General features: G+C 37.9%; 6 protein-coding genes and 2 long non-coding RNA genes across 8 annotated transcripts; 6 read left to right on the forward strand and 2 right to left on the reverse strand.

Moving 5' to 3' along the window:
• Window positions 1–2,821: 2,821 nt before the first annotated feature.
• Window positions 2,822–4,365, reverse strand: LOC145784680 (uncharacterized). Its single transcript, XR_014291028.1, has 3 exons — window positions 4,006–4,365; window positions 3,314–3,492; window positions 2,822–3,075 (listed from the first exon to the last, which is right to left on the reverse strand). It is a non-coding gene; the product is annotated as an uncharacterized LOC145784680 (long non-coding RNA).
• A 7,315-nt stretch (window positions 4,366–11,680) lies between these two features.
• LOC145777501 (L-serine dehydratase/L-threonine deaminase-like) lies at window positions 11,681–17,233 on the reverse strand. The gene is made up of 3 exons (XM_082588886.1): window positions 16,404–17,233; window positions 14,177–14,301; window positions 11,681–13,198 (listed from the first exon to the last, which is right to left on the reverse strand). The coding sequence occupies exons 1-3, from the start codon at window positions 17,039–17,041 to the stop codon at window positions 13,020–13,022; spliced, it is 942 nt and encodes a 313-aa protein (XP_082445012.1). The 5' UTR covers window positions 17,042–17,233; the 3' UTR covers window positions 11,681–13,019.
• Window positions 17,234–43,027: 25,794 nt separating this feature from the next.
• LOC145772208 (DNA polymerase delta subunit 4-like) lies at window positions 43,028–49,119 on the forward strand. The gene is made up of 3 exons (XM_082584059.1): window positions 43,028–43,159; window positions 45,237–45,368; window positions 45,878–49,119. Exons 1-3 carry the CDS (start codon window positions 43,084–43,086, stop codon window positions 46,012–46,014), a joined length of 345 nt encoding a protein of 114 aa, XP_082440185.1. The 5' UTR covers window positions 43,028–43,083; the 3' UTR covers window positions 46,015–49,119.
• Window positions 49,120–66,916: 17,797 nt separating this feature from the next.
• Window positions 66,917–72,534, forward strand: LOC145775937 (LIM/homeobox protein Lhx1-like). Its single transcript, XM_082587350.1, has 6 exons — window positions 66,917–66,973; window positions 67,671–67,786; window positions 67,967–68,181; window positions 68,561–69,018; window positions 69,505–69,649; window positions 72,182–72,534. Exons 1-6 carry the CDS (start codon window positions 66,917–66,919, stop codon window positions 72,532–72,534), a joined length of 1,344 nt encoding a protein of 447 aa, XP_082443476.1.
• A 16,807-nt stretch (window positions 72,535–89,341) lies between these two features.
• Window positions 89,342–93,454, forward strand: LOC145773803 (uncharacterized). The gene is made up of 4 exons (XR_014289981.1): window positions 89,342–89,514; window positions 90,303–90,445; window positions 90,862–91,071; window positions 91,473–93,454. It is a non-coding gene; the product is annotated as an uncharacterized LOC145773803 (long non-coding RNA).
• A 6,858-nt stretch (window positions 93,455–100,312) lies between these two features.
• Window positions 100,313–112,351, forward strand: LOC145774975 (solute carrier family 26 member 6-like). Its single transcript, XM_082586232.1, has 12 exons — window positions 100,313–100,380; window positions 100,620–100,730; window positions 102,176–102,348; window positions 102,821–102,985; window positions 106,393–106,572; window positions 106,924–107,006; window positions 107,255–107,402; window positions 109,570–109,659; window positions 110,015–110,116; window positions 110,912–111,052; window positions 111,462–111,593; window positions 111,922–112,351. Exons 1-12 carry the CDS (start codon window positions 100,365–100,367, stop codon window positions 112,099–112,101), a joined length of 1,521 nt encoding a protein of 506 aa, XP_082442358.1. The 5' UTR covers window positions 100,313–100,364; the 3' UTR covers window positions 112,102–112,351.
• Window positions 112,352–112,645: 294 nt separating this feature from the next.
• Window positions 112,646–116,251, forward strand: LOC145775972 (prestin-like). The gene is made up of 4 exons (XM_082587385.1): window positions 112,646–112,727; window positions 113,100–113,194; window positions 113,432–113,486; window positions 113,795–116,251. Exons 1-4 carry the CDS (start codon window positions 112,646–112,648, stop codon window positions 113,986–113,988), a joined length of 426 nt encoding a protein of 141 aa, XP_082443511.1. The 3' UTR covers window positions 113,989–116,251.
• Window positions 116,252–128,601: 12,350 nt separating this feature from the next.
• Window positions 128,602–130,461, forward strand: LOC145780760 (uncharacterized). Its single transcript, XM_082592392.1, has one exon. The coding sequence runs from the start codon at window positions 128,606–128,608 to the stop codon at window positions 129,278–129,280; it is 675 nt and encodes a 224-aa protein (XP_082448518.1). The 5' UTR covers window positions 128,602–128,605; the 3' UTR covers window positions 129,281–130,461.
• The last annotated feature ends 13,718 nt before the right edge of the window (window positions 130,462–144,179 follow it).

Genomic DNA, 144,179 nt, shown 5'->3' on the forward strand with positions numbered 1-144,179 from the left:
TGGCTCTGCTGGTACTATGGCACTTCCTCAAATGGGCGATCAATCTAATACAGAAAGTAATCACTGAAATCTGTTTATATTGTAAGCTAATTTTGTTTCGAATCAATTTTGTTTCGGTCCAGTTGTGCTGAAGAGTTCTAATTAGGAATAGTTCTAATGAACGAAAACAAGTTCCACAACATAAATTATATTTTATTGAAATACTATTGTGAGTGTTAGCCTGGTCAAATGTTTTAAGGTTCAGACTTTTAGGGGAAAAAAGCTATTGATTTGTTTACTTTGAAATACGTTGATCAATAAAAGAGAACTTTTTTCGCACTGGTATCCAAAAAGATTATTTTGAAATTTGCTGTGAAAAGTTCAGTGGCCGCTGCTGAAATTAATTCTCTAAAAATGCTTTATCAGTTTGAAGGTAAATATGTCTACAATCATCCCAAGGCTTAAAAAGTTTTCTTGGCTTCAATTCAAAAAAACATTACCTTATTAGGTACCGTATATCATTTTTATTTTTTTCGTCATTAACTTTCCTTATATTTTTGCTCAACTCCACTTTCTTTATATATTTTTTCCATGGAAAGTCTACAAGAAATAAATTGATAGCCTATAGGCAAGGTTGCCATCGACATGGACCCCAAAATAAGGACAAACAAAAAATTAAATCTTTATACGAAACGAAACAAACGTTTTTGAACAAATCTTTAGATTCATAAGAGCCCTGTCATATAACATGCCATATTTTTTGCCAAAAACAGTCTGTTTCAGCAACTCTTCTTACGGCAGCTCAGGTCTAGGTTTACCTTTGCTTGGAGCAGAGATTTGACTGTCATATTACTACGTCTGCTCCTTTTCTTGGTCTACTAAGCTCAAACAAAAGAAGACATTCGCTCAACAAACGCATTACTGACATCTGACCGGAAGGAAGTAGGCTAAATGATGCCAACAAGCTTGTAGAGCAACAAAAAAGAGTCGTCTCCAGTAGATCTTCATCCACTTGTCCTCAGGTTCATCCTTGCAGAACACATTAACTGAAATCTTCATGAGCAGAGCATTAATAACCGAGACCTCATCGAACAACTCAACCTTTTTTGCCGGATTAATTTGCTTCGTCAACCGCTTAACTTCCTCTTTGATTTCTTAGGATGGTCCAGAGATATCTAGACACCGGGATGCGAAACTTGTTTTAGCTGCATACAATCGTAGGGCTAGAGGTGGAAAAATAATATATCAAAAATTACTCTCTAATGCGAACAAACTAGATTCATAACCTTAATAGAAGCACTATGCTGAAGCTGACATGAGAAACCAAAACCAGAATATTAGGAAATAAGATGGTATGCCGGAGTTTTTATTTATAACTAAAGCATGATTAATGTACACATACAAATTGAAGATGAGACAAGAACGATACTGTAGACTGCAAACTACTAGGAAATAAGATGGTTTTATTCTAGGATATAAGCATTCTGCAATTGAACAATCATTTTAAACCAAGCAAAGTTTTCTCAAAACTAACAGATAACTTAGGATTATAGAATCCCTTGTGAACTCTACAGGGCAGCAGAAAGTTTGTCTGAAACTATGAGGAGCTAACTAAGCCATCGTAGATATGCGTGGGCTGACAAATAAAAAGTCAGTGGCACAGAAGCGATGACAACAAGGCAACACAGCACGTAGAAGATACAATGAGGGACGGAGGTTTCCGTACAGTAGGCTACAACACTATGGACTACGATTTCTATACGGCGTTTCGTGTACCAATAAACAACAACGTGTCATAAGCAATTAAGCATTAACATCGGTTCAAATATTTACAACCTGAATCACCATAAATATGATTAACCGTCACTGGTTGCGAACGGCAAAAAATAACTCACTCGTCGGGCTCCTCTTTCCAGGACGAAACCATCAAAAATGAAATAAATTTCTCTTGTTACTAGCCTTTATAGTAGGCTGACACAAGGTCAAGAAAGGCGCTAGAGCGCCAGTCACTAGATACAGTAGAATTCGCCTATAGTGACACCTGAAGGGACCGCGGAAAAAGTGTCACTATAAGCGAAGTGTCACTATAGACGAATGATGACGTCGTTGATAACGTCACTTGTGCAGTATCTGCGCATGCGCATCCCATGTTGGTTTAATTCAAACCCAGTCAGCAAATCAATCCTTTATGGTTCAACCTCTGCATACGTTAAATCAATGTAAAAAGATGGATTTGCTGGCTGGGAACTGGCGAATGCTGATAAGGACAAAATGTGATTCCAACTTAAACTGGAAATACACCGTAAAGTGTCCTTATACGGAAATTTTTTAGCCCAAGGGACAGAAATGTGGTGTCACTGTAAGCAAAGTGTTCTTATACACGAAGTCACTATAGGCGAAGTCATTTCTATGCAAAACATATGGTTTGCAAACGGGACTTTGCAACAGGTGTCACTATAGGCGAAGTGTCACTATCGGCGAATTCTACTGTAGCAGATAATCTAAACATGGCTGTTACAGGGATAGCTTGCTATACAACACGGTGATGCACAGTGCTGATCATGGAATACGTTGATGAGTTGATCAACAAACGGCATCAGTCCAAAATTATTTAAAAAAAACGGTAAACAGCATTAAATTAACAAGCGCAACAATGAACGATGGCGAACATATTAAGCAAATTCTGCATAGTCTCCGACAAACCAATGGCATGAGCATTGAGCAACAGCACACACAAACGAAGAACAAGGATTTAAAAAGGTCAGAAGGAAAGAAAGTCAGATTGCGCGTCTGGTTTGGGCAAGACTCTACAGTCTACTACACAAAGCAGCTCGAACGAAACTATCCCGTCGTTGATGGCTAGCAATAGCTCCACAGGCATTAGTGACTTCCTCAATGAGGCATTCCACAGCCTGAGTATGGGCAGGAAAATGCGGGCATTCAAACTTTTTGTTTGTCAAACTCTTCAGTTAATCCAAGGTAACGTGTGAAAACAAGTGTTGCTGTTCCCAACACAGCAGCTTCTCCTTGACTGATACCCCGAGTTACAACACTTCCTTCGCAACTGTTGGAAGTGGAAGTCGCATATTTGATGTCCTGAAAATTTTAAACATACCTTGTCTATTCCTATGTCAATAACCAGTTACAAAGTTGAAATAATATTAGCAATTGACAAAATACTTTAACATTAAACGAAACAATAAGTTTAAAAATTATTAAAAATAAATACATGGTTTGCACAAGCAGCAAAAGACAGCATAAGTTTTAAAGTGGGTGCAGCATTAACCTGAACATTATTAGAGCAAAAAATCTGAAAAGATATGTGAGAACTCACTTTTTTGTAAACTCTTTTTTGAAGAGTTGTTGACATTGTCTTTTTGTCAAGAAGCCCAATTTGATATAGAAGTGCTTCTACCCATGATGATATTATTGGGAGAGGACAAACTTCAGTTCTTTTGGGAATGCGGTCTTCCTCAAGACATATACATCAAATGTGAGCTCCTCATTGAGTCCCTACAAATACACATACAGACAAGCTGATATTACACAACGACATTTTAAAAAGCTTATCCAATTTGTAGCCTAATTGAAAGTGTTGCACTTTTGCCTGTGAAATCCACTTTGTCGAAAATACTATCGCTGATGACTGAATACCTGATTCTACTAGCATGTGATGATATAAGTTAACACAACAGCAGATGATAATTAAGTAGGCTGACATCTTTTGAAAAGAAAATATTTAATCTTTTTTCCAGATTCCTAAAAAACTATTTCATTATGAGGACTCTATCTCTGTAAACGTGCGATTAATTTTAAACCTTTAAAGTTCTAAAAACTGTCTGCTGGTTAGCTTTATATGGTATTGATTCATGATGGCTATATGTTCACATTTAATATTTTAACACCTTCCTTACATCCATGTAAAAAATACCAGTTAATCTATGTTTCATGTCACGATCAAGCTTGAATAAAACCTGTCAGAGAAAACGTAATAAGGTAGGCTACTTCAGTACGGTAGCCTATTACCTTCAACAAAGCTCAGAATGCAAGGACATCTCACGTAGTGTTGGTAAATTAACATTGAGAAGCTCCTTGAAGGGTCCAATAGCAGAAGAGCTTTCCATGCTTTTTAGCCAATTCTCTTTTTAGAACTTTTATGCATGGTTTATCAATTAACAGCACTGCCAAGAACAACATCAGCTTTATGAACTGAAGATAATATGTGAAGACTGAAGAGATTGATATATCATTTTATGAAGAAAAAAGATACAGTGTACACTGACTGACTGAAGTACACACATACAGAAAACTAAGACTTTAATTCCTGCAAACTTAGTTGTCTACGTTTACCGCAATACTATTAACTTTATTACTGTCATTGTCAAAGCTACATATCAACATACCGCAATATAGAAATGTCAGAATGACGAACAGCAACTTATCAGAATAAACAGTTTTAATTCCAGAAGACATGACCATTCCGAATTTTGCTTTACACAATTTTGAAAACCTAGCCTGAATGATTAATTATAACATAAAATCATACCAAACAGTTAGCCTGAACATAACTTTCTGTCTAAGTTTTGCAGCTTTCTCATGATCACAACTCGCTGGAAAACCTTTGAGAAGGCCATCACAGACAGCAATCGCGCACGCGTGCGTGTGGCACACACCACATTTGCTTTGAATGACCCATTCAAAGTGCGTTATTTGGGTCACGTGATTGATGCGTTGTGTTGGCATTTTTGGTGGAATCATACTTATGCGAAATTGCTGACGAGTTTGCTCTTTTTTCTTTTTCACGCCGCCCTACGGTTGTATGAGAGAATGATCCATACGTAAGAAGTTTCATATCCGCTACTCTAGAAATCTGTGGGATGGTCAAGTTGATTTGCGTTGGATGCTTCTCAAATCAATATCTTATTGAAATGTTTCAAAAAAAGATAGAAGTTTTGAAGGATAATGGTTGAAAATAAGACAAAACAAGGACTCAGGCTAAAAACAAGGACATATCTTAGAAATAGGGACAATATTTTTTTTAAGACATTGCTCTTCAAATAAGGATGGTATGGCAATCCTACCTAGACTCCTATCAATAGCCTACGGTACTCTAAATAGCCTATGGTTTAAGTTGGGGTGTGCAACGTGCGGCCCGCGAAGAAAGATTGTGTGGCCCGCGATGATGTGCCAATTTTGAACTGTGTGCGGCCGCGAAACCAGGGATATCTAGAGAAGGGGATATGAAGGCTCGCAGCGATTGCCTTATTCCCATGACACTACCAGGGCGGTAGTTTGTAGTGCTTTAAACATGTGATTCTTTTTAAAATCGTAGAAAGTTTTGTAGTGCAGCTGGTACAATGAGCTACAGAAGATAGTTAGTAAATGTTACGGAGAGCATATTTAAAGAATACTTGTTTGGAAAGACAGTTGAAAAGTTACCAGTAAGCTGTTTTTTTTAACAAAGCCTTTGCAGTAGGCTAGAAGTAAAGCAAGTACGGTATATGGGTAGTTGAATTAACAAGCAACCATGAGCATGCTGTGAATATCCAGGCCTGATGCTAACAGCGCAATACAAGGTGTCATAACAAGATTTATTAAACTGCAAGCGGTGCCAATTGTCATTTCACGATAAACACAGATTATTTACGATAAACAATAGCCCTTCTATTGTCAGACGTGATAAAAGCCTTCGTATCCCCTTCTTTAGATATCCCTGCGCAAAACGTGTTCATAATTTAGTTTAGTCTGGTACGTGCGAACAATTCATTGTAAAGTGGATTATTGTAGCCTACATTTCGCTCCTTCTGTTAACCATTTTAGAAATCTCTTACCGGCCACCGCTAATCCGATTGTATTTAATTTTTTGGAACGTCAGTAGATCAGAGGCACAGAATTGCACAGAGAATAGCTGAACTATAAAACCGTATTCTGACGGTAATTTTGTAAACCAGTGTCTTATCCATGTCGCTGAAGAAATGTGCCCTAAAATGAAGAGTCAGAGTTCGATCTTAACACTAGTCCGCTAGCCAATGGCTAGTGAAAATTTGCGCGAACTAGTAGAAATGTTGCAGTACTAGTCCGATCGGCTAGTGAAAATATTAGCCGGTGAAAAGTTTTTTTATGTTTTAAAATTGCATTGTTTGCGTCTGTAGTACGAGAAGGTGTTTTTGTGCGTATTGTTGCTCTCTTGTGCGTAATAAAATCTGAAAGCCTTCACTTTAGTTAGTTTCAGTCTAAGCCAAAATACTTATCTTAATACGTCATCAGACAAGGGAAAAGTCAGTAAACTGGTCGGACTAGTGAAAAATCGTACAGGCTAGTGAAAACAGAGAGCAATTAGTCCGGTGGGCTAGTGAAAAAAATAGTTAAGATCGACCCCTGAGAGTGAAGTTCGAGAAAATAAGTCTGTCACGGTGGACCATAGCGAGGCGTATCGATGATCTTGCTTGTGATATTAGTAACACTCTCAGGGACAGGGATGGAGGAACCACGTGGGCCTGGGCCCACCTACTTTATTTTCTGGGTGGGCCTGGCCCACCATCTTTTGAAAGCCAAATTTCTTTGAAAAAGTAGCGAAAACGGCAAATTAGAGGAGTTCCAAAAAAAAGCTCTTCACTCATTTGATACACACTAGTTTAATTGCACAAGCCAACAAAAAAAATTTGGCCCAAAAGGTGAGAGTCAGTTTAGAGTAGCCTATTTCAGGGCCCCTGATTCCAAAAATTCACTTAGTTTTTTTCGAATTTTTGAAACTACCAGGAATTGAATTTCGAACCAAGATTACATTCTTCCGTAACAAGGATAAAATTTTAAGCAGCTACTTTATTGAAGAACACAACTTTGTATTCTGTAATTATACAAATGGCCTTCGTACCTTGATGGGTGTTGCTCAGTAGGCTATATAGTAAGCCTACCATAATAAAGAATTGCGTTTGTTCATCGATGGCTTTGTTTTGCTGAAAGCAAAACAAAATGTTTTGCTTATAGCCTAAGCAAGACAATGTATGTATTTTGTTTGTAGGCTATCTTAATTAGTAGGCTAGGCCTAAGTCTGATACTGTTGAAGTCAACAAATATATTAACGCAATGCACAAGTTGTATATTCTACATCTTGTATCCTAAGGCTTGCTTCACGTCGGATTTTGATTGTTAGGTTACTGGGCCAGTAAACGTTAAATAGCCGTTTGTTTGGGTCATAGCCGTACGAGCCAGGGGGGCAGCTGCCCCCCTGTTGTTTCAAAACATCGCAAATCCGGGCAAAATCTTGCAATTATTAGGGCAAAAATTGCTGTATGAAAAGCTACAAAATTGCATGAATTAAGAAAAACTATAAATTAATATATTTTACCTATCAAACTATAGGCCTACAGCCTCTTATTTGCACAAGAAATGTGCCGCAAAATTTTCATTTGGCACACCCGTATTGATGTATTGCATTGCATGGTGATCAAACTAATAGGAAATGCATTTAACCAACTGCATCATGCCAATTTGGGCAGCCACCAAAATATGTCTCTAATACTTTTGTGAAACTGCCTAAATCAAAATGCAAAATTAGCTATATAGCTATAAATTTTCACAAATGCATCGTGTTGATTTGGGCAGCTGAAAACATGAAATTATCCGATGAAACTGATTAGTCTGTTTATACAACTGCCCAAATTAGCGTGAGGCAGTTTTCCCAAAATGAACAAATTCATTAATTTTTCCCATTTGCATAACTGTATCGTTTAGATTTGGGCAACAAAAAATATGAAATTTTCTGATCATACTCTATTTATAAAACTGCCCAAATTGGCATGATGCAGTTGCCTCGGCATCAAAATTTACATAGTGTTTAATTTTGTTCCCAATATCCATAAATGCATCATCTTGATTTGGGCAACTACAAAATATGACTGTATACAAATCTGGTGAACACTTTTATAAAAAAAATTCGGGTAGAGAGGTTACAGTACTTTTTCAACCATAAACAGACATAGCTAAGCAACACCACAACATTTAACAAAAAAATGTTATAGCCTACCTGTTATAATGTAATGTTAATGCTGTGGTGTTGCTTAGCTTTGTTTGGTTACTTTTATAAAACTATACCCAAACTAAAATGATGCAGTTGCGCCCCAAAATAAAAAAAAATATTTAGTTTGTTTATGCAACTATGTCATGTTAACTTCACCAACATTTAAAATGCTACTGCTGAAATATATAATCTCAAACCAATCATAATAGCCTATATTCATTTATTTCAAAGCTTTCCAAACTTAAAACCTGCCATGCAAGCTGGCAAAATATAATTTCTAGCTTCTAGGGATATGTCCGGTTTAATTTTTTTTTTTAATTTGGTTCAAAATCTGTTTGTTACTTTTGCAATCCAAGGAATTTGCAACTAATCCAATATTTAAGTGGGGTTGTTTTTTATTTGTGGTATGTAAAACAATATTTGTTACTCCTACCTACCAATCTACCATGTCAAAGTGCAGAAGCATCGAGCAATGCACAAGCAAGGTATCTTCAAAGATGAATTCAGTTGTTCTATCTTGATTACGGTAGCCTACTTTGGTAAGAAATTCTAGCTAGCTGGTGATCTTGTTATGTTAGTTTTTCAATGTTATCATGCATCGCATACATCATATTTGGGCAATTTCTATAAAAGCGTGCATATTTGGGCAAATTTACATTCTGCCCCCCCAAAATGATTTGGTCTCGTACGGCTATGGTTTGGGTTGTAATCATCGTGATTGGTTTCAAATGGCGTTTATGCAACTCAGAAATGTGCCTGGGATTACTTTCAGTTTTATCTATGTAATAAACGACACGACGTTAAATCTATATAGGGGCTCAAAATTGCAAACAAAAAGTTTTTGCTGTAGGCTATCTTAAAAACTAGAGCCAATTCGAAAAAAACAAGTGCATTTTCGGAATCAGGGGCCTTGAAATACCCTAAAATGACTCTCCCATGCCGTGCCTTTTAAAAAATTTTTTTTTTTTGCCTGTGCTATCTTTGATAGCTTAATGATAAAATCTAATCTTCAAACTTTTCTGTTGAGCCCACTGTTGATGGGCAGCACGTGTGGGTGTGGTTGCGTGTGATTGGTGGAGCAATCTATAAATCAATCTAATTCTACTCCAACGTTAAAACAATGATATCATTACATACTCGTATTATGCAGTGCATGCACGTATGCCTACTGTATAATGCTGTAGATTATTTCTCCCAGGTTGGTATTATAACTATGTGTATATTTTGCCTTTTTATTTGTGTGTACATCGGCATATTTTGTACAGCGCTGTAGAGCAATTTAACAATTTTGTAATTTGTTTGACCAAATCGGGCCCAAAAACGGAAATTTTTCGGTGGTTGGCACAAAAGGCAATCATGAAAACACAATGTAGCCTATAAGCGATTTGAAGTATTAGGAATGCAGCAATGCTATAGGGGGTCTGGGGGGCGAAGCCCCCCAGAAGTTTGATTAACTTTGACTGCTACGGCTTTGGGCCCACCTAATTTTAAAATGGTTCCTCCATCCCTGCTCAGGGATAAGGTAAAGAACTTTGTTTCATGGAGTTTTGAGATTGATGAAAGTACGGACCAGAAGGACACAGCACAGATAGCCATATTTGTAAAAGGAGTGGATAAAGACTTGAACGAAACGGAAGAGCTTCTGTCACTACAGTCAATGAAGGGCACGACAACTGGTGCTAACATCTTCACTGAAGTAATTGATGTTTTTGACAAGTTTGAACTGGAATTTTCCAGCTTATGCGGAATCGCAACTGATGGTGCTTGATGTATCTCCGGAACTGGCATTGGATTCATAGGTCTCTTGAAGTCTGCCTTGAGGGAGAGAAATATCGATGATGACACAGCAATTTTTCATTGTATCATTCGCCAGCAAAACCTGTGCGCAAAATTTGAAGTTCAAACACGTCTTGAGCCCGGTTATTAAGGACAGATACAACAGACGATAGGAAGCAGCAAAGTTACATATAGTCCTACATATCTAGTCAGCTGCTCTCCTTATTTTGACTTGTCATTAGGCTAAGTGTTTTTGCCGAGACACAGCTGCGTGCTCTGAAGCGGTGTCGAACCCACGTCCTTTCGAAAGCTCACGTACAGACAGGAAATCCTTTCAGCTTTCCAACTTTGAGAGACTATGGCATGCATCCTGATGAGAAAACTGAATTTCTGATAAATGAGAAAACTGCATCCTGATAAAGAATACTGAATTTGCAGACCAACTTGAAAATTTATTGTATGAATTTTTGGCTCGTTTCAAAGACTTCAAATCTCATGAACATTTATTTGGTATATTCGCTTCGCCATTCAACACAGACATTGATAAAGCACCAGCAAATATAACTTGAACTGATTGATTTTCAACAGAAAACAGATTTTAAAGCAAAGTAAGTTATTTAGAAATGAATCTTGGCGATTTTTACCGAAAACATCCCAACCAAGATGACTTTCCACATTTGAAAAAATTCATGGCTTCAAAAATGGCTCTTTTTGGCTCAACGTTATTTGTGCGAACGATTTTTTTCTAAAATGGGCGTTATAAAATCTCCCTATTGATCGGTTCTGACAAAGGAACACTTGGAAAATGGACTTCGAATTGCGAGCACTTCCATTAAAGTAAATTTGGAAAAAGTCGTCGGGAAAAAAAGCCAGCTGCAAATTTTTCACTGAACTCGTTTAAAGTCGGTGTGACAATAAATTTGAATAGCAGTTTTCTTCAGAAATTAATGGGTCTTAACTTATTACTTCTGCAAGGAGATAAGGTCCCTTAATAATGCTCTAAGAATAACATGAATAACATAAAAAAATACTTTTTTGTGCCTGCAACTACTAGAAAGCATGTGTGCGGCTAATAAACGTGCGGCTCGCGGTTTCACCCAGATATTTATTTCTGGCCCTCCTGTAATAAAGGTTGCACACCCCTGGTTTAAGTAAAATAAAACATTAAATGCTGAACTGCAGGTGAAAAGTAGGACAGCTTGACGATATTCGGTTGCATGGAAAATTTGTTTGTTTCTTCTTCTTGCTGATGAGGCAGAAATTCAGGCAACATCTTCCAACTGCTGCAACCAGTGCAATGTCTTCATATCAGGGTCTATGAGACCCACATGCTCTGCAGGTCGAAATACTGGGCAATGATATATGATGTGCTGTTTGAGGTTCGCCACAAACCCCAGTAAAACATGTTGCGTTTGAAGCAACCCACACGGAAGCGATCTATTCGTTTCTTGGCAGTTCTGAGCCAGATATTACTTTAGTGTCTGGTGTGACTTGAAGCTGGTTGGGTCGTAAAGTATTTTCCCAGCAGTCTCTCCATGAGGTCAAAGTGATCTTCAAAGAGGCACAATGTATCGAGAAAAAGGGTTGACGTGTGAGCTGTGGTATGTCAAGAACGACAGAGTGGAGAAGATGGCGATCATTGACTTCAATGCAAGTCGTTTGGTGGAGTTCTCCCAGCGTAGTTTTGGTGGAGCGATGCCTGAAAGCACTGGTTTTAAGCCTGTGGGGGTTGTACGCAGTCGTCCAGTGATTATGCGCATAGTATGGTTAAGGGCGATATCTACCTTTAGGTTTACATAAAGTTTTCAACAAACTTGGACAATCAGTCGCCTCAAATCTGTCAAAAGCCTGCAATAAGACTAACCTATTTTTTAATTTCAATGTCAATTGGACAGTAACAACATACTAGGCTTACGACAATAGGTTTAATTAGCCCACATTCCAAACAAAACTTTTATAAATTAATAACACAATCAGCAACGTAAGCTACTAGAAAATTATGCAACAGCGCATGAACAAAAAGCACAGTAGCCTACCGTAGCCAAATTGTTGAAATAAAAACTCTAATTGTTTGTTCAGTGAAGTTGTCAAAACACATTTTAATTGTGGTGATTTTCGAAAATAGTAACCTTCACATCCTGTAGGTCTGGCAACATACTAAATTGTTTTCCGTTAACTTGCAATTAAAAGCTTCAAATTGTAGATCTGAAAAAGCAGAAACTAACTTAAAAAACCACCACAACATTTTGCATATTTTTGGTCGAATGGCCCGATCCTGTCATTTTTCTAATTGTCGGGTAACGAGGAAAACAGGATTTTACGTAAAAAAAATCATTTGTGAACAACTATCGCTTGCAAAGTAGGCTACAATTAACTAGCATAAATTGACAGAGACGAAAGTGAGAACAACGTAACAATTTCAAAGAAACATGCTTCTCGCGAAGAGCGAACGATATATTCGAATCATAACAACAGTTAATTCTCCGTTACTGTTGAACAATGAACATGCAGCCTACTGCGATTTGAAATGTTCAAACTTTTTTAAAGCTGATGAGTCGCTAACAGAATAATTTGGGGCTGGTATTAATAAGACCCCCAGAACAATACATCGCTAAAAAAAAAATCAAACGAACTGTGAAAAGGTTCCGAGCATGGTTCAAAAGAAGACAACCTCTTTAGTCTTTATTTTGCTAACACAGTAGGCTAAACGCTGAAATATACTTCAAACAAATGGTGTTCATATAACAAAACCAAATTAACGATAAACAATGTTATGCATAATAATTTAAGTAGTAAAATTTACAATTAGGCTATATACACACACACTTACCACACGCAAAAACGCAATTTATGCTTAATCCAATGAAATTTACACTCGTATAGAGCTTTAATAAAATTAGACAAAAGCAATAAAAATTAGCGTTTGAACATGGTTCTCAAACATGCTACAGTATACTTTAATTAAACCATAACCTATCAAGCTGTAAAAAGCAACTTCATTTACGTTTGAAAAATAAACACTTTAACTTTGCAACAAACTTAATGGAATGTTTTAACATAACATAGTGCAAATTAACCTTCAGCAAGTACATCGGAAATATCCTCAAACCGGACGTCACACATTTCGATAATAATAATTATGACAAAAAATTGAATCTATAAGGCAAGAAACACGTGAGGTTTATCTGGAAAGGAATAAATCCTGCAAAAGTGAGCAAGATGCTTGAGTTAGATAAGAAATTTGTTAAAGGCAATCAAAATCCTGTCTCCATTTGGCAACCGTTTCCATATTTACTGAAGTTCCTCCACAGACAACGACCAACACCTTTTTCACGTCGGGCAGGTTCATTTGTTGGAGTTTACCGTTGTATAAAACAGCCAGCGAAGCAGCACATGCTGGCTCAACTAGAAATCTTTCATCATCTACAAACACAAGATAAACATCTTTTGTAACACTTAAAGGTACTTGCGAGTATCCATGCAATCCTTTCTTGGTTGAAATTGTAAGTTTTTTTTGTCTAAACTTGGCAGTTTGCCAAAAATAACCATCTAACCCAGGGGTGTGCATTGTGCAAACCGTGGCTCGCGGGCTTAAGCCGGGCCAAATGTGGTCCGCGGAAAGGTCTGGAGTTTAAATAATGTGTGGGCACTAGACGGTTTCAAGTTTAGAACGTTTAATAAACAATATTTTTGTTTGGGAACCGGACAAGTTCAACCAGTGTGAAATTAGGCCAGCTAAGCGCGAGGTAACTGTGTGGTCATTTATTGCGTGCAAATTCGTCATAATACAGTTAACAAGAGATAGGCCTGTAAGCTCATTTATTCTTCCGGCGACCAATATGAGTTCTTTTTGAAAACCATAGACAGATAATCGATAACAACTTAATAAGATTGAATTATGCAATTCAATCTTATTAAGTTGTTATCGATTACAGCTTCGGTAGAGAGTTTGTCTTGTTGAACCATAGGCATACGAAGCCGAGCAACGTTATCAAGTTTAACATATTTAAAGATTATTATATTTACAAAAAAAACCACAAAACTACGGAACAATTAAATATCAAACGTTTTCGACATCACGAGATGTCCTCTTCAGGAATAATGGGTTAAGTTGTATGTATATTATTCCTGAAGAGGACATCTTGTGATGTCGAAAACGTTCGATATTTAATTGTTGCATAGTTTTGTATTTTTTTTGTAAAGATAATAATCTTTAAATATGTTAAACTTGATAACGTTGCTCAGCTTCGTATGCCTATGTTATCGATTATCTGTCTATATGGTTTTCAATATGAGTTCATCACTGACTACCCTAAAGTGTTTTCAATCAAAATACAAAAAAGGGTTAAATTTGGTATAAATTACTTTATCTATATTTTTTCAAGTATGTATGCAACATACCAAGAAACCTGGTTAGAGCAACAAACGTATCTTTGTCTGATACAAGGCATGGGATAATTGGGTGGATTTTTGTCAGATTAAATGCTTGCCTTGCAACGGTTTTTGCTCCAAGACTTTTTGCAAAGCTGTAACAAAATTAATTCAATTACAATTGGACTATGCTGCTGAAAAAAAAATACAGCAACAAAAGTACATCTATAATCAGGAGACTGCATTTATGTACCATACTAAAAATAAATTGTATTGTTATGAGTCATGACCATATATGCCAAATACTACCTTTACATGTAATTAACACTTCAAAATAGTGTTGAAATGAAAGCAAATAGTGCCAGATCTGCTGCTTTAAGTGTAAAAAAAAACACTAAACATAACTAAGAAACAAATTGCAGAGGAAGGGAATCTGGCAAAAGAATTAGTTTTTGTATGATAAGTAATTTTGAGATACATTGAAAACACGTATATTATTGTATACAAATGTAGTTAAAATGTTATACAAATGTAGTTATAGATATAATTATATATTAGGCATTATAAGTATAGGCATTATAAGTTAGGCATTAAAATGAGCTTTTATTCAACAACTCTGGTATGATGTGATGTCAGTGATCACTGGTGAGTAAACTTGGAGGCAATATTTAATTTTACAAACAATCTGAACAAACTACTGATATAATGTATTGATTTCAGTACATTTTGCCAAAAACATTTAAATAGCACTGCCTGTTGAAAATGATCACAGCATGTCTGCTATCAGTGATAATTACAAAACAATATAATTTCACAGCAACAGTGGGACACCTCAATCAACAAAAAAACTAAAGTATTTGTTTCATAGGCCATTGTTATGTAAGGTAAATCTTTTAATTCCTTGTAGTATCATGATTAGTTTCATGAAAATAAAACATATTTATTGAAATAAAACATACATGAAACTTATAATCATGGATGATAGTAAAGATCTGTCAAAAATATTTGCCCCCGTTAGCTCAGTGAATACGTGGCCGGCTCAAGATCACGCGGCGCTGGTTCGACTCTCGGGGTGTGCGCTTGAGCATCACATTTCGATCTTGAGCAACACACTGCTCTCCATTCAGTGGCACCTAGTGAATGGAATAATTTCCCGGCAACAATATTTCAACAATCGGAAAACTTCACTCTGTCAATCTTGGTAACCGGCCCTGCGTCAAGAGCCTCTACAAGTATGCAAAACTATCTGGAATAACCAATCAAGGCTTCGTCAGTCCGAGGATAAAGATTCAAAAACCAACTAACCAGATATGATCAGGAATCAATTTAACATTTTTAAAAAACGCTTTTATTTCAAATTCAATTCAAAAACAGTTTTATCTTGGTAAGAAAATGTTGTATATTCAATGCAATTTCAATTGAAAACATTGGCTTACCATTACTTTAGCACATTTTGCTTGGCAAACATAAAAAATTATAGAAAAACTAGATATAAAAACAATAATTTTAAAAATAAAATACAAAAAGTATGCAATTGCAAAAGTGTACTCAGCTTTCTTTTAAAATTAGTAACAACACATGGTGACAAGAAAGCAACCCTAAACTTATGTTGTAAAAATACCAGTTCAAAACGTATAATTTAGTTATTGAAAGAGCAAAATACTAGAGAGCAAAATTACATTACAGTAAGTTAATTTGAGTACCGGTACTGTAGTTTCAACACTGCAATGTTAGAAAAGTGCAAACATTAAATGAAGGAAATTAACCATTAAACATTAAATTTTAAAAGGAAACGTTAAACCTTGTTAAATTTTCATCAACAGATTTTATGGTTTTCTTTTGCAATCGATAGATACTTTTAGAAGCTGGATGAGTACCATTGTGATGGATGGTGGTAGGCTTTGCATTTTGTTTTAATTGTTTGAAATGCAAAAAGGAGAATATTTGGGCACTTTTAAACAACTTTAGAAAATAAAATATTTTTGATGAAAATGAATAACATGTCTTCAAAAAAGAGAACATGGTAGTAACTCTAATTTTATATGCAAAATGCATCTATGATGTATTCTATGTAACATTTTGTGAAATACAGATGCACTTGCATTCTTGCAACTCCTAGTTTGGGAAGCCCTGCCCTAGTATACCAATTAAAAACTTGCACATGTAGCCTACCATAAGGCTAGCACAGAAATTTAAAAATTATATCTACCCTTAAAATAAAAATAAATGTCATAAAAGTGCTGACAAATTAATTTACCTTGTAATTGCAGGCAATGTAACCAGTTTGTCTTCCTTGACTGATTGAAATAAACTGTTGGCACCTTCAGTTTCCACAGCAAGAACAGGTACATTTTTCCATCCTTTATTTTGCAAACCTTGGACAATTCCACACATCAAACCACCTCCACCAACTGAACATATTATCAAGTCAGGTTTATCTACAGTCTCTTCTATTATTGTGGCATGTCCTTCCCATATGTTTGGGTGATCAAAAGGTGAAACATATATGACTCCTGGTGCTGATGCAAGTTCTAGGGCAATCTCATTGGCTTCATCCCATGCTGCTCCTTTTACAAACACTTCAGCACCTTCTTCCCTTAATCTTGTAACTGTGAATTCTGGAGTGGTTATTGGAACAACAATTGATATTGGAATGCCAAGCTTTCGAGCAGCATATGCTGCTGCCATACCAGCATTTCCACCAGAGGAGCAGACAAATCTTTTGCATCCATCAGCAGCACTCTTTTGACACAATCGCCCTATTCCACGAATCTTAAATGAACCCGACGGTTGTACATTCTCTAATTTGAGATGAACTTCAAATCCAGAAAGTTGACTTAATGCTTGGCTGTATCTGCAAGGGGTGTGGAAGTGGAGCGTTTTCACATCAGCCATTTTTCTGACTAAACTGATTCCAAACTAAGCATTAGTTACACAGCCTACCATGTTACCTTACCTACCGGTATCTATTGTAGTCATCAGTTCTGACTCGAACACAGTAGCAATTTCATTGTGATTTCTGCCTTTTACTTTTTCGGTGTTTATGATTACAAGTTACAACATACCAGCCTGTAAAAGGAAGACTACGTCTGTGAGATGTGCGTTGCGTCTTGCGATCAGGGTTGCCAGATGTTTTCAAAATTGCCAGCCCAAAAACAATTTCAAACCAGCCCAAAATAGCCCAATATTGTTGCTTGTATAAACTAGCCCAGAAGTAGAAGAATTCGTTCACAAAATCGATCCAAATTAACAAAACACAATCAATCATCAAAGATCTTATTTCTCACACTTAAAAAAAAAAAAAAAAAGCACCTAACAGTTTACATATCCGAGATAAACAAAGAGTAGCCTACATGGCTTGTGTCGGTTGAAATTTGTTGCAACAAACACCAGAACGAGCCATGTAACCCCGTGGTCACAGCGGTAAACCATAATATCTTTGTGGGAAAGTTGTAACATAAATTTCCCGGATCTGTTCGTCTGTATGCGATGACACGAAAAAATACTCTTCTGGAACGTCTTTCAAGAATTGTAGTCCTATTTCAGCAAAAAATAGCCACAGGCTGTCGAAATTCGGTTGCAACACGGTACCGTACGCAATTCAATTCAATTTATTTTTCTTTGTCAGAATGCAAAAGAAATGATATTGTGAAAAAGAAATACAGTAACAAAACCAACAAAAGGAAAAGGTGGCAAAACCTTAATGGTTTAAGACGTGCATGAAAAGATCTAATATTGCGGTATAGGCTATGCATCAATAAATATAGTTAAGCACGGCCACCAAACCTGATACTTTAAAATAAGTTGATGAATTAGTTAAGAATCAGTCGCCTCCTCGTTCCTGGAACAACTGTAGCGCCAATTCTTAAAGCAATGAAAACACGACTGAACCCAACAACATCACAAAAACAAACTAATATATACAGTTAGCTTGCAGTTTGAGCACTTTGGCAAGGTTGGCAGTAGTACCATTTTTGGTTACTGATAAGGTACCACAAATGGGAAAATGTCACATGGAGGTATGTACTAATCAATCAATTGTTTCGAACTGTCACACGCTGCTTTCGCCTTGTAACGCTGTTCTTGCCCGCTCGGATCAACATCGCTCCGCTTTCAATGCATTGATCAACACGATCCCCTGATCAACTCGATGCAGCCTCAAAACTTCTACCCCAATTTTCTATTTTTACCGGTAATGCAGCCTATCAGTGCCTCTGGTTTCGATCGCTAGCCTCCCCGACCCAGCTGGGCGAACCTGCCTCAACGTCTGGCCAGTGCACATCCGTGCTCGCCGAATGAAAGCTTACTCTTCTCCAGTGAGTATTAATTACACTCCCACCTATATATATATATATTTTTTTTTTTGATTACAGTATATTGATTCATCGAGCCTCTGCTCCACATTTTTATTGAATATTCGTCTGCCACGAGAGCCAAATTATCCTTAAATGGTTCGACTCTCTTCCTCGTGGGAGACCCCAATTTTATCCGCTCTGCCTACTGGCAGACCGGGTATAAGAGTCAAAGTACCTGCGCGAGGACGCGTGAAGGAGACGTGGGCGCTGCCCGGCGGTCAATTACTGCCGGTTCCAGCGTCCACACACGACGGGTCGCCCGGTTCGTCGCAGGGCTTCTTTCTGGGCTATGCAGAAAGAGCCTGTCTCCCTGGCCCGCTCCGCCATTCTAAATTTGCGGACGGGCCATATAGTTTTTCGATTTAGAAAGCTTAAAGTTAGATTCAGATCACTGTTCTGTCGTGCGGATGCTTAGTTCCAAATCTCAGTCAAGAAAAGAAAGAATTTAAAGAAAAAGTGAGTTGTTCTGAAAACCCCCCCTTTTTTTATCCCCACCCCCATCCTAGTTAACTATTTCCACCCCAATCAAACCCTGGGATCTGCAATTCCAGCCCGGGCTTGGTATCCCTATCTTTTCCCCCGAAGAACAAGGTTTAAGAAGAAAAGGAAAAACATTTCACAAGAAAGGAATCATATAAAACTGTAATCATTTATGTCGTGTTAATTGTGTACTACAGTAATTGCTATATGTTCATTATTTAACCTAAATTTAGCTTTATCGAGTTTTAAATTAATTCCCAGCCTATTTTTCCATTTCACTTTGTTGTTTCATTTTTAACCTTAATTCTAATCAGTTAGTATCTTGCTACTTAAATTAATTAATTCGTAGACTTGTGCCTCTATTGCAATAAGAAATCCATCCGAAAATCCTTTTTTTACCCAATTTAAACACCCTTGTTCAGTTAATTTTCGAAATCTCGGCATTCAAACTCCTGCATTGGTAATCTAGTGTTGCCAGTTGTCTGCCAAATCTTCCTTTTCTTGCATCTGAAACACGCATCTTCCATAACTTCCTTTCTCCTTGAAGTGTTCACTTGAATCATAACCTTATCTTGTTAATATTCTATACCGTATAATTTGAACAATAATCCTCTCTTTATCTTTAAAGTCTTTTAAACAATTATTAATATCGATCCTAAGTAATCGTACTTCAAATCAAAGGGTCACTCTATTTGTTGGTTTAAGTTTTCAGTAGTGACGTCACAATTGACTTTTTAGTCAATTGTTCTCAAAGCATTTTTTAACCTCCTAGCTCATCAAACTTATTTGCAGTACCGTAATTAACTGATATTCAAAGCCTAATTCTAATTGCATTTAGTAACGTTGAGTCTATGTAAAAAAAAATACTTATCAAATTTTAAGTAGTAACCTCTGATTCAACCCTCTTGTAACCCGCCAGTAGTTCTTTGTTTTTGTAATCCGTTACTTTCAATTTCTAAACTTTGAGCTGTCGCTGTAAACTCCGAAACATCTTAAACTTAACCAACTTTTTATATATTATATTTATACATTTTCTACTGAATATGTCACGCCATTTAAGTCGCACAGGTTCAAAGACTTTTCAAGATAACCTGGCCGGTGTTGATTTTACCTCCCCGTCTGCTGAGTCCACTAGTTTAGGCTGGCCGACGAGGAAGCAGGTTCCTGTGAGTGGGCACTCAGTCCCACTCAACCCAGATGGTGAAGCCTCACCGGTAGACTCTATTGCTTTCACGAACTCGTTGCTTCGTCGTGGCGACGAGTGTCCGATCCGTGATCCCACACCACACAGTGGCTTACCTGTCGCATGCCACGAGTCAGCTCCACTATATCTGAGGTCGAATAGACTGCAGTCCGTCTGCCCTATTCGCCTCACCCTCCCCAATCTATTCCCCCTTCTCTGTCCTTTCTCCACTTGCAGGAGGGCATCTCGACCTTACCGAGATGTGCAGGCGTATCAGGACCATATGCGAGCATTCCATGGTTCGCGCGCCGAGTTCCTGATCACCTGTAGCAGGTGCTGCCGTGTTCTCCCTCGAGCTTACAAGCTGGGTGGGGCCTTAGAGCACTGGCGATCCTGCCCCAAGGGCCTTCAATTGCCAACCTGCCTTCCCTGGCCGAGCAATGACCCGACGCCGTCGGAGAGCCAAACCAGGCCCCCTATGATGACCAAGCCTGGGCCTTCCTACGCCTCTGTTGTTAGGCATGGAAGGCGCCGGCCCTCGACTGCAGGCGCATCGGTCGAGGGGTCATCCCTTTCTTCCTCTGTCATCCGCTCTCAAGTCTTCTGGCACCAAGACCTGGAAAGCACTTCCACTTTGCCCCCCCACCTGACTTTATACCAGAACTTTTCCGTACTGTTCTATCCCATTCAGGCAAGACTTCGCTCAGCCCAGCTGATGCTGACAGCTTGCCTGATCTAGATGTGCTGTTTCTTCCTCGCCTGTCTTCGGCCGGACCTGGGTCGGAAAGTGGGGACTCTTCCGACTCGTCGAACAGCAAATCTCTTTCCTCTTCCTCCACTTCCTCGCCTGATAGCCCAACCACGGACGGTTACGGCCCTACTGTCAGTGCGAATCCTTTTCTATATGCACCTCTACGCAAGCCGACCTCCACCGGAGCCGTGGCAGTGGACTCGCTCGGTTTATCCAAACCACGCTTCAATCGTGGCTCGCGCGGCTCGCCGTCGTTCGAACGGGGGTTCTCCTCGGTCGGACGGCGGGGGTTCGCGCGGGAACGGAGCCCGATATCGTAGGGGAGTGGAGTTGCGAGCCGCCTTCTCGCGGGACGCGAAGGGAACGGTCCGTCGGATCGTTGAAGGAAAAAACTGCGACCTTCACTGCGAAATTCCCCCTCAAGAAATTGAGGAGAGATTTCGACGTGACATGGCCGCTCCTAAAGCTGGGAGTTGCTCGCAGATACCTGAGTGGATGAACGCCCACAGTTACGAGTATGGCAATGTAAACCTCTCCCTCATCGATGACGGTGAAGGTCCTATTACGGCCCGGGAGGTGGAGGCGGTCCTCCAGTCGCTTGATGTCGGTTCCGCCCCTGGTTCTGACGGATTGTCCTACGGTTTCTGGAAGACCCTGGACCCAAGAGGGGGACTCTTGGCCAGCCTTTTCGAGACCTGCCGGATCAACCGTCGTGTACCGGACCAGTGGAGAACCAGCAGGATCACACTCATATGCAAAGACCCTGAGGGTGATCTGCACGACGTCAGCAACTGGCGGCCCATCTCCATCTGCCGAAACATATATAAGATTTACGCCGCCGTATTGGCCCGACGCCTGCAGCGATGGGCGGTGGAGGGGAATGTTATCAGCCGAGAGCAAAAGGGATTCATGCCCACGGAGGGCGTCTACGAGCATGTGTTCATGCTCGACACCATCCTCTCGGATGCACAGTCACGCAAAAGGCCTGTGTCGGTTGCGTTTCTGGACATTCGAAACGCCTTTGGCAGTGTCCGGCACGAATGCATAGCCGAGGTCCTGCGTCATTTCGACGCCCCCACAGACCTTATTGAGTGCATCTCCGACATATACGTCGCTAACACCTGCACCGTCCGCTGTGGCAATGGTGAAACCGACCGTATCCCTGTGGGGCGGGGAGTCCGTCAGGGCTGCCCGTTGTCTGGGCTGCTATTCAATTTGGTCATCAAGGTGCTCCTCAGGGGCGTCCGTGACAAAACGGATTGCGGCTACAACCTTCCTGCTAAAGAAGACATTAAAGTACGTTGTATGGCATATGCGGACGACATCTGTCTCGTTTCTTCCGATCGCGAGCAGATGATCTCCCTCTTATCTACTACTGATCCCTTCTCTTCCTGGTCCGGGCTACGGTTCAACCCACGCAAGTGTGGCACCTTATCCTATAGGAAAGCGTCGGCGTCCCGTCTGCGGGTCGACCCGGAACCTTTCTCCCTAGCCGGGGAGGAAATCCGAGTCATCCCCAAAGGCGAAACGTACAAATATCTTGGCGCTCGAACCGGTTACGCCTCGGATGCGTCCCTTACCCAACCTTTCATCTCCACCCTGGAGAAACACATTTCCTCTTTAATGAAATCTTTCCTTACTCCAAGCCAGAAACTTCTGGCACTTAATTCTATCATTCTTCCGTCCGCGTCATACCATCTGCGAGTGCGGCGCTTCAGACAGTATGAGCTTCTGAAGCTCGATCGATTGGTATTGCAGTGTTTGAAGGTGGCGTGGCGTCTTCCCAGGTGGGCGTGCAGCGCTTTCTTTTACTGTAAGCCTGCATTGGGGGGCTTTGGTGTGTTGAATCTGTGTCGCGAAAGCGACACGCTGTCGATAGCCCAGGCCTTCAAGATGCTGACGTCTCCTGACGACCGTGTCTCTGCCATCGCTTTCGGGCAGCTTAGGCGTTGTGCCAGTCTGAGGTTCGGCACTCCAGATCCTACCCCGTGCCAGCTAGCCAGTTACTTGAATAAGGACCCCCCACCTGAAGGTGCCCGTTCTCGACCGTGCCCAACAGGCGAAAGCTTGTGGGGCCGCGTCCCGGCGGCTACCCGTCGTCTAAATGTACGTTGGTCCGCACGCCCGGATGGCGGTCTCGAGTTGACCGCGGGGAGCTCCAAAATCACCCCTCCCATAAGAAAAAAAGTGGTTCCGACCCTCCACCAACACAATAACTTGTGGTGGAGGAGACAGTGGGAATCCAAACCTGACCAAGGCAAGACGGTCAGTGCCCACTGTCTGTCCGGATTTTCGAATTCTTGGACTCGGCGCCCGGAGCTCCTGGATCACGCGAACCGTGCATTTGCTTATAAAGCCCGCCTAAACCTACTTCCTTTGAAATCAAAACCAAGCCATGGCCACCCATATAAACCTGCCATATCGCGCGTGTGGGAAAGCGGTGGAGACTCTCCCTCATATATTGAACCACTGCCCTACCGTGATGCCTGTTGTCACGGAACGACACAATTCAGTATTGTGGGAGATCGTGAAGCATGTACCTGCCGAATGGCAACCCTTGCTTACCATAGATAGTACGGTTCCACAACACGTGGAAGCGGGCGGTGCTGATCTGCGCCCTGACATTGTCCTGCAACGCCCTGACGGTGTCACGGTTGTATGTGACGTCACTTGCCCGTTCGACTACGGCGCGGATTCCCTTCGAAAAGCCGCCGACAGGAAACACGACAAGTACGGCGAGTTATGTGTAAACATATTGGAAGACAGGAAGCGCCCTTGCAGGGACGTCCTGTCACTTCCGTTCGTCGTAGGCTCCCTCGGGAGCTATGCTCCGTTGAGCTCTCGGGCTTTGGCGGCCTTGGGTGTTCCTGCTCGTGGGGTAGCAGAGGTGGCTAGAAAAGTGGCCTCCCTCTCAATCGAAGTTTCCCTCCGTGTCTGGAAAGCTTGGAACGCCGGGCTCACTCGTGGAGGGGCTACGTCATAGAAAAGACGATTCCAGCGATCAGAAGCTCAATTCCCCAACAGCAGAAGCTATGCAGTAAGCATCCGAGCGCGCAAGACAGCAAACCTCAAAACCCGCCAGTAATTGTGTGACGTCATAGTATGTTAAATCCATTGTTTCATTATCAATTTACCTGTAAACAATTGTCGTTTCATCAGCATGCTGCAGCTCAATGAAGAATACAATCATCTTCAATAAAATAAAATAGCAATATATGAATTAAGTATATATTGCATATCGTGAATGGACTCATATCATCATCAATGACGTAATATCATTAACAACACTGGATCTGTATTTTCTAATTTCAATATTTTAGATTATCACACACTACCTTCTCCCGATATGCTGCTCTTTCCCGCTCGGATCAACCTTGCGTTGCTTTTAACTCATCGATAATCATGATTTCCCGATCAACTCGATGCAACCTCAAAAGTTTCATCCCACTATTCTATATTTTTCCTGCTAACGTAGCCTAGTCATATCTACGCTTCGATCGCTAGTCCCCCCGACCCATCTGGGCGAACCTGCCTCAACGTCTGGCCAGTGCACACCCGTGCTCGTTGGTTCAACGTCAACACTTTTTCGGTAGGTAAAGCATACAATATATTCCCACTTACCATCTTTTTTTTTACACCAATTAATTGAGCCTTTGCTCCAGATTTTATATAATTTTCGTCTCCCACGAGTATTCAAATCGTCCTTGTAGCTAAGCTTCTCTTCCTCGTGGGAGACTCCAAAGTTTATCCGCTCTGCCTACGGGCAGACCGGGTATAGGAGTCAAACGTACCTGTGTTACGGTCACGTGATGGAGACGTGGGCGCTGCCTGGCTTTATAAAACTTCTGTCGCCCGGCCCGTCGTGAGCTGACCTTTTTGCGTTTGCAGAAAGCAAATCCCGTCTCCCTGGCCCGTTCCGCCATTCTAACTTTTGCGGACGAGTCGCACAAAAATCTCGATCCACACTTTCCTTCCACAGGTACCTAGACTCCCCAGCCTGGCCCCCGCGACCTAAGCTGGTGGACTTCCCTTCCGGGTGCATCGCCACCCCATAATCACGCCGCTCCCCGCCTCCACGGGGCGTGGCAGGCCGGTTCTTTAAAGTCTCTGACCTGGCTATGTTTATTGTGTTCTTCTCGCCGTGTCAATTATTTTGTACTCGTGCGTCGTTGACCAAAATAAAACAGTTCATCATCATATATACAGTTATATAGGCCTACACATATTGAAATTACGTAACGGACTATCAAAACAAGGACTATTTACAGATTTTATACAGAAGTAAAGTGTTTGCAGCAACGATATTACGTAGCCTATATATTGCAGAACAAATATACATAATATGGCAACTCAGTATCAAGATAAAATAGTTAAAAAAGCTTTGTTTTTTCTAATTAATTTCCTGCGCATGTAAGAGCATAAGAAGCACTAAAACTTGCCACCACGATGCAAATTACTTAGATAAAAGACGGAAATTTCGTCTAGTTGGTAAGCACAAGCAAACAGTTAAATATTTGACCAACTTTTCAAAACGGCAATTCTAAAATGACGAATTGATTGCGATACTCTAAAATGACGAATTGATTGCGATACCAGGCGATATTCTAAAATGACGAATTGATTGCAATTCTAAAATGACGAATTGATTGCGATACCAGGCGCGAATCTAAGAGTTTTTTTCGGGGGGGGCCAGAAAAATTGAAAATCAATTAAAAAGAAAGAAAAAGCTAAACAGATATGAACAATGATACTACGACATATACGATATGCTATAAAATAGACATTAAAACAACCATTTTCATCACTTGTGATGCCGAGGGACTAATATCAGCTGTTTAGAAGCATATCAAACCATTTGATGCGGAAACATACAATTTCTACAATTTTTTACAAAATTTCGGGGGGGGCCCGGGCCCCCTGGGCCCCCCCCATAAATCCGCGCCTGCTTCAAACCACATAACTTTCATACTGTGACGTAATAGTGACAAACATTATGAAGTCATTTTAACAGGTGATCAAAAAAGATTGTGCAATGCAATGCTACAGGTGCAATGTTTTTACAGGTGTTTCAAATGATGGTGAAATCTCTGCTCATTTTTTGGGAATTTCCATGATGTAATACGACAGCTAGGTTAAGTAGACCATAACGGTTTTATGTGACGTCTGATTTGGAGCGATTGTCGGTAACACCCCGGATACGTATTACGTTATTTAGAAGTTGCGGTTGCATTCGATTTTTTTGTTTTTTTAACAATGCTCATTACTGAAAAAGCTCGTTCCACTGCTGCATTGCTGAAGGGCAATGGAAGCAGGGAGAGAACAAATTGTGCCACTCTAGTAGACAGTAAGACAGAGCACTGGGAGCACGTAATAATTAATAGATCAAACAAGCAGCCATACCATTCCTCCTTCAAGTGACGTTTTCGTCACTTTTCCGCTAAGGCGCTAATCCAGTTTAACAGAAAAAAGTTCACCTAAAATTCACTCTGATTCATTCACTGTAAAGCAAAATTTATAGAATTTCATTGAAAACTGTTGTGATTTTTTGCTATTTTATGCTTAATATTGCTCCAAAAATAAGCCCAAAAACCCGTAGTAAAAAACAAAAACAAGCCCAAAAACCCGCAACACGTGACTGCTCAATTTTTCCCTCAACTCTTCAACCAAACTAGCCCAATTCCGCGGAAAAACCGCGGACCTGGCAACCTTTGTTAAGATTGGAGCAAACAAATTGTTTATGTGACCTGTATGACGTCAGGTCCGGCCGCCATAAAAAATTGAGGTCATATAATTAATATTATTTATTTGCGTCAGAGAAAGCTGCTCGTATCCAAAACACGAGCTCCCTCAGACCCACAACACCTACTGTACTGTTACTTACAAATTCAAAAGAAGAAGGATAAGCGTTGAAAGAAAGATAAAAAACAATCAATTGGATGACAGAATGAGACGACAATTTTAACGATTCTGTAGTGAAGAATTTTTGTTGTTGTTGTTGAAATTTAGTTCAGTTCAGTTGTTTTTATTTCTAATCATCACGGCGAAAACAATACACGTCAACATAACAAAGGTCTAGAAAAAGATAGATGCGACAAAATGCGAAGGTCGGAACTCGCAACACCTCCAGAAAAGTTTAGAATAAAAAAACAAAAACAAATAAAAACAACAACATATATCAATGTGACAGCTTTATCAATTATCAACCCATATAGCTTTAAGCTGATATTTTCAAGATTTGTATAAATAGACACTTGCTTTGAAGATCGGCCATGGTGCGTTATCAAGAGTGTCGATGGTCGTGACGGGAACACATCTTAACCGTATCTGTTACTGCTTCCTTTTGGCGGCAAGAGTTACTAGCCGAGACCATCAGATCTACGTCTCTCTTATTGCTAATTACTACGCCAACTTATATCAAATAACAACGGGAAAAAGTATGCCGTTGGTCAAAAGCCTTATCTATCACTTCAATCAATTTATTTTGCAAAATATATTCGTCATTGTGTATTTTAGGTAGAAAAGGTGATAAAGACTCGGTTTTTGACCTATTTTCGCCATTTTTTGGTCAAATTTCTCAGTTCACATTTTATTTTGAAAGTCTTCTTGCGTTGAACACAGAATATCATCAATTTTGTTTTTTCGTTTCTGTGCAAACACTATTACATGCACTTTTTGCACTACAAAGCAATTTGCGCGAATAACAGATTACCTTCCTAATTATTGTCTGCCAGCAAAGAATGACTCATATCGCGTCAGACCGCGACTCCCACCCAGAGAAAAAAATCGACATTGAATCAATGTAAAAATGACTGATTTTGCTGCTTGGGTACAGAATGGAATTTTAACGTCGCCAAAAAACACAAAATAAAACCGCATGCTAATAGTAAACCGTCAATCAAGCTACTGAATATCAGCAAATTTCTTGCATTTCATAACTGGCTGTGACAAAAGGTTTATTGTGAACTTCACAATTATCCGATATCAACATAATCGGGATTAAAAGTTGTGGCAAGAAAAAAAAGTAAAAGTCAAGAAATCTCAGGTTTCTAGCGTCACTGCTTCTATGTGAAATTGCTGAATTAGCAGAGGGCGAGACCATAAGGTCTACGCCAGTAACAGGTACGGTTAATGCGTTTAGCTTATAGCAAAGAAGAGCAAGGCAGGCAAAGTAAACCCCACAAAGAAATTCTATCAAGGGCGAAACCATTTCAATTGCAACGCACCAGCAGACATTGCACGATTTACAAAATTGTCACAATTTTACGATAAGAGCAATAATACGAAGCAATAATAAAACAAATAGAAAAAACAAGCATAGAAACATCATCTTCTTGCCGACATTCAACTTTACCCAGGGAAGTTATGTGACTTATAAGAAATTTATTATGAAATATGTGGTCACAGCGGTAAACCATAATATTTTCGTGGGAAAGTTGTAACATAAATTTCCCGGATCAGTTTGTCTGTATGCGATGACACGAAAAAATTTTCTTCTGGAACGTCTTTCGAGAATTTTATTTCAGCAAAAAATAGCCAACAGGCTGTCGAAATTGGGACGCAACGCGGTACGCCACTAAAACTTGTCACCACAATACAGAATTACTTGGATAAAAGACGGAAATTTCGTCTAGTTGGGAAGCACAAGCAAACAGTTAATATTCGACCAACTTTTCAAAACGACAATTCTAAAATGACGAATTGATTGCGATATTTCAACTGCACGTAACCAGCTTATGTGACGTAACAGTGATAAGAATTATGAAGCAATTACAGCACCAGGTGTTCAAAGAGAGATTGTGCAATGCAATGCTACAGGTGCAATGTTTTACAGGTCTTACGAAGTATGTTGCAATCTTAGCTCATGTTTTAGTAATATTCCATTACGTCAGACGCCAAGATTCAGTAGACCTAAACGTTTTTATGTGACGTTTGATTTGGTGAACGATCCATTGTCCGGAACTATATGATATTTTGAAATTTCAAAAGACATCGCTGTAACTAATGAATAATAGCGACCACAACTCTAGCACAACAATTTACGTTCTCTGCACCAGAAGGCTACAGCTTTTGTTAACCGTGGTAGAGCGAAGATGATAAATGAGTCCTAACAAAACAGCTCACGTCATGACGACACAAACCAAAATACGTCACAGACCGAGTCACGCGGAACTTTAATAACAATCGCACAAAGGTTTGGTTTCCTAACTAAAAAAATATCACATAAATGAAATTGAATTTTTTAATAAGGCTATTTTCAACTTAATTCTTTAGAGACAGCAGTTTTTGATCAATGCTTAATCTAGAAATGCAAACGTTAGTTAGCAGTCTATCAGCAGTGCTGTGTTAAGGGGGGGGCCAAGGGGGGCCCACAAATAATAGACTTTCGCGCTTCAGTAAAGTTTTTTTTGAGTTGCTAAAGTTTACTGCGTGTACTTGTCAATTAGGATGATTTAGGTCTACTTATACTAAAACATCTCAAAATTGGGCCCTTACTACACTGAAACATCTCTAAAAACACCATTACTATCTTAAAAGAAAGTTAAAATGCGATAAAGTTAGTATCATGATCTGCATAAGCGTATTTAACATATAACAGGTGGGATGCAATTGAATATGCGAATCCAAGAAGGGCCCAATTGCCACAAAGTGTTTTTGCACACCCGTTTTAATTATTTTGGTTATTTACTTTTGTGGTGAAACTTCGATTATGATTACATGCTTAAGCATACTGATAAGAAGCATCATACGTAAAAAGTTCACTTGGTGAAGATTCTGTGCAGAAACAATGGAGAAGTTGAAGTGTAATTGCTGTAGTTGGGCCCATTTCAAAATCAATGGAAATATTGATAGGGTATTTTTTATGTGTTTACCGATATGTTTGAAACATTTGGCCATTGTTTTAATTTTAAAGTATCATTTAGAAGACATTGGAAGAAATTGGAAAGCACAAATAGTGAAATGAAAAAAAAACTGGAGGCCCCTTTTTGAATTCACATATTCAATTTGTTTTCATCGAAAGAAATCAGAAAGCACAAAAAGTGAAATGAAAAAAGTGGAGTTGGGCCCTTTGTGAATTCACAATTCACATATAGCTAATATTCAATTTATTTTCATCAATAAAAGTGTTTTGTTTTTAAAAATTGTGAGGTGTAGGCAAAATAACATTTCTGATAGTTTAATAGACCTTTTGCACATTCAAAATCACCAGAGCGTGACGTTTGAGTTACGCGGAGTCTGAGGGTTGAGAATCGCTTGTTTGTTACGGTTTATGAAGGCGTTTCTTGTTATTGCAAGCAAGCGTGAGGTCGATGGCAGGTGAAAGTAAATTTTTTGTGTTTATGAATTGTTGTAGGTTATCGGTACACTTCTATTCTTGTTCGTTTTAATCATAGTGTTGGCTAACAGACTAGGAAAGGCAACTTAGGACGGCCATTGTAAAGCGTGTGCATTTTGACCGGGAATTATGGACCACGATAGTGGCACCTTGTTTTGTAACATTTTATTTTCATTCTGCATAACATAATATGCAACGAACCAACCACACTTCATTGATGATACCAAGCATAGTCACTGGTATTTTCCTGTCGAAGATGTGAAATTGACGAATTTTTTTATGGTCCTCTCTACATGAATGAGATGGCGTGCAATAGCCTACTTCGTTTATTCAACACTTCGTCCTCACTCATTTGAGGCCTTCTACTAGGAACGGTGAGATATTCAAATGTAGACCAATACCATGTAGGCTAAGTCTTTTTCTATAAGAAACCCTTTATCGGCCATAACAGCATCATGAAGTGCAATTCATTAGCAGCTATTTTTTGCTTCAAAAGGTGAAAAAATCTACTCCTCTGACATATTTCTTTGTCACTCACATTACCAGTGTACAACTGAAATACAAACATATTACCCCCATTTGGATCAACTCCCACTAATGACTAATGCCTTTGCAGTGTTCGTACTTTTATAATTCGTTTCGAGACGTAGCCTACTTCAGTGCAGTCGATGATGATCATGGTGCTTGGGTAGTCCTTTTTGAAGTCTGGCTTCATGGTTGCTATGATAACGTCACGATGAGGGAATAAGTTCAAACTAATCAACCTTAAATACATGAGGTGCATTGTACAGTACGAATGCAGAACTAATACCAAACCTTGTGCTTTAAGTCTGTATAAAACAAACCCAGGCGAAGCTTCAACACCAGCAAAAATTCAATCTTCCACCGTTAATCTATGTAGATGCAGTGCTCCTGTAGCATTTTGAGGTATTTCGAAAATAGCCTCGTCATTAAGTTCTGCATCAATATTTTGATTTGCATGCTTAGCTTTTGAAGCTGTATAATGCAAGAAATTCTTCCTATCTTTGCCTGGCAAGATCGCTTCCAATACAGCAAAGAACTGGTCGAAAGTTGACACTTCTGTAGCCTAAGTTTACAACTTAAAAGAGTTTTATTTTCTGGCACATTATACTGAAACACTGATACACGCCTGTAAAGACCACAAAACAACAGCTCAAGCAAACGTTAAACAATTTATTTGCCTGCAAACTACACCACTAACCCTATCCCACAGCATTGTAAACAGCGGCTAGTCGTTCACGACTCCAACGTCACGCTCTGTTGGTTTGTTATGCAAAAGGTCTATTATCATTTCATTTTTAACATTTACAACACCGTAATTTTAAATATCTTTAACTAGTGATGTCGCGAGCAGGAAAACCTGTCCGCTGCCGCACTGCACATGTCTCCCCGTACACTGCCCCTGCACCACAAAAAATAAGAGTGCACTTGCACAAGTGCAGAGCAAATGCAAGGGAATTTATTAAATGAAAGCAAATTTTGGAAAAAATTTAAGGCCTATTTAGGAGATTGAGTAACTTGCAGCACTTATTATCTACCTTTGATAGCTCATCTGAGTTGCCTTTTATTGAATGCTGTTGGTACTTTTAGCAGAAACCTTCTTCTATATTTACTTTTTTTAAACATATGCACATGAAATTGCTCTTATCTTCAAATACCTTATAGACCTGGCATATCACATGTTGTACGGTGGCCTACTGAAATTGCTTTGATCCAAAACAAAAATCATTCTTATCACAAGTGACCTGTTTATTCTTGCTGCTAACCTAAGCTACCATACCCTAAAAACTTTAATTAACTTGAATGCCTGCATAAAATAATGAAAGCTTTGCCTTGGAATGAAATAATGTTGAATAAAAATAATTGATCCTCAAAACACTTCAATGTGTTTGTGTTTACAAATTACAATCACAATGTTTTTAGTGTTTACCTTGGTTGACAGAACAAGTAGTGTTGCCAAATAAGCCATAAAAATGGTGAAAAACAATAATGTTACCAGATGACCAAATCTGAATGAAAATTAATAATTTCTTCAGTTTTGGTTATCCTCAGATTTTATCTGCGCGGTACCGCGCGGCAAAGTTCAAACAGTCAAAATTCCGCGCGGTACAGTGGTATTTACGCGTCGTGACTATACTCTATTTCCAGTATTTTTTTATTAGAAATTCTTAACACTTTTGGTTTCATTCCGAGCAAAGGTGTAGCTAAGAAATGGTAGACTTGTGTTTGTGTTTACTTACATTTGTGTTGTTTTCTAAACTGGTGAGAAAGTTTATTGAAGTGAACCACATTTCCATATCGGTACAGTAAAAATATACACAATACTATAGGTCTGCTTGACGATAGGGGGCCCAAAATTATTCTGGCCCCGGGGCCCACCAAGGGTTTAACACAGCACTGTCTATCAGCATCAGGGATTGGTCAGCATTAACACTTTTGCAATGACTGTGATTATAACAAATTAATAGTGACCACAAATCAAAAGAGAGAAATTTTTGTAACGGTGGAAAAAATTCTATTAATTTGGATAAAACATTAAATCAGCATAAAATGCGCAAAGAGAAAAAAAAATTCTCGTATTTGATCCTATGTGCTAACATATAGCTCATTACATAACTTTGTCAATGTCATCAGTCGTCATAAGCTTAAGTTCGTCGCCAGCTCTGTCGCCAGTTCAGAAAATTCTTCTAAGTGTGTTTCTTCGAGACTTATGAAACATTTGATTCCATTAGGGGGCGCGATATAGGCTACCAAAACGATAACTTTTTTAGGGGTTTTCGACCGCTTCGAAAGTACCAAAAGAGGTAGCCAAGGCAAAAATTTACTGTGATGGGGTGGTGGCTGACTAGATGACTGCTTATGGTCTTTCGCTGCCATCCTGATTGCGCCATAATCTAACCAACAGTTGTACAATGCATTGTTTTGACAATTACATTTTACTCTGATTGTTTGTTAATACATGGCGCTGTTAAAACAAAATAAACTGACTTGACTTGACTTGAGAACCACTGGAATAAGATCATGGTCATGCTGTGAACTTTCCCGCTAAGTGGAGCTAAAGGTTAAAAAAGCAATCCAGTTTTTGTTTTTGACAATTCGCGGTATCACTTTAGCGGTGGCTTGTTTGTGCTGGTTGATTTTGTTTGATTTTATTTCAAGCCCAATTTTAAAAGATAAGGACTATTTATAGCTAAAAATCTTGTTTTTAGACTTTCATTTGTACAAACTTTTAAAATTTGGGCTGTACCTTAATCTGGTAGTCTAGAAGTACATGCTTAATCCCTATTGATCAGGATTGTAGCGAAATATAAGCGCTCATTTAGTCAGCCACCACCCCATAACAATAAATCTAATTATGCATGGTAGACACTAAGTGAGCAGGAACAGGCACACTATTTACAGGTATAAATGAGTCGATACTATGTAGAGCAGGGACGGGCAACGTACCGGTACAGCCCGCCGGTCGGACCGGGCTCGTGACGGGATTTTGAGCGGCCCGCAGACAGTTTCCGGTCTGGACATGGTAATGTGGCCCGCGGCCACACTCTTCCGCACTCCCCACTACTTGCTTATTACGTCAAATGATAGTGACTGTTAGTTATTCTTAAGTTCTTTGTTTTCGGTTTTTAGTCAAGTAACGCTTTTTTCAATCCCCCCCCCCTCCCCCATGTAACGCTTTTTCACTACGAATTCAGCACAAAAAACTACCATTCCGTACTCCAAAGCGTTATGTAACGTTTTGCTTAAACCCCCTCTCCCCCCGATGTGACGCTGACGTAACGCTTTGCATAAACCCCCCCCTCCCCCTCGAAGGCGTTACGTAATATTTGAACGTTCCCTAATGTATGCTCTAACCCTAACCCTCGCTGATCGCAGTTTCTGCAAACATTTTTCCGCAGTTTCCGCTAACCTTTACCCTAACCATAGAGTAGCCTAATCTATGCTCTAACCCTCGCTGATCGCAGTTTCTGCAAACATTTTTCCGCAGTTTCCGCTAACCTTTACCCTAACCATGGAGTAGCCTAATCTATGCTCTAACCCTCGCTGATCGCAGTGTCTGCAAACATTTTTCCGCAGTTTCCTCTTACCCTAACTCTAACCATAGAGTAATCTATGCTCTAACCAGAGTCACTATGACTCTGCTCTAACCCTAACTGCCCTAACCCTCGCTGATCGCAGTTTCCACAAACATTTTTCCGCAGTTTCCGCTAACCCTAACCATCGAGTTTGTTTCAAATTGTTTGGGTAAACCACAGTCTCTATGCGGAAACTGCGGAAAAATGTTTGCAGAAACTGCGATCAGCGAGGGTTAGAGCATAGATTACTCTATGGTTAGGGTAAAGGCAGCGCCGGATTAACTATAGTAGCAGATGTAGCAGCTGCTACGGCCCCGTGCTTCACAAGGCCCCGCGCAAGGCGAGCAAAACTTTTTTTTTGCAAAAAAATGTCGAACATGGCAAGTAATTTTTGGCTTGCAAACTGGAATGGCATAGAAGAAAATTATAATTGTAGGATTAAATTGCTAGTCCCAACGTCTTGTCCCTTCCTAATTATTCTAAACTTAAAAAAAACGGTAATTTCCGCTGGAGGCAACTGCCTGTTCGAGTCAGTGCTTCCACTTTGAAGGATTTTATCCCGAAATCGGGATTTTTCAATGCTTCGAAGGATAAAAAAGGGATTTGAAGAAAAGAAGGATTTTTTAGGGATTTTTAACAATTTTACAAGGAAATTTTGTCTTAAAAAGGGATTTGTTCTTTTTAGCAATTTTAAAGAAAATTTTATTCATATTCCCTTTCAAAAGTTCTAAAAACGACTGGAATAACGCTGATCAGCTGGTTTCCGTCGCCACTCGCCATCCGGAAACCCTCTCATTCTCTCTTTTTTCACCCATTCTCACCTTTCCATCGCTTCTCGCTTGGTTGATTTCTATTCTCGGCATTTTGGGAATTGGAGTTTAGACGTAAGTTCAGTGAGTGAGTTAGTTTTAATTCTTTTAGTTAAAATTAGGTAGTCCGTTGATTTGCGGTTGAATTTGAATAGCAATGACAAAGTTTAGTGAGCTTCGACGTACAGTGGCATGATAAGCTTAGGCTAGTGGTATCCTTCCGGTTTAGAAAAGTTAGTTATAGCCTATGCTAATCTATTATGGCGTGTTAATACTAGAGCTAGCTAGGCTGTGTGTAGGATATGTATAGTGTACACAGTCAGACCGAGTCAGTATCATATTCATGAATAGGCCTAGTATCTTAAAGTTTTTCATCAGTCTCAGATGATTGTGAAGATGTTACTGGCAAGGAGAAAAAAGAGATAGCCTAGCCTATAGAGTTGAACAAGTTAGCACATCAAGGAAAACCAAACTAGACACAAAAAATAAATTTATTAATGGATGGATATTGGATACGGTAATTCGTTACTGGACATTTACCACCTGAACATTTTCAGTGTTAGGGAGAAGTTAGGAGTCTGGGTGGGAAAGATTAGAGCGGTACCGGCACCGTAATTGGTAAATGATGTCCAGGACTCCAGGTGGTAAATGTCCCAGAACCGACTAACTGACAAGCAGTTTTTTGGCTGGACAGTGAACAAAGGAAGTAAACCATGTTATTGTAAAATATGTGTAGCTTACTATTCTAGTAAAACAACGTTGCTTCGACATATTGAGCTATAAACAATAGGCATGAATAGGCCTAGGCCTGAATTTTCATCAGCTTCAGATGATTGTGAATATGTTACTGATGAAGAGAGAGAAAAAAGATGTAGAGTTGATAAAGTTAATGCATCAAATAAAACCAAAACTGCACACAAAAATAAATTTGTTAAAGGATGGCAAACTGACTAGCGGTTTTCAGGCTGGATATTGAATAAAGACAGCAAACCATATTGCAAAGTTTGTGGCACTTTTGTGTACTTTACCAAAACAGGGTTAATTCGGTACGCTGCCACAGAAAAGCATCAAGCTAACTTTAATTCGGCAAGAAACACTGTAGGGGTCTCGGCAATGTTCGAAAGAAATATTGACACTAAATCTAATGACATTGAAATAAAATGATGCTCAGATTCCATCCTATAGCAGGCCTACTCAACAGTATGTTCTGATTCATAAAGTTATGAAATATGTGTAATTTCTTGTAATAACTAAAATGACAACCTTTATTCAGGTCATACTTTTGAAGTACCAGTCGCAGTCGGTAATAAACTTCATGAACAGCAAGGGCAGCGCTGATGCAGAGTCAGTCTTAGAAATTTAATTTTGTATCAAGATTATCACCTATTCAGTCTGTTCCAATGACTGTTGTTCCTCTGTAGCCTAAATGAGTGTAATTTGGCTCATTTTGCCTTCTTTTTTTTTTCACCACTTAGGCTACATATGCAGTGCCAGTGTTCACTGTTCACAATTAGTAGGCTAATGTTTTCAATAACTGAGTCTGAGTGTTAAGAGTATTAACTGAGTGTTACTGTGCTCCTATGATGTAATCATGTGGTGTTTATACTACGGCAGGTGTGAATGTGTTGAGATACTTCTTGTGTGGTGTATTATTTATATTCCCTGCCATAATGCCACTGCCCACTGGACATTAATATGTCAAATTTATGGTATTAGATTGGGTTTGTCAACTAAATCAGCCATGCTACTGCCTGCAAGGTGTTGTTTTTTGTAGCAATTTGAGAAGCCTACCGTACCACTTCTTCAATTCACTGATTTTCTGTTCTTTCAGGTTAAAACGTAACTTAGGTGAGATTAAAAACTTTGAAGTTGTATTAGCACCTTTTTTAACTCAAATAACGTCAAAAATAACATCGCCTATCAAGAAAATTTTAAAGGATTTCCGACTGAGAAAAAAGGGATTTTTCAGGACAAAAAAGGAAATTAAAGAGGATTTATCAATTGTCAGAAGTGGAAGCACTGGTTCGAGTGCCACTAGCTCACGATGCTAGTCCTAGTTGTTTGAGAGAACATTCGAGAGAATGCAGAATGGCAACTTCGCGCATTGTGTTGTCACAGAGAAGAATTTAATCGTTCCTTGTGTGCGATTTTAAGGTTAGTTAGAGTGGAGTGCTAAAGATGTTCTCTGGTCTGCAAGAGCTGATGCCATTAAGGCTATTAAAGAAGGTTTTCCTTTATAAAGGAGGCACTGGAGAAACTTGTGAATGACCAAGAGCAAAAGGCAGAATGTCGACAGCAGGCAAATGGAATCCTCGAAAACATGGAGTTGCTCGAAATTGAAATCTTAGCGGCTTTTTGGAATAGCTTACCCGATCGCTTCCAGGCAACAAGCTTCTCTTCAAGCAAAGCAGCAAAATGGCAACATTGCTTCAGCGTTGTGTGCCTCTTTGGCAGGATCTCTACAGACTTTCAGAGAACAATGCGCTAAGTTTGAGTCAGAGGCGCAGAAGCTGACTCAAGTGCCTGATTGCCGACCAACAAGCACAAGAAGAATCGTCCGAAATCGAAGGCGCGATGAGGATGTAGGCAGCGGTCCTTCAGTTCTAGACGCAATAGATAATAATCAATCACCGAAAGACAGATTCCGGGTGGAAGTTTTCCTTGCAGTATTGGACAGCCTACAATCTGCGCTGGAGCAACGTCGCAAGGCGTACACTCAATTGAACACACGGTTGGTTTACCCTCTCATTTGGTTCCATTTCACTAAAAAACAGTTCACTAAAAGTTTGAAGTATTTTGATAAAGGTTTAGAGGTGCCACATGACCAGTGAAAAATGACAAAAATACAAAAATTTTGTCAAAATAGGTAAACCGCCTAAATAAATGTCTTAAAAACAAAACCTCAGCAATATACAATGCACTGCAGAGTACAGACACAAATAAAGAAAAATAGGCAACAATCTTGCCAAATCTGGCAGTAGCAACTACTCCAGTCTGTAATGGGCTATAAAATATACTGTAATGATATGCTGAATATGTTTATAAGTTAGATCGCACCCACCTAGAGTGGACACATTTACAGGTCTCGTATATCAAATATGATTCAGTCTGTGGACTTTAAGTGGTTCTCAATATTCTTATTATTGCAATTTCGAAGATGACGCAGAATATACTGCATTTGATTTTCATCTTTTGTCAGCAAATTGTTAAAATTTTGCATTAATGCAACACCTCTTTCAGCAAAATCGGTGATCACATGAAGACTAACTAACAACTCTTTTTGTTCTCTTATTACTTTCATCCAAATCCCATGCTACAACTTCCAGCTTTAGAAAGTCAGATGGCAAATCCAGAATCTGGAACAATCGCATGGTGTTGGATGTGACAAAGTCTGATAAATCTTTTGAAAAGACATCATCTGGCAATGAAGAAATACGCTTCAATGATGGACTACTCATACTTTTATGGGTCAAGGCAAAAACCATAGCTTCTTTTTCAATACTTGAAACACCATCATCAAAAAATACAAGGCCAATGAGTTCTTCACATAAAGTTAGGGTTAAGCGGAAACTTCGATCCGTGTGGTATTTTGGCTTTTTTTTTTCTCGATTTTTTCAGGGTACCAAATAAGGGTACGAATGGTTCAGGGTACGAATTAGGTTGCATCCTCACTTATGTACCATCAGTGCATTGAGAATGTTTTCATTGCTTCTTTGGCTACCGCTGAATCATGTTGCTGATATTCCTTTAGTCTTTTTATCTGGGGTTGCAGATCATTCCGAGGGTTGCACGTTGTTAGAGAAGCAGTAAACCAAGATTAGAAGTATAAGCAATGCGTCTGCACATTGCAATACAAGAAAGAAGTATACTTTTAACACAAAAATGACAATTTTTTTGAAACCATATTGCTCCTTATTGGTCAAATCAAACTGCATTCTGAACAGCCAAATCTTCAATGCATATATACTAGCAGTGGCCATCCATCTTGTCTGGTGAAGGGCGCCGGGATAACGAAACCGAATGCCATGTGGTGGTGCTTGATTAAGAATTATGATAGATAATTCAAGGAACTCTTGGTCATCTCTTAATTGAGTTTTTTCCAACTGGTCTTTGCAAAAACTAATGATCTCGTCAGCACAGCAGAAGTCATCATTTTCTAAGGTGACATAACGATCTTTGTCAAAACTAGGCTATCCCACTTTGCTTTAAATCACCTGAAAACAAGAATATCCTGTCCAGATGATGGCCCAATGTTGAGAACGCTCTTTGCAACACAAGTTCTAGAATATGGTGACAGCAAGCCAAATGGAACAAGTCCTTGTTTAATTCTTTTGCAATCAAATACAGGCACCAGACCAAACACCAGTGTTGCTGGATGTCGTGTCAAAACACATTGCTCTTACATTGTCAACAACACCTCAATCTTTAATACATAGGCCTACCATTAGTCCAGTAGCTTGCGCACTTCTTGATGAAGACTGCAACTTTGGCACTCCAAGCAATTTGTTAGTAGTCATTCCAGTGACAATTAGTGGTAACCGTTCAACTTTTTTTGTTACCAGTTATATCTGGAAGGAGTTTTCCATTCCAGTGAACAATGGGCAGTAGAAATTAGAAAGGCTGTTTCAGCAATGATTTCCATTTCTGAAACACCCTTTCTAATTTCTACTGCCCACTGAACTTAACATATCTGCTTGGTAACAAAAACACCAACTTTCTTATCCAAATAGTGAACAAGTGCCACTGCTATGTCTTGTATTGATACTAAATAAAGTCATGGAAAGCTGAGGAATAGAAGCCACATGGTTGTGTCATACTGTGATTGGAAGATTAACCCGTATATAGAAAACTACTTCTTTAATAGGTGCATTGGTGCAATTAAATAAATGAATACAATTACAGCAACAGGCAGACACATACAGGCTGCCTGCAGTAAAGCATAGATAATTCACTGAAGCAACATAGGGCGAAAAAGTTTGATTTTAACCCTATTTTCAGTTTTTTTGCATTTTCTCAAAAATTAAAGCAGTTAAGCATACTTTCCTCTTGAGCACAAATAGGAATATGGTTGCTTTGCATCTTTTGACACCAAGCACAGTTCTCTATCTCATCTGGTTCTGGAGTTATGTAAATTTGAGCAAAAATTCCCCGCGACCCCCCAGCTCGATTTTCAAGTTCATTGTGGCACCCCTAAACGTAGTCTAATGGGTCTCAATTTTTTATAGGTTTAGTTTTAAGTCATTTACAGACTTTTCAGAGGGTAAGACATAGCAATTTCAGAAATTCGCTTTTGGGGACCACCCTAACACACGGTTTAGTTTTTTGTGAAATCTGCATGACCTATAACACCTGCGCAGATCCAAAAAAGTGCTGACAGACTTTTAGAAGCATATTTCCAGGATTTGGAAGACGGATTGAAAGATGAACTACCTCAGTTTTCAGAATTCGTAAAGCACATTTCTATTGATTGCTCCTCTCCAGAACTCAACTATTTCACTTTGACTAAAGAAAACAATATTGACACCACGTTTCCTAACATTGACAATTTGTTGCGCATTTATCTATGTATGATGGTAACTAATTGTACTGGAGAAAGATTATTTTCAAAATTGTAGTTGATTAAAAACTATCTGCGAAACGCATCAAAACAAGACGTGTTCCCCTTACGACCATCAGCACTCTTGATAACGCACCATGGCCGATCTTCATAGCAACTGTCCATACAAATCTTCAATATATCAACTAAAGTTATGTAGGCTAATAAAGTTATAGCCTATATATGTTTATTTGTTTTGTAACATTTTTTATTTTCCCTTTATATCTTAAATTTTTCTGAAGGTGTTGCGACCGTGCCAAATTTTTTTCAACTCAATAACTTACTTCGATCACAAGCACGTTTTAACGTTCGCGTTTTGTCGCTTCTACGTTTTTCTTGACCTTTGCTATGTTGACGTGTATTGTTTTGATATGATGGTCAGAAATAAAAAAACAACTGAACTGAACTGATGTAACTTTTTTGAATATTGAAAATGACGTTTTGAAGTCACTGAACTCATCTGAAATAATTGCCAAATTCGCAAAGATCAAAATTCGTCGAAAAGATCTTTGAATGATATTGTTGAAGTTTTTATATTTCTTCTTGTAAATAAAACATTACATTATACTTTTGTTGTTGTAGAATGTAGATCAAATCTATAAAATATTCAAATACTTCCCGGGTATTATCTGTACATCAAATCAATCTGCTACAGGCCCCGCACTTGGTTAATCCGGCACTGGGTAAAGGTTAGCGGAAACTGCGGAAAAATGTTTGCAGAAACTGCGATCAGCGAGGGTTAGAGCATGATTACTCTATGGTTGGGTCTGCTACTATTCGGTGAGTCCGATTCGGTGAGAGCCTTTTTCGGTGAGAGCCCTATTCGGTGATTTTTTTGAATTTTTTTTTTTGAAAAGTATCGGGTACCGTAGCCTAATTAAAACCCAAGACCCCAAACACCCAAACCCAAACCCCAAAAATCCAACCCCCCAAAAACCCCCCAAACCCCCAAACCCCTAAAACCGCAAACCCCAAAAACCCCCAAACCCCAAAAACCTCCAACCCCCAAAAACCCCTAACCCTATAACGGCAATGATTATTAGGCTACGGCGCGCAATAATTTAAAAAAAAAATCACCGAATAGGGCTCTCACCGAATAGGGAACTCACCGAATCGGACTCACCGAATCGGGCCATTCCGCTATGGTTAGGGTAAAGGTTAGCGGTTAGCGTAATATAGAGACTGTGGGTAAACTCCGATCAGCGACTTCGGCTTTGTGCTATTAAACTGCGATCAGCGACTTCGGCTTTTTTTATTTTTTTTTCTCGATCTTTTTAGGGTACGAACTGACTGTATGAATGGTTCAAGGTACGAACTAGGTTGCACCCGCAAAATATATATACTTGCTAAATTAAATTTTATTTAAACATTTGGCCATTTTAGCAGGCTTTAAATGTAATTTGTTGATGCTTGGTATTTGTCAATTTAGGAATACCGGAAGAGTTGACTCGATAACTAGTATTAACCTTTGCTACTTCCTGTCTGTTATTAAATTTATTTTTATAGTGCTACTTTTTCATACTGATAATAACTGTGCTGTACTATTTTCACCACAAACATTTTTTTTTATTTAGGTTTGGTGGTTGTGTGATTTCCAAACACTGTTTTATTGATGCATATTTTAATTTTTTGTTTCACAATGCAGATTTTAACAACAATAATAACGAAAGATTATAATGAAAAAGATATTTTGCTATCTTTTTTTTTGTTGGTACTTACTTTGCGTGTTTACTCCATGTCATTTCTTTACATGTTCTCACACTTGTAGGTCGGTCTCACATTTTTCTCACATACATTCACAAGACCATATTGGTAAATGCCTTCAAGCGTATTAAATAATAGGCAGAGAAACATGCCGGTAAAGGCTATCAACATTCAACAATGTAAGTAGGTTACTAAATTTGCTTTAGAAAGTTTTAAACTAACAAAATTAAAACAATAAGTTTTCCAGTTTTGAATTTTTGACATCAAATCAAATGTTCTGCAAGGTTGCAGGAATATGTCAATTGTGTCATTGTTTGGACATAACTAGACAAGAGTAATATGAAATTAAGTTTCATATCATGTTATGGGCTACTTTAGAAGGTATTACTAACTAGTCTAATAATTGTGTACGTAATCTTGCCCAACTGGAAATGATATATGATGCAACTATTTTACCTTGAATGTAGGCCTACATTGTATTTGCAATCGTTAGTTAGACACATGAGACACGTTTATTAGACACATTGAAATCTGACATGTCTGATTGTATATTATATTAATTGTGACTTTACAGTGACTCTTTTGAAAGTAATTTTTAACACTACTTCTGATCGATCTTACCAAAGAAATGTCCGAGAAGATTACTGATTTTTTTAAAGTTTCCAAACCAAGAAATATACACAAGAGTAATAAAAACTTTGCAGGTAAGTTGACAGTTCTTCTATGTGCAAATACCTGAGGATGGAATTAACTCAAAAAGCCTTTGTTTTTTTATTATTTTATTGTTTTTGAGGGAGAGCATTCTGTATTCATCGAAAGTGTAGATCAAAATGTCCTACACCCCACTAGCTGTAATAATGGCCTGATTCAGAGATATCCCAATTCGGAGGTGGCCTTTTTTAGAGGCAGCTGATTTGGTGCAAATGCGCTGTCAAAACAGCGTGTCATGAAGAAAATACAGTTGTTGTACATGCAATACTGTATGAAGATGGAAGTTCTCTAAAATTCCATGGTGACCTCGGCTTATTTAAAAGAATTATAATATAGATTATTCAGGGTAGCTATTGGTAAGTGAAAACCTAGTTCCATTATATTGCTTCAAACAACGTTTCATGATTAAAATGTAATTTTTTGTATGGACAGTATCGAAACCCCAAAGAATCATTTGTTTATTTATAAAATTTTAGGGTTTCTTCAAGATGCTAAACATGGAAACCACCCACCTAAATGATCCTTATAATTTCTCTAAATAAACCAAAGGCCATAGCGGGATTTTCATTGACATCTGCACCGATCCAGTCGTCACCAAATCGGCTGCCCCGAATTGTCACAGACTTTACTAAATTGGACTACATGCTAAAGTGTTCTATCCTGCTAGCTCAGTGGATAAAACATTTGGCTTTGCGATTGAGGGCAGTACTTAACAAGTGACAGTGGTTCAACTCTTGAGGTGTGCAAATTTTCATTCAGCAGTATCCAATCAATGAAATAATTTATAGACCTTCACAAGACGAAACTTTCCTGTTGATTTTTTAGTGGTCAGGCCTGCATTAGTGGTTTAATGTCTCTGCAAGTATACACAGCTGCCAGGATTAAGCATTAGAAGATACTTTCTCAGTTCGAGATTAAGGATAGTAGGCCTAATGCTACTGTAGAATTCGACTATATCGACTGCGGGTTATATCAACACTTTTTCATTGGTATTTGGTAGTGGCAGAGTTTATCTTTTACGTACATTTGAGTTTGCCTGTATCGATTTTGGCTATATATTGTCAGTTTGTCTATATCAACATCTTTTTTGATCCTGCAGACAATTTGTTTGTTTATGCTATAGCAATGATAAGAGGGTTGTTTGCAGCTAAGGAAAAGATTTTGTGGAAATAGTCATCGTTTACACTAGAAACAAGTAATCTGACATCTTGTAAAATGGTTTACCTATAAAAACTTGACCGATGGAAGCACTAGAAATTAGATTGCCATCTCAGAAACAGCAACCAAGTAGTCTTACATTCACTAACAAAAATTCAGCTATACGACATACGTGTTGATTAAAGCTGCTACAAAACAGAAAAAATGACCTTTTTTTGCAAAAAAGTAAATACTGCACTGTACCTTAATTTAGTAAGTTAAGTGACACCATATTGCTCCGCATCAGCACAGTCTGTTTGCATATTAAGTGAACATACAGATACAACTACCAACATACTGAAGTGTACGCGACAAACATAAAGATTAGGGTCAATGGTGGTCAGAGAACACATTAACCTTTATTTACCAGGTCCTTACATAAACTAAAACCGATATTTAGAAACAAAATATATTGATTTTGTTGTTATCGACCTTTCGCCTATATTGACACCTTTTCTTCATCTTCTTAAGGTGTAAATATAGGCGAATAGTATAATGATCAAACTGCAGAAAAAAATTACGCCTTAAAAAGCATTTTTGTTTCCCTAAACAAACAGGGTATACGGTACATATCCTAACTTATTGTACTTCAGTTAACCTTTTATTTTCCAGACATAATAATTTCTTAGAACATGTTGGGTGACAATAAAATGGTTTCTTTTAATATTAAGCTGCAAAACTGTTTACTTTGGCTAAAAGTTAGATAACACTGAAATAGATACAGACTAGACACAACACAATATCAAAGCAGTTTTGTGATTTTGTTTTAAGTGGCTGCTGGCCAGGTGATGCTGCGGTGGTCATTCTAATACTTGTTACCATGAACGAACAAAACATTTTTTGATACGATCTACATTTATATCATATTTGTAGCTGGATCAAGCCTAACTAAAAGTAACTCAACATGCCCAGTTTCCAAAGAACTTGATGAAGATCATACCTTTGTAATTGAAGAGCGGTTATTACATCAGTTTGATATGGAGTGCAAATATGGTCCCAGCCAAGGTAATCATCAAAGGCTATTTCCATTATGAAATGGTGTTGGCATGGTATTTTAAGTAGGTGTGGTGAGTGGTGGTTATATATACTGTAACTGATGTCAACATGAGAGTTTGGAAAGCTTATTTATAGGAAACGTAGCCTATCGTCTGTTATCATTTCGTGCCAAATGCTTTTAACTTGACCACTTATTTTGGTCTCAAGCACGTTTTAACTTTCGCGTTTTGTTGCTTTTATCTTTAATAAACTGAAGTGAATATTCCTTATTGTTATTTAATATCTTATGCATAGCCAAGTAGTAGGAGCTCTGATGCGACGCTTGGAAGGGCGAGGCCTACATTGGCTTGCCATCGGCAGACACAACGATTGACTTTGTTGCCTTTGCGCCTTCTCAACCACCTCGCGTAAACTTGGATACGACAAAAATATCTCCTATAATCAGTATAAAATACATGGGTGTTGTTATTTGTTATAGGCTACCATCTGTTTATAATACTAAATTTTTATTTTAACAGATATAACCAGGTTACAGAGGTGGAGCAGAGCCGCTAATCTTGGTTTAAACCCGCCTGCAAGAGTCAAAGAGATCATACTGTCCGACGATGAAAAGTATTTGAATCCATTGTGGAAAGGCCATCCAATTTTAGCTTGATTGTTATTTTATGAATGACTGCATTACTGAAGTTGTATCGTCAAATTTTTATACTTTTACTGCAGCGTTCCATAGTTCAGTTCTTTTTATGAATATTCTATTGTGATGCACAATCATGCTTGTTTCCATGATTTTGATGTTCATTGAAGTCAGGGATTCATAAGGTAATTATGAGTCTCTGTATAAAGTCTGCACTATTTTTTTTATAGCATTTTTTGCTTTTGATTGCTTGGCTCACATCGATGCCTTAGTGGAGTTGCATTCATTTCGTCCAATGCGCATTTATTTTTGTACGGTTTTCGTCATTTGGCTAGATCTATATTTCTGCAGTCATATAACAACGTATATACACGTAGAATTTGAATAAAAAATGTAACGTATTGATTGTTTCTATTGGTGCAGGTAATCAACCTATTCTGTGATCTTCAAGTTCGAAACAAACGTTAGGCTCTTGGTCGAAATGAAATTCTAGTCAAGATTTCCGTCGACATGAAATTTTACGAAACATTTTTGATTCAAAACTAGTAGGTCTATTACATTGGATTATACTAAAAATGTTAACGATAAATTTTAAATGCATTACTTTTAAAATTTTAATAAAGATTTTGTGGCCATCCTCTTGGTTTAGATGCACTGAAGGGTGTTCGGTCTGCTCGATTGCCCTTGCTGTGATTTCCAATTGTATTTTACGTTATTCTCATTGGCGTGAGCTGCATACGTATTACGTAATCATTGTAAACAGCGCTTCTGCTCACCAGAAACAAGTAAAGAAAAGGTACACCTTTTCAATTTTCGTGGCCATCAGCTGCTGCCAGGACGGCTTTTACGTGGAACTGTACTTCTATTCATTTTCTGTGTACCTGTAACGAGTGACCTGCAAGCAGGGCTGTATTAACCACCCCACGTATTCCTTTGGGACCTACGGTTGTTATCGGGCCCACTCATGTCAGTATGTTTAACGTTATTTTGGCTATTTGAAATGATGTAAATATTGCTACAGAAGCTCGATATTCAATAGCTTAAATCACCTAAGGCGTACATACCGCTTCCAAAATCCCCGCTATGGGACCCACCCATATTTAGTGGGTCTAGCGTTTTTCGGCTATTTGAAGTACAAAATGTGACCATACTGCTACAAAAGCTTGACATTGTGTAGCTTTGACTGTATCAAAGGGGTGTTTATTGTTGATCATCATTGGGAATGACTATTTTAAATGAACGCAACTAGCAAATCTATGCTATTTCGGTGAAGTTTATAGAAGAAATGATACTCTAGGTTTCCTGTCTTTCCTATTAGAAAATGTCTTAACTGTTGATGAATAAAACTTGTTTAACATTCAATGCTCGTATAACGGCAAAGATATTCAATATTGGCAACCAGTAACATTAACAAGGATTGTCCAGTAGAGGCTATACTTTTGGATCCGAGAGATTTTATTCATTTCATAACTTCTTAGGAGGGCTTGAAGGACAATCCACAATGCCAGATTTTTAGAACTAACATGTTGAAGTATTTTGCATTCATCCCAGCGTCGTATTTTTATGAAAACAAACACTGCATCATTTTTTGCCCTGTTTTTAGTTTCTGTTATTCAAATGTGATAGAATGGCAAGTTTTGGAGATAGCTTCTTTCTTGGTAGGCTACTACCAGGCCAAAATTATCCTCTGAAAACGGCCCTGTTGAACCAGCTACAGAAGGAAATTGACTGTTTGATGGAGAAGATGAAAGCACTGTAGGATAAAGACCTAACAGTCCTTTTTTTAAATCTCACTTATGTTTTTATTTAGTGTCTAAAGTTTGTCTCAAGGTTTGCGTATATCTTTCTACCTACAGTCTATATGCTTCAACGGATTTTAAGCATGCTCCGGCGAAAGTCCTTGTAGTTGCAACTTTCAAAGTGGTTCATACGACCCACAAGTAAAGGTTCTGCGACCATATCTGTAAGCCGCTTAAAATAATTTGTAGTCTTTTTCATGCCAAATGTTTTGTTGTCGTGCTATGAGTTTTTATGGTAGGCTACAAGAAATGGAAAACATGGAATGTCTTACTGGAAAATCTCTTTTAGAACACAGAAGCATCAATAGGCTACTGATTTTATTTTCAGCATAAATGAACAAGAAAATATAGTCCATACACAAGTTTGATTCGCAATCAGCAAAACCGACACTGAAAAAGAATTTGTTAACTCGTATATTTCATCTAGGGATAAATATTATAATTCTTGCTTGGACACTGTCTTAGTTCCGATTGTAAAAAATTGGAATGGCGTCATTGAAGATTCAGGTAACTATAGACCTATTGCTGTAGCCACAGTAATCTCAAAACTGTTTGAACGTTTTATCTTTAATCATCTATTGCTTTTCTTGAATATCAGTGACAAACAATTTGGGTTTAAGTCTGGTCATAGTACTGACATGAGTGTTTTTTCCTATTAAAACAAGCAGTTTCTCTTATCAGTAATGACACTCCTGTATATTCTGTCTTTTTGGATGCTTCGAAAGCCTTCAACAAAATCAATTACCATTTATTGCTTAAAACGCTTATCACACGTAACTTGCCTATGTATTTTGTTCGATTATTGGAATACTGGTAGGTAGTAAACAAACCATGCAAGTGAGGTGGCGAGGTCACCTGTCCCAGTCATTTATTGTGTCCAATGGAGTCAGACAAGGTGGGTTGTTCAAGGTGATCAATATATGCGGACTTTTTGCCGTATATATTGATCAGGTTTCTTAAGAGCTCAACAAGACAAAAGTTGGTTGCTATGTGGCAACTCTTGTTGTCAACAACTCTTGTTTAAATCAGATTATGTTTGCTAATGACATTTTCTGCATCTCGCCTAGTTTGTGTGGCTTACAAAACTTATTCGCTTTAATTTAAATCAGACGTGATATCATCTGATTGTTTTCTCGTTCTGAATACTTTCAACTCTTCCAACGCTCATTGTATGTAAATTTGTAGCAGTAGATATTTCATGAGCTCTTAATCTGACGACATCCAAAGTGGCTCTCTGTGGCCTTTGTGCATTTGCTGTGTGCGTTATTTCGTTGTTTTGTTGTGGATATGGACAGCTTTGTCTGACGCAAGTAAATAATAATAGACAAGTCAACAGGAAATCGCTTAATTTCTTTGGATCATGCTGTTAACTTAATCCAAAGCAAAATGGTTCGTGGGCTGCTTCGATAGCGAGGTTCATCGCATGATCTGGCACCGCATGATCTGTCAATTTTTGCTTCCAGCTTCAAATTTAAACTCTCAAGACTCATCAAACAATGCTAACTTATCACATGGGCTATACAAATGATACAACAAAGCGAACTCTCTACCAAAGCTTTATCACACACTGACCACTAATAACTGAAAGTGTGACAGCAGCGTTTCCTCTACACTACCGTCTACCAGGAAGCTCATCGTAAGTTAAATGTTCAGAACAACCCCGAACCACAATACCTCGAGGTGACATTAAACAGGTCGTTCACGTACCGCCACCATTTAGTGTAACTGCGCAAGAAACTTTCATCGCACGCGGCGCTATGCAAGCGCCTGGCAGCCGAAGGCTGACACTTTGCGTATAGCAGCCCTACTTGTCTACTCTTCGGCAGAGTAGGCTACTGTGCACCTGTCTGGTGCCGCAGTGCTGCCCTGTCAACAAACTAAAATTGGTCGCCACAACGTCGCTCCCTTGCAATGCTTTCATGCTCATAATGCGCGCTTTTCACACGTGCATGTCGACCTGGTAGTCCCCTCTCAAATTCAAGTAGATATTGTTATATCTTAACCGTCGTCGAACATTTCCCTGTCGGACATTACTGCAAAAAGTTGTGCTAATGCATTAATACTACATTCGGTTTCAACATTCGGAGCCCCCCAGCGTTATATCATCGGATCGTGGCAGGCATATTATCTCCGTCCTATGGCCAGAGATACCAACATTTCTGGGTAGCAGGATCGCGCATACCATTGCATACCACCTGCGTTCAATGGCATCAATAAACGTTTCAACCGCAGTCTGAAAGTTTTTTTAAAAGCTTAGACTGACCCTGCTGCTCGGTGCAGTAATGTAGGACTCGTTATGTTGAAACTGCTGTCCGCGCTGAAAGACGATCTATCCTGTTTCGCCGCGCAAATGACCTTATAGGCACTTCACTAAGGCTCCCCGGCAAATTATTCGCGTCTCGCTACACGGAAAACATTCAGTAGCCTACTCGCTATACGCTCAGAACTTATCATGCTTCATGCAAACGTTACGTTACACTTGCCTTCGGCATTCTAATAATCGATTCTCCTTCTTGAATGAAGCCCTGTATTCATGTACGCATGCATTCGTCCGGACGAATAGGGTGCTGTCAAGCCTTCAAATGCCCTGCCAGGGCCGATCTCTCATTTTTGATCGCCACAACAAATACTTCACTTTGAGCATCAACGGCAAGACTGACACAGTTTCAGGCGATGGACTTAAAGTCGCACTGTTCCATCCCATTGTAGAAACTGAGAACTTAAGAAATTTCCGGACCCAATCTGGATGTAGTGCCACCGTAGAACCTGTCACTATCAGGCCCGCTCAAAACTCGAGGAGTCCTTCGCCAACGTAGGCGAGCGTCACTGTAGTTCCCAGGCCCGTAATTAGGGGGGGCGCAGGAGGGGGCGAAGCCCCCCCTGCAAGAAAAAATTATGTTAATTAGCTCTGTTCGCTGACTTTTCAGTTTTATACTCAATTTTCTTGTGTTATTTAATTGTAAACATTGTGTGTTTAAGGGTGTGGTAGAATGTTGTCTCTAAAACAAAGTTTGCCTAATTTTAAACGAAACTCCATTAAAAGAGCGAGTTTTGCCAATACCAAACATTCAAATATCTCAGCCAGGAATTAGCAACAAGAAAACATAGAGACTTAGCTGTATTACCGAAAAATGCCCTAGAAAACATGATCTTATCCTTTTGCTATGCCACCGGACAGCACCATTTTACAGGAATATTTATACACACATGTTTGTTGAAAATGCTTTCAGAATGCACCAAATTCAAAGTAATTTTTCAAAATTTTCTGGGGGAGGCCCCCCAGACCCCCCGCTGCTGGGTGTCGCCTTTGACGAAGACGCCGTCGGTCTTTGGCCGTCAACCCCCACCCCCTTTCAAAATTCTTGGCTACGCCACTGACTGTTTCTATGATAAACTAGTCTAATGTAAACGTTGTATTAGGCCTACGATTAATGTTCTTGCGTAAATATACCCACATTGTGTACAAACGTCGTTTTCGTACATGATACGGAAGGGGAAAGTTGGGCCCCCTCTAGAATACTTTTTGCCCCCCCTGCTGCTCCAAGCTAGTTACGGACCTGGTAGTTCCGTAGTCTCCCGTACTGGTAGAAACATCTCAGTTCATGGAGAATCCTGTAAACAACATTTCTATTAAATGTCAGCCAAAACCAATCAAAAATAGGGTCTTGGCAAGGTTTTAAAGTTTTGGAAAATTTTAGCCGAGAGCTGGAAACAGCCACATTTGGATGTCTTTGACCTTTTAGAGTGACAATGTGAACGGTGTTGTGTTTTCAATACTTGTCAGCAGTACTATCACCTGTAAAAAAATTGGGTTCTTACCTAATTTACTTAAGCAGTAATAGGACCTCAAACATGGCCAAAAATAAAAAAAATTGTGCCCCCTCGGCAGACCCTCCAAACTAAATGCTTTATAACTCTCGTGTTTCTCAATAAATTTCACTCAAATTTTGCAGCTGTTCTTCATAAGCTTATAAGATAATGAAAAGGTGTGTAAAATTTAAGAAAAATTGAAGAGGTTGACTTTCTTGACTGTGTGAATTGACACGGAATGGCCCAATGGTCAATTTTCAAGTGGCTGGTGGCAGATCAAGCTCTCGTCAGATTACATCCTAATTTTGCACAACTAGTTTTAGTAGTAATTGGCAAGTTTTCCAACCCTAAGCTAATAAAAATTTTATAAAAAGATTTTTTCACTCCACCCTACTGTGTAAGTTATACAGGTCAACCAGTCAGCAAAATGTCATTTTTTGGACTAAAAAGCAAATATTTTTTGCTCAAGGTTGATTGGGATGCTGAAGCTATGTTAGGCGTAAGCGAAGATAACGTCAAAGTTTTATATAGTTTATAGCTATCTTATGCACAGTGCATTTGTGTAACACTGATAAAACTTTACGTATAGATAATACGTTCAATAATTGTCACGATGAAGGATTGGGGTTGGTTGAGTCAATAGCTGCGCGGCTAGTTGAGGCAGTGACTCAACTAACCCTACCTCAGGTTTCTGGCTGGTGAAATCTTACTTCTGAATTTGTATAGCTAAACCAGGGCCGGATTAAGGTTTTGATGGACCTGGGGCTGTATGGAAATCTGAGGTCTATATTTCATTCCCCTCATTGTAGGCTACCAATCACAATTAAAATGAAATAACAAAAATTATACCCGAGGTGCAGTAGCCTATTTAGCCTACTTATTAAACACATTCAAATGCATGTTTTTTGGATTTAGACAAAGCTAAGCTGTTAATAGCATTATCGGTGTCCATTTGTTTCAAAATTTTGTTTTCAATGCAGAGTAGAGCTAAGGAATGCAACCTTTTCTGGCTCATGAATGAACGCAGTTGATTCTTTTCTCTTTTAAGTACTAAAAATGAGGGCTTGCTCGAACAATGAGAAGTCATCAGACAAAGGTACATTCTTAGAACAACAGATCAGGGGCGGATCTACCGGGTGGGCCTGATTGGTACAGGCCCACCCAGATTGACAGTGGGCCCACCCAAAATCAGATTCTTGAAAAAAAAAAATATTAATGTTTAACACTAGAACAACCAAGTGACACTAAATTGTCTGTGGCATCACTATTTCACAGCATTTGTAAAAGATATTCGGTAACACTTAGTTTTTGTATGCTGGCCCGCCGTGGCATTACTGGTGAAAGGTGAAGGCCCACCAAGATATTTTCTAGGCCCACCCATAAATTACGTTCTGAATCCGCCGCTGCAACAGATACGTTCAGAAATGCATACATAAACTCATTTTCATTGATGAATCTAAACATTTGAGTTTCTTTGCTGCATTCGCTGTTAAAATAGTGTTGTTTTAGCAGTGCAGAAAAATAAATCATGTCTTCAGGCAGTGATTCTTCTAGATCAGTGGTTCCCAACCGGGGTGCCGCGGCACTCTGGGGTGCCAATTGCAATCCTCAAGGGTGCCGCGAGATATTGCAATACTGCGGCCCATTCTTTATTTTAACTTTAACCCGTTGATTGTGGAATATATTTATTTCTAACCGAGTTTCAGTGCGTATTAAGTTTCGCGTCTCGCACTTATTCCCGGCTCCTTTATGTAAAGTCGCTTAGTGGGGAAGTCGCTGGCGATAAGTTGATAATCTGCGGTAGCCTAATGTTTCCTCGTCCAGGAAAAACAGCGTGAAAAAGATTTTGACTCGTTGCTGTTCTTTTCATAAAAACGTTTGAAACGCATCATTATTGCCAGGTTTCATGATTTTATTTTGCGAAGAAATCGAGAAATCGATTTTTACTGGACTCTCATATTGTTTTGAAACTTAAAGAAGAAGAAGAATTATTTGACATTCGTACCGATGGAAATTTTAAGCTTATGTACAAGCAGATGCCTCTCGACGAGTTCTGCATAAAAATTCAAAATTAATATCCTTGCGTTGGAAAGAAAGCTATTGTGCTTTTGCTGCTGTTTTTACATCATAGCCTACCTATGAGAAAGTGGATTTTCTGTATTAATGGACATAAAAACTAAAAAACGAGAACGACTGCTTATAGTAGAGAAAGATATGCGGGTGGCTTTATCGAATGTGCCCCCACATATTAAGGGACTTTGTGCAGGAAGTCAAGCCCAAATTTTACACTGACTTTTGAATAAATACATTTATTTATGCGCGCTATACTGTACAACTCATTCTGTTTATTTCATACAGTTATTTGAAATAAAGAAACCTCATAAAATTGATCCAGTTTTACCAGGGTGCCGTAAACTATTTATCTCTTTGATAGGGTGCCGCAAGGTCAAAAAGGTTGGGAACCACTGTTCTAGATCATCTGGATGTTAGTGAAGCAATGTTTTAGCGGTACCCGGACATTTTGCCGAAAGGACATTTTGCCGAAAGACATTTTGCCGAAAGACATTTTGCTGAATGGACATTTTGCCGAAACTCCTTTTTGTGTTATATGTATCGATATTCTCCACAGTGTGGTTTAGTCTATCGTTCACAACCTTAGCCCTTTCGGCAATTTGTCCATCGGCAAAATGTCTTTCGGCAAAATGTCCTTTCGGCAAAATGTCTTTCGGCAAAATGTCTTTCGGCAAAATGTCCTTTTGGCAAAATGTCCGTGCACGGTTTTAGCACTCTCTCCAATTTTACAGTTTAATTCCGCCCGAAATGAAAATCTTATTTGAAGACGATCGTATGCTGCAATTCGGGATTTCATACACAAAATAATTTGGTCAATGATTGGCAAATATGAGTCTACTTTGAACCTGCTCGATGGATCAAGTGATGTGTCTTCAGATCCACCTTCGCTATCCAGTATCCAAGCATACCTTTCTTCTCTTCTTTCTTGACATTTCTTCAATATAATGATGACAGCCACTAATACTCTACCCTTTTCTTCGAATTCTAGAAATTGGGATCTTAATGTTTGAACAAAGTCATGTAGACCCCGAAGCAAATTCGTTGCCTTATTCAAAGTAATTTTGCTATCCTGCAGCGCCCGACTAGTTTTATGAAAAACTATGACATCATAAATTCTGCTTATAAGTAGGCTACATTAATTTGTAAGTAAGATGTTTGCGTGAGTTAACACCGGAGATAAAGCTGTAGAGCACGCTAGGTCTCGTGCCCCCTTGGAAATTGGCTGACGCCCCCCTGGGGAGGCGTGCCCTCTGGTTAAGAACCACTGGTTTACACAGTTAGCATTCGTTTTATGATTTTCGTCCTTTATTCTTTCGATCCTGATAATAAGCATGTCAGTTGCTCTTGATAAGTTGTTATCGGTGGGCCTATTTTCTTTGGTGGGCCTGGGGCTGCAGCCCCATCAGCCCCCGCCTTAATCCGGCCCTGAGCTAAACGCGCATTATTAAATCAGTCACTTGGACAAAATGTGCTATTATTTTATTAATTATTCCTTTTCTGTTTAGTTTTAAAATATTTTCCAATTAAGTCTTAAAAGTCATGAAAAAAAAAATAGAAAAACTGGTCGTGGACGGCTGCCTATATAGAGACTTTTGAAGCTTGTTTGAAGTTAGTGCAAGATGGTGTGTCGTTAAGAAAGGAAGCAGAAAGAGTTGGTGTGGACAAAGAAATGTTTCGTAGATATACGAAGAAGGTAAATGAAACTGGGTCTGATGCTTCGAAAGTAAAGATGGGATACTCAAACCACAAACAAGTAGGCCTACTAACTGATGTCATGGAAAGAGATTTAGCAGCACATATTGTCGATTTGTGTATTGTGGCCTAACACTTGAAAAAGTACGCCGGTTTGCGGTAAGAGTTTGCTTCGCGCAACAACGTAAGTTAGATAGACCTGAAAAATGGAAAAGTGGACTTGTTGGAGAAGTTTGGCTCTATGATTTTTAAAATAAATACAGTCTTGCGTTACGAAAACCTAAAGCAACTTCTTTAGCAAGAGATTCTGCATTGAATAAAGTAGGCTAAACGGTAATGTTTTTTTTGATAATTTGTGCAACTTCATGGATCGGCATCAGTTCAGTCTCGAAAGTACGGTAGGCTATTTACAACATGGATGAAACTGGGTGTTTCACAGTCCACACTCCATCCAAGGTAATGGCTTTGAAAGGCTTGAAACAAGTTGGGTCTGTTGTTTCTATGGATAGAGATTTGGTGAGTATGATCGGCATTATCAATGCTCTGGGAATTGCTCGATTCGTTGTTGCTGCACTGGATGCAACTCGTGCTGTCGTAGTAGGCTAGTAGTACAATGTACATGTTTCCATTGCAACAGCTGGGCACATTTGGTGTGCACCGACAACAGTGCTGTTTTTTATATGTCCTACTTGTGATTAATTCAGAGGTGGGGAACCTGCGGCCCGCGGGCTAAATTTGGTTCGCGTAGCAATATAGGCTATAATGTAGCCAGCGGGAGTAAAAAAAGTATTAGATTTCACGTCACTTTCAATAGAACGTGTGAAATTTGGGTCTGGGCGGTATGAAGACCTTTTTTTAAAAAAATGAGATGAAGTTGGGCGAAATCGAGGGAAATCTGGGCCTGGGTTGCAGTGAAGACCTTTTTTAGTTTGATGTTTTTTAGATAAACGACATGAAGTTGGGCAATTAATTGAGGAAAATTTGGGTCTGGTTGCAGTGAAGACCCTTCTTTTAGGGAAAGATTGGGAAAACGGGCGAATTTGGAGCTATGTGGCCAGCCTGGTATTTTTAATAATACGTGTGGCCCACAGTACAAAGTGGGTTATTCTCCACTCCTGGATACAATAAATGTTCATTGATGGTACAGATCAGAGGTGCCGAATGGGTCGGTGCCCAATATAGCCTCAAAAAATTGCATCTCATGAATGCCATTGCGTCTCAACTAATCCCCCCAATGACTCAACTAACCCTGCCTGCGGGGTTGGTTGAGTCAAACGGTGCTCTATGTTCGAGGTAATAAAAATGGCAATTAAACGTGAGATAGCATTTTGATGAATGGGTAGCAACAAGCATACTTCGTTACCTTTGTTTCACTTAATAGGTAAAAAATAATAGGTAAAACGATATAAGGAAAAATCTGAAACATGACTCAACTAACCCCATCTTCCTCTACATTTCCAATCAAAACTGGAGTTCCTTTGTGGCTGCAACAATGGTATTTGAGTAACTAACTAACTACCCAGCAAACATTGATTGCTGGGCCAGCGTTGGCTATATGCTGGGTATGTTGGCACAAGGCTGGCAATTTTGTCCAACATTTTGCCAACATTGCCAACATTACGCCAACAATTTCAATACTTCTTATAATGCGTTCAAAAAGGTCTTAAAGATTTTGTTTCAGGTTTATTTGTTTTAAACTGTAAAAATACTAACACAAACCTCTTTTCATGTGGTATTGCTTCAAAACACAGTTGTGTGATTGGCTAACATCGGTCAGAAGCATTGCCAGCGTTGTGCCAATTCATAATAATTTCGGTGTTTTCTTCAAAATTATGCAAATGTATACCATCATTTTGCTACAATTTTACATTTTAATAATAGGCTATCAATGCTGTTATTATTTTCTGATACCGTACAAGTATACTATGAATACTTAAGACCAGCGTTGGTCAGAAGGGTAGCCAACAGTTTGCCAACAAAGTAGTTTCATTTTAGTTTGTTTATGCCAAACTGAGCAGAGGTCTAGAAAAAGGCTGGAGCAACAAAACACGAACGCGATAACGTGCTTGATACCCAAACAGTTTAAACTTTCCATTAGCCCTACACGTTTCCACAAAATAAACAATTGCAACGTCGGCTATATGCTGGATGTGTTGGCACAAGATTGGCAATTATGTCCAACATGTTGCCAACAATACGCCATCAGTTTCAATAACTTATTTCTTATCATGCGTTCAAAAAGGTCTCAAAGATTTTATTTCAGGTTTATTTGTTTTAATCTTTAAAATTACTAACACAAACTTCATTTCATGTGGTATTGCTTCAAAACACAGTTGTGTGGTTGGCTAACATCGGTCAGAAGCATTGCCAGCGTTGTGCCAATTCATAACAATTTCGGTGTTTTCTTTAAAATTATGCAAATGTATACCATGATTTTGCTACAATTTTACATTTTTATAATAGGCTATCAATGCTGTTATTGTTTTTATAATACCGTACAAGTATACTATGAATATTTAAAACCAGCGTTGGTCAGAAGTGTAGCCAACGGTTTGCCAACAAGGTAGTTTCATTTCAGTTTGTTTATGCCAAACGGAGCAAAGGTCTAGAAAAAGGTAGGAGCAACAGAAACGCGAACGTGATTCCGTGCTTGATACTGAAACAGTTTAAGTTTCCATTTGCCCTACACGTTTCCACAAAATAAACAGTTGCAATGTCGGGTATATGCTGGATGTGAGGGCACAAGATTGGCAATTATGTCCAACATGTTGCCAACAATACGCCATCAATTTCAATAACTTATTTCTTATCATGCGTTCAAAAAGGTTTCAAAGATTTTATTTCAGGTTTATTTGTTTTAATCTTTAAAATTACTAACACAAACCTCTTTTCATGTGGTATTGCTTCAAAACACAGTTGTGTGGTTGGCTAACATCGGTCAGAAGCATTGCCAGCGTTGTGCCAATTCATAACAATTTCGGTGTTTTCTTCAAAATTATGCAAATGTATACCATGATTTTGCTACAATTTTACATTTTTATAATTGGCTATCAATGCTGTTATTATTTTCTGATACCGTACAAGTATACTATGAATATTTAAGACCAGCGTTGGTCAGAAGTGTAGCCAACAGTTTGCCAAGTTTGTTTATGCCAAACGGAGCAGAGGTCTAGAAAAAGGTAGGAGCAACAAAACGCGAACGCGATAACGTGCTTGATACCGAACCAGTTTAAAGTTTCCATTCGCCCTACGCGTTTCTACAAAATAAACAATTGCAAGGTTGGCTACTTCATTTCAGCTTCACTGGATTTATTCTTTGAAAATATTAATAGCCAACAATAAAATGACTCTTTATTTAAATGACTCATGTGGTTTAGTGGAAAAACACAGTTTCTTTAGCATACCGTATTCTTGTACCAACAACGCCATGATAAAAATTGTTTGTTCATATTCAATTGCTTCAGATAATTTAGTGCAATAAATGTCTTGTGATTCAGAGAACACTTCCAGAAAGTTTAGGCTTTGGTGCCTCCAATACCCAACTAGCATAATCCGTTCTTTCTACATTGATTCAACGTCTGCAGACGTTGGTAAGGTAACTAACAAGCGATAAACTTAAAAACGTGGTTGCTAATTCAAGTTGCCAGGTCTTCATTTTTTTCTTGTGTTCAACAAAAGCTTTTTTAATTTTCAAGTTTAACTATACTAAAATGTGTTGTAATATTTTTGAAAACATTTTTTCAGGACCAACCTCAAAATTTGTGTGCAGTTCAAGAAAATTTAAAACAACTTGTAAGCTTAATCGAATTCACTTGTTGATGTTTGGTAGCGCTCGACACAGCAGCATGATTGTGGTGATCATGTAATCATTGAGTTGCGGCTGCACTGCCGCCGCGCTGCTGACCTGTCTGCAGACGCTGAATCAATGTAAAAAAAATCGATTGATGGAGTATCACTTGTTGATTTTGTTCTGAGAGCAGTCTCGCTCACTGTCTGATTTTGACCACGTGGGTGAGATTCTCGTGTCGCCAACAAAGGGGCGTCTTTACTTTAAATGTAGCAAAGCTTGCACAATAGGCCAGCTTCAGGAGCAGTCATGTTGCGTCGAAATCTCTCCTCAATTTCTTGAAGCGAGATTTCACAAAACGATTGCTACTTTTACTTTCAACGATCCGGCAAATCGTTTTTCTCCTCCCGCGGTGCATAGAAAAACACTGCAGGCACAATAATTGTTGTGAAAACTTCATTATGACGTCACTACTTAAACTTTGACTGGGCAATATGACGTGTTGAAGTGAAATAGGCAACAAAGCTTTAGAATGCGGCGATGTGTTATATCAACGTGAGGAGATGCAATTTAGCAGAAGAACTTGGTTTGTTTTGATGAAGGAAGACAAAGGCCATGACTTAATCCTTTGCTAAAGGGATTATGACATCACTCGATTCACTTCGACTGTTCAAGCATGGCGGTTGTGCGCAATACACAATTACGTGTAGAGCCGGAGAGGCGAAAGCACAATGCTTATGTGAACAGCGCTAAGAGGAATTTTCGCTTCTTGCATCGAAAATATAAAAAATCGAATTCAATTGAGATATTAGTTTTAGAAATGATCAATTAGAAATGAGCCGAAAGAAGTTTTAGAAATGATCAAAATGAAACTATAGGAATGACATACGACAATGTTTGTGAAAACCTGGTAAGTGAATGTCTTTTATTCATTGAACCTGAAATAATTGTGTAAAGTCGTTTTTGTCACTAGGCTACGTTTACACAATTTAAAGAAAGTTATAAAACTCAATTTAGAGAAAGTTATAAAACTCAATGACCAATGGAAAACTTTCATATGAAATATTCTCGTGACAAATTTAGTGCCAGTGCTTCTAGATGAGTGCTAAGAAGATATCAGCAAAGTAGCAGAGCTTGTGATGTCCCACAACATGTGTAGGGTTCTGCTCAATCTTTGATTTTGCTGCTCCGGCAGTGTTTGCCTGACTGCTTGAATGTGTTTGTATTTTTATGTCGTGTGGATAGGTCTGTGATGGTTGTAGAGTATTTGCAAATGTAGCTTTCATTGCCGTCAACTGAATAATAATAATAATAACATGTTTTATTTTGCGCCCATTTCGACAACATAGCCTACAGTAGCCTACACTGCAACCTACATACGCAACAAAACAGACGACTGGAATCCCAAAATAAACTTTAAACGTTGGCTGTCATTTGTAACAGTCGAAAATTTCTTTAACAAGTGCTGAAGCTTTTTAATATGATGGATGAAACCCCTGTCATTACATTCGATTTACATTTTGCAGGTGGCAAATTTAAGTCAAGTTGTTGGCAAAAATGCAAGCGATTGTATCAGTGGACTTATTCCAACTATTATTATCGAACACAACACAGTTCAAGTCATGTCAAGAAAAAAGAAAGAAAAAAAAACGTCGTGAAGTCTAAGCACTAGTTTGATTGTTTAAAAAAGAATCTGAAAAGATTGTTCTTGGTGAGTACGGATAAATGTTTTTACTACGACTAAATGATTATGTCATAACTATGCCATTTTGTTCTTTTGATTAATGTATGATGTAATTGTGAAGAGTATTGAGTAATGTATGAAAATGTTTTAGTGGTGTATTCGCATTGATGTGAACAACGAACATGGTGGTTAGTAGGCTATGTCGGCATTTATATACTGATTTAACACTTCTTTTTTTACTTTCATGATTAGACATGGTGATGGCGCACGACAAAGCTGCTGCCGTGCAGCAAATTGATGAAGAGTTTCAGAGTGATTTCGAAATTGGAAAGACAGGCAAGGTGGCTGAAAACGGCAAAAACTAACTTTTGGTGAGCTTGTTGTATGTTTGAAAGACAACTGCGAATGTGTTGCTTTAGTTGTTGAATAACTATCTGTACACGCAATTAGAATGTATTGGAACTTGATTATTGCTCTGCGTGGCGCAGAATCGAATGATAAGTTTTTTGTCACGCACGTTGGAGAGAGGGATATTACATTGATATTGCAGATTGTCAATTAACTTCGTAGCATAGGCGTAGCCTGGGGGGGCGAAAGGGGCCATGGCCCCCCCCAAATTTTCAAAGTTTGGATTCCGAAGTTGAACCCTTTGTTGAAAATATAATATAATTTGTATAAATTTATATTGTTTTTCAAGACATCTGGCTATTAACACCCTCCAGGACTTGTTTTAGACACACAGAAAGACACCAATGAGTTTTGCAAATCGTAAATCGCGCAAAGTTTACGCGATTTACGCTTCTTTTAACTAATCTGTGGAAGCAACTTCAGGATCGCTTACTCTGTTGGTTTTTTTTGTAGTTTTTGTGTAGCTAAGTTTTTTTGTGTTCTCTAATTTTAGCCGCAATTCTTGCCCGTTTGTGTGTAACAGCTACCTTTAATAAGTTAATAGCTGTTTATCTGTCTATTAATTTCATACAAATATTCCCTGAAAGTGTTTCCAGAAAGCGCTATAATCCATTATTTGAGTGTAATTTTGCAAAAATTTTCCGGGGGATCATGCCCCCGGACCCCCCTAGTATACGCGTGCCTTCGGCACGCTCTAACCCCCCATCAGCTTTATTGCTTCTCTTTCTTAACCCACTAGGAAACGCCACTGCAGATGTCTTAACATAAACACTTTGTCGTTCTCTTCAATTCATCAATTATTTGGCCCCCCCCCAAATTTTTTTTCTGGCTACGCCACTGCTTCGTAGTATCCTGAACGACAACTGATCAAAATGCTACACTGTGGGGCGTAGCCAGAAAAATGTTTTGGGGGGGGGGCCAAATATTTGATGAATTGAAGAGAACAACAAAGTGTTTGATTTAAAGCCATCGCCGCTTGATGTGCAGTGGCGTATCCTGGTGGGTTGAAGCAATAAAACTGGTAGCGGGGTAAGAGCGTGCCGAAGGCACGCGTATTCTAAGGGGGTCCGGGGGCATGCTCCCCCGGAAAATTTTTGAAAAATTACACTCAAATAATGGATTATAGCGCTTTCTGAAAACACTTTTAGGGTAATATTTGTATGAAATTTATTAGCAGATAAACAGCTATTAACTTATTAAAGATAGCTCTTTCACACAAACTGGCAAAAACTGCGGCTAAATTAGAGAACACCAAAAACACAGCTAAACAAAAACTCAATAACTACACAAAAGCCCAACAGAGTAAGCCATTCTGAAATTGCTTCCACAAATTAGTTCAAAGAAATGTAAATCGCGTAAATTTTGGGCGATTTACGATTTGGAAAATTTATTGGTGTCTTTCTGTGTGTCTAAAACAAGTCCTTGGGGGTGTTAATAGCCAGATGTCTTGGAAAACGATATAAATTTCTACAGACTTTATTGCATTTTCAACAAAGGGCTCAACTTCGGAATCCAAAGTTTGAAAATTTGGGGGGCATGGCCCCTTTTGCCCCCCTGGCTACGCCTATGATTCCTACACTGTTGCCAAACAGCCCTCTTGAATTAAATATTTTTGTTTCATTCTCAGGAATTCACAATGATAAAGATACACAAGAAAAAGCTGCTGATGTGCAATGAATCTCCATCTATCAATACGATTTGATGTGGCTTGTTTCTAATAAATGTGAAAATATACGAAGCTCGGCTGTTACTTTGCTTTGTCACAAAGGGAGAAGTGTTGCTTATAAATCCGTGTTGCTGCTGTTCTTTCGCCCAAGGATTAGCTAGGTTCAACAATAAACTTTTGGTGATGAGCGAGGTTTAAGTGCAGAGACGTTTGGCAAATGTAGATGCCAATGCGGTTCAGATGTTTTATGCACCAGCTTGCTTCGCATGGCCAACCTTGGTCAAAGCGCGGGCATCACAATAGTCAATAGATCAGATGAAGCAGCATCATGGTGCATAAAAGTCAACCAGAATTTAGGCGCCAGATGAAGCAAAATGGTGCACAAGCCATCTTGCCAACGTTGGCCAGATACAGATGCCAACGTTGGCAAGATGAAGCAAAATGGTGCATAAAACATTTTGCCAACGTTGGCAAGATACAGAAGCCAACGTTGGCTAGATGCAGAAGTCGACGTTGGCTAGATGCAGACGCCAACGGTGGCAAGATGCATACGCCAACGCTGGCCAGATGCATCCAAATGGTGCATAAAACATTTTTCCAACGTTGGCAAGATGCAGAAGCCAATGTTGGCTAGATGCAGAAGCCAACGTTGGCAAGATGCAGAAGCCAGCGTTGGCAAGATGCAGACGCCAACGCTGGCCAGATGCATCCAAATGGTGCATAAAACATTTTGCCACCGTTGGCAAGATGCAGAAGCCAATGTTGGCAAGATGCAGAAGCCAGCGTTGGCAAGATGCATAATCCAATGTTGGCAAGATGCAGAAGCCAACGGTGGCAAGATGCAGACGCCAACGCTGGCCAGATGCATCCAAATGGTGCATAAAACATCTTGCCAATGTTGGCGTCTGCATCTTGCCAATGTTGCGGCCAACTTCTTGCCAATGTTGCCCCAACAATCAATGTTTACTGGGTAACTAACTGGTAAAAAAACTAAGAAAGTCTCTTCAGACTTTAGCTAAATCGGACCACAACGGGACCAAGCCAAACTACTTCAACTAAGCGGGGAAAACAAATTTCCCTATTTTTGCGTGTGATTAAGTTTTCGTTTTGCTATCATTCCTCCGTCTATGGTGCAGCTGAACTTTTGTGCCGTGTTTCTCTATTGCTTAATTCGTACAAAATACTGTAAAGTAAAATAAATAGAAAACTAAATTTAAAAATTTTGTCAATCAGGAACATTTTTGCGCTTGCAGGTTGTGTGGTGGTTGATTTCGATTGGTTTCATTTCACATCAAACTTCACAAAATTAAATATCATTTCTAGCTAAAAATTTTGTTTTTGTCTTTAACTTGTGCAAACGTTTCAAATTTTAGGTTACTCTTGGGCTTGTTTTAACTTGTAAATAGATTGGACTACTTTTTATTTGCAATTGGTTTGGAAATATAAAAAAAATATTTGGGAATCTTGCCTCTAATAGCCTTGCGAGAACATAGCACGATGCCAAACATTAACTCTTGACGTGTTTTCTCACAAAACACATGTACAAAAAGCAAAATATCGTTACCATAAAACCTATTTTTGGTGGGAGAGTGGTCCGGTTAAGGTGGGTAGTGGTCCGATTCAGCGGTTAAAATTACAGCCTACGAAAAAATCATTTTAATTCCGGACCAGCGAAAAACGGTCCGATTAAGCGAGGTTGTCTGTATAATCAAAACTGTTTCATGATTTGCTACAATTGGCGTTTCGTAGTATACAAGCTTAAAGCTTATAGGTCGAATTTCAAGGACAAAAATAGGTGAAAAATTTAATTCGGTCCGTCCAGACTCGCCCATAACGAAATGCGGTCCGTGGCTACAAAACTTCGCAAACCCCTGGTTTTAGACTTTAGATTAGTACGGTACGGCGGCAGTAGCCTAATTTTGTGTTTACCTTTTTTCCACAGACTATGGGCATTTCTTTGGCTTGTTTGCTATGCGTAAGTGGTCGAGTAGTGAGATCGCCTTCACTCACAATGATCGAAAAGACTTCAGTTCAACACCGTACCAATGCACACTCGTGGCTTGGCAAGCCACTTCACTGTATGTACTCAAGTTTAAAGCAACTGACTTGATTACTGTGCAAGTGTAGCTTCATCTATAAACTTTCGCAGATTTCTGTTGTGTTTTAGCCTATTTGTAATTAGACTATACTTTTCTTTTCAAGCCACTGAACTGTAGGCTGTTGTTACGACGGACATAAAATGACTGCTATTAGGCTATCAAATTTTTTTGGGAAATAGAAATCTGAAAATATTTAGAAAGGTAGCCTATTTCTTATTCTTTTCCTTGACTGTACCGTAACACAAAAATTACATTTGCTGCTTGACCCACAAATTCTATAAGACTGTTTTGTTTATTGGAAATCGCTAAAACTTTAAGTTGTTTATCTCAACGCTACATGAGGAATTAAAAGATTGGATTGGATTACAACATTTCTTGTTTCTGATTAATAACAAACATTCAAGTTTAAAGTTTCCAATTCAAATTAAATAGACTACGACTATTAATGTTTCGTCTATTCATGCGTTAAATAAATTGTCAAAATTGCTTTATTGTTCTTTTTTTTACATTAATGTCAATAGAGTATTAATTTTTGCTAGTGTTGTGTTCAATGTGAAACAATAAAACTTTCTATCGAAATGTCGCTTTTTGTTAAATCAATATGGATTACAGGGAATCTTTTGTCTGGGAAAATATAGTGAAAGAAAAACTCTTTTACGATCTCTCTCGTGATTTCGTCGACATCTGTCTGTCATTCACGAAGAACTGGAAGTAGATCGAAGCAGATTTTTGGACTTCTTCACAAACGCTAGACAGCGAATCAAACTGTTGTAAAAAAAAGTTGAAGGTTTCGCATAATCTTAGCCATTGTTGGTAGTTTGTGGAAATAGGTCTATTAAGCCCTTAGAGCAGTTTTGCATTTTAAACCCAGAAAGCAAAATTTGTCATTTTTACATTGCTTCAACATCTGGGAAATTATAAAAATGGGAAATTTGACACCATGAAGCAGTCGTAACATACAAAATATCAGTCCAGTCAACTAACTAAAAAAACTAAAAAGTCGCAGTAAATTTATTTACAGTCAACAGTTGATAGCTTATATTACTTATTCGACTAGAAAACAAAGCAAAAAAGCTGTATTCACAGTTTAATAATATGGCTTAATTAGTTAGCATATAAAGCGGCAATGATGAGAACATCATGCGGGCAGCATTTGTGGGCTTGTCAATATAATTATATTCATAAAAAGTAAATGAGCAACCGATTAATGCTCAGTGTCTTTGCAGCTTATTAAATGCAAAGTTAAACCGCCAATGTAGAAGTTGAACTGATTCCTATATAACCTAACTATAAAGGCAACAGAAAAAGTTATTCAATTTAAAGCTTTCTGGATGAAAGATAGAACTTCATGAGGCTCTCTTAAAAAGATTTCAAATCATAGATTAATTGTAAAAATGTTTGTCCTCAGAATGAAAAAGACTCTTCTGGCCCAATTCTGACCGCAGCTTCGCATATATGTAAAGGTTTTCAACTACTGACGCAGGCCGGTCAGTGAGATTGACAGAGTTGTTTTTTTTTCTTGCTAAAGTCTCGTTGCCTGTGATTTATTCTATCTATTGGATACCGCTGAATGGAGGGGTGTCCTTGAAATGCGTAGCTCAAGCGCACAAGGGTAGAGCCACTGTTGACTGATTTTTGTCGTTTCTTCCTTTGGTCGCCAGTTTATCCAACTGAGCTATCGGGGCGGACATATTTAGGCTAGCTACAGATCCGATCAACCTGAGCAAGATATAAATTTTTATTGCCTGAAAAGTTTTTATCACTGAATCATAAAAAGTGTAAATGTTTCTGAATAATATCGATACAAGATATCTTATCAATGTAGAAACAAAGCTGGCACTTTTCTACTCATCATCAAGTGGCCTAAGGTAGAAAGTTATAAATGTACAAGATTTAATGGCAAAGATGGCGATCAGATGCGAAGCCTGCGGTGACGCCATTTTGGATAATTATGTTATGGAGGTGGGTATGGTTGAAGGCAAATTAAGCGTGAGCATATTTTTTTCACTGTACAAAAAGACAACCAATTCCATCCAATAGCCTATCTAAGTAAAATAAAAAAAAATAAAAGTTATATACACAGTAGGCTTTAACTTAACGCATTTGAGTTGAGTAAGATATTTGATTTACACTTTCAATCTTTCCTGTTTGTAAAACATCACATTGGAATGGAATAGGCCAAACCAGTGGCCACTACCTAAAAGCTTTTAAATTATGTTTGTAAAATTTTACTGTTATTGTAAAGATATAAAGTTGTGTCAAGCTTTTATGTCACAACATAGGCATGTTGTTGTTTATATTAATTAATTAAACGGCTCTGAGTAAAACTTTATTTGATCAAAAACAAATGTTTAACCACGAAACTTCACAGCTACCGGCTCCTTCGCACAAAATTCTATTGCAACTAAAACATTTCTATGCATATAATTTTAAAATCCTTAAATTCCGGGATAACTGGACAAGTGGACAATTCATTTATTCCAATTGTCTTTTATAAACTTCCAACGAGAAAGTACAGAAAGTCTTTTAGCTTGCATTATTTAAGCCAATGATTTTATAATTATTTTGGTGTTCTTTTTCTTGTTATCGTAAACAAAATACAAACTAAAGTGGAAAAGCAATATTTTTCATGGTGCTTAATGTGCATATTGTACTGCAGATGGACGGAAAAATCTGGCATCAGTCTTGCTTGAAGTGTTCTGATTGTCTTTGTATTTTGTCCTCTCGTTGCTACATCAAGCACGGATCCATATTGTGCGCCGAAGACTATTTCAAGTAAGTTTAAATCACGGCAGACAGCAATACTTGAGCTACTTTGTCATTTTATCGTAATGGTCTATATAAAAAAAAAGGTGTTACGCCTTGCCAGTGCACAACAGCCTACTCACAAAAATGTTAGACTGACCCAGGACAGGCTATTAATTTTTATAACATTTAATCATGATTTCACTGCAGGCGATATGGCGAAAAATGTCCCGGTTGTCAAAAAGTTATTGCGCCTTCTGAACTTGTTCAAAGAGTCAAAGTTGGTGGCGTATTGTTTGCGTATCACGTGGAGTGTTTCACATGCTCCGACTGTTCTAGGTCTTTGTCTGGATGCAATAACGTCAAATTTATTGAAGATCATATTTTTTGCAGCGAAGATAGCAACAAATTGCTAGAAAATAGAGGTAAAGAATCGTTTACCTTTTCTTAGTATTCTTCTTCTATGGTGTTGAGCTGTTTCGCTCCTGCACAGTGCACACGCAGTTTAATGTTCCACGCACAATTTTTTCTTGTAAAAATGTTGTAACGACGGTTAGTTTGATTTTTTTGATCGACAGTTTTTTTGCTGTATTATGAAGTTTCACTTTTGTATTGTAAGTTTTGCTCAGCCTCAGCCTATTATGTTTGTGGGCTACTTACTAAAATGAAACATTTGCTGAATTGCTACAATAAAAAATGTTTTTTTTAAGAAACGATATTACTGTGGGCTATGTTCTGAAACCTGTGAATACTCAGTTGATCGGCGGCTACAGTTTACTTCTAATGATCAACATCAATATGCAGATCCTGACAACGATGCTTCAAAAATTGTTGACATCATTGACAATGATAAAACTACATGCAAGGAATTGATGTCAACAAAAGAAGAAAGCCAAGAAATGGAGAAGAAATGCGAAGGAGATTGGCTTACCGAGTGCAGTATTGATGATTTTCCCATACAAGATTCGGCAGACTACAGTCTTCCCAGTTATGGCACAGATGACAATCTCTCTTGCCATAACTTACCGTTAGATGAAAACGACAACCAAGACTTAATCGAAAAAAGAGAACCTAAACTTCCAACAACGGAGCCAGCTAGTTCTAATTCTGCTTTAACTGGAAAACGAAGAGGTCCAAGAACGACCATAAAACCAGATCAACTCAAAGCTTTAAGAGCAGCTTTTAGTGCTTCACAGAAGCCTACAAGAAGTAAAAGAGACCTTCTTGCTTTGGAAACTGGATTGCTGCCAAGAGTTATACAGGTTTGGATTGTCACTCACTCACTCACCAAAGGAATAGTTAGATATTTTGTTCGTAATCTACAAATGAGTGTGTTCAGGATTTCTATCAAACTACTGTAAATGCTGTTTTTTGGCTAAACCACAGTTAGTCTACTGGCGACAAAAACATGCTTTTTGAAATAGCCTATGATATTTCCCCACTAATTTTATTAGTCTGCAAACGGAATAATTTGTCAGCCAACAAACACAGGATTGGACCAAATACCTAATTGTCTATTTGGAATGAACTTCTCACACTTTATTCTTTGAACTGTAATTCTCACAACATTATACTACAGCTGTTTGAATTTATGATTTTTGAAATGTGTTTTATCAATATGCTTGAAATTGGTCTATCAAGTTTTAAGCTTTCTGAGACTAAAAAAAATTAAATATATTTCAGTTTTCCTAGCGTATGGTGTTAAAATGTTCCTAGTACATCTGGAGTAGGCTAATTGTTTTGCTTAGGTTTGGTTCCAGAATCGGCGCAGTAAAGAGCGGCGAATGAGTCAAGCTAAGATTCTGAATGGAAATCGACATTTTTTCGACAATAACGTTCAGAGAAGGTATCGAGAACAAGAAACCTATCCATCTCCAAATACTTTTTTCACAGGTGACTAGTTTTTAAATATTAAAAACTAGTAGTCGTTAAAATTGTAGCATAGTACTTTGATGTGTAAAGAAACTTGATTTGCCAGCTATCTTAAAAAAATAAGTTAAAGAATAGCTTTCGACCCTACGTAATTTCATAAGACTATAATAAAAATTTATAGAACAAAAGTTTTAATAAATAGTAATAAAACCGATGTTATTAAATAAACAATAGTATATACTGTACTGAAAGATTAATATAAGCTAATGTTTTTGTGAAAAAGATTAGGACACAAACATTGAAAAAAGCAAAAAAGTATTTCCTAAGAAATAATAAAAAAAACACTCAACTTTTTTTGCAACAGTTAATGTTTCTCTAAATTTCCACAAAAAAAAAAAAATCAAAAAAAATACAAGATAAATCTGCTGAGATAGGGTATTTATATTTTAAAAAATAAGTTGTAACTAACTATTAACTATTTATTCATATGCAAAATTTAACGGTGTAACATTAAAGTTTGCATGTAAATGGGAAGTTCGGATTTTGCTACTTTGTCATCGCAGCAGACTGAGTATAGCGGAGTCACATTGATCTGTTGTTAAAATTTAATAAATGTAATTATTTCGTTGCTAAAAGAATAAGTTTGTTTGAATAGTCTTTAGAAATTTGTATTTCATTTTTATGTTATTGTGAATAACTGCCCTTGAGACCAGTGAGGGGATCAGTTAGAAGAATCGATTTCGAGTAATGGGTAGTACCAAATTTAAGTCATAAGTAAAGTAGACAACCGGAAAACAGACATTGCCGTCGGCTGCAGCGTGGGTCAGGTGTATGTCGGAAGGCGTACACCGATGCATAGCGCTCAAGTCCGCTTTCCTGCAATGCAGGATAAAGATAAACAAACAAACAAACAAAGTTGGATCTCTGTTTCACCTCAGTTGGAATATCCTTTTTGTGGTACAGTATCTAAGCACATGGATCGACGTTAGCCTTCGACTGCTATAGCTTACAATAAGCGTATAGTGGGATAAAGCAGCCACAAAGCATTAATTGACACATTGCAATAATGCAACAACTAAATACGATAAAACTCTAGTTTATAGATATTCGCTTGAACCTAAGGGCTAGCCTATATTGAGCTAGTTCCTCGATTAAGATTAATAGTCTTGTGGGATTTTCTGTCGCCAAGCGCAGAATGACCGGAAAATGTCCATTTTATTTTACGCTTCTTTTAGTAACCGCTTGATTAGAAGGCATTGATCGGGCGCGTGGTCAGATGGGGATACTAGTTTCTTTGTCTTATTATTAGCTGTCACGCGAATCACTTCTTGTGTTGCATAGAGACTTATTTTTTATTTAAATTTAAATTTGAGACGGGGCTTCTCTTTTTTAATAGACTACAGTAGCACTAACTCACCCTTACCTAATGATTACAACAATGTAGTCCAAACAGTCCTAAAAAAGTGTTGCATTTTTAAAGTTGTATTGAAATCTAATTAATGATGTGTGCAAAAAAGCAATAGCTCAGTTTATAGAAAAATATTGATTTGACTTTTATATTCGTTGATTTCATTCACGAAGAGTAATAGTTCTCACCTGTATTTTCAAAAACATACAAAGCTAATAAAATAACAGCAAAACCGGAAACCATGCACAATAACTTTTTATTTTTTCCAAAAGTTTGTGATTGTTTAAACAAAGTTATAGTATCTCGATAGCTTTTTAACTTGTAAGCAAAAAAAAGCTTTGTTGTTATAAAAGTTTTATGCCTCTCTACTTCTTAAAAAATACTGTAATAGGCAATCTGCAACTTCAAGTGTAGATGTCCAGCAATATGTAGTAGGAGTCATGGAACATGGACAACAACAACCGTTTTTAATAAGACTTTTTAGCAAGTGTAAATGTAGGCTACGTATGAACATAAAACCTAGAAAAAAACTTTAAAATGAAATCAAATAGCGAGTCAAAATACTTAGAGTTCTACAAGTGGCCACTGTAACAAAGTCACGTTACCTTGTCTCCTTTCGAAAATAGTGTAGGCCTACAATATAGGCCTGTTCTGTATTGTTCTATGGCGTACGTGTGCAATTCGTGTGCGAAAAAACCTGATTGTGAAGGATTACTTGCGTCGACAAATCTTATGACCCCCAGAGAATAATCACTCCATGAATATCAAATCAGCTTTGTTGCAATGGATTACGTCACGGTTTGTAAAGCTGACATTGTTACCTGCTGCTCGAAACAGTTCAATCAATTTTTCCCAAGGTTGACGTTCCATGTCATTGCAGATAATTTTATGAACGATTCTCACAGACGCATTTCGCAGTCAAAACTTAAAGCGCATTGCAACTGTTTTTTGTAGATCTATGGCAGCAATGATTTTGTTATTGATTTTATTAAACGTCCAATTAAGTCGTTCCATTATTTTTTGGCATGTCTAAAAATATAACGGCGGTTTTACATTGTTTGAAGTGTTCAATTAAGCACATTTTTGGTTGTAGATTAACTTTACAATGATATTAGGCTAGATTTAATTTTATATAAAATTTGCAGAGTCTCAAATCCCAGCATCATTTTATTTAAAATCCTTTCCTTCTCCGTCGCACCAAATTGCTCCACGCTTTTCCAACGATTGTTTGCGTCCAAATTCAACTTGGCTGCAACAGAGTGAAAATATTTATGGGAGTACTGAAAGCCGCGACTGTCTTCTTCAAGAGACTGTGACTTCACATTGTCCTTCTATTACCCAAAAACAAAATAACGATGCGTTTTACGATTCAAGGACGCAGCAAGTGAATGAAAATTGCTCTGGTATTCCACTTACCAAAGAGACTGTCTGCAGAAGATTCGAAGAGTTTTCCAGAAACTTTAAAGAGGAGGCTACAAATTTTTGGGATCACTCCTAAAGATTTTTTGTTGCTGCAAAACTTAAAAAAGGCAGATTATCCATTACAAATTAAGGGATGATTTGTAAAAGTAGGTTACCGTACTTTTGTGGCAATTCAATAAAATAAATTGAGAGCACTGTAAGCAACTGCAGAACTCCAACATATTGGCAAGATATCTAGACCAGAAAAGGTATCTTTGAAGACTTGGGTACCATTTTCAGGTATCTTGGTAAATTTTCATTGTTTAAAGAAAGTTTTAGTGTTTTTTATTATTATTTCTTTTTATAAACAAATGGATTGAATGCAAACACACCATACCTAAAATATACAAGGTGTGTTTTCGAAGTTTCCAGGCCCCTTAAAAAAGTCCCAGGGCCTCTAAAAACATCTTTGGCCCAGGTCCAAAAATATCCTCAAGACTCTACGTCAACGCTTCTGGCTTTGTTTTTTTTTTATTGAAATGTGACTGGTACTTTTAGAAATCAGATTTGCAATTAAATGTTTGAAATCGTAGAGCGATTACTTTTTTAGTAGCCTAGCTTGCTTACACTGTAAGATAAGGCATATGCGTGCTGAGTGACAAAAGTGAAGCAATAAGGCTACTGTATGTGAGAAATAGACATATGGGTGTATACATAACTGCTGTGATTTGTAGCACGGCCATTTTATAAGAAGTTTACGCAACTCGCCTACTCGCCTTGATGCCATCGTTTAGTTTCTTGCAAAGCGACAAAAGTGCACATAGCCGAATTAACATAGTTATGTATTTTCTTTAGTAGAGCATATAATTTATTTCCAATTGTAAAAAAATAGTAAAAATCTTGATAAAATCACTTTTTTGTTTAACCCTAATATCATTTTATCTTGAGCTTCACACTAAAGTGTGAAATACTTGAAGAAATATCCAAGTGCGCAATGTTAAAACCGAGCACTGTTGAAAGTTCTTCTCGACGTCAAATTAATCAATAAAATTGCAAAGGAAAACTTCTTCAGTCTAAAAGGTAATTTTCACTCTCAAAACCCAAATTCTTAGGTCTAATTTTCAAAAATTTAACAGTGGGCTGCTCGCAACAAAAACGTTTCGAAATTTCGAAACGATGTTGAAATTAAAATTTTTTTTATTTTTATTCGAAATAATTCCTGCAAGGAATTTTGTTTGACTGAAACAATTCGTTTGAAAACACAAAAACAAGAAAATATTTTAAAATTTTTGCTGTGCTCTACCAATTGGATTTGTTCAGGTATCCCTGGATTTGTTTCAGCATCGGTCAGCAAATTTTAAGTTGGAATTGTTCCTATTTTTTAAGATGCAATAGCATAATACAAACATTGTAATCAATGACACACTGCTCGATTAGTGTTATAAAAGAAAAACGATTTAATCAAAAATAAAGAGCCCAAAATAAAGATTTTATAGGTTCATCTTTCGTAAACGTTTCGAAAACTAAAATGATTTCATCTTTTGTGCCATTGAATGAAAGCAGTCCTTAATGCCGCTAAGTTTTAAGAACAAGATTACTCCTTCAATACGCCGTTCATAGAAATAAATATTCAAGCCCCACAATAATTCGTAGAATGTGAACATTGTACGAATGTCGTCTTTTTTTTTACCTTGTTCCAACTAAATATGAGCTGCTGCACAATGCATACAACAACTAAACCGTTTTTATGAATACACAGGCTTCAATTGCTCATGTTCGTAATATGCTCACGTTCAGTGTTTTTTTTAAGGTGTTTTGGGGGACCGAAACGGTCCCCCAAATTTCTCCAGCGGTTTCCCAAAGTTTGGGCTTGCAACTACAGTAGAAAAGTAATGGTTGTTTCTCGCTATGTCTTGTCGATAATACGAATATAGCCTACGATCAATAGTTCACGTCCGGAAAAAAGAATAAGTGGAGGTACAGCTAACAGCTGAATCAAAGAGTTATTCATAAAAGAAGTGCACCTTCGATACTCGTCAATGTTTGTTTCTGATTTATGGCGCATACTGATCAGTTTTTACGTGTGAAAACATAAAAAGCAGAGGCCAACAAGCACACTTTGTTTGATTGTTTTGTTGCATGAGATAGAACCTGAAAAATTTGTTCTGTGATTGTGCACTGCCAGTAGCCTAATAAATAATTCGTTTAAGCAAATATGGCTATTTTTTGGTATTTAAATGAAACAATTGCGATCTCTTAAAACTACTTAGCGGTCACCCAAACCAAACCTTAAAAAAAAACCCTGCTCTCGTTTACCCAGAAAAAAAGGCATTTTTACATCACTTCAACGTCACTAGACGTTGAGGTTTAAAAGAGAAACTTTTGTTGTCTATGTGCCACATAGGTTTGTTTGGATGGCTGTTGGTTGCGTACCGTTGTTGTAGTTCATGCTAAATATTTTTGTCAATGCTTTTTTTTTACTATGCTTTGCGTTTTTTGCAAGCTGTTTGCATTTGCTGGGTGTTAGTTTTGCGAATGTATGAGCTTATACTACAGACAAACTGATTTCTTGTAACTGTAGCTCATCGCAAATTCGTCACTTTCGAACAAACAAATAAAGAGTTCCATTCTGAAACGTTATAATTGCATCGCTTGCAGGGCCGTGTTAACCGCTTCTCGTACCCCCTACCGTGGGAGCTCACGGCTGATTAGGGGCCCATTCATTTTAATCTGCTTAATGTTTTTTGACTGTTTAAAAAATAAAATATCAGCTACTGATGCTCGATATTCAATAGCTTAGATCATGAAAGGCCGTATTTACTGTTTTCCAAACTCTCGACTGAAGGCCTACCTCTGCCTAGGGGCCTACTCATATTTTGTCTGCGTAATTACTACGTTTTTCGGCTTGTAATTTCACATGTACCGGTAACATTTAATAAGCTGTGTATTTTTTCCCATTTTTGTAAAAAAATTTTCGCTCACTCAACCACACTTTATTCACCTCGGCATGCATAAATAGGAATTGAGAGAATGAAAAGTTTTTCATGTCCCAAAAAACTAAGAAAATGATGCACTATTCCAAAGCAAACACTGCTCATTTAAATAGCTTAGTTAATTAACAATTAAACTGATAAATTTCAATGTTAATCGAAATAAGTTATGACGTGAAAATGCTATGGGTGAAAGTAAGGACTCCTAAAATAAACGTCGAAGTTCTAGCCTGCTGAAAGGATATACCACACTAGGCTATACAAACTTTCAAGAAATAGTTTGTTGAAATTCTACTGTAGCCTTAAATGTTTTTTGTTTTGTTGAAATGGTAGGCTAACTTAAATTTTCAACCAAAACTTCTATCCCAATCCACTTTTAATTTGATGAATTTGGTCTTCATTTAAAGTGTGCATCTTGACAAAAAAAAACTCGCATTACTTCTAAAAAGTAACCAAAACAAGATTATATTTCTAAAAATCGTCTGGGGGCAATCCCTTTACAATTTTAATTTTTCAGACATTAAGTTTTGCATTGTTCATTTATGTTATAAATTTTACTTTGTTAAAACTCTGGTCCTTCCTCAAATTTTTTTTAAATGCGCCTATGAACTATTTTTTCTAGAAAATCTTAGAGTTGTTTTGGCTGTTCAAGGCTAAAATGATAAAAGTAATTTTTTTCTCACATTGAAAAAAATTTTGCGGCCCTTAATCCTTTCTGGTCCTATTTTAAGAACGATCACTAAACATAGAGGCCCACTAGTAGATTTCGGGGTTGGAGGCCCTAGATGGTGCTCACACGGCCCTCATCGCGTGGTCAAACCTACATATTAGAAATTATAAAACTTGTTTTAAAATTCACAAACAGTGATCTATCGTTTTTTTTTTATGATTTAATTAGCCAATGCTTTACATTGTAAATGTACATGCGAGCTCAAATCATTGATGCTAAAACCGTAATTGCTTGAAAACCTATTTCATATTGCTAGTTAATGTTATATGTATTGATTGGTTGAAACGCTGTATCAACAAGGGTGTAAGAGTGTAACTGTAAGATATTCGCAATATTTATAGAAGTTATTATCACCGTTGACCTACGTTTTCTGGAGTGGAGTGAAAGTAAATCACTGCAACAAGTATTGTGATGAAATCTTAACGTAACTTCCAGGAGAAAATATTGTAGGCTACTTCACTGGAAAGACCGACCAAACGGTGTGATAGTTTGTTTGTGGACATTGAATTGCTTTCACAGTTGTTTACAAATTTCTCATCTAAAAAAACGTAACGGCGATTTAATTTAGGGAACAATCTTGCAGCTCTGATCGTAAATATAATTAGCCTACAAGCCTACATTCTGTAACTTTTATAAGCCTAGTTTTGTTTTTGACGTAGAATAAAAGGCGGACAAGGTGGCTACCATGGTTCTGTTTAACGTACAGTAATTCCAATCATGCAACATATTTTTAACCTTACGAAAAGTTTCTGCGTAACCTACGCAACTGATTCAAAAAAAGTGTCTTTTCCAAGCTTTATGACATGTACATTAAGTCACTCAGTGCCGGTCTTAGGGTTCTTCGGGCCCTGTGCGGAATATGCTTTTGCGGGCCCCAATGACAATAATCCAATTCAGTGGCGTAGCTAGGTACTTTGAAAGGGAAGGGGCGGCGGTGGCGGCGTGATTGCCAAAAACGACAACCAGCGGCGGGGGTTCTGGGGGGCCTCCCCCAGAAAATTTTGAAAAATTACTTTGAATTTGGGACATTCTGAGAGCATGTTCAACAAAAATTTAGGTATGAATATTACAGTGAAATGGTGCTGTCCGGTGGCATAGCAAAAGGATAAGATCATGCTTTCTTTGGCATTTTTCGGAAATAAAGCTATGTCTCTACAGTATGTTGAGTCTGGATGCAACCTATTTCGTCCCCTGAAATCGTGTAACAAAATTAAATTTCGACTTATTTCGTCCCCTGAAAAGATCGAGTAGTTTTGAAATGTTTGCGGCAACTCCGATCAGCGATTTCGGCTATGTCGTTTTTTTTTCTCGATCTTTTCAGGGTACGAAATATTCAGGCGACAAAATAGATGAATTCGTTGAGTCTCTATGTTTTCTTGTTGCGAATTCCTTTGCTAAATTCACTTGTTCAATTTTTCCTTTGAAAATGACAAAATTACTGCATTTTCTGAGTAAATTGCGGGCCCCCTAATTTGCGGGCCCTGTGCGATCGCACGGTTTGCACATCCCAAAGACCGGCACTGAGTCACTGATGACTTGAAAGCTCAGTAACCTACTTCAGCTTTGTGACTATACACTGCTGACTAATTTTAATTAATCTTTTAAAACTCGTTTTCCGAATTCCGAAAAATCGAGAAACTGTGGCCGAGGCGGTCTGTTATGAGCTTTTTTCGTGTTCTAAGTTACATACATGTTGTATTAATATTACAAAATTGTAAATAAGCGAGCTTTGAACAGCGAAAATGGTCAGGGTTTATTACAAACGCGTTTTTTGATAATGGATAAAATTTCTAATGTTACAGACCAAAAATTGCCCAAAGATAAATTTTCATGTCGAGTTAAATATTTGGGCTCTGGAGTGCTCTTGGGCTCTGTGGCCTCCCCCCATTCAAATGAGTCAAGCTCGCCCCTGATCGTAAGATAGGACATCAGTATCCTAGATACTGTTTTGTAGGTTCAAGCTGAAAAAAAGCTTGATCAAACGTTTTACTTCTTTGTTTTGCATATTTAACACCTTTAAGCAAAAAATTGTTGTTTCAAAAATTGAAATAAAAACTGTATGTCACTTTAGTTTTCCAATCAACTTCAATTTTAAAGACGTCACACAGTGCAGCTACGTTTGTGGTGTCGAGTTGTAGACATGTGAAGAACTAAATCATTGTTGCTTTAATATGTTGTTTTTCTGATAGTTTTGTAAAAAAAAATTTCAAATTTCTAAAATCTAAAAATTTACTTTAGGCAGTGCAATTAACTTTCAAAAAATATGCGAGTATAAAGCGCAAAGGGTTCGTCTTTTGCAAACATTGAACAGCGTCATTGTGAGCCAAAGTTAGTTTCTTCGCAACAGGAAAGAAACAAGAAGTCGCAGGAAAAAATAATTAGCAGCAATAGAAAATAAACCGAAATGTTACAACATTTTCAAAATGAGTTAACTTGATATGCAATTTAAATATTATGAATAAGCCTGTATATAATCATTCATAAATTGCTACGTTATTGCTTTAAAACAAAGTCATATGACATACAAAAGTATCATAAACAAATCAAAAAATAGTGTATAGCCTAAGTGAACCAGCAAAAATGAGAAAATCTGGTTTTGAAATACTTCAAATATTTTGAATATGAATCTTTTTTATTGAAGAAAAACAATTTTATGCTTGGCAGCAATGCAACGCAGAAAGCCAAATTCTTGTTTAGATGTGTTCTGTTTGTCGCAATTGTCCTCCTTTTTTACTACCATCATCGGCGCCAGAGAGTTTACAATCAGTCTGCGGACTGTCTGAACTCTGCAGTAAATCGGAATAAGGGAGTTAAAAGTGATTTAAGACAAGTTACTGCCAAGTTTTTCTGTGTTGAAACAGGTCAATAGGCTATATTCCATGTTTGCGGTAACACGATGTCAAAAGTGGAAAGATACGTTACTTTTACTGCCAAATAAGACGTAAAAGTTTGCAAGCTTTGCAAGAATAGCCTTTTAAGCAACCCATACTTTGGATGGTGAAGTAGGCAGGGGTGGATTTACCTATGGCGCCGGGGCGCCGCGGAGCCCTCTAAAATTCCAATTTATTTTTTTATGTTTTAAAATTTTTTCTACCATTTCTTGCTCAGCTGAAAGATCGTTTTCCGCCCTGAAATTGCTAAAAACAAAAATACGTAGTTGCATGCGTGAAAAAGGATGTCTGGTTTATTGATCACATGCTGCAACAAAGATGTATCGGTTACGTCAGACGAAATCTTAGACGAGTTCGCAAAAGGTGACAGAAAACTGTTGTTATGAACAAAACTGTGTTTTATTATTTAACGTTGATCGATCGGCTAATCCCATTTTGTTTTCGAGAAACTTGTGTATACATAAAAGAAACTTTTTTTAACTCAAGTTTAAATAATATAATGCATAGTAGCAATCCAGATTTTATGGCAGTTTAGGCAGAGAGTTAGGATGGAATACCATACAATACATCGACCTTTTGGGCAGTAAAGCTGGATCTGGTCTTGAACACATCTCTGCTAAATTTATTACGAACATGTTTGTGATAGAATTACTTGTTTGAGGAAATCTAATGTCATTTTTAAACGTTGTTACAACTTACAATTACGTATTGAGACGTTTTTGCAACATTATCAGCATGAGTAGTTTAATCGTATTGTTCTTTTGCTCAATTGCATCATTGTCAGTTCACAATATTTTGTTTTGCTGATAGGGCATAGGCCCGATTTCGTTTATTCTACAAAATAGAAATAGTAGACTCTTATTGCTGCAAGCACTTTGTTCATATTTGAATTATTTTTTTATTCGCAATATCTTAACGGAGTACCACTCACTTGTACTAAGTACACCTAGGCCTCACCGTTTGAATGTTTTTTTATAATGCATTTTTTTGGGCTATGCACCAGTGAGCTTCAGGCACTCTAGGTTGGTGATTTATTGAAATGGATTTTTGTAGTTACCCCTTTTCATTTACTTGGAGCAATCACTGCTATAGGCCTATAGCCTAAAGTTTTAGTGGAAAATACCTAAATTATCATTTTACGTTCGTTATTGCTTTTAATTGCCACGAGCGGCATTATGGCATTGCCTCAACTTTACAACTGATTGTCACTTGTGGTGTTGATTTGTGATGTGGGAATGACTGGTAGCCTATCTGACTTAGATAGGCAATTTTATTGATGAAAACGCAAAAAAATTTCCCAAGCCATTTGCGGCGAGGTTGTTCCATACTTCTTTGGCGCCCCCTAAAATTTTGCCCTAAATCCGCCACTGGAAGTAGGCTACCAAATTCAATATCATAATAGAAAAAAAGTAGACACTAGCTACGTCAACGAAATTCAAAAATAAAACAGTAGGCGATATAAGTTTAAGAACTACAAAGATACGAGAAGGCTTTTAAGTTTATTCGCTCACTCTCGATGATTCGTCTGCAGACTTGTTCCTTCTATTGGTTGCCTGGTTTGGTTAGTTGTCAATCATCAAATCAAGCGAAATTTCCTGAAGCTGAGGTGTTGTCGGCGATGAATAGCGGGTATAAGACTAAAGATTCCAGGTTGAGTCAACGTCTTCAATAACCAATGAGTTTAGTCCCCCGGCGGAATTATAACCTATCCCGGGGAGGGAGGGGAGAATAATTTTTTGTTATTATTATGGTTGAAATTATCCATCGAACAGACTCCTTTTTTTCTTTCATACAACTTTAAATATATTTTAATAGCAACATTTGTTGGAGCTGACTCAGCTGAAACTAACGTTGAGCCAAATGACGTCAGTTGAAAGAATTTGAACCCTTGAATTGCTGTTTTATAGTTTTTAGTCTTTATTATATCTTCCATCAATTACCGTATATGCCTGCAAATATACAAATATCCAATTGATCAGTGACGATCGGTGAGGGAAAACAAGGAAAGCAGTGCTTACCTGAGCGAAAACTATGCAAAATATAATGACTGAATTCTCGGTTTAACTTCTTATTATTTTTATAACGTCTATTTTAACTTGAAAATTACTGTGTTCGTGACTAGAATTACTCGATCGTAACGCTTGTGAGTAGTCTAAGTCCTCACCAAACTGCATGTCTTACCTATAAATGCCAATTAACGCAAACGCTCCTGTCAGAAACAACCACTAATTCTCCAGGGAAATCAACCATCAAAGTTGCCCCCACGTTCAAAAACGTCCAAAAACGCCTTCGTTTTATCCAATCCTCAATCGTTTTGCAAAACGTCACCAGCTGCTTAGCCAATCAGATGTGTCATGGTTAGAGTTGCTTTCCCAGTGACGTCAATGCGTACAATAGCTAGACTAATTCGTCATACGCACAGAATGGTATCTCGTCACGGTACACAGCATCATAAAGGCGAAAAGATTGTTGCTGTTTTTTGATGTCTCCTCGCCATGTACTTTAGCCTACTAGCTTTCATAGTCATGCCTTTGCCCTTTTTACAGCGTTGATATAACGTTACTTCGCCAATGAACGTTCAGGTTACGACAAATGGCTCCTCGTGCCCCATCCTGTGAGTACCATCTGCTTTCAACCAGATGAGAAACGAAATTTGTCAACAAAGACCCTCCACCCGGACGGCACAGCTGCAAGGGGCAATTGATAGCAAGTTCAGACGCCCCACCATTCTGCAGCTCAACATAGAAGGCTACACAACAAGCAAGACCAAAGTTGTGGAGCAGCTTGCCCATACCAACCGGGCACTCGTCATCCTCCTCCAGGAGACCCACTGCACTTCTGCAGATAGGCTAGCCATTCCCAACTACACGCTAGCCGGGTCTACCTTAAGCAGGAAGCACGGCATTGCCACGCTTGTGCATGAGAGCCTGAAGTGGACGTTTGTCGACCAATCTCCAACTGATGCCGAGATTGAGTGGGTGTGCATATGTATCTCAGACTACAACATCGTCAACATCTACAAGCCCCCACCCTCGCGAATGTTGCCATCATCCCTTCCAACGTTCCCCTCCCCCAGTCTCTACGCTGGCGACTTCAACTGCCAGCACATCGACTGGGGCTACAACAACACAAGCAGCGACGGAGAATTGCTGGCTGACTGGGCCTCTACAAACCATCTTGCCCTCCTATTCAATCCAAAGGCACCAGCCAGTTTTCACTCCGGCCGCTGGGGAACAGGGACAAACCCTGACTTGGCCTTTGCGAGTGTCGACAGCTCTCTTCCAGACAGACGTGTGCTTGAGAAGTTCCCGCGGTCCCAACACCGGCCGTCCCTCATCACCGCCCCAAAACTTGTGGCTCCTGTCCCGAGTTCACCGGTGAAGCGATGGAACTTCAAAAAAGCCGATTGGAATCAATACAGCCTCCTGACCAATGAGTCTGCTGCAACGTTACCACCGACTGAAACATGCAACGCAGACGAGGCATACCAGGACTTCTGCAATGCCATAATAACTGCGGCAAAGGCCACAATACCACGTGGCCATCGAACCAGCTATAAACCATGCTGGGACTCTGAGTGTGAAACTCTCTACCGCTCATACCTAGCCGCCACAAGTGGTGCTGCTTCAAACACCGCCGCCACCAGACTACTTGAGCGGCTGGACACAAAGAAGCTTGAGCGGTGGAACGAAGCTGTCCAAACCATCGACTTCTCACACTCAAGCCGCAAAGCATGGAGCATCATCAACAACCTCACTGGGCGCTCAGCAAACTCCCCTCGTCAGTGCCCCGTTTCTGCTAATGCCATCGCTTCCCAGCTAGTGCAGAACGGGGTGTACAAGACAAAGGACCGCAAGGCATCCCGCCTTGTTGCCAAGGAAGTGTCTGCCCTATGGCGAGTGGAAACACCACCAGAAGAAACAATCTCTGGAGACTTCACTCCAGAGGAATTCGCCACCGCCCTCCGCCTAGTGAAACCACACAAGTCTCCAGGGCCCGATAAGATCTGCCCTGAGCTTGTGCTCCATGCTGGTCATGCCCTAAAGTCCTGGTTACGTAGATTCCTCTCTTCCTGCCTGCACCACCTCACAATCCCAAAAATCTGGAGAAGAGCTTTAGTAGTTGCGATCCCTAAGCCTCACAAGCCACCAGAGGACCCAAGGAGTTATCGTCCGATATCCCTCCTCTGTGTTCCTTTCAAGATCCTCGAAAGACTGATCTATGCCCGCGTCAACCCAATCGTCGACCCGCTCCTTCCAAAAGAGCAGGCTGGGTTTCGGCGCGGAAAATCCACTGTAGATCAGGTCACACTGTTGACCCAAGACATCGAGGACTGCTTTGAGGCAAAAAAGAAGGCCGGCGCTGTCTTTCTGGATCTCACAGCTGCCTGCGATGCCGTATGGCATCGCGGCCTTACTTACAAGCTGCTTCGCCTGCTTCCTGACCGACATATGGTCCATATGATTATGGAACTTGTCAGGAATCGAAGCTTCACCCTCACCACCGGCAACCCACGGCGAAGCAGACTGAGACGCCTGAAAAACGGCGTCCCACAGGGATCGGTCCTGGCTCCACTTCTTTTCAACGTCTACACCCACGACCTGCCAACCACGGTCTCCGCGGGATGCGCTTATGCGGACGATCTGGCGGTTCTCCACTTCGCAGAGTCGTGGGAGGATCTAGAAGACACCTTGAGCCAGGACATGCAAACCATCTCAGCTTATCTCCAGAACTGGCGACTGAGACTCAGCGAAACCAAAACTGTGGCGGCAGCTTTCCGCCTACACAATCGGGAAGCTGATCGTGAGCTACATGTCCACAGCAGCGGAGGACCTCTGTCCTTCTGCCCCGGGCCAGGGTGCCTTGGGGTGACACTAGACAGATCGCTCACATACCGCCACCATTTGGTGTCACTGCGCAAGAGGCTGACATCCCGCGCTGCATTGCTGGGGCGCCTGGCGGGCTCTGGCTGGGGGGCTGACACTTTGCGAGTGGCGGCCTTGGCCCTTGTCTGCTCTTCAGCGGAGTGCTGTGCGCCTGTCTGGTGCCGCGGTGCTCGCTGCCGCAGCGTCGGCACTGCCGTGGACAGCGCCCTGCGCACAGTGACCGGATGCCTGCGTCCCACACCATTGGACAATCTCCCCATTCTCGCTGGCATCCAACCTGCTGAGCTTCGTCGCGAAGAAGCCACTCTATCCCTCGGTCGACGGGCACTGGAGCCTAATCATCTTCTCCACCACAAGATCTCTGCCTTCCCAAACGGGCACCCCCGCCGACTGAAATCAAGACACCCATTCGTGCCAGCCGCTCGGCTTCTGATCAACGAAGCTGATGAACAGGACATCTCTGCGGCTACTTGGGCGGACCATAAATGGAATTCTGGGTGGAGGTCGGGCACCGCCGGACTCCGTTCATTCATCCCCGACGCCGACGCACGCCCAATCGGCCTGGCACTGCAGGGGCAGGCGTGGGTGCGCCTCGGCCGTCTCCGTGCGGGCGTCGGCCTTTTCCGCTCAACCATGCACCAATGGGGAATGGCTTCTTCCTCCTCCTGTGAATGTGGTGCCGAGGAACAGACCGCAGACCACATCATCAATGACTGTACCATCTTCAAGCCACCTAACGGAGTGGAAGGTCTGCGCGTCATGGATGATGAAACTAAAGACTGGCTGCTCTCTAGCAGCCTTCCAGTGTAATCCGGGAACATCGTGAATCTGGGGTGGTAAAAGGATAGACCCTCGGCCCCAGAAGCTCAGACGACGACGACGAGGTGCGGATGCAATATTTAGTTCGTTAAGCTTCTATACGCAGGAGGCAAACTTATCCAGCTTTTTGTACAAATTGCTTGCGGTTGTAATGTTTAGGCCTAAGTGTTAGTTTTTGTAGTGTAGGCCTAACTGAATATCTGAGAATGAACATTCATGACGAATTAAATATTTAGACAACTATTATTCCATGTCTAACACTGGATTTTGGTCCTGCAACGTTAAAATTAAGATTGTTCATGACTTCTAAACATTAAATGGATGTATGATCACGACATAGGCGAAGCACAATTTGACAGGTTTTTATTTTTGATTTGTCTTGGAAATACTCTCAGAGCGCACCAAATTGGAAGTGTTTTTCAAAAATTTCTGGGGAAGCCCCCCAGACCCCCCGCTGGAAGTGTTGCCTTCGGCATCACGCCTTCGGGCTGCGCCCGACGGTTACGCCCTTCGTGCCTACTACCTTGCTGCAGCATATTTCCAAGTTGCTTTCCCAACGGTTTAAGCCACCGAACGTCACTGCAATTGATCATGGACACTGCATACAAGGTTTTAAACCAGGGTTATAGGTGAATTGTTCGTAAACAGTTCGTAAACAGGTGATAGGTCGATTGTTTGTGAACAATTTTTCAGTTGTTACTCAGGGGCGCCGGAAGCGGGGGCAGGAGAGGCATCATGGAGGGACAGGGGGGCTGCCCTTTTAAAGTCATGTAAGCTACTAAAATTTCCGTATAAGGACACTTTACGGTGTATTTCCAGTTTAAGTTGGAATCATATTTTGTCCTTATCAGCATTCGCCAGTTCCCAGCCAGCAAATCCATCTTTTTACGTTGATTTAACGTATGCAGAGGTTGAACCATAAAGGATTGATTTGCTGACTGGGTTTGAATTAAATCAACATGGGATGCGCATGCGCAAATACTGCACAAGTGAAGTTATCAACGACGTCATCATTCGTCTATAGCAGGGGTCACCAACCTTTTTTGCATGCGGGCCACTTTGGCACTAAGGAGAGCTGTGGCGGGCCGCACTAATAAAATTTTAGGTAGGTTTGACTCTTATGCTAGAAATGAACGCATTTCGTACCCAGTATTCAGCGTTACATGTTGTTACTATTTATCTTAGAATACCGCAGCAACAAAATTAGTCGAACAACGCTACCGCCAGGCCAAGCTCCTTTAACAACACTTTTGACTTCTTTAACAATGTCTAATAAACGAGGCCACTTGTTTTGCGCACTTGTAGCGAGGCGAACGGTTTCATTAGAATATTCATCGCCAAGCAAGAGTGATGTCACTTCGCTTCGCAAAAGATATCTTGCAATTAACAGTTTCAGTAACCAAAGAAATGTTTGACACATCGCAATACAGGCAACAACAGTGACCTGCTATGCTGCTAACATATCAGCGAAAAATAGGCTCCAATAACGGGGAGAAATAAACTAGGCACCATGTAACAAACACTTGTAGAAATCACCGAAAAAAAACGTTTCTATCGTAACTCATGAACGGTGTTCCCTCTAAAAAAGCAATGAGTTGGTTTATTATCTTTTTGTGAGAGTCTATAAAACCGTATTTCTTGATTATTTGACAACTGTTACTTGCGGTGCTTATCAGCATGGCAAGAATTGTTGATTAACAACATTTTGCAGTATCAAACTAAATATTTTCATAATTCAACCAGAAGTTGTCTTTTGAAAATACAACCATAATAGGCCTACAACCAGAAGTTGTCTTTTGAAAATACAACCATAATACAAGCAGAAGTTGTCTTTTGAAAATACAACCATAATACAGCCAGAAGTTGTCTTATGAAAATACAACCATAATGCAAACAGAAGTTGTCTTATGAAAATACAACCATAATACAACCAGAAGTTGTCTTATGAAAATACAACCACAATTAGCCTAATACAAACAACACCTGTCAGAAGATATTTCATTTTATTGATACAACCAGAAAAAGTCTTTAAATTTATATATGATACTTTGTCAATTTATTATAAATTGACTTGGCACACCGGCCTATTTTGCTAACAAAAACTTGCTTAAAGGGAACACTGCTTGTGAAACACAATAACGGTGAAACGCACACTAGTGTTTACATGACACTTACAAACTTAAAATAAGCAACCCTATGCTCACAGACAATTTCGAAATTCAAAAACAGACGTTTTAATCAACCACTGGGACAGTGTGGCTGGACATCGCATTGGAATAACGTTGAGCGACCCCCACCTAGAACTACAATCTGAATGGTCGGTGGAATCGTATGCAAAGCGAAAATAATATGCTTCCCGAAAAGTATTTTTTACCTTTATGCTCTTTGACTCCTCAAGAAAAGTATTTTTGATTATACTTGTACGCTGATACCTTCCGCGGACCGCAGCGATACGGCGTGGCGGGCCGCATGCGGCCCACCATTTGGTGACCCGTAGTCTATAGTAACACTTCGCTTATAGTGACACTTCTTCCGCGGTCCCTTCAGGTGTCAGTGTGTCACTATAGGCGAATTCTACTGTAATAGGTTGTTTAAAATTGAAGCTTTAAGTTAAAGGAACTCAATTTCACGATAAGGAAAGTAGCCAAGTTCGGCTTAAGACACGTCCATGATGCCAGAACGCATGATACAAACTCGTTAGGCTACTTGTATTTTTGCTGAAAAATGTTTTTTTGGGGCCCACTTTTAGTAGCCTATTGTTTCCCGACCAGTCATGATTTCTCTCGGAGGCCCTGGATAGAACACAAGGGTCGACCTGCCTTGGCTTGGAACCCCAACATCGGAAGCTCCCACTCTCGCATGTAAGGCAACGTCGACCAACGGGTGTAGGGTAGCGACCCGATCCTCGCAAGGACATAAAATAAGAGCGAAATGGGCTACGATGTTTTTTTACAGCTAGCATTTAGCGAAATGAGATTTTGCATTGTTTGCAGCACAATAGCCTACTGAGAGTGAGAGCGTAGGGTGAAATATCATTTTAATCTGAGAGAGAACTCTCAATAAATACACCCAGGTATTTTGCAGAGTCTGTAAACACAATTTCAGATTTAGCCTATACTTAGATCTAGCAGAGGAGCACGTGAAAGATAAAAGTTTTTTGGGGAGAATAACCAGAGATGTACGTATGCGCCGCAAATTCTACGCCGCATACATGCGGCGTAGACTTTTTGTTTGCGCTAACGCTTGCGGCCACATTTTTTTGGATAGTTTGCGCTTGAGGATGCGCCGTAAATTTTTCGCGGTTTTTTAGCGCATAGCGTCAACGCATACTTTTTAATATCTTAGTTGTTGTTTGCAATTTTTTTTGTCAAACTGCGAAATGTTGACGTCTTGCAATTGCCCATTGTTCTAGTGTTGTGTCACAGTGTCATCTATTGTTCAGTCAGCTGGAGTTTGTTTGTATATCGCACTACTGCCTTCGACGCTAGAGTCCCACGTGGAGACTGAAGTCTTGCAGAAAAAAAGAAAGAATTAGTTAAAACAACTTAGGCCTACTGCGAAATTACTTAGTAAATTACGGGTCAGAACAGGAATGTAATGTTAAATGCGGGGTTCACACTGACAAGCATAAGCGCAAATCATAAAGCGTGTCAAAAAAACGATGGTTCACACTGAAAAAAAAGTGTTCACACTGAGAGCGTGAAGCGTGACCGAATCGCGCCACCGGTTTGGAGATCTCGATTTCAAGCGTGAAAACAGAAGTTGAATTATTTCAACTTTTCCCTTTCGCGCTTGACATGAGAAGTTGAGAACTCGATCTGTTCGACTTTCGAGTCGAGGTTTGGAAGAGGTCGGCTGATTGTACTCGCTTAGGGCTAGGCTATAGTTTGTCAGCAGTTTTGGCTCTGTAGATATTTTGTAACACATTATTATCAGCAGTCAGTTCAAATTCTAGCCAGCAGCAAGATGTAATTGATTTAACATACTGGCATTTAAAGATCAAAGCCTAGGAAAAAATACTAGGCCTATAATACCGGTATTGCTGTAACATAAACCAGGGTCAGATCTCACTAGAATACTTAAGTGAGAGTGAGACTAAATAGTTGACAAATAATTCCAAATTTACAGAAAAACCAGATTGTTTTTGTTTTAAAACTAATCAAAGATACCGTAAGTTAACCTTTTTTTTCCAAACAACCTCATTGCAAAAAGATCAATAAGGCTAATACAGTTTACAACTTTATACGGTATATAATTGGCAAATAAATGAAAGCGTAGTTCAGGTTTAGATGCATTATACTGAATTAGAATATGTAGGCTACAGTATTGTACGTAGGCTATGCTGTTTTATTAGCCCTAAATCTATGAAGGCCGAGTAGCTATATTTGACTTGGCCTGCTACAATACAGGGCAGTACCGTACCGGTATAACACAATGTACCGGTATTCGATATAGGCTAGGTCTATGATTTAAAAGTAAAATTTAGTATGGTACCTACTTTAACAAACAAACCTAAGTCATGACATAGACTAGGCTATGTCAATGGTACATGATCAAGTGGTATTAATTTTTTTATATTGCAGTTAATATTGCTTCAATTAAAAAATAAAACATATATACAATTAAATAAAAAACTGGTAGAACTTAAAATGTTGCTGCCCTGTACGATGAAAAGCATAATAGATACAAAGATAGGAACTACCGGTAGGAAGTTGAAGAAAAAGCTACGGAAAGAAATGAAAAAAGATATAGGCCATCCGGGTAATTATTAATTTATATTCTGACTTAAAAAATATTAAATAATGATTGATAACAAAACAACTTACGGTAGGTAGAAAACGTTGCTGACATGGTAAAAAAACGTTTCTGCTGTTGCTGATGTCAGTGAGCTGAAGAGAAATCTAGTTCTAGTGTGAAAACATGTGTTGTTCATATTTTTGTAAACTGTAATGTTTTGGTTTTTCACTGTGTGTTTTACTGCTTTTGTGTCATCATACTAATCTCAGGTGTACGACTGTACGTAATGCTTATTTACAGGGTAGCAACTGAGCTATCTAAACAAACTTTGTGTTGTTTTATTTATGTATTTGATGATCAGGGATGTTGATGATGAATAAACACATGGATTGAAATTGGCAATACGAAGTAAAGGCGTGGCTATATTTACAGCACTAGTGTTACCAGATAAGAAATTTTTCCATAATTTAGTAAAGTTTAAAGTAGCTGAAGACAAAAACTTGTGATTTATGAGATTTTGAAATCTTGGGCAAAACTCTTAGCTTAAACCTATCCTTGGCAACACTTTTTACAAAACAATGCTTTTTGATTGCAACCATGGTAATCCATGGTTTTGTCTTTAACTACTTTAAACTTTACTAAATTATGAAAAAATTTCTTATCTGGTAACACTAGTACTGTAAATATAATCACTTCGAATAAGTACTGTTACTGTAAGCTCACAGGTACTACAACTATGTTGTGAGTGAGGATTTTAGTTTCTAAAATGATGATATGGGAGAAAATAATTAATACCATACCTAAAATTACAGAAATTGAAAAGTTGTTTGTGTAAGTCCTGTGCAGATAAGTCTTTTAAATGGATATTTTTCACAAAACTTGCACAAGAAAGATCACAACAGCTTTGTTGGAAATGCTTTCAATTTCTTGCTTTTAATGGAAGAATCTTCACAAAGTATGAAGTAGAGAGTGTGGTTAACTGGTTATACTTAGTGAGTGACTTTATAGTATTGTTTCAACAATGTCACTGTGAAGCTGAATATATGCAATGACAATTACTCTTAAGTGCAAGCGCATGAGCTATATGAATGCAAAATCTTGATTGTGGTAGAGCTGTTGGTTACCTTCAAAACAAAACTTTTCCTTTATATATACATGTTATGTTACCAAATATAAATCAAATATAGTTATTACTATCTAAACCCTTGACAGCCTGTTTTACCTAAAGGAGGATCATCAGAATGTCCTTATTCAAATAGAATCTCTTGTTACTAAATATATTAATTATTGTGGAGATTCATCTGCTAAAATTAAGAAATTTCATGCTTAAAATTAGTAAAAGTTAATTACAAATGCTTATTTTATTTGCAGCTGTAGAACTGAAAGACCTGGATGACAAGTTCAGTGAGACTGTGAAAGCATAAATTTGTAATGACTTTCTGTCTTAAAGCATAAATTCCTTTGAAGACTTCACTGAGGGGTAATTATTACCTAGAATCAGAAAATGCAAGGTGATGATGTGAGAGTCCTGCTGGGGGTATTTAAGAAAGACCAAAAAGTTCACACAAAAATAAAATACAAGTAAGAAAAAGAAAATTTTTGTCTTGTCTGATAAGCGGATAATGCAAGTAACATCAGGACATGAAAAAGCATTGCATTGTAAGAACTATAACAGATGTCGAGCTAATTGTGTCTCTTGTCCTTGATATTAAAAATATTAAATATCTTCAAATTAGGTATACTGTTAGGTAGGTATACATATATACTGTATTAGGTATACAGGTATACATAATATACATAAAATTAATTGTATTAGGTATACATATATACTGTACAAACGTTTACATCCAAGGTCGACCAAGCGTGTTATTTATATATTGTTATTTAAGTGTTGAAGGTTTTTGACATAAATCAAGGAACTTCAGTACTTTTTTGTGGTTCTTTTTTATGCGGCCTGCATCATAACTTATATTTTCTTTCAGGAATGTTTGCTCTCCATGTTAAAAGAAAACTCGTCAGCAATAGGGACAGCACTGTCTACTGCTACATACAATACAGATGAAGAAGCATTGTTTGGTCAATTGATTAACCACGCCAAACTTTGAATTTGACAAACACGCCTCTGATATGTGCATGTCACACAGTGTTTAGTATGTATGCACCATTCAACAGAAAAGCACATAAGTGTGATTTAACTTGTCTTGTCGGATTTTTTAATATTTGTGTTAATCACATAAAGTTTGCAGGTGATATTTGTTACTCTTCCCCCAGTTTACATGGTCCCAAACAAATATCTTCTAAACTACTGTGTCGGTTAATCGGTTATGCCTCCAGACATGGCATTGTTTGTAATTGTAAAAAATCTTTTGGGTGTTATTTTCTCAACATTTCAAACTTTCTTGAATCACACTCGCTTGAGCCTGAGACATTTCTCTTTGTTGGGTCGGTTAAGTGTTTAGGTGTGTATACAATATACATGTAACTGTTTGTCTAATGAACTGGATATTTTGCGGCAAATGCGCTCACTTTGCTGCATTGCCAACAAATGAAAATCGCTATTTTATAAATGTTCAACGACTGTTAACCATACTCTGTTTTACTCATACTGTACGTCTTTTTATGCTTTGTAACTGTTGCATAAATATCGTCTTTTTTGTTTTAATCGTTTACGAGTAACTTATAATGATTAGTTTAGAACGCTACATAATCTGTCACGATATGTGAGCGCACGTGAAAATCAAATTAATTGTGTTTTTCTTCTTGATCAAATGATCACCCTGCTTGCCATCAGTTTGTTGCAAATTGCAATGTGACTGGTTTGAAAAGTGATAAAAGATTGGAGGGGAGTTTGGCACTAAAATTGTATTGTATGTATTGTAGTAATTTGAAGTAAGCCTTGGCTTAGACAATATGGTTTGCACTGACGTTATTCAGTTCATTTGAGATTATTTGAACATCGTAAAGAAGCTATTATATGCAACCCAGACAGCCACTCTATTTGGCCAAAATCGTACCCAAATTGGTAAAGATTTGGACCAGATAAAGTGGCTGTCTGGGAGGGCTGTGGAGTCTTGCGAAAAATATGCGACTCCTCGTTTTATAACTAGCCAACTCCGGCTTCAGAGTTTCCATTTTTTTTATAATTTTTATCGTTTTCCATTTTTGTAAAATTTAATTTCATCAAAGTTATGATCGAAATTGATACAGCGACTTTTACAAATTTAACAAAAACAAGCACTTCTATTTTCGGGTGAAGTTTTAGACCCAAATACGGCGAACAAGAAATTATATTCTTTTAAAAAGAGTCTAAACAAAAATTTTGTTTTTCGTTATTTTGTATCAAGTCGGAGTGAGCCTTTTAAATTACTCCATTCCGGACACGCCAAAATTCCTCCGATTCCACAGCCCTGGTTACATTACATATGTTGTTCTGTATATTGTTTGCAATTATTTGAATTTGTATATCTAGTTTACTTTGATATGTGTGGCTGATAAAGTGCTTATTGTCTGCAAATGTGTGGACTGTGCATTCACAATGATGTGTGGACTTACATATATGCACTGTACCGTCATTTTCATGCTTATACCAGATTAGATTATTTCTTGCTATAGTAATCGTTCGTTGTGTTACTTGGTTCAATCAGTGTTTAGACTTAGAACGTTTACTGCCACTGGTATGATTGATATCACTTATCATTATTATGAATATTTCTAGTCGTTAGAGTAGAGTAAGTTTAAGATGATTGGTGTAGGTTCTTTTTCAAAGGATTCAATATTGCAGTGTATGTTCAGGTCTTGGTTTCATCATATGCCTAAGCCTTATGCTAGGCCTATTTGCCCATTGTAGATACGAATGTAGCTACACTATCTGCGGCTTGATTTTTCGTTTTTTTACGTTGTAGTTATCGTCAATTTTCGTTTTCCTCAACTTCGAAGCCTTATTACAATAATACAATATACTGGTACACCGTAGTTGCTTGCTTTGGTACATCCGTGCTTGGTTTGGTAGTTTTTAGAGCAAAGAATTAAGAGCCCGACGCGTGTAGCTGTAGCCTATATTGCCAGTCTTACATGACTGTTGATGTTTGCAGAGCATCTGATGTCAGCCACAGCCTGTACTTTTTGGACAGTTGTGATGCGGAGATATGTTAAGGCAAGACCGTCTTGGTTAAGGGCAAACCATAAAAGTTGTAAGAGAAGCGGGGAAGTTAACACAAGATTCCAAATGAAATTTCACAAATGGTCCACTTGGTCCACCAATTGTATTTTCTAACATCGCTGAAATAAAAGTAACCTGCGCTTGCAATTTGTTTTTATTCTGACCATATAAGTTAATATATGGCAAACATAGCAGAGGTCCAAAAAAGGGTAGAAGCGACAAAGCGGAGCTGACACGTTTTGTCAAGAAAGCAGATCATCTAAGGTACCTACTAATACTCATTCTAAACTACGGTAACGATGGAAGCATTCCTCCATTATGTCACAAAATTTTGTTCTCCCAGGACCCAGGTCATCCCTTCTTTGAAATATGGGTGCACCAACCATCTAAATGTTTTGTGAAAAATTTATTAAAAATACCGTAGGCTACCGTCTTCAGTTTGTTTTGTTGGTTAATCAGCCAGGAAGTGAAGTAGGCCTATTTGTAAAGAACAATAAACAAACTTTTTTTAAAGTAGCCCAGGTCTATGCCAGAAGAAAAACTTCATTGTTATTTGCAAGTAGTCTTGCATAGGCTACTTTTCAAAAAAAAAATACCAAATTTTCTTGTTGACGAAGCATCCGAGCGGACTTAAATGCAATGTCGGGCTTTGTTATAACTTTGAAAGTTTGTCAACGGATATATGAACAAGCTTACTCACTCAATGGCTTCCACACGCTTAACGTCTTATTTCTATGGAAACCAATGTGAACATGTCAGCGCAAATCATAAAGCCGAAACACGCCAGACATGAAAACACGCCCACCCGCTATATGCTAAATGCTAGACAAGCTCAGTGTGAACCCCGCCTAAGCAAGCAAGTAGGTAGGTTGGTAATGTCGCTCCATGTAAAATGTAAACAATGACTTGGCTTCGTAGTGTGAAGTTTTTATAGTCAAGCAGTGTTGAAGGCGTTTGTAAGCAATTGTGAGCACTTTAAATTATATTAGTTAAGTCTTGCATTTTGGGGCAAATCAGAAACTTCTCAGGCAATGAGCAGTGCAGCCTATGTATCTAAACAAACTCAAATATTTGGTCTCCGACCGTGATTGCTTGCATGATGTTGTACTCTGTATGTTATATTTAGTACATTACTTTGCCTTTGCCGGTTATTCTTGTTGTAGGCTATGTAGCGTAGTAATGTGTAGGCCTACATACAGTAGGCTATCAAGCTAAGGTAATTTTTACTTGACAATTTATACATTCTGATGCGTAAGTATGTAATTATATATGTTTTGTAACTTGATGAGCAGTTTAGCAAAACATGCATCCAGGGGCCAATTGTGAGAGGCTTGTGAGTAGCCTACTGCTAATAACACTAGTAATGCTAACTATCCCTGAATGCTAATAACAAAGAGTTGTGCAGTTCAAAATCTAAACTTGCTTGTGTCTGGCAGTTTTGTCTTCCATTAACCCACTTTTTAAAAATCTTATCAAAAAAAAGAATAGAGCTTACTGAGAGAATTATGGCATTAAAAGCAACATCAGTCTTATTCAAACGGAATCATTTTAAAAATAGTGTTTTTTATAATGGATTTTTAGGGAGCGACAGTTAGTATATTACTAGGAGCGACAGTTAGTATAGTACTAGAATTTTCTTGATAGGCATATGGTACAGTTTCTTACACTACACTATTGTATTCAGGGAATAAATTACGGTAATACTAATCTCCAAGTGAAATGGAGCATGATAATACAAATCCATGGCCCTACATGGAAAAGTATTTTAAGCTCTCTTCTTCGAAAGGCAAAAACTTATATTTTCAATGCCACATGTGCCTTCCGGCCAAAAAGATAATTTCTTGTAACGAGAAATCGCGAAGTAGCTTGAAAAGTGTGTTGTTTCGAGTGGTTTATACCGTGTGAATGTTTGGCACCTAGCAAACAAAATGAGTTTGCGCTAGAGTATGCGCTAACGCTGACGCCGCCAACTTTTTTTACAAGTTGCGTTGACGCATGCGGCGTATAGTTTTTTGAACGTTTGCGTTTGCGCTGACGGCGTCAATATTGGCACGATGACAAGATGGCAATATTGACAAGATGGTATCTAAGGCAAATCGTATCGTTGGTGTGATAAAAAGAACCTTCACTTTTCTTGATGTAAATATGTTTCTCCTTCTATACAAATTGCTAGTCAGAACAATATTGGAATACAACAACATCATCTGGTGGCCAAATTTCAAACATCAAACTGTAAAAGTAGAAGCAGTTCAACGAAGAGCCACAAAACTTGTGTTTGAATTTCGAAAACTAACCTATCCAGAAAGGCTGAAAAAACTTGGTCTGCCCACTATAGAACACAGAAAACTCCGAGGTGACCTCATCGAAACATTTAAATACATGCATGGCTTGTATGATGTCAATGTCAACAATCTATTCACACTGGACCTGAAAAACATTGCTACAAGAGGACACAGCCTTAAGCTGGAAAAGCCAAGGCCCAAGACCAGAAAATTTAGTAACTTTTTTACTTGCCGTGTGATCAATGGGTGGAACAGTCTCCCTGAACATGTGGTTACTTCCATAGGCGCCGACTTTTCAAAAAACCTTGGGGGGCGAGAAAGGTGATGACGTCATAACCATAACGCTCTTTTACTCAATTAAAATAGTCTTTGATTAAGCTTACTGTCTTGTTTATATTGACACCTAGGTCGCAAACCGAATTTAGTAGAACCGCTGCTTGAAACGATTAGTTTTACGCATGCAGTACGCCTTGTAAAAATTTTGATATTGTTAGCTCATAATTGGAACAGTTGGAAAACAAGCCGATTCATTTCCTTTTCGTGTGTAGGAATAACAACGACCAAGACAGTGAAGTTATCGAAATAAAGCGCAAAAAATCATGATCTCAAGCTGAGTGAAAACCCGCTATCAGTTTTATTAACTTTGTTTCACTCGTTTTGCTAATTACTTACCTTCAATGCGTTAACAACGGTGAAGTGTTTTCTCTTCTGTTTTTTATCGCAAGTCTTTATAGTCTTTTATCGAATACCGTGTACACGAGTATAGGCCGAGATGTTCGCAAGCGATTGTCACCTCAAAAACACAGGTTCAACTTATACACGGGACAAGCTGTTATCTCCAGCTCGGCAGTTTTCAAAATGAACACATTTTTGCTGCGGCAAAATCATTGCCGAGATAGATTACGGAGTGTGAAATGGCGTCGGCCAGAGTACAAGTTTTGAATACGTTTATTTGCAGTGATTCAAAATTAATTTTCAAATTTAATGATTTCTTGTCATTTCTAAACTTTATGCACTTGTTGAGCAATATGCAAAGCTCACTAGACAAAACAGCGGAAAGAGCTGTTTTAAGAGATCAATTTTTTTATTTTTGCGTGTAGGATATAATCGTTCTAATTACGTGACATTCCATGATCGTTCAAGTTAGTCGATGTCAAACCTTAGCGGCCGCATAAAACATTGATGTCAGGTTAGCTAGGTCATAATAGCGGTAAGAGACGTCGTTAATGCAAGCAATACCTGCGACCAAGACCATTAAACAGTTAAACACCTTTTCTTTTATCGGTTTTCGATTTAATTCTCACACATTGCGAACAAAACAATGCGTTCTGTTGAATTATAATTGATCTCACAGCGGGAAGACCTCGTTGAAAATAGCGCATCTAATTTAGCTGGTTTAGTTAATATTGCAGTAAATAGTACGTGACTATTCCAGCAGCGTAAGTTACTCTACCATCTACTTTGAAATTTCCGTACCGTATGAGAAAGCCATGCGATCAGCTGCTGTTTTGCGGGCAAAAGCAACGTAGGCTATTTTTCGCTTTCAGCATTCTTTAAGTCCATTTAAATGATCTAAATCTCTTTTGCGAAGCGTTTTATCTTTGAAACACCACTTGGAATAACCATTTTTGTCGCCCCTCAACCATACGTTTACGGGGGGCGCCGCCCCCCGGCCCCCCCAGAAGTCGGCGCGTATGGTTACTTCGCCAAGTGTAAATTCGTTCAAAGCTTCGTTAGATAAATTTTTCCAAAACCGGGATATTGTGTACACCCCACAATGTTTCTAATTTTTATGTTGTGTTTTGTGTAAGCTTACCACAGTAAGTTTTGTTTTCAAAATTTTTAACGTTACCTTCTATTTATACTGTTGTTGCCAATATCTAATACTGTAGTGTACTATTTATTGTTGTGATTGTGTAGCCTACTGTTATTACTGTACCAACACTAGTGTTCAATTACACTGTTAGCATTAGGCATTCCAGTAGTCACTGCCTAATTGATGCATACCAATATTGCTTTAGTACAATAACAAAAATTTTGGTATTGTTTTTGTGTGTCTTTTTACCTTATATAGCTGTTTACTTTTGCGTGTGTATCACTGTTGATACCTCTGTTAATCTTGAACCAAAATGACTTCTTAGATTTGAAAGTAATTTCATGTTCAACAACCAATTGAGCTACCCGAGCGGCGGACGAATTACTTTATTGTAGAATGTAGTTTATAGCCTACTTTTTTATAAACATTATTGGGTTTACGATTCAGGTTTCACTGCGAGGGGTTCCCCATTTACAAAAATAAGAAGTATGAAAAGCAGAGTTTCGAATTTGATCTGTCGCAATATTTGATAACAAAACAGATAAGTAGGCTAACTGAAAATGCAAAAGATAATTTTTTGTTTCAGAGGTAATCCAACTCTTTCTACTTCTTCAAGCACGAAAAGATATTTGTGATTGTTTTCTGGGTTGCTTTCTCAAAACAGAGTTACATCAATGTACGGTATTCTTTGTAAAATTTTAGCTTGATTCGCTTTTGGCTCACTGCAACCAAGAAAACAAACAAAAAAGAGATGAAATCTTTTGAATTGTACCAAACTAAATGTACAGTATTTTTAAACATCAAAGACTAACAGCTTTCAGTGTTTAGAATATTCAGGATTAAATATTTTTCTATGAATGTATGTTTAAATACTCTTCAGTCTTGACTCTTGTTAGAATACTTTTGTCTTGTTTAAAAAGTCTATTTAAGTCAAGTCAATTTATTTTGTTTCAACGAGCTAACTTGCCATCTGCAAAATATGAATTGTTTATTTGCTAATTTAATCGGAAGATCACAAATTCTGTTCCTAACTTGGGGAAGTTTGAGAAAACATTAAGATCTGTGTAAACAAACAGTTGTAATTGGAGAAGTTTAGTTCCAAAATATTAAAAGATAATACAGAACAAGAACGTCGTTTCTCGTCTGGCAACGCTGTTAAGTTGACTGGAGAGTGGAGATTGGATCATGATGATTGGATTGCGACATTTTTGAGGTGTATATTCAGTTCAGTTGTTTTTATTTCTGACCATCATATCAAAACAATACACGTCAACATAGCAAAGGTCGAGAAAAGGGTAGAAGCGACAAAACGCGAACGTTAAAACGTGCTTGAGACCGAAGTAAGTTATTGATTTGAAAGAAATTTGGCACGGTTGCAACACCTTCAGAAAAATTTAAGATATAAAGGGAAAATAAAAAAAGAAAATGTTACAAAAAAACAATTAAACAACATATATTTAGGCTATAGCTTTATTAGCCCACATAGCTTTAGCTGATATATTTAAGATTTGTATGGACAGTTGCTATAAAGATCGGCCATGGTGCGTTATCAAGAGTGCTGATGGTCGTAAGGGGAACACGTCTTGATGCGTTTAGCTCATAGCAAAGAAGAGCAAGGCAGGCAAAGAAAACCCCACAAAGAAATCCTACCACGGGCAAAGCCATTTCAAGCGCAACGCACCATAGGCCTTGCACGACTCACAAAATAGATAGGCTATAACTTGACGACAGGAAAACAATGACAAAAACAAATAAAACAAACTAGCAAAAACAACATCATCATCATCATTCATATTGCAATTGCTCTTGATCAAGCTCAGAGAAACAAAGCAAACATTTCTTGGGTGCTTTGAAATTGCAAAGCCTACCATAAATCTGTCGGGATATCAATACAAATGTAAGAAGTACTGAATAGCTGTTCATCAGGCTGCATACAGTTACTGTTAAATGCTTGATGTTACTCAACTGGCATATCCCTACAGGACTAAAATATTTTGGAGGTAGCAGAACTAAAATTACCTATTCGGTACCCGTTGATCAACTCTGGTTAGTAGGCTGCTACTTAGTAGTCTACATTGATAGTTCACGGGACCACCATTCAATTGCAAAACAATACTTGGAGAGACCAACAATGATACATACCGTATTAAAATAGTTACCTGCATTGAGTTTGAGAAAATACAATCAAATATGCATATTCAGATGAACTTAACAGAGACCATAAATAATGTCTCCTTCTCTTCAAATTAACACGTACTTTAAAGGGTAGATGTTAATATCTTAAAGTTGATTCAAATATTTTTTTCATGATAATATACAGTAGTTTACATTATCACAACTTCTGTGTCCTACATGAAATATTTTAGGTCTTGTTTTTATCTTTAGCAATTAGTATTTTGCTGCCATGTCTGTCATTTTCACGGAGAAAAAATTTCGGTCTGTTTATGAATATGTACCTCATCCGGACAAATCGTTTTCAAAAAGATTAAAAGGTTTTTCATTTGGATTGTCAAAACAAACTGCATTTAATGTATTGCCAATATTATCATGGTTACCCAAGTACAATGTTAAGGAATGGTTACTTGCAGATATTATTACTGGTATTACAGTTGGAATAATGCAAATTCCTCAAGGTGAGTTTAATACAATTACACCAAGAAAGTATGTTTGCATGTAATAAAATAAAAATAAACTGGAGCCTATTCTTATTGTCATTTTACATTTACAGGTTTGTTGCCTCTGCGATTTTTTTTCTAAGCATGTTTAGGCTATGTTTCAGCAGCTCTGTGACATTTGATGACAAACAGGTGTGTTCTTAATTAATACTGTTATGTAGAATGTTATGCTTGTTACATTATCTGTGTATATGTAGGTATGGCTTATTCATCACTGGCTGGACTGCCTCCTGTGTATGGTCTTTATACTGGCTTTTTTCCTGTTCTTCTCTACACAATATTAGGAACATCCCACCATGTTTCAGTAGGTAAGATTATGAGTAAATCATTTATTGCTTTTGTGTGAGCTCCTTCACGTCGTAGCTGATGCTTTTCACCATTCACAAAAAAGTTTATTTGGCCTACTCAAGCAATACAAGCAGAGACTGTTGCTTTTGTGTGATCTTTCAGTAACAAAACTTTAAGTTAGAGAAAGTTGATTTCTGGTTTGAAGGTTTTGCCTTGACTTTCTAAAGAGAATTTTTCATTCAGAAGTTATCCTCTTTTGGTGGTGTAAAATGCAAAATTGTTGTTCTAAGTAGGGTGGTCACATACAAGGATTTCCAGATGCACGGTACTTTAAACTTTTAGCAGAAATGCCGTATTTATCCGTATATAAGTTGCACCCCAAAATTTGGCTCAAATATTGGTACAAAATTTTTTTTTAGCAAATTTTATTGAAAAACAACAATCAAAATTTTAAAAGCTTTCAAACTCATTTTGAAGCCTTCAAACTCACATGCGAGATGTTCGCATTAAAATTCACATGCATGCTGTGCAGTGAGCATGTTAATGCGATGCTCGCAATCCTTGCACGCAAAATACAAACGCTTAATAGCAGCACTAACGCGCGATCTGTAGCATTTGTTTGTCAGAAGTTCAGAACCTTGTGTATAAGTCGCACCTTCGTGTATAAGTCGCACCCCAAACTTTTTGGGCAAGATTTGGTGCAAAGTTTTGCGACTTATACACTGATAAATACGGTACTTAAAAGTAGACCAATGCTAGCCCTGGTAAACTATAATCAAAATTTTGAAAAGTTACACCAACTTTAGCGACTTTATGTGAACTCATCTCGTTAGGCACAAAATATATGTCTGTACATAAAAAAATAATCATATTGTGTAAACATAATTTGAATAAGCTATTTTCACCATTTTTGCAATATTGCATTTGTAATGGAATTTGTTACCCCTCACCTCGATCGTAGCCGGTCGTTTAGTCAACAGACATTTGGGTTAGGGTTAGAGTTAGGGTTAAGGTTAGTTAACTAACCCTAACCCTAAAATGAAGCGTTCTGTCGACCTAATGTCCTGTCGACCAAATGTCCTGTCTACCAAATGTCCTGTCGACCAAATGTCCTGTCGACCAAATGTCCTGTCGACCAAATGTCCTGTCGACCAAATGTCCTGTCGACCAAATGTCCTGTCGACCAAATGTCCTGTCGACCAAATGTCCTGTTGACCAAATGTCCTGTCGACCAAATGTCCTGTCGACCAAATGTCCTGTTGACCAAATGTTTGTCAACCAAACGTCCTGTCGACCAAATGTCTGTCGACCAAATGACTGTCGACCAAATGACTATGTACCCACCTCGATAGTATTTCATAATTTATGTGGCTCGTTTAGTGACTTGATTCTCCATACCTGATTTAACGTAATCATTTTTCTTTGAAGTTATTGTAAACAATACCTGAGTTGCTGTGTTTTTTAGGTGCTTACGGAATGGCTAGCCTTATGCTGGGAGCTTCCTTGCAAGCATTAGTGCCATCTCCTGTAGTAGATGAGGTGCACGTCACAACAAATCTTACTCAACTTTGGAATGCTGTATACGAAGAAAGAATCTTGTATGCCAATGCTGTGTCACTATTTTCTGGTCTTTTTTTGGTTAGAATAGTTCTTTTATTTATCGGTTGTTTTTTATTTTGTTTAAACCATTTGTGAAGTGAAATGGCATTATTGAAGGTAAGCAAAGGCCAAACCAAAAACTAAAGTTTTACACACAAATCTACCCTTTGACGTCATAATTATTGTTTTGACTTGATTTTGTTTGTTTTATATTTTAATTAAATTTGTATATTTTGGTTATAGTAAAATATAGTACCTGGATTGGTGTCATTATTTACCGTAAGTTTTTGAAGGTCTAACAAAGAAATAAAACTCCATGACTTTCATGGCATGCATCTGGATAAAAAAGTGTTTGAAATATAATTTTATTGCTTTTTGCATAAGACCGTACCTTTAGAACAATAAAATAACAAACAACAAATTTATATTAAAATAATATTAGACTGTATGAATAAAACTTTCCACCACTTTAGATTGAAATGAAGTTTGTCACAAATTATTTTTTTTATAGATTATTTTTAGTATATTTCATCTTGGTTTTGTGACTCGACTATTTGCTCGTTCAGTTCAAAGTGGATTCATCTTTGGAATTGCTTTTTTAACTGTGCTCTCCCAAGTCAAATCGTTGTTGGGAGTGAGCACTGGCAGTTATTCGGGTGTGTTTAGTTCTGTCTGGGTAAGTACAACTTCAAGTGGTCCATTAAGGTTATTACGAGTCTTAATGTCGAATATCTTAATGCTATTGCGACTGAAAGTTATGAAGCTAGTGATAAATATCGTCAATGTGAGATAGATTACAGTAAAAGTTATACTTGATACACAATTAGTCTCGCAATCAGATGCCCTCTGCTTCAAGCAGCCCTCGCAGCGAATCGCTCCAAGTTAATTGCCTTAGATAAGATGGGTCATGGCCACCTGGAGATGCGGCCTGATTTGTCACATTTTGCAGATTTTGTTTACAGCTACTGCTAGTGCTTGACTGACATTTTTTGAGATGTTTTTAATTTTTGCGGTTTTCTAATGACAAAAAACTTTTTTTTGCCTTGGAGAAGCAGTAGCAAATGAGAAAAAGTAAGTTGAAAAACGCAAAATCAGACTGTTATTGAAAATTAACAGTCTGACTAAAATCTACAAAATCAAATTTTCTTTGTTTTTCAACATGTGAGGATGTTAAAACCTATTGTGTCATCTGGGGAAAAGAATAAAGAAAGCGTAAAAATCAAATTTTTTGAAAAATTTATTTAAACGTTCGCCCAAAGTTAGAAAAACTTGGAAATTTCTGCAAAATGTGACAAATCAGGCCATATCTTTAGGTGGCCATGGATGGGTTTATCATTGATGTTAGAGTAACTGGAAAAGTTCGTTAGATTTTACTTTTACCTGCTGAAAAGAAGGGTGTCAAATGTCAAATGCAATAATCATGTCATTCATTTTCTACCAACAAACCTGAAACAATCTTTGCAGTTTTGTTGCAAGGTTTTCTGATTCTGTTCATTTCTGCAGTCTATAATTGCACTTGCTGCTGGAACCAAATATTTCGGTACCCGTTGATTAACTCTGGTTAGTAAGCTGCTACTTAGCAGTCTACACTGATAGTTCACTAGACCACGATTCAATTGCGAAACAATACATGGAGAGACTCAGCAATGATGGTTTGATCGCAGTATATGCACTCGTGCAGTGCACTTCAAAGGCATTTGAAAATGAGTTTCAATTCATCCACACTTAGTGGATAGAATAATTCTGAAGCAACGTCACTTTATCCACTTCGGTGACCGATTCCACTACGGCATCCCTTTAAGTCCTTTATGTTAATGCCAAACTGGGTTAAGGATTAAACTTCAAGTTAACTATTTTCAGTGCAAAGATAACGTTTATTATACTGGCTCATTAGTTGTACCGCGTACGCCACAGTGTACATTAGGGTGGGTCGATTTCTCCATTTATCATATAAATTTGAACATAGGTGCGACTTTACCTTGTAAACACTTCCTCAAAGTTTAAAATCGTTTTGTGCACAGCAACCCATTACCCCAATGACCCCCTGTTTCTATAACAGGGTTGCCAGATTGAGCGAAAAGTTGCGGAAAATTTTGTCATTTTATCTCATTTTTTCGCCCAATCAGGCCATCCTGCGCAGTGAGCGAACTTCTAATAGTTGTGCGGTTTAACACGCCACAAAAAAGCTTTGTGAAACTGACTCTTTATCTGATTCATCCGATAACGATCCGAGTTTCATGGAGAGTGTCTCAACAAGTAGTGCCTACAATAGGCTACCATACCAACCCTTTGTGTTGCAAGGGAAGCCCATCAAAAGATGGTTTTTGACGAAACAGTTGCTACCATTGCCACTGCTACTTTGCAGGATGTGTTAGGAAAAGACTTCTCCACAAACATCACCCACGGAAAGTGAGACATAGCCGAGTCAAGAGGCGTACTAGATTGAAACCAACCCAACATGTCGTCAATAATTTTATATCGCTCTATTTTGATGGGAGAAAGGATAAATCATGTGTCTTTGATGACTACCACCACAGGAGAAAAATAAAAGAATACCATTACGTTTTACTGACACAACCTGGTGACATCAACATTTCTCATGTCACAACACCAAGTGGTCGTTCAGTTGACATTTTAAAATGTATGATCGACGAGAATATGAACATGGATGGAATTCGAATAACAGTTTGTGACGGGACAGCAGTGAACATTGGGAATCGTAATGGAGTAATTGCTAGAATAGAAGATCATATCCATTATCCAGTATGAAGTTCAATGGAATATATGTTGGCCTATGCTGCCCATCAATGAGTTACCATTGCGGCATCTATTTGGATTATTTGAAAAGGCATCTGGTCAAGAAACATTCATTGGCGATATTCTGTGGTCAAACCTTATAGTCTTGGAGATCGCATTGTTTGATAACATTGAAACTCCCCATTTGCCAAAATTGGACAATTCAAAGATTTAAGCACAGACCAGATGTACCTTTTGGAACTCTGCCATGCAATCAGTTTTGGGGAATGCTCTGAAACACTCTTACACAGAGATTCTGGGAAATATAATCATTCAAAGGAGCAAATCGAATGTGCCGCTATTATGTTAGTCAAACCCATCCACCAGAAGCTGTTAAGACATTGACACGATTCATTGCAACTGTATATGGGCCTGTATGGTTTGCACTAAGATGGCCACAGATATCAGCGATGCTCCAGCAGTAGGCTACTTTCCCTTATGATACAACTCAGTCGTGGTCTTGAGCCAGTAGAAGTGCAGTCTGTTATCGACAAATCGATCAAGCAAAATTGTTATGCAGCTCACCCGGAAAACTTGTTATATGCCATGTTTCATGACAATAGACCTGCCATTCATTCGTGAAGTAGCTGTTATAGTCGATTTCTGAAAGCACGAAAGCTTTCATCTACAATAATATGAAGATTCCATCGCCCTGCTGAGCAACTTAATCTTAATGCAATGGATTATATTGATATGATCGACTGGACATAGATTGACGTTACTAAACCACCATTATTATCATCTTAGAACTAAGAGTAAGGATGAACTTTGGGATGCAATAAAGTCAGTCCCTGTAAAGTCGTCATACACACCACAGACTCAAGCCGTTGAAAGAATGATTCGTGTAGTTGCTGAGGTCAGCCTCAAAACTGACGGAAAGGAGAAAAGGAACTCTATGATTTATTCTATCTTAGATGCAAGGAAGCAGCGGCCTATTTGAATCAAAGAAAGACTGTGTTGTTATAGTTTAACATCCAGGTGTGGCCATAACTCATTACATTTCAATTGTGTTTCGTTTTCACTGTAGCCTACCTATTGAATATAATTTACCGTGATGTAGAAAATTGTATTTTTCCATACCACCTGGGGTAAGTGGTTAGAAGCACACCATCACATTGAAATTTTACCACTTTATTTAGTATGGCAAGCCTCACCTAAATACCGATTTATGCGACAATCCGACAATTTTATGTGAAAATCGACCCACCCTAGTGTACATGTCTTGTAAACTTGTCTTGTGAATATTTCATCTGGAGTTTCAATTGGTCATTGTTGATTTTGTTATAGGTGATTCGTGATCTTATTCTTGCCGTTACGTCTTTAGATCAAGAAGGAAGATGGCACACTGCTGGCAGTGTTGTGACGTCAGCAATTTGTATTGTATTTCTTTGGGTGGTGAAAATAATCAACGAAAAATATAGAAAAAAATTTCCATTGAACATTCCAATACCAGGAGAGATGCTGGTGGTGTGTTATTACCTTATTTGTTGCCGACATATAGTTAAATAAGGTTTAAAGTCAATCTTTTTTTGTGTATTTGACCTGCTTTGCTTAAGAGAATAAGACAAGCTTTTTTTGTTTACTTGCAGTGATGTGCGTATCATTGTTATGAGAACTTTTGGCCTTGTTTTCAAACTCTTTCAGCTTGAAGAGCTCAAATTCAGGGAAAGCGTTAAATGTTTCCAACACTATGTGCAGCAAATGTAATAAAATCATAACTTTGAAACGTTTTTAAATGTTACAAAAACAGAAAAATGAGATTTTTTGCGTCACTTGCGTTTCTCGTAATTACTTTTCAAACGTTAGTTTGCATTTCAGATTATGTTCGGAACCCTCATATCTTGGCTTGCTGACTTGGAAAATGCTTATCATGTTTTGGTTGTTGGCACTGTGCCTAAAGGGTACGTAACGTTGCGCTATTTTGAGGTTAGAACAATTGATGTGGGTTGGTGTACGCTTGCTACAAAGTTGGTGCAGAAGGTACAATTGGTACATGAACTACCGAGGCCGGCGTAGTTGAGAATCAATTATCCTCAAAGCCTCGATTTTGTGCAAATTTTACTTTTATCTTTGGCAGAGCAATACCAGTGTGTTGCACAATGCACAGCATACAACTTGCAAACTAAATATTTTCCTTACCATATCTCAGATTACCGCACCCTCGCCTACCAAGTATCTCATTGTTTGGTGCCATTGCTGTGGAGTCTTTCGTAGTGGCAGTTGTTGGCTACTCAGTGTCCGTGTCACTGGCACAAGCTTTTGCTGCCGATAAAGGCTACAGGATAAATCCTAACCAGGTAAGTCTAACATGTCCATCTGTGCATACAAAATAAAAGCTAACGTCTAAGATTTTTTGAATTTTTTTTTGAAAATTATCGGGTACCGTAGCCTATTATCATTGCCGCTTTTACATCGTTTTAACGTCGCTAAACGTTCAAATCGTGCAGAAAAAAATAGAAACAAAATGTTTGAACAATTAAACGAAAATTTGTCGGTACCGTAGCCTAATTATCATTGCCGCTGTTACATCGTTTTAACGTCGCTAAACGTTGAAATCGTGCAGAAAAAAATAGAAATAAAATGTTTGCACAATTAAATGAAAATTCGTCGGTATCGTAGCCTAATTATCATTGCCGCTGTTTCATCGTTTTAACGTCGCTCAACGTTGAAATTGTGCAGAAAAAAATAGTCGAAGCTTTAGATGAGTGGGGTTTAGACCTAACCATTGAGATCTTGAGACTAAAAAGCGAATTAAATTTATTTTTGAACTATTCATGTTTGCTCAGATAAAATTGACATGTATCCTGCGTCGCCTTCTGCATGCAAACTTAGAATATATTAGAATCCTCGCCTATTACAAAATTCTAAATCCAACGACGACTTCTGTTTATTTACAGTAGAGAATTTTGTATTTTATTCCACAATATCGTTTCTTTTATAGTTGAAATTATCGAAGCTTTAGATGAGTGGGGTTTCAACCTAACCACTGAGATCTTAAATCATATTTATGACACTGGAAACATCCCTAGTGATATGGTACGTTCCATATTCATAACTTCACCAAAGAAAACCGGAGCAACAGAATGCTCACTTCATATCTTAAATATCTTTGCTATGTTGACGTGTATTGTTTTTGATATGATGGTCACAAATAAAAACAATTCAATTGAACTGACATGACGAATTTTCGTTTAATTGTTCAAACATTTTATTTCTATTTTTTTTCTGCACGATTTGAACGTTTAGCGACGTTAAAACGATGTAAAAGCGGCAATGATAATTAGGCTGCAGTTCCCGATAATTTTCAAAAAAAATTTCAAAAAATCTCCGAATAGGGAACTCTCCGAAAAAGGCTCTCTCCGAATAGGGAACTCTCAGAATCGTACTCTCCGAATCGGACTCTCCGAATCGAACTCACCGAATAGTAGCAGACCCTGTTTTGTACAGGGTCATCAATAATTAACGTTATAACTTCAAACAACTGTATTTAACAAATGGTAGACAATTTTTGAGTAATAAACACATAATATTATTGTTAAATATAATAAATAAATATGTGGGAAAAACAAGTTTTTCCTACATATTTATTTACTCAAATGTCCGCCATTTGCGTCGATAACAAGTCGGAGACGCTTCGAAAAGGACCTGCAAGAGTCACGAATAACTCTTTGAGATATTTTGGCTCATTCTTTTTTCATATTAGCCTTCAGCGCTTCCAAACTTTGTGGTGTTTGGTCGAAACCTTGTTCTACAGATAAGACCAGATGCCAAAGTCTAGAGAGTTCAGGTCTGGGGATGAAGGAGGCCATTCTTCCTTGGAAATGAAGAACGGCACATTGGCTGATAAGCCAGTTCTGCGTTCTCTTAGCTCCATGGCTCATCTTCAAATCCTTCTTGAGAACTGTGAACATGGTTCCATAGGCTACGTTCGCCTCCTTTGCCAGTTTTTGAATTGGATCTCTTGCAACGTTAATTATTATTGATGACCCTGTATAATGAAAATCAGTGAAAAGTTTTATCATCCTTTCGACGATATTTAAAATGCTAGTGTCTTATTTGGACTTACGCGGGTCTTGGTTCTTGCAAGTAATCTTACTTTCAACATTTCAATTAATTATTGTTGTAGGAAATATTCGCTTTTGTAAATGATTAATGAATCAATTCCTGTCTTGCATTTGTAAGCGCGTGTGAGCACTCAGTAGTGCAAGCAATCAATCAAGATGTGACCACACATTGATTACTTCAGAAAGTATTGTCATATTGAAAATTTAAACATACACCAATAACCTAGAGTCCTAGACTATGTTAGCTTTTACCAATTTTAAAGATTTTGTACAGTTTTCTTTGTTTGAATGCACTTCATGGTAAGAATAAAAGCTTTAATTTAATTAACGTGGGCAAAAACAACTTAAATCTTGTTTTAAAATATATATTTATACTTTTTTTGTTTTGTAACTTTTTCAGGAGTTACTTGCGTTCGGAACCTGCAATTTTGTTGGTTCTTTTTTTTCTTGCATCCCAGCTTTTCCCACCATGTCCAGAAGCTGTGTGCAGGTGAGATGCTGATGATGGTTAGCACTGGTTCACTTAGATCAGTATAACACTGTGAAGCACTTGTTAAAGTTCAAAGTTTTTCTTGCAGGATGGATAGAAAAAGGGTGAAGGTGTTTGCTTTGCAAGTAAACGATACAAGTCCGCAGATAGAATATGCAAAAAACGACATATGAAATACAACATCTCTTGTTGTGATACGCATCACACGCTTTCCATAATGAAATAGATTCTTAAACAATGTTAAAATTCAATTGTTCTCCAAACTGTATGTATAAACACTTAAAAAAGCGCCATTGAAACCAAATACATGTGAAAGATAGCAGTTTTTTAAATCGAATCGTTTCTTGATATTCAGCTGGAGAGTGGAGGGAAGACGCAGCTAGTTGGTTGGATCTCATCGTTCCTCTTGTTGCTCGTCCTTCTCTTCATCGCTCCCATATTCCAATACCTCCCTAAGGTGTGTTTTAGCGATATGTGTGATTTCATAAGGTATAACCAGTAACCACAATCGGTACATCTAAACCTAGACATCACTTCGTGAGCTTTAGCGTTAGTTCTTCACGTGGTTTTGTTTGAAGACAAGTTATGAACAATGTCGTACAAAACTGCGCTCTTGTGTAAACCAGAGTAACTGCAAATAATGTCATAGGCTTTTTTCAATATTGGCGCTGTTGAAGAGTTGTGCTGTTGAATGAACTCATTGAACTGTTCCTTTGATTAACCATTTGTTTGGTGGTTTTGATTTCCACTAAATTTAAAAAAAAAAAAGTTATATGCCATCTTAATCAACATCATGTTTGATCAATTGCAGCTACCAGTCATAATGTTGCCAGCTTCGTATTACATCGTTGTATATTTATTTCAAATTTGTTAGATGGTGAAATAATGAAGATTCTAGTTTGCGTTTAACTTTAGTTTTTTTATCATAAAGATGTGCTGGGCACCAAGGAGGCATAATGCAAGACTTTACTTCGATTGCATTAACTTGCACTAAAGCGATGGTGCAAAATAGTTACTATGTGACTGCATCGGGACACTAAATCATTAAAAAAATGTTGTGTCGGCTAGGTAATGAGCTAAACAATAACAGAGTGCTAGTTTTCTTCGCCCCGTTTGGTTATTTACATAATGAGATAACAAAATTGATCTTGGCGTTTTTTTACGTGGAGGTAGATCGTGACGTGAACGACAGTTGTGAAATTCGCTACTATCAGTATTTGAGGAATTTCTACCAAACACTTTTATTGTCTAGGCTTGTCTCGCTTCTATAGTTGTGGTTGCTGTCAGTGGAATGTTCAAAAACATATTGAACATTAAACGGTATTGGACCAATCATAAGCTTGATGCTATCACGTGGTCTGTGACATGCATGGCAACGATCTTGCTGGATGTGGTAAGTTGTGAAGTTTATTGTCATATAAGCGCTTTCATAAAAAAAATATCAAATCTTGACAAATAACTTCTGACAGTTTTTTTTTTTATATAAATTGTAACTAGGAGAGTACGTATGAAAGTATTGTATAGCACTCTACTTGCAAAGTGGAGTGTTTACTCTGACGAACTTTTAGCCACATAACCTGACGCGTGGACGTCACTGTAATAGCACCTAACGCACCGTATTATTGTAATTTTCTTATGAATTCTTTAAAGTTGCACAACAAACTGTGCTCGGTTTATGCTGATTACTTTCTTTCTAAAACAGTTCATAGTACCCTTTGCTTAGTGTTTCTCTTAATGACTACTATTTTATATATTTCTTGAATCTTGAAAAACAGTCGGTATGAGAATTTGTTGTGTTGCAGATTTTAGGTTTAGCTTGTGGAATCATTTCCCTTCTCTTATTTTCATTATTCAAGACCAGCTTTGTTAAACTACGTCATTTGCAACGGATCGACACAACGGAAGTTTATCGCGAAAAAGATCTTTATAAAAAGGTGCACAGCTAGTATGTATTGTAGACTGTACATAAACTTGAGTGTTTTTTTGTCCTATTTTTCTACAAAAACTCTAATGCTGAAATTAAAAACAGCTTGTCGTGCAACAGGTTCTGTGCTCATTGTAGTTGAAGATGTTTGAAGGTGACTATCCATATTGTGAAATATGACAGAGACTAATCTATAAAATTCCACTCTTCGTTTATGCTTGAAACTGTGAATACATCTCCAAACTCAATGACAAAATCATCTTCTATCTAATTAACCACATCGGCATTTACCAGTTAAAATAATTTTGTGCTATTTAAATTGTTTTAATTGATTACAGGGCGCTCCTGTAAATGATCATGTGATGCTCCTTCAATTTCACGGTCCACTGAATTTCTTCAATAGCGCCACCTTCCGGAAATCAATCATAAAGAAGAGTGGAGTTGATCCAGCAGATAAAGCGAAAGAAATTAAATCCCCTGCTGCCAAAAAGGTTTCTAAACTCTGCAAAACGCTGTAACAATAACGTGCAACCTAGAAAGAAACGATTTCCATATTTCTGCACAATAAAAAGACCCGTGTGTTATTTTAATCAAATCACGCAAGTGACATTGTAGTCTAAGCCACTAGTAGCTGAACCAATATTAGAATTCGATATGTTGCCTTCACCAGGAGCAATCCGGATAGAACCGCCTTTATTCACTTTATACTAGTTATGTGTTTTGGATACAACTGAGTTATGAAGGGAGCATTACTTGCTCTTTCCCTATTGCATTGCGGCGAAATTTCTGTTCATCAGCGATCCAGATAGTCTTGCAGTGATGGAATATTATTCGGGGTGTAATTAGCATTGTTTTATGATTCAAGTGATTAGCTGTGTTATAACATTATTTGAAAAGCAATAGATTGAGTTTCGCTTTTAGCAGCATGATCCATGTTAACTTCACAATGTAAATACCGACGATCTGTTTTAGCCTGATGCTGCGGGTTCGCTGTGGTAGTAGCGGTTTGCACTAGCTTTCGCAACACAGTTCCCTGGTCATGTGCTGTGACGATTATTTGAAATGTCGTTATTTCAGAAAGATGAAGATGACATCGAACTTGAAGTCAAGTCACCATCCTCAGCTTTAAAAGAATTGATCACTGGTGAGAACCTAGGCAAATGTTTCGCAGTGCACCGCCTGAATTGTTTTGTCAGGTTATGGTCTGATAGTTCAAACCAGGCTGTATCCAATAGCAAACTTACATTGCTGATGTACCTGATGTTATTTACCTGATGTAAAGTTGTACAGTAGTCCCCGTTTATCAAAACCACGGTTAATAGGCCCAATTTGGTCCGGTCTGAAATTGCTGAATGTATGGGAGTGGCAGAGAATCGTCCCCCTCTTGATAGACTCAGTTTCTTTTCAAGTATACTTTTTAAGCTTGATCTGTTATGCAGGTTCCCATAAGAGCATATAACCTTTTGAGTTTTTTCGTTTGTAAAATTCTTTATTTGATCGTATGAAAACAATGCAGTTGTGGATCCACCTTCACCCTCTGTTGACGTCATAATACTCGATTGTTCGGGAATATCCAGTTTGGATGTCGTTGGGAGTGATGCCTTTGCTAAGGTAAGCTTGCAAATTATTGAGTTTAAAATTTTTTTTGTGTTTGCAAAGATGATCTTTGAAATATTTACTTGTTTGTATTTATCACTGTTGCTTCAAGTTCGGACGTTTTACTCAATAATCTAATCTTCTTTCATGAAATTTGAAGAATCTATCTTGCCATATCAATATCGTTATCAGTTTTTTCTTTCAATTAAGTTCATCTGCCAGTATTAATAATATGTTTATTGCCTTCGCCAGGTGATTGCTGATTACAAAGAAGTTGGAGTCGATTTCCTTTTAGCCTGTTGCTCAGGTGCGTTACCACATTCCGTCCAGGTTTAATACTTCAAGTCGATTCATCGACTCTTCAGCCATTTACTTTACTTCGCCAGATCTTCAGTTCATTGGAGCAATGATGGTCGCTATCACATGTTCCGCTGAATCACCGAATGTTCGCGAACTAATCCCCTAAATATTTCACAAAACAATGACTATTTTAGTTTGTTTAAATCGAACGGTTTTGCAAGAAAGTAACGTTTTTTAAAATCACACTGTCATTGAAACTTGCATTTTGCTTTTAGTGTTAAAATCTTTCAATTCAGTTCCTTACGTTTTTCACAGAAAACCTCATCAAATGTCTTCAAACGGTAAGCGATTACGACATCTCCGAATTGTCGTACGTCACTGTTCACGACGCAGTTGAAGCTGCTTTGAGCGGAAATCACAAAGTGACGATTTGCTGCGAGGAAGAAACTTGTGATCGCGCGGAGACTTCCATCTCATCTTCTCATTCTTCATCCTCCCCTGGAGCTTAACGTTTAAGTTGGAAGAGCGATTGCGTTGGGAAAATAGCGAGTCACGTCAAGACACGTTCTGCTGCTTTCTTTAGCTTGGACGATTAAGTGGCATTGGCTTCAGCCATTGAAAGGGATCATAAAAGTTTAAAATGGTGATTTGATGAATTGACCTGTAAAAGCTTGTTGGCTTTGATTGCAAATCGATTCATATATAGCGTTGTCATGGCGAACCATTGAGCGTCATTGACTCGTTTTAAATTTCTTGACTACGAACGACAAGCGTTAAACATTTTTAATGAAGACTTGAGATTAGATACTTAATTATCATCAATCATTGCTGTGCTTAGTTTAGCAATTTGGCCAATTCGCTCTGTTTTCCAAAAGAGAAAACTGCTCTATTGCGCCTTCTGACGAGATGTTCATATTGCTGTTTTGGCGATTACAAGGTGATTCGCTGACCATACTTCATGTACGAGGTTATTTTGTTCTACTGTGCCATCGGTTCTTTCCTATTGGAAGCATTGTTCTTAAGACGAATTAGTGTGAAAACTATACAGTTGATTAATTCTTTGCAACGAATCGTGCGAACTTCACTACTTGCGTTTTATCCCATTTGTTCAAACGCATACCCGAATAATAATATGCAAGGAAATGTTTCGTCGCTGTGATTATAGTATTTTTTCGGGAAAATTGATGCAAAGTTTTTTTTGTCTCGTTTGACGCTTACAGTTCATTAAATGTGAACTGAATGTTGCTAACTGTGTCTTGATGTGATCGATCATGGTTTATTTGTCTTGGTGCTTCATTCGTACTAGAAATGGATCTATATATTATACTATAGTGTATTCTATTAGAGTATCATCTCATGCTGTGTTGAAAAATTTAAAGTTTGCGGAGAGTACAATAACGGAAGCCTTCAGGCTGAAACGATTGCGCTGTTTTAATGATTATTGTTGTTAGGAAACTCATTGCACAGAGATTAGCATTCTTCTAACTACCAATGGATTGCTGCAGTGCTGCACAAACTTGGACAATATTACTCGGTCATAATTATTTCCATCGTGGTGAAGTTTCGACTAGTTTCAAGCCTGAAAGTAGGCTATCCAAAACGGTCTTAATTTACAACTTTTATTGCATTTTCATTAAGAATATAATCAGTGTTAATCACACCTTCCCTATTGAGGTGGTGACTTTCAAAAGTAACAGTTGGCTACATTACTGTCTTTCACTGCTTCTGACAAACATTGAATTACTTGATAGTGTTATAAAACATGCCTTTACTCATGTGACTCGTAGGTTGTGATGCAATTTGTTTCTGTATTAATGTTGGCAAATAAAGTTACTTTTGTCAAGAGCTTCCAATTATTTTCCTCACTCACTTCGCAACAATATTTCAATACAAATCTTTTTTGTCGTGAATGTACAATTGTACAAAACTGTAAATGTTGAGATTGTTTGTAGTTTATGAAACTTCGAGAACAATGAACCTTTTGATTAAATAATTTGAAGCAGTTTCATAATGATTTCCATCTTAACAGTAAATCTTCAGACGTTGGGTCAATGCAAAATTGTAAGTGAAAGTAGTTTTTTTATTGCATTATTTAAAAAATCAATTAAATATAACTTTATACGACTGTAATAAACGATTTCTAAAACAGCAGAAACCCTTCTTTTGTTTGAAAAACGTACTTTTCTACGAAAAAGATTAGTTGTTTTGAAAAAAAATTCATTTTGTCTCCGATCACTCAAGTGCTACGGCAGTAGTCATCAAAAGGTCAGGCAGGAAATGTAAGACGACATCATAGCAGTAAAATAAGTTCGTGATACTTGTATTGTCTAACAGGCAGCGCATAATCACCACGATGCAAATGGCAATTTTGGGATTATGCGGGACATTGAACTTTTATAGCTTCAAATTGAAAAGCACCTTTTATTCTCGTGGATATGTTTGACTGAGGCAACCCCACACTTTTAACAAGCGATAGCTTTCAGAGAGCTGCTTTTATTACTTCAATTATGAAAGAAGTAACCCAGCGAGGTCATATTGATGAATCTTTTTGCCTCCAGTGGCAGTAGATGTTAATTGATTTGTCCATTATTGCTGTAGTTTTACACAACTGCATTGTAGGCACATTGCCAATAGATGTATTAGTGTGAACAAACGTTCTCTTAGCTTTTTTCAATGCAAATTAAGGTGTTGCGACCGTGCCATATTTTAAACTGATTGTCCTGCTTTGGTATCATGCACGCTATAACATCCGCGTTTTGTCGCTTCTACCTTTTTCTGGACCTCTACTATGTTTGTCATATATTGTTTTGTTTTTTTCGTTGTGGTAGTCAGAAATAAAAACAAACTGAATTGAAATTGACCCGGGATTTAAGGATATTTCAAAATCCAGAGTATTGACCTTTGACCGCTTTGTTTTTGTAGCAAGTTGAAGCCACCTAGAAAAGCTTCACTTGTTTCTTTGCACGCTGTTACAGTTAAACCTTTATGAAAAAGAGCTCAGGATTATACATCGAAACAATCGTTTTTGGTTACGTATTTGCATATTACAATAACAGACCGCTCAGCATTCTCAGAAAAAATAGTCCACAACTCTAGTTGTAAGCTAATGATTCCACAGCCTACAAGCTCTGAAAATAATAAGTTCGCAGAAACTCATGTTTGCTTGAAAGTCACACTTCAGAAGCTAGTATGCAAACTAGGCTCTGTTTATGAAAGGCCTACAAAGAACGATCATCATAAAAAGCGATAATGTGCCTTAAACAATAGCAGAAACAGCCAGTATAAGCCGCTCATCGCTATGTGTTATAAACTTATAATAAATCTAGATTTCTTTTTAAATTGGTATAGTTCAGCGATTTCCTGGACTTTACAATGTTTAGTTATAATAGACCGATTAAAGTAGAGCAAAATCTCGAAAACGAATTTAGCTGCTTCATGCCACATAAGTGCGAGGGAGAGTGACTAATCGTTCCACCGGTTGGTCGACGTTGCCTTACATGTGGATGTGAGAGGGGGAGTTCTCGATGTTGGGTTTCTCTGCGAAGGCAAGTCGACCTTTGTGTTCTGTCAGAATGTGATTGACCTTACGCTGGTGGGATCAAAGTGTGTCAACCGGCGACTGGCCCCTCTACAGCACAGACGAGTTAGATAACTATATTCATCGTGTCATAGCAAGGTCTGATTAATGTAGTGTTTTGTTGAAATTTTCCTCCTTCTCTCCAAGACTTGCTGAATCCGCCCTTGGTCAATCAACATGCCGAAATTTTACTACTTTTTGCTTAGGCTTTAGATAGGCTATATTTTATTATAAAATAGAACTACAGGAGACGCATCAAAACCATGAAAAGCGAACAACATAAAGTTATACCACTTGTGTTATCTCTTATTATTAAGAATGTACACGGGTTAGCCTACAGTAGCCCGTATTAGTGATTGTGGTACTCAACCTTTCCGTGAATTCCAATGTTAGCTCGGAGACCTCTCGTCTATACAATGCGGAACATACAAACGAGGTGCCTGATGAAGGAACGTTTGACATCCCCTTTGTGGGTTTTCAACATGTTTTACTTGAGTCCCAGAATCCTGTTTAAAACTACAGAAGCGCAGTCTGCATTGACAGAGTTTTAATCACTTGAAATAGCCTACTTTAAGCTGCATTTCTTTCGCTAAAGAAATGCAACCTTTATTTAACCCAATTAATTTATTGTAGCTATAGTCTATTATTTGTCTTTGAGCTATGAGACTCTCTTAGCTCTTTTGTAAACGTGATTTATCATGCCTAAACAAACACTTGGTGGACTGGTTATCCGATATCCGGATAGCAGATGAGTAACTTTTTATTTGGTTTTTAGTTTTCTAGACCTGGAATTGCGCATATCTGCGATGAATAGCCTACAGAGGCAAAGTAAACCACACATCTATATTTCTGTTTGTGCAAAACAATGAACTGTGTTAGGCTATTAATATGTGAACACTGATCAGCCTACGTTATTCCTAGACAAATGCAGCAGCAAGGTTTCAGTATTAGCTGCTGTAAGTCAAGAGATCATTTTGTCGATTTTCACCAACAATTTTCCGATTACGTTCAATATTCTGGGGCTTATTGACGCACGTTGGTGAAAATGATTATCACGCTTTCTGAGCAGCTCTAACCGCTGAGTTCCATTTCTGAAGTAATCAAATGACTCAAGGAAAAGGAATGCCGACATAACCTGATTATTACAATAACATCTGATTATTGCAATAACAATAACATCCAAAGACAACACTTTTCATAGAACTAAAGCGTGACAGCTCACAATCCAATGAGCATGTCGGCATTTGTCTTATTCTTTTTCGACACAATCCACGACTTGATTTTGCTTGATTTGGTTTCACATGAAACTCGCTGTTCACATGAGCAGCCTATGCAGCGTTGTGCTGACTGCCAGGTAGGTGGCGCGACCCTTTTACAGAGGGTTACCATACGCCGTATTTTTGGGGGACATGTTCTCTTTTTTTGTGAAATAAACAAATTTGTCCTTCGAGGACTTTTTAAAATTGCTGATATGTCCTTTTTTTTTTACTTGGTAAAAAGTGGTTGATGAGTAGGCCTATGGGGTAATTGGGTTGTGTTCTTACGCCAATCATTTTTCCTCCACAATCCACCATTCCTTTCATCTGTTCCAAATTCTTTGTTGTTTCATCTTGTTTTGTATTGTAGTTTTTTGCTTCTTGCTTTTTGCACCCATTTTTTTCGACTGCACTTTAAAAAAACAATTCTTCCAAACATTTTACAGATTCATACAACAGCGGAACAACCAGCAAACGCATTGCTAAGCTACGTTATACTGCATTGTAACGGTTTCTTTCTATCTCTTACCAGGAAAGAGACTTGGAAAGGTTCAATGACGTAAATTAATGGGATATTACCGAAAGGCAGTCAATTAAATGTCGAATAGTTCTACTAGTGAAATGATATATGAAAATTCTTGAAGAACTTTAACGAAGTTCACTCACAGCTTCTCATGTAACTCTATTTTTGATCACAATTTGTATAAGCACCAACTCTCATCTACTTGTATTCAATTACTTCAACTCTCAATCAACAATAATTTCTGCACCTATTAGGCCTACCAACTACTACAACAACAATCTACAACTCATAATTCATAAAAATCATTTACGCAAATTACACCACTATTTATAGCAGGTTGTTCGGTCTAGTAACTTCGAGAAGGTTACGTAATGTTACATTATAAGAACTCATTGTTCTGTCAAGTTGCACTACACGTAAACAAGAAAGTTAAAGAAACTTCCAGATTTTTACGTAGCAGTAGAATGTTCTAGAAATACGTCACACAATAAAGATTTCGCAATCAGAGGTCACTAGGGGATAGTAACCGATAATAACATATCGCTCAAGAATTCCACAATCAAAACAGCACGTTCGGTCAAGATACAAAGCAGCCCGTCGCGAGGCCTTGCACATTGATTGTGACATGCATGTTAAGTTAATGTTTTACGTTATGTGTTTGGTGTACCGCAATGGTATTGTTTCCAAGAATTACCTTTCCTCATTTATAAAGTAGAGATTTCTAATGGGCCAGCTCGATACACGTGAAAAGCATTAGTGGATTTGCCTTATACAACAGCATAAAATAGTTATAAACTGTAAGTTTTTAAAAAAAGCATGACTTTTCGGTTACCGGAACCGGAAGGCCCAATTGTAAAAAAATTTAAATATAAGCCGCTATTGAATGCATACTTTTGGCTTGGGCCACAACGTATCTGCTGCAGATCAATTTGCGGCAATCCTTTGCGGAAATAAGCTTTGACAAGCCATAATGGCTTTCAGCGTTATCTGCTGATTGAAAGTGACAGAACGTGCCTGCTGGCTATGTAAAAATTGTTGAAGTAAAATATTTATCTATGGCCTAACCTTTATATCGTGTATGGTTTTCTTGAGAATTGTAGTGCAACATTCCATCCCATGCATTCAGTCGTGCATCTGTGGTTTTAATTTATTTCAACCCTTATTGAAAGACATATTTAAAAGAGCGACAGGTTTAAAGTTGTAAAGAGATACATGCTCTTCGTTCTTGTTTTTCCTATGAAAAACTCCTATGAAAATTTTCCTATGAAAAACTGCAAACTGAATTTTTGTAACAAATATATTCACTGAAAAGCTATGTTTTTTTGGGGAGAATTCTGAAGTAGCCTGGAGGCTACTGTTGATCTGTTTTTAATAAAAAAATATTATAACTGCACATCATTTCGTACTCCTAATATTTCACCTAAGCGTACACTCACTACCAGGCGCGGATTTATGGGGGGGGCCCAGGGGGCCCGGGCCCCTCCCGAAATTTTGTGAAAAATTGTATGTTTCCGCATCAAATGGTTTGATATGCTTCTAAACAGCTGATATTAGTCCCTCGGCATCACAATTGATGAAAATGGTTGTTTTAATGTCTATTTTCTAGCATATCGTATATGTCGTAGTATCATTGTTCATATCTGTTTAGCTTTTTCTTTCTTTTTAATTGATTTTCAAATTTCCTGGCCCCCCCCGAAAAAAACTCTTAGATTCGCGCCTGCTCACTACATCTCAAATTAAATGTCTTGCCGTTTCGTCGTCCGCAAATTTCATTGTTTGTTGAGCTGCATGAGCATGAGTTCAGAATGACTAAACCAACGATTCTCGGACCCCCAGTGAGTCGGTAAAAGTTTTAAATTTGTAGCACGATTGATAACTTACAACATTTAAAAATTGTTTTGCTTTATAGATGTAATTGCAATGATTTTCAAACTGTGCGTTCTGACGCGCAGGTGCGTCTCCTAAAATTTCAAAAGGTGGCGCACAAAAGTTCGGTTTCTGTTTTGGCCTCGGAAATCTATTTAGGTTTCGATCGTTATGGTGTATTTACTATATAATTGCATATGGCCTTTTGTGATTGCAATCTAAACATTAAACAAATCACTTTGACAAGCAGAGTCCTTGTTTTGAGATGATGGACTACTATCTGTAATGCTTGACATGCAGTAGTTTCCAACATTTCAAAGCCAAGGTTTGGTTGTCAAAGTTTCAACTATTTGACAGTTATCATAACTTTGGCCGACAGTATTTTAGCGTAGCCTAATGATTTGCAGTCACTTGAGAATCTGGTGTGCGCTTGGGTAACAAGCTTAAAAACCAGCTCTCCATTCAATGATAGGTCTACTTAAAGGTTGAAATTACAGAAACCCTTCGAGAGGTTATTCATGGAAGTTCCGCATACTTGTAGAGGCTTTAAGCTACTGACGCAAGCCCGGTAAGAATACAGAAATTTTCAGAGTGAAGTTTTTGATTGTCGAAGTGTTTTTTGTAAATTATTCTATCCACAAAATGCCGCGGAATGAAAAACAATCCTTAAAATGAGTTGACCCAGCGCACATCCAAAAAGACGAGCAAACGCTGCTTGATTTTGCGGTTTCTACGTACACAAAGTCAGGCGCCTAACCAACTGAGCTATCGGGGTGGACAGCGGATCTAGAAATCAAACATTTGGGAAGCACTGGAGTTTAGAATTTGAGCGGTCAAAACCTTTGAAAGAAAATGTAAAAGCAACTGTGTTAATTGGGAGACTGTGGGCTTGCCAAGCAAAAAAATTGAAAATTCTACCTCGTCTCAGTTCAAAATGAAGTTAAATTTAGCAAAATCACTATTTAATGACGACATAAAAATTGCAATAATTTATTTTATTTCGAAAACTTTTTGTTGATGATAATCAAGGAAAGTAAGCTATGTATGGTTCGAACTGAGTGAGGCATTGGACACGTGACATACCGTAGCCTAGTTATTTACTTTTGAATGGAAAATTTGTTTTTCTTGCAATTTTTCACAATGATAAACTTTTGCAACACTATGTGCACAAGCTTTGGATTGTGCTTTTCATAATTTTTACATAGCAGAAAATTTCGAAAATTGTTTGAAATGTCCTCTATCAAGTTTATTAAGGCCAAACATCATTATTATTTTTATTGAAATGACTGTTGTGGCCACAAGTACCCTAGGGCTACCATATGTCTTCTTTTAGGAGGATTTGTTTTCTCATGTTATCACAGGTCACCTTTTACTCCATCAAGGGTAAAAAAAACAAAAAAACATCAAGAGTAGTTGTCAACGCTTAGGGGCTCTACAATTAAGTGGCTGTTCGAAAAATTCCCGGACATTGGTCCCGATGAAATGTAGTCGAAAACAACTTCTCATACGAAAGAAGAATTAGGCTACTACTGAGTCCAAGCGGAACCTGAAATTAAGGTCTGCACACATAGAAAATGCCATTGAGAATGATTTTCTCTCAACAAAAAGCAGCTTTGAAAATGAAAAAGTACCCAACTGTATTTTCACTGATAAATTTGTTTCTTAATGAAACGTTTGTAATTTGCATTTTTTTATACAACTTTTTCTCAACAGGCAACGTTGTTGCAACGTTCAAGCTACATAGCATTTTTTGACAGACATACATTTCTTAATCGTGCAAAAAGACACTGCGTTGTCAACACTCTAAGCAAAAATAAAGTTAGTTATAATCATAAACCTTAGTTATTGTCGGTTACAATTTAATGTTGTATTGAAAAAAATCCACAGGTTTTTGCTGATACCTACGTATGCAAACGTGATTTAGGAAAACCGATACCGCAATAATCAAAGGTGTGCTCGTTCAAGAACTCTAACAAAAGGATGTCTTCAAAGCCTCAGGCGACTGAATTCTCCATCTTGACTTCACGAGCGAAGGTCACAGTCGGTAAATTTTGACTGAACATATCGGACGAAGGCTTGCTAACTATGTGGCCATTCTTTTTAACGAAGCACATAGTTAGAGAATTTATGATAAAAAGCAAGATAATGAAAAAGAAATCTAAAGATAGATGCACGGAGTAGAGAATAAGTGATGCTGACAGACGATCAGGTACCAGTGCGGGAGGCTTTACATTTCTTTTTGCTAATTAGTTTATTTTTGACAAAACTGACAAAGCTCAAATCACGAGTAAAGAACGCTGATGAAAGGAAGTGAGGCAGATGAAGGAAACTAATTGAAGACTTGAGTTAAACAAACTACGTCCAAAATACGACTTTTGAGATAAACCAAATTAATCTTGTATTTCTATGCAATCACCAGTGTTTGTTATAGCGAAGTTAAGCCGTATTTTAAACCAAATTTCGCGCGGGCCAGGTATCAACCTTGACCATCATACAAGCTGAATTTTGTACAACATACTTTTGGTGACTGATAACATTTTCCTTAAAACATTTTCTAATAAAAAACGTTAAAACTTTTAACATTTTCCACAAAATGCGACTTAAGCAGTTTTTCAACTCAGATCTTTAATTGGTAATGATAGAATGAATTTGTCACCGAGGCTATATTACCGTTTCCTAAAGTAGCTGACGTTTTGACTACAACAAAAACACAAAAATAAACGTCTGAAAATATTAAGAGACAGTAGTAGCTTACAATGTGTAAGTGTGTTTATTTATAATAGTCATTGCTGACTTCAAAGTACTATAGTATGATATTGTTTATAAATAACTTAAGTAAGGGACAAATGCTCAATATAAGCAAAATTGATAATTCGGTAAACTACAATAACTCAAAAGACTACGGCTTTATGAGCATATCTTTAGCTACAAAATGGCGAAAAATTATAGAATGTAAAAGAAACGATAGAAGCTTGTGCTGTAATATTCTGCAATGCATTCAAAAATTGTAGATCTTTTTTTTAAGTTCTAAAACAGCACAACCCACCATTGAGCGACTCAAGTCATGTAGCTTTCCTATAAAACATGGATCTTTACTATTGGCCTGAGATAACTCCCGAATGGGCATAAAGTTCACAATCTCGCTTTCACAAGAACTAGTCTAACTTAACTTATCAAATTCATAAAATATCTTACCACAATTAAATTGCCGCGATTGGGGTAAACGTGTCGGAATAAAAGCAAATCCCACACAACTTCTTGAATTAATTCATAAGCTTTTGGATTCAAGCAACGAAGTTTTTATCAGAAGATCAAAAATCATAGATGAAAACCTTAATTTCTTCGACTAAAAATTAAATTCTGTTCGATCTGCAAAGAATTAAAATCGAAAAGAAAATCTAAATTTGCCAATATCTTCAACAGACATCCAGTGTGGTAACTATATTGCCAAAGTCTTCGATTATTTGCATAAGCAGTTAATCTTCATTGCATTAAGACGATTGAATATGTAGTGACTTACCTCAAGCGATTGAAGAGTTTTGTTTTGATTAATTGGTGGCACTGAAAGTGGCTGAGTTTTCCTTCGGATTTTTTAGAGTTAATTGTTTAATTTGTAATTGATGCAGTGGTGTTTCTTAATTTTACAGCGTGAATTCTAGCCCCCATTGCAATCCCCTTCATCGTCGTAGCTTAGTTTAATTTGGAACAAAGCGGTGGCCGATAATCTTATTTGTTTTGATAAAACGAATTTTTTTGCTCCGAAGATAAAAAAATTCAAGTTGTTGGTAGCCTACAAAAGTGGGTTTTATTTGTGAAACACGTTTTTATTTTAAGTATTGTAGCTTATCCGTGGTAATTCCGCTTATATCACATTAATCTAAACCGCTCCATTTTATTTTATTCTTGTTGGAATATTTTTATGTACACAACAAGGTATAAATTTTGATAGATGGTAAAACTTCAGAAACTTGTTTTTCGCTGTCTTCTACTTGTGGGCATAAAGAAATAACATTACGTCATCAAATTTTTGAAATCTCTAATTGCAAGTAGCCTACTTTTGCTTTAGTGGAGTTCGAAAAAAGCAACTTGTTTTATGCTTACACTGGAAATGACAAAAAGTTGGGTTACAAAGACGTCACAAATGGGTTACAAAAGCGTTATTCTCAGTTTGGTTGTTGTGGATGTGTTTTTTACATTTGTTCAGCAAATAGATCAGTCAAAGAAAGACAATGAATTGCTACTTGGTCCTGCTGAAACAAAACAAGAACTGTTCAATAAATGAAACTAAACCGGTTAAAATCAAAACATAACCAGGCTAACTGAATTACTGTAATACCGGCTTTCAATAATGAGAATAATAGTTCGGCAAATAGGTCTAGATTCTATCAACTTCTGAAACACTTGACCTAATTTTGCTTATTAATTGTCATCCCATTTTTCGCAAAATGTTTCGGTATAGGCACAGTAGGCTACATACGATATATCATGGATATACTTAGTCTTAGAATATACAAAGTCGATTTTGAAATGTATTTTTTGTTGCTTGCGATGTTTTACAAACATTGAAGATTTAACTGCTACATTTGCCTATCTCCAATCTTAGAAATGCGCAGAAAATGTAAAAACGAGGGCGGCATTTACATATTTATCCAAAGCCGTTTTACGGGCTCGTTACAAGTTTTTAAAACTGCAGAATCGATCTTTGTAGTTTGGGTGTGCCGAGCAACGGAAAGCAACAAAAGAAAGTTCTCCTCGGTCCGGCTGAATCCGGTTTTTACTGGTAGAAACAGTTTCTCTACGAACCATGACTAAAATAGATATAAAAATAAAAGTATTTTTTTGATAAACATGACACCACCGTTGTCAAAAAAAATCAATCTTGAATAAGCAATGAAAGTCCATTGGTTGTGATCCAAATAAGCTTTAGAAACGGTAGTAATCTAAAACGATTTATATTTAATACTGCCTGCGTACAGTCAAACAGTTCTCGTTACTAACAACTTAGTGTAATTACTTTAGTTACCTAATTCAAATGTCATTATTGCTATTCAAAAGAAGAAGACCGTTCATACTTATTAAGCTCCTTTTTTACTATTGCTTTCAAACCATTATTTCTTTGCTCATTTGTACTGGAATTTTGTTAGAAAATAATTTTATGTTTGCATATCTAGATAAGCTACTTACGCAGGCTAAGTGCTCTACGCTAATAGTCTATAAATTAGCCATAAAAATCTTCAACCATTATGTCGAAGCCAAATGAAGTATAACGGTTAATTCTGGTTTCATTCGATCCACTTCCTTGCAGTTTAGTTTAAGGTGACAAGTCAAAAGATGGTTCTTTTGTTACTTTGGGTCGTTTTAAAATATTTTTGAACACACTGATAGGCTACGGATGATAGATGACGGAAGCTGTTTGGTAGAAAGTTTTGAAAACAGATCCGGGGAAGTGACACAGCGTACTACAGTATATTATAGCTTGGATAAGCGGCTGACAAACAAAGGAATGGCAAGAACGAAAAATACTAGTTCAAATCTTGGCTGTGCGCTTGAGCAACGCATTCCAATGGCAACTCTGCATTCAGAGTCACTGGAATTTACTAACAGGCAGAGATGGGCAAGATCACCAGTATTGGTGATCTTGAAGATCAAGATCAAGATCACCAAGAATAGGTGATCTTGAAGATCAAGATCAAGATCACCAAACTATGTGATCTTGAAGATCAAGATCAAGATCGTGATCTTGAAGATCAAGATCACTTTCAAGATCACTTTTTGTGTACTTGAAAAAAAATGAAGTTTTTGATCAATGATGTTGCAAAAAATAATAACTATAAGCAATCTGGGTAAAGGTATATAGTTGGTATTGCTAACTTTTACTTTTAACTACTCGATCGCTGGCCTATGAATTGTAATAAGTTAGTGACTGTTGCTATTATAGGCCTATCAATTGTTGACGTAGTTTGCTTAGAATCGCGACGTCACCCCAAGGCAGAGGTTAATTACAGTAGTTCTGAAAAGTCGCAAAATTTGCAATTAGTTTTATACTTTTTATTTATAATAAATAAATAAAAATAAAGTTTAAACCGCATCATTTTTTACCAAATTTTTGTCTGGTTTATGTGGGAGTTTTTATTCGTGTTACTAAGTAGTTTTAACTTTCACTGCATTATGTAAATGTTTATTGCACCATTTACCCATCTGGCAACGTTGATACTGTTGTCTGCTATCAAAAAAGTTCAGAGGTTTGCGGTCCGACAAACCGCTCCATACTCAGACCCTAAACAAGTCTTGGTCTGGTTGATTTTCTGCAATAAACCACTTTACATGACCAAAGTCGGCTAGAATCCAGATTTTTTAACACCGCCATTCTAGACTTTTGAAACATCTAAAAATGGGTCAATAAAAGCAAACATTTCTTTAAAATTCACATTAAATCATTTTTTATTATACGTCAACATAAAGTACACGGAAGTTGACTTCTTCATTATGACCAACACAGAAAACTTTTTCAATTTTGAAATGGCAACACTGACCAGATTTGATGGAGACTTTAAATCGTCTTTTGTTGGGCACATATCGTATTAACAGTGGCTTAATGTTAGTAGTTGCCACTAACTACTTTGTACAGTACGAGTTCTAAAAAAATGCCTCTATGTAGGAAGTAAAATTCAATTTTAAAGTGATCTTGATCTTACTGTTCTTCAAGATCAAGATCACACAAAAAAAAGTGATCTTAGATCAAGATCAAAATTACCAAAAAAAAAGTGATCTTGAAGATCAAGATCAAGATCACGATCTTGATCTTCAAGATCACTTGTGATCTTCAAGATCAAGATCACGCCCATCTCTGCTAACAGGGACATTTCAACAACAAGTGGAAACTTAATTCTATCAAGCTCGGAGACCGAGCCTGCAACACTATTTTAAAGCTTCTATGTGCAGCCTATAAAATTTTTTTCTAATTAAGCATCTAAAAAGGCGTTCGAGCTCTAAAGACAAATATCCTTACCTCAATTCAAATGTTGCTCTCAAGCAATTTTTTTGTATTTTTTGAATTATTAATAAACTTAATAAGCCAAGTAAAAGATTTAAACATCAACTAGTTTTAAGCTCAAGTAAACGAATCGATAAAGTTAGACAAAAAAATACAAAAGTTTTCCATATCAAATTGCATGGTAGGTTAACTTTGCATGAGCAGAGGCAAAACAAAACATTTAAACTATGTCGAGTGAGAGAGATTGTTTATTTGTCTTTCTATATTGCAAGTCAAGTACAAAACAAGAAAAAAAAGTTTTTGGACAAAAGGAAAATTAATGACAAAGTTCTGGAATTGGCAGAAACAGAAAGGAGATTAATAACAACAGTTAGAAGGCGCTAAATGCAATTTGTAGGTCATATTCCTAGACATGGAGATTTGGAAAATTTAGCACTATTAGGCATGATACAAGGAAAAGAAGTAGGCCTAAAGGTTGACAAAGATTAATTTAATACACAGATTAATAATAATAAATTGTGAAATTTCTTTTTACAACATATATTATTTTTATATGTTGGAAAATAAAATTCCTAAACAATGGTTCACATAATTATGCTCTATTTAACTACAAAGTCACAAATTTTTACATTAATGAAAAAAATTTGACAACAAACTTGTGTGATTAGCTTGTCTTTGCATACAGAAAAGTGAAAGTAAAAAAGTTAAAAATTTTTTTTTTTAAAGCGATGTAGGCTGCACCACAATGTGTTTTTGTTGGCTTACTTTAGATTTAGAAGTATTTCAAAGAAATAGTTAATAGTTCTTTAAATGAGATTAAGTGCTCAACTAGCTTAAACATATTTAACTGCATTTTTTTGTCTTTATTTCTCAGTTTTTGTATCCCGTTTGTTTACATTTTTCGTGAGTGATGAGTGTTTATAAGAATTTTCAACCAGAAGATGCTGTCACAACAAGCACTCATGCTGAGGCAGATGAATGCCAGTCAAACAAAAGCTGCTGGGGAAAATCAGATTGTTATCGCAGAAATAAACGAAAAGTCAAATTTGCAGCGGTGCTCTCACTAATTGGATTGCTCATGATAGTAATGGGTTGCATTATCCACGTTGAAAAGGTCGCTGTCCATGCTCAAAATAAAAAGAATGGGACAAAAACTAACATCGACTATACTTCAATTGCTGGAAATGTGTTATTAGGTTTAGGAACATTGTTCACTATTTGCTCCATCGCGCAGGTATCCTGCTGTTGGGTTGAATCTTGCTGTGTCCAGGAGGATGAACAGGTTCCCACTATGACCACAAATACTGTAACAAGAGTCTACTCTGACTCATCAAACTTTGCCATATCACAAGCGTATGTAAATCCCAATGAGAGCCTCAACCGAAACGACTCTGAAATTTTTGCAATTTCAGTGACATTTGACGATTTACCAAACTACCAAGAAGCAGTGAAAGGAAACCTTTCCCCTCCTCCTCCTTGCTACAGTGATGTTGAGGATCAATCTGCTTATCCGTCAAGGAGGAGTAGCAATGATGAAATCAATACGGACAAATTACAAAAATATCAGTCTGTAGTCATTGAATAGTCATCTTGTTACATAGTTCAATATTTTTCGTGTTGGTTTTTCAGCCTATCCTACCCAGAGCATGGGAGAGATTATACTCAATTTTAGACACCAAAGGTGCTGTCTAGCTTGTTTGTTACAATACGAAACAATTGTTAGATTATTTCTTTATTTAATTGCACTTCAGTTCACGGCTTCACGCAGTTCAAAAGATATAAAAGCTTTAACGCCGGTATTGCAGAAGCCTATAGCAAAACTTGTTCCATACTAAGTTTATTCGCTTTCCTTTCGGTTTAAGATGTAGGCTACCCTACAGTGGTGTCCGTATCTATCCTGCATAAAACGGAATATTTTAGAATTTCTTGACATTCTTAAAAATGACTTCATCTGTAAACATGGTAAAGGTTTGTTTGTGAGAAGTAGGCTATCACATTCTGTCATAAAGCGTATTTTGTGATGATTTTATGATATAGCTGCATTGTTTACTCCTAAACAATTTTATAACGCCAGTACGTCACAGATTTTAATTGATTGTATATTCATTGCCCGGGGCCGCGTTGATAACAGTGCCATGAATTCTTCGCACCCTCAATTATTTGATACTAAATATTTAGCTTAAATACATAGTAACATTACGCTGAAAATTGTTGCATAAACTATAGGCCAACATTTTGTATCTACAAGTATGTCACCAAGTTATCGGTATGCTTGAACGGACCTCAGCGAATGTTATCATTTTGCCCTATAATGTTTCTGTTAAACCTTAAGGTTTTATCAATTAATTGGCAAATTTAGCAAATACGTGAGGAAAGGATTTGCAGGCTACAATCTTCTTGATCTTTCATATAAAGAATCGAATCCCCAATGTAAAATCTTACAAACTGTTGGATTTTTTTTTTAAATTTAGAGAGTTTTAATTTAATTGAGCGTTCTACCTGATTTCGTAGAAGGAAAATGGCAAAACGTTTTATTGTTCAATTATTTTTAAACGCAAACGACACAAAATATAATTTTTTTGTAGGCTAAGTTTTATTCAATTGTAGGCTAACATGATCTTTGATAATGCCAATTAAAAATAGTAAATCTACTATTAACCTAGGCCACTTAATGTACAGTGGGCTGATAGCCCATACTGTTAAGCTAAGCTAATATGTTAAGCTACTGCAAATATTTATTTAATGTGATTTTTTGTGCACAATAAAGTATGCGTTTTTATGAAAAGATTGACTTCTCTTGCTAATAAAAATACTAAAATACGTTATTTAGTTTATTTAATAGGCTGGATAGGCTACCCTGCTTTTTGAGAACTGGAACTAGGTCGTTCAACAGACAGTTATCACTTTGGCTAGACCATTTTGTCTATCCTAGTATAAGCAGCTAACTGCTCTAGGCTGCTGCTGAGCTGAGTCGGAGTCTGCCTCCCTTTCTGACCTAGTCTTGTTCTGACACGATCCCTGTTCTATATCTCAAAAGCTAAAACCTCAATTGCTAAGGTAACAGGGATCAGTAGTCAGTAGATGTAGCAGAAAATATATTTCGCACTTGCTAGTGCATCGTCAGTTCTGATAAAGGGCAGTTAAAGCCTACAAGTAATGTTTTAAATAACATTACAGTGACGCAATAATGTTAAAAATGTCAAATTTTGACATTATTGCGTTACTGTAACGTTATTTAAAACATTACTTGTAGGCTTTAACCATAGATATCTTACATAAGATATCTTATGCTTATGTAAGATATCTATGCTTTAACTGCCCTTTATCAAAACTGACGATGCACTAGCAAGTGCGAAATATATTTTCTGCTACATCTACTGACTACTGATCCCTGTTACCTTAGCAATTGAGGTTTTAGCTAGTATAAGCAGCCCATACTTTTGCTACAGAATTGCATTGAACGTAATGCATACAGCAAAGTTACTTAATTGCGCTTTGATAAGTGAGTTTACAAAATTTACGCCAAACATTAGGCTACGCTTTTTTAAATTGAAATACTACTGTCTTTTATTTGCGGCTTTCGTCTCGACCTTAGTCACAAATACAATAGGCCTACAACACTTTTGATGTAAATCTTTCCTAGTAAAACTATTAGCCTATACTTGCATCAACCATATGCAACAATCATCAATATAATTCATGGCATAAAATACAGACAACAAGTGTTCAACAGTCAGAAACTTCAGAGTGTCAAATTCGGTGACTGGCCATCAGCGCCGGTGATCCTATACAAAACTGATTCCCACAGTTAATGTGATAGTGTGGACTCGATTTCACTTCTGACAAAAATTTAAAAATGAGGCTATAGGCTACTGTCTGTGAGGTGTTAGGTGAGGGCTGAGCGAAACGGCAGGCTATTTGTTGCGGCTATTTTATACATTCAATCGCCATCTCCGCTTGCGCATCAACATGAGTTATCTGTTTCCATGAGTCACAGTTTTTAGCTAGCTCGCCCAGTGTCGTCATATTGAGTTCGGTCCATGCCTGGATGTTGTCATGCCATCGCCTTGGTGGGCTGCTTCCTTTTCTTTTTCAATTAACTTTACCTTCCACTCGGACTTTTCTGACTCCGTGTTTTGATCTGTAGTTTAGTTTGATTGTTAAAAAAGTATAAAAAGCACACTGGAACAAAACAAACTTTTAATAATCTCTCAACACTACACCCAGTGTTGGGCGCGATAACTCATTTTTCAGTTAAGCGATAACGATAATCGATAAACGAAAAATGCCTAAAGCGATAACGATAAACGATAAATCAAAAAAAAGTTAAGCGATAACGATAAACGATAAATTATCGCCGATAATGTCCGATAACGATAAATTTTTTTTTTCTTGATTAGCGCTGCCCCATCCCATGCAGCACGAACTGTTTTCATCAACATGACGAAAAATTGAACATAATATACTGTAAAGGGACAAAACTTTTTGTAAGTTATGCATAAATAGAATCGCAATAGCGGCAGTGGGTATCGAATCTTCAACCTCTTGATCCAGAATCAAACCACTGAGGTAACCGCTGTGCTTATAATTATACCTTCAGATACCAGTTGGATGCTTTTATCAATTGAGTTACACTGCCGCTTCCGTGCAGTAGGCAAAATAATTAAATCAAATGAAAATACCATAAAAAAATTCCAAACTTTGTATTTTGCTTTCTGCTTAAAGGGCTGTTTACAGCAAAGTCAGCAATAATTGAAAAAATTCCCAAAAACGCAAAATGCTTGAAAATTTATCAGTAATCTTAAGCGTTATTGGTAGTAAAAATGTGCATACTGTGAAATCCATCAAGCTTGTCAAATTAGTCGTGTTTGTTTAAGAACAAAAACATAATTATCGTAATTTAGGCTACTGATAATTTCAGATAATTTTTTTTTGTTTTCTTTGTGAACACCATCATTAAAGCAATGGCGGAACGCTGAGTTGTTGAGATGAAAATTACAATGTAGGCACTGTATTAGTGGGAATAAAAATATTTGATTGAGGTAGGCTGTGTCGCATAGGTAGGCTACAGTGAATGAGAAAGGTTATACTGTATTTAGCATAATTTTACCACGCAACTCGATTTGCCTATTGTCATGCAAAAACTACTACAAGATGCAAAAAATGTGATGTCGGTCTGCATGTTAAATGCTTCAAGCAATATCATATTCCGCAATGACTTGTTTCAGTGATGTTGTGTTACTTTGCTAATTTTCATCTTCATATTTTTTGAACTTTCATTTCAATAAAATGCTCGATGACAATAATGACATGACAAGACATGAACAAGACATTTCCCATTTATCACTTTGAGCGATAAGTAAAATGTAATAACGCTTAAGCATTACGCACAAGAAACTTGTGAAATTTGATAACGGATTTGTCTAGCGTCTTATATATAGGACGACTTTTTTCTCAAAAAGTACAAACACAATTAGGAAAAAAATATTTGTGATATGTTTTTTAGGTCATAACAGGGATTCATAGTATAGGGATCGCCAACGGTAGCCACTTTAACAAGTCGAAATTCTGCCACTGAAATTGACTAGAATGAAACCGCCAACCAATCATAAGCTACGGTTTAAGTGACGTAAAAAATGGCGAAAAGGTGATCATAGAAAGCAAATTAAGTGATGGATTTTTTGTTAGCTGGTTGGCTTAGGGGTTAGGGTTCGGGCTAGAAAGTAGTCAGTTCATTGACGCGTGTTCGATTCTCACCACTGCTATTGCTCTTTTTCTTCTGTACTTACCAAATAAAGTTCAAAACAAGCATTAACTCTCTGGATGAGTGCTAGAAGGGTCACAATTGGACGGTAGCCTCTTATAACACGTTCTGATTGGTTGGCGGTTGCATTGTAGTCAATTTCAGTGGCAGAATTTTGACTTGTTAAAGTGGTTTGTGAAAGTGTCGCAATACGAGGCCGCTTTTACATTGGAAACATGGTCTTTCACGCCACCTCACGATCAACTATTTTATTCTTGTGTTTTCTTTTTTCGTTGGAAGTGTTAGTTTTTACAACAACACAAGGTCGGTTATAACAACAACACAACAACAACAACACAAGGTCGGTTATAGACTGTGAGATCGATTGTTTTCTAGCTTGGCGATATAACTTTAATATAAAAATAATAACCGAATGCGTAAGTGCCGTTTAACTTAAAAAGTTAACTTATTTGTGCCGCAAGTGAAAGTACTTAAAAAAATTTCGGAAAATTTAAATATTGCATAATTATGACCCAGGGATTCAGCCTATAGGGATCGCCAACTCGGCTAGAAATCGGAGTGTAATAGTTTTGCCAGATATTTTTTATATTTTTAGAAAAAAATATTATTTTGGCATTTTTAAAGAGTATTGGTCGCCCAAAGCTTGTCCGTTTAAAACTAACCTGAAGTTTAAAGTCGCACAAGATTGAGTTAAAGTAGTTTGTAGTTGTGTTACTTTGCAATAAGAATGTGCTGAATTTATGTACAAGACTTAAATAAAACTTTGAGGTTTAAAAATATTTATTACTAACCAGTTAAGAACAAAAAAAATTTGAAAAAATTAAAATACACCTCAGGAATAAAAGGCTTCATGTTTCAAGTGTTGAAGCTGGTAATTATTTTTCAAGTAATATGTTTTATGTACAACAGAGGTTAAATTTGCTAAAAATATAATAGTTTGATAAGTGAATAATAAAATTACTTTAGATTAGTTTTAAAATATTTATTTACGGGCAAGTTTTGGGCAACTACTACTTTAAAAATGCCAAAATAATATTTTTTCTAAAAATATAAAAAATATCTGGCAACACTTGTACACTACGATTGTCGGATTTCCAGCCGAGTCGGCGATCCCTATAGGCTGAATCCCTGGGTCATAATTATGCAATATTTAAATTTTCCGAAATTTTTTTTAAGTACTTTCACTTGCGGCACAAATAAGTTAACTTTTTAAGTTAAACGGCACTTACGCATTCGGTTATTATTTTTAGATTAAAGTTATATCGCCAAGCTAGAAAACAATCGATCTCACAGTCTATAACCGACCTTGTGTTGTTGTTGTTGTGTGTGAATTTTGTCTTTTAAACTGAGTTTGTGACGTAACCGCACGTCTCAAGGCAAGTTCTTGCAATTTTAGTTAATCTACTCATCTAAAGATTTCATGCGCTTAAAACAATAAGTTTCATGTTTTGACGAGAGAGATATTTTTTGACGAGAGAGATTTTATTTTTTTACGACAATTACTAAAAACTAACACTTCCAACGAAAAAAGAAAACACAAGAATAAAATAGTTGATCGTGAGGTGGCGTGAAAGACCATGTTTCCAATGTAAAAGCGGCCTCGTATTGCGACACTTTCACAAACCACTTGCCAATTTCTTTCGCTTCGCTTCAAAGGAATCTGTACCGCCTGTGCGCTTACATTTTAATTGTATAACTCACTCGCGATTGCCCATTGCAGCAAAACAACAAGAGACTTGTTGCATGCATTTCATTGCATTGCAATTTGCAACTCTAAAAATTATTGTGTTGTCAGGGCCGTCGCTGCAGGGGGGCGTGCCCCCTCCCTTGATAACGACCTGTGCACACACACTTCAGGCACTGAAGAAGAACTGATTTTAATTTTAGTTTCATTAACTAGGTGGCTAGTAAAAATATGATTTTTCCACTTTTCATGATCTTTCCACTTGTGTGTTGATCCAAAATAAAATTTATCGGCGATTAATTATCGGCGATAATCAAATATTGCTTTTGGCGATAACGATAAACGATAACTGAAAAAATAATTGAGCGATAACGATAAGCGATAAAAATTTATCGCCGATGATTATCGCCGATGAATTATCGCCGATAATGCCCATCACTGACTACACCACAGAAATATATAGGCTATTTTTATGTTCAAGTATGTCAAAAAGTTGCTTCCATCAACTTTTCACAACGGATTCATGTGTAAAAATTTAAACAGCTAAACAACGAGAAGCAACTCGTCATTGATCTCAAGCTAATGTAGACATCAGGCCCGGATTTAGAGGTGGGCAGAGGGGGCAGTTGCCCCGGGCCCCCCGACTTTTGAAGGGCCCCCTATGTGGAAAAAATGTGATTTTGTGTTATTTTTTCCTTTTGGCCTTTAAAGTTTCTGCGAAATGCTGTGCAGTACTGGACTGATGCTACTGTAGACGTAGAGATGGTTTTTCGCGCCGTAGGCTTGAAAAATTTTTTTGCACGGGGCCCCTCGATCTAAAAGTGCCCCGGGCCCCCCATCAGCTAAATCCGGCCCTGGTAGACATAACGCTTTCCAACAATCGATAAGATATATTGGACCAGTCGAGTGGAATAAAATCCCACCCTCCATCAGAAACAAAAGCATGTCTCTGAAAAGCTAGAAAAAAAATAAAAAATTTTACTTCCAAGCTAGCTTCCTATCCAATAAGTTCAATACACACACCTAGAAAATTTGATAAAAGTACTCTTGGTAACAAATGATCCGTTAATTATTATTGTTATTTCTTGACAGTATGTTCATTTGTTTCTCGGCAATCGAGTGTAGCAGGAACTCAGCGATAGACACGTGTTTCGCCCATGAGGCTGGGCTCATCAGTACCGCACCACTTTATTGTATTTGTTAACACACTATTTATCAATAATATAATGACTTTCAAAGCATAGGCTAATAAAAATATACAGATCTACTGGCTGGCTGGTTCAGACAAATTGCACGACAAATTGCCACAACACGCTCGAAGCTAACGTCACTTACTTGAACATTCAAGAATACATTTCAAAAAGAATTACCGAAAAAAAATGTTTTCAATAACACTGGCACGGCCCAAAGTCCAATGTTTCATTTATTTTTAATTTTTTTCAAAATGATCAAAAAGTGGAATGACTGCTCCAGAATACGTCACTATCGACAGCAATAACAAACGCCACGTTACCACATCTGATGTTTTAACATCAGATCGGATGTTTTGAGCAAACTGTCTTGATGTTTTGATGTTGAAATCTGATGTTTTGATGTGCATATATAGTCTACATAGCCTACAGTTAAATCGCCCGCAGTAGCCTAACAACTATTGTTCGATCAGCTAATTGCTAGTCTATAATGACGTAGACTATACAGTCGCACGCTTCGCTGCTCACGCCTATTCCAGTTTTGAAAGCTCTGACAAAAGCACGCGTGGAATGCTGATCAGATCGCAATGGGGCAAAATTTTATTGAAAATCGTTTTATGGTAACACGTTAAACACAAAGAACGTGTACAATCGCCAAGTCATGTTTTTCCTTTAGTAGCCTATCCCTTTAACAAGCTGTAGGCTATATCACTTGCGTAAATAAATTACCTTCTTAATTCTTCATGGATTGAGTTTAAAAAAAAACACTTAAGGGAAGTTAAGGCACATAGGCCTACAAGCAAGGCCTCTGGGAAAAATCAGCACTGGTCGGGTCGGGAAACAATACGAAAAATGGGCCCCATAATATTTTTTAGCAAATATTGCGTTGCATGTTCGTGTTAAGCTGAAATTAGCCTACTTTCCTCACCATGAAAAGAACTTCGCTCAATGTAAAAATCATCAATAATAATCACTGGATTACACTTGCAGCAAAAATGCCATTGAGGCTAACTATTTTGTCTAGAAAGCTTTGTAAATACACAATAGGCCTATAGGCAACGAAAATAGTTCAACCAAGTATTTAATTCAGGAGTGTCCAAACTTTTTCCCACGCGAGCCAGATTTGATAATAAGTGTTCGCGGGCCAACAGCCACAATAATTTTTCTGAAAACTGCAAGTTGAATTTATATGATTTTTGTGTTTCTGCAGGCCAAAAATAACACATTGTACAACAACAGGCGCGGGCCATACAAAAACGTCTCGTGGGCCAGAGTTGGCCCACGAGCGGGACTTTGGACATCCCTGATTTAATTCAAACGGACTTTGGACATCCCTGATTTAATTCAACTCTTTCTGGCTTTTTTGCAATGCAAAGTTACGGATCACAGCCAGGGCCGGATTTAGACCATGAGAGGCCCTAGGCTATTGCATTTGTGAGGCCCCTCCCTATTTTTGAGCTCAGAATTTCTCTCTAAACAACATTACATGTCATTGCTTAATGTTAAAATATGAGTGCATTAAACTCTTCTTTTCATTTTCCACATGCATGGGTGCAAATTTTTAATTTAAAAAATAAAAATTTAATTAAGGCAGTTTTGCTTTTAATTTTAATTTCTTTGATCAAACAACTGTTACAATAATTGTAAATTTTATTTACGAGGACACAAGCAATAGTTACAGCCATCAAATAGTAAGACTAGGCTACCAAAATTTTTTTTTCTACCTTTCTTCAAAGTAAAATCATGCAAAAGTTCACCAAAATTTATCTGTTTAAGTTTGTCACTCTCAATGCACAGAATGCTCAGTGCGGACAACCTTTCTTGAGACATTGTCGATCACAGTTTATTTTTGATGCTTTTGAGCCTTGAGAAAGATCTCTCCTGAGCAGTTAGTGACCATTAAGCTTAGAAACAGTCTTAATATTGCTTCCACATTAGAAAAGGCATTGTTAGTTTTTTCCTTGCACATAATTTCAGAATGGTCTCCCTGAGACAAGGAAATAGATTGCTCTTCTGTACCGGTAAGCCTTTGGTTATGTGCTTGTCTCACGTACAACTAAAAATGTAGAAGTTCATCAGCAAGTTTCGGGTCAACATGTTCCGGATACGCTTCCTTTAAAAGTTCTACTCCTCGTACAATTTCTACCTTAGTTGCTTTCAGATTGGCAAGAAAGAGAAACATTTCTGCAATGTCACTGTACACATTAGCTCGTCTTCTAAATTGGCTTCAAGTGCGTCGAGCATAGGGATAAAGGAATTTATTACCTTTCCTTTGAAGAGAGTTCACTTAAAGCGTCAGGTGCATTTCTTTGTCTCCTAGTGACAGCTCTGTGGTTAATATTCGGCAAGGTTGCTTTTTCTTGCTGATCAAACTCGTCAAACTCATCTCTAATTTTGCTTAGAAAGTCTACAAGTGAACTGTACAATTTGGCACAAGTACTTAATAACAATTCAGATTTGTGAAGGGCTTTGCTAACACTATGAAAACGACCTAGCACTCTGGACCAAAATTGCAACATAAACACAAATTCTAATTTTTCCATTTTATGCAAAAGGTTGTTATAGCATGAAGTCTGGTATCACCCTTCTCACTTACATTGGAGTGTAAATGACTGAGAGCATTGGTGATGGCACTGTAACTTTCCAAAATCGCTTCCGTAGCTTTTACATTTGCATCCCACCTAGTATCTGACAAATGTTTTGGCACTTTTGATTGAGGTTGCAAAAATGATTTTAGAACTGCCCACCTCTTTGTGGTAGCTGAAAAAAGATGTAGCCTATATTTCGTTGATAATGCCAAAACAGTTCACTGCATCAAGACAGCAATCAATAGCTGAACGGCCTACCAAATTTAAGGAGTGACCTGCGCATGGAATAAATTTTGCAAATTTCTTTCTAGGATTTTTTGCTGCATACCGTTGTAGGCTACCTACCAGCCATGTTTGCAGCATTGTCATAAGACTGCCCTCGGTATTTATTAAAATCAAGCTGAAGCTCAGTATAGTGAGATATTTATGCACTAAATCTGCCATGCCTACCCCAGAGTGGTCTTTCAGCTCAAGGAAAGTTATAAATCTCTCACTTGGTAAACCGTTTACAGGAGACACGTATCTGATATAATCAAAGTTAACTGATCGGTATGTGAAATATCGGCAGTAGAATTCACAGAAAAGCTGAAATATCACGATTTTTTCACGTCAGCCACAATTGACTCTTTAACTTTTTTGGCCATGAGCTGAATCATCTCTTCGCAAATAGTGTTTGACAAATAAGTGGGATTTCCTGATTCCGAATTTCCATAGCGATTGATATGAGCAAGTAAAAATGGATCAAATTTGGCCAGTAGCTCTAAAAGACCAAGATAATTGCCGTTATTGGGAGATCCAAATCGTTCATTGTCCACTCTAAAAGGCAAGCCTCGTGCTACAAGACTACAAATTACAGCGGTGATTCTTTCCATTACATGCCACCAATACTGCTGTTCTGCTTTTATTTGCTCCTCCAGCTTTGAAGTAAGCGTAGGCTGTATCCTCGCTTCCTTATTAGGTAGGTTAACATGGCATTTGTGTGTTTTTCTGAGTTTTCATGAGCTTGGATAAGAGTTGTGCCAGCCATCAAAACCATCAGAAGCTAAAGCCGAAGAAGATGCATGATTTGGAAAGAGTTCACAAACAAAGCAATATACTGTACGCGTCCTTTTGCGGGGAATATACAAGCCACTCTCTGTTATATGTTTCACCATTGACTTTCATTGAAAAAAACAGAGTTTTTGTGCAAAATCTGAATTGCTTTTTGTACACTCGTTTGGAACCAGAAAATGGACCACAACTGTGCTGAACTTCAGAAGGGCCTCTCTCTATCCAGTAGGTTATGTCTTCATTTGATAATTCTTTCCACAAACCAACGTCCTTTAAACTCAGTGTATGTGTAGATCTATATAGTTTAGGTAGGGTTTAAACTTATCGAGATTTTAAAAGAGTTACAAGCTTCGAAACCGAATTTCGAGGCCCCTGGAAGTCGAGGCCCTAGGCTTCAGCCTGCCTAGCCTATTGGTAAATCCGGCCCTGATCACAGCATCAAATGATAAAATTTTGCGACGTCTGAATTGATGCACATCGTGTAGCCTATAGTTAGGCTTTTCAATCGGTTTTGAGTCATAGGCCTACTGGAGCGCAAACAATTCTTTACAAATTTCAGTAATTGCTAAAACTACGTTCTCAAAGCGCAACCGTTGGAGGTAGCTACCGGAACACAAAAAGAAATCGTAACAAAACTATTTGGAAAAACCTTTCGAAAGTTGCAATCAATGATTCCTTGTGTAGAGATTATGGGGTGGTTCGTTCTGGTTTGCAGCTGAAATTTTCTGTGTGGCTTTCTGTCAAAAGTACCAACTCATCCAAAATGTCTTGAAAAATGTCATTGTTGTAGCATCCCTGGTTGTAGCCTACAAATGGTTTAAATTTGTCCCACATGCCCACAACTGCACAACAGACATACGATGAAATTTTCATGGAACTTCAAACCAGGGATATCTAGAACAACCGCTTCAAACTCATCGACAATGTTAATTATTGATTCTATCTTTTGTTAAGGCTCTCACTCCTAAAGAGGTTTTCAATCGAATGCATACAGTCCAGTCTGATTCAGCATATTTTCATATGTATTTTCAATATCCAGGGTGAGACTATTTACATCCAAATAGCCTAATCCAGATAGTTAACTACAGACTAGTTCGTCGATAAAAACATTCTACCTTATGAGACCTTATTCAAATAGAACAACACATTAATTAAATACACATACCGTAATAAACTCATCAATCCAAACAGATCAAGCTAAATTATTATTATTTGTTCTAAAATCCATAGCTCACTGTCAATTCTAATTTTGTTTCGACCACGATATAATGCTTGCACGCTAGAGCCTAAAATCTGATATCCGGTCATTGATAAATAAAATAAGTACGTTGTACGAATATTTCACAGACGATATGTTTGAGTTTGTTGATACATTTGTCAATTCCAACAATTATCGAATCCTTTGCAATGTACGGTAGAATACATTTCCTTCGAATGATTCAGCTAGTTAAGTGGAGTTATAAAAGCGTTCTGTCCTCAGGAAAAGAAAATCATTTTGTTTTAAATTTATAATTGCCACTGCAACTTTAGCTTGCGAGTAGTCGCCTAGCCTACTCTTCTCAGCTTTCTCTTACTTAGATTACATCTTCCTTTAATTTCATTAAATTCATCAGTGAATCTTGTTTAAGACCGTAATCAACATAATGAAAAGCAGTCACAAATTTAAAACTGCTAGTTGTAGGCTACTTTAGCATTGACTCAGCTTCCGATCAAGCTCTTGTTGGTTCCAACTTGATGCATTTAAGAAACGTCTTTAGAGCTTCAATTGCAAAAGGGTAATGTAAAGCATTGGCTTTGACTGCACCACGCCTTGATTACCCTCTCGAAGTCAATTTTCTTTGCAAGATGATAGGACAGCTTTCTTTAGATTTTTCAGAATTTTTCCTCTGACTGGGCTATAACTTTAAAGATGCCACTAGCTTACAGATAATCAATTGCTCCAAAAATGATAAGACATTTGAACAACGCTGTCTGTAGGCAACATTATGAATACCAACTAGATTTAAGCAACAACATCTATAAACAAAAAACTCAAATAAAGAAAAAACTCACTACCTTCCAAAATCACATCAAGAGAAGCATGACCAACGAAGGCTACTTGACCATGCTAAAACAGAAGATCTTTTAACTATGACAAAATTACATCCAATTGCAGCAATAAGTTAATAAAATCAAAAGTTTTAAAACTGTTCGGCCACACTAGAAGATCACAATTCGGAATCAGCAAAGTTTGCGCAGAAGGAAAAGTAGTTGGAAAAAGAAAACGTGGCAGACAACCAAAACGATGGCAAGACAACATCCTATCATGGACCCGACTCAACTTGGCGACACTGGGCGAGCTGGCTCAAAATCGCCACTCTTGGAAGCAAATAACTCATGTTGATGAGCAATCAGCTGCAGGCAGAGATGATGACTGATGATGATGATGATCCATAAACAAAAAATATAGCCTACAGGATTTACTTTCTTTAATCGTGCTTGGACTGATACCTTTAACTTTCACAGATAACTTATGTTAGATACAACATCCTATGCCTGGCCAACGCAGATTTTGAAGTTAAGGTTCAATTGTCAAGCAAAAATAGTTCCCGCTTAGCTAAAACAGCACCAGTTTTCAAATTGACACTATCAATACAATCGAAACCGTTCAGTGATACAGAAATCATTTCAGCTTCAGATTTTCCGTCTTGAAGTTACTCAACATCGCCCACCTTAACACGAAAATGATTTGTTCTTGATGAGAAGCATCGAGAGTGACATTTACAATGATTGAGAAATACTTGGAACTAGGCTACGCACTTTTTAAGAATTTGTTGATTAGCCTATTTAGTTGGTAGCTACATTTTTACTTTGGTAGGCCTACTAAAAATGGGCCCCTCCTCAAAAATGCAAAAACAAAAAACTACTCGTTTTTCCTTTACAATGTTTTGCTAGGGAGGAAACTGGCCCGACTTGCCCCCCTCACGGAGCCACTGCCTACAAGTGCACGCCAGCTCACTCCGGTTGACGCGTTTGTAGTCCGTGGATCTCTGCAGCAGATGGAATGTTGACCACAGACTCTTTGAAGATTAGGCGTTTTTCTTGTAAACCAGTTGACTGCTGTCGTTGTGACCCTTCTGGCGCTTGGCCGCAGATAGTTGATTCTTGCTTTGGACTTTAATAATTAAAAAAAGAAAAGTGGTGAAGAGGGTGAATTGAGCCCACGTCGCCAGTTTGCTTCCTCCCTAACTCTAGACCGCTGGGCTTTGCCCGTACCGGTATTGGATTTCTTTCAGGGGTTTTCTTTGCCTACCTTGCTTTTCGTGATGACCTAACGCAACAAGAGTGTTCCCTTCAGACCGTTAACACTTTTGATATCCCACCAAGGTCGATCAACGTAGCAACTGTCTTTTGGTCTTGTTTTTTTACTTACCTAAATTGTTTTAAAAAAATTAGGCTAGGCCCAGTGACGGCTGGTGCTGTTATGAGCAGTGGGGCTGCAAACGATTTCGCGAGAGTCTCCCCCCCCCCCAAAAAAAAATCGCATTAAATTTGGTGCACTCTGAGCATGTTTTTACACCAAATTTAAAAAAATTCATTTAAACTTTGTTGAAAAGTTGATGTATTCCTAAGCTGTATTTAAAAAAACTAAGGTATTGCTTTGGAGACAAACTTTTCTAGTAGGCCTAGGCCTATTGAGCTTAGTCTTGACTATAGCCTAGCCGTTGCATACAAGGTTCAAGTGATTTTGGATGCCCTAGTAGCACTTCCTATGACCTGTTGAATTCTCTAACTCTGTCTAAAACGTTTTTTGCCTAGACTGGATAAAGTGCAGGCCTTACTTATTAGAAGAAATGGTGTATTGAAAACGACAATAATAAAACGAAACAAACAGTTGCTTACCGAATTCTTACATATTCCCTAGTCACTCCAAATCTCCAGTTCTCCAGATTTATAAAACAATGACCACTCCAGTCCATGCCAAAACGTAAAAAGAAAGATCAACTAGCCAAAATTGTTAATGCATGGCCGGGTCACTCAAGCATGAAAATAGAATGGAGCGGAGATACCACAATAATATTAAATGGGCGGGGAATCGTTTCTAACATACCCACCCCCAAAACCAGAGTTTAACAAATGAGGGTTTTACCAATGTAAAACGATTAAAATGAAGCAAAACACAAACCAATTAATTGCCACAAGGTGGCCACATAAACGACAATTGACAT

The sequence above is a fragment of the Aplidium turbinatum genome, chromosome 1, assembly GCF_918807975.1.
Source record: "Aplidium turbinatum chromosome 1, kaAplTurb1.1, whole genome shotgun sequence".
NCBI lineage: Eukaryota > Metazoa > Chordata > Ascidiacea > Aplousobranchia > Polyclinidae > Aplidium > Aplidium turbinatum.

Coding starts and splice junctions, on each gene's coding strand:
- LOC145777501 (XM_082588886.1), bottom strand. CDS start 17,041: ATGGCTGATGTGAAAACGCTCCACTTCCACACCCCTTGCAGATACAGC. Junction 14,302..16,403: donor ACATTGCCTGCAATTACAAG/GTAAATTAATTT, acceptor ATTTTGTTACAG/CTTTGCAAAAAGTCTTGGAG. Junction 13,199..14,176: donor TGCTCTAACCAGGTTTCTTG/GTATGTTGCATA, acceptor TTGTGTTTGTAG/ATGATGAAAGATTTCTAGTT.
- LOC145772208 (XM_082584059.1), top strand. CDS start 43,084: ATGTCCGAGAAGATTACTGATTTTTTTAAAGTTTCCAAACCAAGAAAT. Junction 43,160..45,236: donor GAGTAATAAAAACTTTGCAG/GTAAGTTGACAG, acceptor TCATATTTGTAG/CTGGATCAAGCCTAACTAAA. Junction 45,369..45,877: donor CAAATATGGTCCCAGCCAAG/GTAATCATCAAA, acceptor TTATTTTAACAG/ATATAACCAGGTTACAGAGG.
- LOC145775937 (XM_082587350.1), top strand. CDS start 66,917: ATGGCGATCAGATGCGAAGCCTGCGGTGACGCCATTTTGGATAATTAT. Junction 67,787..67,966: donor TGCGCCGAAGACTATTTCAA/GTAAGTTTAAAT, acceptor ATTTCACTGCAG/GCGATATGGCGAAAAATGTC. Junction 68,182..68,560: donor CAAATTGCTAGAAAATAGAG/GTAAAGAATCGT, acceptor ATCAATATGCAG/ATCCTGACAACGATGCTTCA.
- LOC145774975 (XM_082586232.1), top strand. Junction 109,660..110,014: donor TGTCCAGAAGCTGTGTGCAG/GTGAGATGCTGA, acceptor CTTGATATTCAG/CTGGAGAGTGGAGGGAAGAC. Junction 111,053..111,461: donor CAACGATCTTGCTGGATGTG/GTAAGTTGTGAA, acceptor GTTGTGTTGCAG/ATTTTAGGTTTAGCTTGTGG.
- LOC145775972 (XM_082587385.1), top strand. CDS start 112,646: ATGTCGTTATTTCAGAAAGATGAAGATGACATCGAACTTGAAGTCAAG. Junction 112,728..113,099: donor TTTAAAAGAATTGATCACTG/GTGAGAACCTAG, acceptor AAAACAATGCAG/TTGTGGATCCACCTTCACCC. Junction 113,487..113,794: donor CCTTTTAGCCTGTTGCTCAG/GTGCGTTACCAC, acceptor CGTTTTTCACAG/AAAACCTCATCAAATGTCTT.
- LOC145780760 (XM_082592392.1), top strand. CDS start 128,606: ATGAGTGTTTATAAGAATTTTCAACCAGAAGATGCTGTCACAACAAGC.